Consider the following 144,179-nt stretch of genomic DNA (forward strand, 5'->3'; position numbering starts at 1 on the left):
TAATTAGACCTGAATGATCACATCTATGCCTTGGAACTCTCTTGCTTAGTTATCCTTTATCACAAAAGATTTCTAATCAAATTGTCCAATTTGAAAAACTTGTGTAATCGGCCTATAACTTGATTATAGAAATCGCGAATACACCTTGGCCATCAAAAGATAACACTAAGCGATTATGTATCATTTATCCCACTAGGGCATACAAGAGACGTGCGAGTGTTTTTCAAAAGATTGCATAGATTTGCGGTTGCTAAAAAGGGTATTTATATGTTTTATAATTCTAGTCTAAAAACATATGATATCATTGTTATTACATTCATATAGTAAAGCATGGTATCAATTCTCATAAGAATATTACCTTTTAAAGGTTCTATATAAAAAGCTAGTTTTATATAATTAGACGCAATTCAATTTTAATAATTGGTATTAAGTTTGAATGCATTTGAACCTTTTATATCTTTAATAAAACTTCCTTTTATTACTTATATATTTGGAGTTTATATAAGTTATAAAAATCACCATTTTAAACTTACAATGGAATATTTCAAAATTTTCCGTTACTAACGATTTTATAAAACCGGGTTTTCTTTAAAAAAAAATGATCACTTGTTACATCTTATGTCCAATTTTGAAAACCTAAACCCTATTTGATGCTTATTTTTTCCAAAATTATTTTAGCATGTGAAAAAACTTACTTTATCAATCCGCACAAAATAATGCATAAAATAAACAATACAAACATGCATAAAAAGATATGTGCACAAACATAACCAACTAATGACATTTTTATGAGTCAACACAAAAATTTCAAGTCCATTCCTAAAGGTACATTTAAAAGGATCAAAATAACTTCTTGTAATGTTTTTATAGAAACTCCCACTTAAGCAAACAGTTATTGCTTGCAAAAGATTGGAAAAACTACTTTAAGGAAAAAATTTACTGCATTCATGACGCTTTTTAGAAAGTGTCATCTTTCTGTTCAGCACATGTTCATCACATGTGTAGCATTCATGACACTTTTCAGAAAGTGTCATGTTCTACCCCGCATATATTGAACCCAAAGATTTTCCTTTCTATCTTAAAAAAATGGCTCCAACTTCATTTCTGATTACATCTTTGTGCAAATAAATTGTTTCTAAAAACTAATCTATTTTATAACAAAAATAACCAACATAACAACACAATGGTCATTGGCTACGTACCATATGAATAAGTAAATTATTAGAATGATTTTATAACAATAATAACCAACATAACAATACAATGGTCATTGGCTAGTTTATACACATCATATACATCAATATACACATCAAACAACCTTTGTTTTTCTAAGAGAACATTAAATAACAAAAGATGCATGAAGATTTTGTTACATAACATAACAAAAAGTTGTCAAAGAAAATATGTATGAACTTATTTTTATACAAAAACAAGTTATCCTTATTCTCTCCAAAAACTAAGATTTCAAAAAATAAAAAATCTAACCAAACTTGCAAGATTGCTCTGATACCAATTGTTGGGTTTTAGTTCAAAAATAGTTTCATAAACTTGAAAAATATGGCAACGGAATACTTAAATTTTTGAAATAACATAAAAAAATTATACCCACCAAGGATCTTCTTGCAAGTTATATAAAGATTAAAACACCAACCAAAGAAGAGGTGAAGAAATAACAACCTGTGTAGTTCTTTGGGTCCTCTCAGGAGGCTTGGAAGTGAATGAAGAATGTAGAACCTTTGAGACACCAACAATGACTGAACTTGATATAGATGCTAGTCCAAAACTTTTACACCCTTAAGGTTTAAGTTCATAACAAATATGAACTTCAAGAGGGCTTGAAGATGCAACTAACAAAAGGGAGAGAGTAACCTCCTCTAAGGAGGTTACGATTTTAAGAGGAAGGAAATAAGCAAAGCATTCTCTAATACAAGCCTCTTATTTATATGTATAAAGTGAAGTTATTAATCATTAGTCCTTATCACTTTAAACAAACTTGTCCCTATTGTCATAAGCATGTCTCTCGTGCCTTTAAAGCATGATTAGATAAGTCATACACTTCATCTTTTTATGCATATCTCTAAAATTGCATAAAGAAGAATAAATAAAGTCAAACTTTTATAAACTCTTTTATAAAATCTAAACCTTGTCTTTTAGGAAAAAGACAAAAGGATTCAACTAGTCCAAAAGTTTATACATGACTTATAAATCATACCATATGATATATATTAAGTTACTTGCTAATGAAATTTATTATTTCTATGAAATAATTAATTTCCAATTTAGTTATAAGAGTTTTATTGAATATTTATTAAAATCAGTTTCTAATAAATTATGAATTGTATCTAGTTGTTGCTAGTGTGATCTATTAGTATCATATGTTATTTAACAAATATCACTTTAATATGACTCTTTAGCATACAAGATCTTTCATGGTTATGTGAAAAACAACCCATGAAAACACAAAAATAGAATACAAAATCTTCATTAAAAATGAGAAAAAATTTAATAATAAGAATAAAAAGACTACGTGTGTGAAATAAATAGAAAACCTTGTAACAAAAGAATCCAAAAAATTTAGCGGCAATACGTCTATTGCTATACTATACAAGGAAATGAAATTATGCATACACATTGGTAAATATATATTATGAGGAAACCTTGAGTGTGCAATCACAATGAAAAACTATTAAGCATATATAAGTTAAAAAAATTAACACGAATAACCAATTTGTTTCATAAAATACGATTAAGTATATATATAAATTACAAAACTTTTGAATGTTTGTTATTAATTATGTGGAAAATGAAAAGTATTAGAGGCTTCAAATGCATATGGTGCAAGCAAAAATGTCTCGTTTATAATTACACTAGGCTAATGTCCGTGCGTTGTGTAGAAATACTTATATAGTTGGAATCTTACAAATATATGTTTTTTCTAAATATAATAATAATGTTGTTTTTAAATTTGATATAATAATTAGTATATTAAATTGATATAATATATTGATTATTTTGAATTATATGATAATATATACATCTATTATAATTCCATAATGTCAACCATTTGAATGACGTCTACTCGTGATTTACTCATTAGTAAAATTAAATATAACATATGTTTTAATGCTATATATAGTTGTTGTTATTTTTAATTAATTTTTTAAAAATTATTTGCTTTACATTTTAATTTGTATCATTATAACTATTTAAAACCTCAAATATTGTTTTTCAATTTTAAAGGTAATACTATGATTATTTATATAGAGTTATTTTTAACTATTGATATTGTAAGTTATTTTAAGCTACTTATTTGAAATTTTTTAACGATTATACAAATATCTATAGGAAATATTTTAGTTAAATTTAGATTTTAATTCAGTTTTTGTATTTAGCACTACAATTTGTCACTTTTAACTATTCACAAAATATTCATTAGGTTTTTTAAGTTGATCTGAAATGTATATTTAAGTTGACACTGTAATGTTATACTTAAATTAAAAATTTAATTATTTTTTCCAAACTATTCAAAAGTTGTGGCTATAAATTTGTAATGGTTTACATACAACAACAAACTAAATCTAATAAATTAAGTATAATATGTTAAAAGTTAAAAACATAACTTTATAAGTAGAAGTAAAGATATTATTTTAATATTGAAATTTAGTTTATTTTTTATTACACTTTAGGTTTGATATTTATTTAACCTTATTAACCAACTTATAATCAATATTAAAAATACATTACAATTTATCACTTTTAACTATTTACAAAATATTATTTGGGTTGTTTAAGTTAAACTAAACTCTATATTTAAGTTTATCATGTAATATTATATTTAAATTTATAATTTAAGTATTTATACATATTGTTCAAAAGTTGTAGCTTTCAAATGATAATAATTTTCATCCAACATTATATTAAAACTAATAAATGAAGTACCATATGTTCAAAGTTAAAAACCATAACTTGATAAGTAGAAGTAAGATATTCATTTAGTATCGAAATTTAGTTTATATATGATTACATTTTAGGTTTGATAATTATTTAATCTTATTAACCAACTTATAATCATTATTAGAAAGAAATTGAAAAGTCATGGGAGTTTTAAATCAATGTGGTGAAAGGAAAAGTGCATAGGAGTTTCAGATGAATGTGGTGAAATTTAGTTTATATATGATTACATTTTAGGTTTGATAATTATTTAATCTTATTAACCAACTTATAATCATTATTAGAAAGAAATTGAAAAGTCATGGGAGTTTTAAATGAATGTGGTGAAAGGAAAAGTGCATAGGAGTTTCAGATGAATGTGGTGAAAGGAAAAACGTTTCCTTTATAAGTATACTAGACGAATTCTCACGCGTTGCACGAGAATATATTTATATAGTTTTTTTTAACGACAAACACACACATCCACACAATTATTTAATCCTTCTCCTAACATATATTACTTTAATCAATTATAATATGTGGCTCAAACAAACTTTTATACATGTACAAATGTAAATATAAAAGGAAAGAAAAATCTAAGAAAAAACAAAGTATATTGAAAAATTCATAATAAAAATGAAGAGATAAAAAAAATAGGCTAATGATAATGTTCTCAAATGTAACTTCGAAAATTATATACCACAACTCAAAGTGCACATCACTATTGGAAAAAAAAAATATAACACGATCAAACTATAAGTAAAAAAATGATACATTTATCTACAACCTTGACTTATAGAGTTCTTTTAGGGACTTCATCACTTCTAAACATTCTAAAAGAATTGTGGCCATTGAATTTTTTTTCATTTCTTATGACATCCTTCTTACATGTAAGAGTTTATATAACATGTTTGTTGTTTTATGCTAAATCAATTACTTAGAAGACATTTGAAAAGTCATTTGAGAATATGAACTGACAAAGGATTTTCAAATCAATGTGATGCTTAGAAATATAGTCATTTGAGAATATGAAAAGACAGAGGAGTTTCAAATCAATATGGTACTTAGAAAAATGCTTCGATTATAAAATATGTATATAGATATAGATATAGACTAGGCGGATACCCGCGCGTTGCGCATAATACAAAAATATATTTTAAATTTTTACAAATATATGTTTTTTTTTAATATATCAATGACATTGATGTTAGCTCTTATAAAATAAATCATATAATAAGTTGTAATAAACATTGTTTGTTTTAAATTATATTATAATGTAGACAAGTTTTAAAATTCTATAATCTCAATTGTCTCAATGGTCTCCTACCTGGAGGTTACTCATGAATAAAATTAAATGTAATATATAGTTCAATGACATTTATAGTAGTTGTTTTGATTAATTAATTATAAAATTTTCATTTGCTTAAGATTTTAATTTCTATCACTATAATTATTTAAAACATCAAACATTATTTTTATTTTTAAAGGTAACAATATAATTTTTATATATAATATTACCTTTAACTATTGTTGTTGTAAGTTATTTCAAACAAAGTATTTGGAAACTCTTAATTATTTTAAATTCGTTTCAAAAATTTATTTTTTTTAATATTTATTTGATGAATATTGTTAGTTTCATTTATTGTAGTTATTTAAAATAATAAACATTGTTTTTATTTTAAAGATAATATTATAATTTTTTATACAATATTACTTTTAACTATCCTTATTATAAATTATTTTTAAGCTATTTATTTGAAAATTCTTGATGGCTCCAAAAAAAATAGTTTCATGGTCTTTTTTTTTGGTAAAATTAATATTACAGTTTAGGTTTAACATTATAATTTATTTACCATTAAACCCTAACCTATATGACTTAATGTTATAATCCTTAAACCTTAGCTCATATGACTTAATTACATAACCCTTAAACTGTAACCCATATAACTTAATGCCATAACCCTTAAACCCTAACCCATATGACTTAATGTCATAACCCTTAAACCCCAACACATATTACTTAATGTGAAAACCTTTAAACCCTAATCCATATTACTTAATGTTATAATCATTAAACCGTAGCTCATATAGCTTAATTCCATAACCCTTAAATCGTAACCCATATGACTTAATGACATAACCCTTAAACCCTAACCCATGTGACTTAATGTGATAAAACTTAAACCCTAACCCATATGACTTAATGACATAACCCTTAAACCCTAACCCGTATGATTTAATGTTATAATCATTATACCCTAACTTAGTGACCTAATTCCATAACCTTTAAACCCTAAACCATATGACATAATGCCATTACTGTTAAACCCTAACCCATACCCTTAAAACATAAGCCATATGACTTAATGCTATGAACCTTAAACCCTAACCCCTATGACTTAATGTCATTACCCTTAAACCCTAACCCATATGACTTAATTTCATAACCCTTAAACCCTAAGCCATATGACTTAATGTTATAACCCTTAAACCTTAACTCATATGTCTTAATTCCATAAGCCTTAAAAGCTAACTTATATGGCTAAATGACATAATCATTAAACCCTAACTTATATGATTTATTTCCATAACCATTAAAACCTAACCTATTTGACTTAATGACATAACACTTAAACCTTAACCCGTATGACTTAATGCCATTGCCCTTAAACCCTAAACCATATGACATAATGTCATTACCATTAAACCCTAACTCGTATGAATTAATGCCATTACCCTTAAACCTTAACCCATATGACTTAATTGCATAACCCTTTAACCTTAACCCATATGACTTAATGTTCTAACCCTTAAACCCTAACTCATATGTCTTAAGTCCATAAGCCTTAACTGCTAACCCATATGACTTAATGACATAATCATTAAACCCTAACTTATATGATTTATTTCCATAACCCTTAAAACCTAACCTATATGACTTAATGACATAACACTTAATCCTTAACCCATATGACTTAATGTCATTGCGCTTAAACCCTAAACCATATGACATTATGTCATTACCCTTAAACCCTAACCTGTATGACTTAATGTCATTACCCTTAAACCTTAACCCATATGACTTAATTTCATAACCCTTAATCCCTAACCCATATGACGTAATGACATAATCCTTAAACCCTAACTCATGCGACTTAATGTGTTAACACTTAAACCATAACACATATGACTTAATGACATAACGCTTAAACCCTAACCCATATGCTTAAACCCTAAAACATAATCAATGATAAACCATAAGATATAATCCTCAAGGCATACGCACAACCACCAACTTCATTACACTCCTACCTACACCCCTACGCTCATCCATACCCATACTTAAACCTTACATTATTATTTTTGGTCAAAATTACAAAAATGGTCCCTATGGTTTCCCAAAAGTCACAAAGTCGGTCCCTACTAATTTTTTTATACAAATGGTCCTTGTTGTTTGTAACACTTGCAAAGATGGCCATTTTTACTAACAATATTAGTATTCAGCCTTTAGGTACTAAATCAGAAAACCGATTAGACCAAATCGGATATATATCTTATTTAAAATATGTATTCCATCTTATTTCAGATACGTATTTCATCTTTTTTAAATACATATAACCGAAAAATGTTTTTCAGAAACCCGATTGGACCAACTTCTAAATATAAAAAATCTATTCGGTTATTTATCTTAATTAAAATATGAATTTCATCTTAATCGCAAGTTTTAAATCGTATGGTTAAAATGAAGATGAAAAGAAATAGTAATATATCTTTTTGAAATAACGATAATTAATACTACTCTTGACATCAAAAAAACGTATACGAAAACATATTTTTAATACTAAAACATATTTTTTAAATACATAAAAAAATATTTTACGTAAAATAAATACATAATTATACATACAAATTTTTTGTAAAAAAGATTTTTTTATATAAGACTAAAATACATTTTTGCTTTATTAAAAAAAAACTATGAAAAAAATGTTTTTATAATTTATTTATTGTTTAGGTATTAACGTTTTCGTTATAATATAAATTACTTCTAGGAGGATATAACCAAATAACCATTCAGCTCAAGTGGTTAAGATTTTTGGATTGTAATAGGGGTTGATATCTTGAGTTCGATCCTTCCTTCTTACCTTTAGCCAATTAATTCATTTTTTCAAACAAACTTAAAAAATGGCCTGTATGGTTTTTCAAATGTCATGAATTCAATCTCTTTATACTTGAAAAGACAAAAATACCCTTACAGATTCAGTCTGTAACGGTTAAATACTAACAGTTAGTAAAAATGACGATCTTTGCAAGTTTTACAAACCACAAGGACTATTTGTGTCAAAAAAAATTGTAAGGACTGACTTTGTGACATTTGAAAAACCATAGGAACCAGTTTTGTAATTTTGTCATATTTTTATTGACTTGATGCAGATTGTTGAAAATACATTTCTTAATTTATTGATTATATGTCAATAATAGTATACTTTTTGTTAGTTTTTTTATAATTACATACTTATATCACTATATTTCGAGTATGTCCCCTTCGTCGTGCTATATTTTGTTTAAGATCACAAAAAGTTAAGTCATCCCTCCAACAACAAAATACTTATATTAACAAAGAAATATTAAAATTAAAACTAAATTAAAGTTTTAAATCTGATTTTGGATTTTATACTCTTATCTTATTTATTTTTTACAACATAATATATTTATAACCATAATTTTATTTTATTTTTATTCTTTCCGAAAAATATATATATATATATATATATATATATATATATATATATATATATATATTTACAACATAATATATTTATAACTATAATTTTATTTTATTTGTATTCTTTCGAAAAAAATAATATATTTACAACATAATATATTTATAACTATAATTTTCTTTTATTATTATTCTTTCGAAAAAAACTCTAATTTTTTTTCCACTGAAATTAAACTTCCCACCAAATTTTCACTAAAATAAAACTCCCCCCAAAATTAGCCACCAAAAATCCACACCTAATTTGAGACTTTTGTCCGACTGTCTCCCTCGTTACTTCTTGCATTCGTCTTTTCTAAAACTCGACAATTTTGTTTCAATTACTCTGCCTCCGTCATAGCAAAATTCGTAACGACTTAGTTAGGGTTTTTTTTCATAGCAAAACAAACAACGAGAATAAAATTTTGTAGCTTAATTTCATAGGTAAAAAGCTTTGAATGTTACTTCCATAGCAAAGCAACTATGAAATTTTATTCTGTTGAAAAAAATTGTTGCAGATTAACCATGATGTTTAATTCTATAGCAAAATTACAACGAAAATGATTTTCGTTGAAAATTTTGTTGCAAGATTACTACGAATGGCATTTCCATAGAGATATCGGTAGCCATATACCAACGGATTTCAAGTCGGTAAAAATTTCCGTAGCAATTCCTATCTTTGCTATGGAAAATTAATTTCGTAGAAAATGTGATGGAACGGCATTCCATAGCATGAACCATTGTAGCATAACAACGAAAATACGTTCCATGGAAACCATCCGTTGCTATTTTGATGTTTTGTTGTAGTGATCTTATTTGAAACTAGGTGAACGGAGTATCAAGTCATGTGAGCTTCGCTCATGATAACCTCTCTGTAACCACCGAACTTAGGGGTCCAGATCCGGTTTATGAAATAGTAGACTCCATCTCCCTTGATCTCTAAGTTGTTTTCCATTCCCCTCAAAGCTTCAGCCGACATGTTCTTTGGTTTCAAGGCTTCCAACTGAGACTCTCTGGTTTGAGGGGATAGATGGATTGGATGGTCATAGTCAGTGCCTTCACTCTCAAACTGAATACTCCTTCCAACGGAGGGTGTCTGCTACCACATTAGCCTTGCCTGAATGATAGTGTATTTCACACTCATAATCATTGAGTAGATCTACCCACCGTCGTTACCTCATGCTCAACTCCTTCTGATCGAAAATTTGTTGTAGGCTCTTATGGTCGGTAAAGACAATGCACTTGGTTCTATAGAGATAATGTCTTCATATCTTTAATGCGAAGACCGCTACTCTCAACTTCATTTCGTGAGTTGTATAATTGACTTCGTGTGCTTTCACCTATCTCGAGGCATAAGCAATAACCTTCCCTCATTGCACGAGCACATAGCCCGAGCCCTAAATAGATGCATCGCAGTAGACAACGAAATCCTCCGTCCCTTCTGGAAGAGACAATATAGGTGCGCTGCATAAGGCCTTCTTTAATCTTTGGAACACAGTTTCTTATCTTTCTCCCCAACTAAAGGTTACACCTTTCTGAGTTAGGGTGGTTAGAAGCTTAGCAATCCTGGAGAAGTTATGGATAAATCTACGATAGTAGCCTGGAAGCCTCAAGAATTGATAGATTTCTGTAGGCATCTTTGGTGCTGACCAATTCTAAATCGCCTTAATTTTGGAAGGGTCCATGTGTATGCCTTCCTCGCTAACCACGTAACCGAGGAAAGTTACCTTTCTGAGCCATAATTCCCACTTAGAGAATTTTGCATATAATTTATCCGCCCTTAAAGTTTCTAGCACTAGCCTTAATTGTTTTCTATGATCATCCTCGCTTCGAGAATAGACAAGTATATCATCAATGAATATTATCACGAACATGTCTAGGAAGGGGCGGCACACCCGATTCATAAGATCCATGAATACCGTCGGTGCGTTGGTTAGACCAAAGGGCATTACTACAAACTCGTAGTGACCATATCGAGTACGAAATGTTGTCTTAGGAATATCACCCTCATGAACTCGTAATTGATGGTACCCTGATCTTAGGTCTATCTTTGAGTAGTAATTCGCTCCTTGAAGTTGATCGAAGAGGTCGTCAATTCGGGGAAGAGGGTAGCGATTCTTGATGGTGAGTTTATTTAGTTCGCGATAATAAATGCACATCCGGAAGGATCCATCCATCTTTTTCACAAATAAGACCGAGGCTCCCCAATGTGAGGAGCTTGGTATAATGAATCCTTTGTTGAGCAGTTCACTGAGCTGGCTGGATAACTCTTGCATTTATGTCGGTGCTAGACAGTAAGGGGATTTGGCGATAAGGGTAGCTCTGGGGATTAAGTCGATTCGAAACTCGACTTGGCGTTCGGGAGGGATTTCGAGGAGATCTTCAGGGAAGATATCACGGAAGTTGTAGACTTCGGGGATGCTCTCGAGATCCTTAACTTCCTGCTTTTCGTTAATGACATGGGCTAGGAACGCTTGACACTCTTTTCACAGATATTTTTGGGCTTTGATGCATGATATGATATAATGATTTTTGTGAGTTTATCGCCATAAATGATTAGGGCTTTGCCATTAGGCAGATTTAGGTGAATGGATTTCTCAAAACAAAGGATATCGGAACGATGAAGACTTAACAAGTCCATGTTGATAATGACATATAAGCTCTTAATGGAGACCAGCATGAGACCAATGGGAAAGGAATAATCTTTTAGGGTAAGAGTATAGCCTATGAATATGTCATTATCGCCCTCTTTCTTACCATTAGCTATCTCGATGGTAAAGTTTTCAGTTAGAGGTTGGGATTTATGGCTGAGTAGATGCTTGAATGCATCACTAACAAAAATTCTCTCTGCACCACTATAAAAAAGAATGCATGCATAAGAGTTATCAAGGAGGAACATACCCGAAACTACAGTGGGATCAACGATAGGCTCCTCCTGGCCCATAGCTAGCACTCTCCCTATGTTGCCGGCTGTTGTTTTTGGAAAATTTCTCTTGAAGTGCCCAATCTCATCACATCCATAACAGGCTTGGCTTACTCCAACGCCAGGAGCCTGATTAGTGGGTTGGACTTATGTCTTGCAGAAACGAGTTGTGTGTCCCTTTTTGCCACAATTGTTGCACAACATTTCATGGCACAGTCTGTGATGGTGGAAATTACACTTGTCGCATCTTGGGAGGGTTCCAGCATATCTAGTGGCAGGTGCTTGAGCTATAGGGGCAGCGGTAGGAGTAGTAGTTGCATGCACTGCCATTACATGCAGCTTCTTGGAGGGCTCCTGCAAAGACTTGCCCTTGAGCTTATTCTAGAAATTTTTCTTCCCACTGCTCTCCTTGGGTGGTTCGTGGGTAGTTGGCACAGGATCCTGGCGATCCACACGTTCAATAAAAGTTTGCGCCAACCGTTTGGCACTATCAAACATTAGCGGATTTGCAGCTAGGACATTTCCCTGAGTTGGTGGTGTTAATCCCCATATGTATCTTTCTACTTTCTTGCTCTCTGGGGTGACCATTCCTAGGAAGAGAAGAGCAAGATCATTGAATCTCTCAGTGTAAGTAGTAATGTCAGAGCCTTTCATCTTTAAGTTCTAGAGCTCCTCCTCTAGCTTCTGCATCACGCCTCGTGGGCAGTACTCAGTGAGCATCACTTCTTTCAGATCGTTCTAACTCATGGCATTAGCCACCGGAAGAGTTAGAGATTTGACTTGGCCATTCCACCAAGTTAGTGCTCTGTCAGTGAAGGTGCACTCTGCAAACTTTACCTTGCTGGATTAAGGGCAAGCACATATCTCAAAGATTCACTATGTCTTCTTGAACCATCGAGTCAGGGCAACGACACCTCCAGTGCCATCGAAAGACTGTAGCTTAGCATAAAAAAAAATATTTGTATGTAAACTCCCTTGTGTGACCATGGATGTCACTGATATTGGACATTAGGGCACCACTACCTACTCCACTTGCACCGCTGGCGTTAATTTGCGACATTGCAGCAGCCACGGGGCTTTCATAGCTGCTTAGAGGACAATCAGGTCGTACTGAGGAGGTGGCGGTGACGGATCTGTTGGGAGATTGTTCTTCTTTTTGTTGGGTCTCTTCTTCGGAGGCATCTTACTCTAAAATAATCAAGAAGAACGGGATGGTAATTCCCCTAGAATTTAGAATCAAGTGATATGGAACAATACATATCTCAACCTGATAGATAAAGTGTTTAACTAAGCGATATACAAAGAAAAGCTACCAATACATGTAAACTATCGATAGAAAGAAATAAGAAGCAACACTTGGAATAAAACTCTATATGGATTTTGTCTCTAGATAAAATACGGCTATAGTATTTTAAGTTGTATGTTCTATTCTATCGTTCCCTTGTTGTATATAGTTTGGTAAGTTTTAGGCTTGTTGCAACACTACAGTCACTCCCACACATGTTGGTCGTGTCTCGAATAAATTATGTTGATAAGGCTATATTTATTCTAGACATGATTACATAACTATCCAGGTTTAACTGCAGTGTCCAACATCCAAATACTTTTGTTTTGTTCTACTTGTGATACTGCTTCTGGTATGTATATATACTTCTATACTTCTTATAAAATACTTATATTTTTAAAAGTATACTTTTAATTGAAAGCATTTATAGTTATATACCACGTAAAGTTCAATATACTTAGTTCACTATAAATTGCATCATAGTAATCAAATTAAACACAACCATTACATTGAGATATAAGTATTTACATATGCTTGATACATAGTTTGTATACATCAAAATATAGTAAAATATAAAAGACATGACTCTATACGCCCGTCTTCTCAACAGCCTGCAGGAGTACCTGTCTACTGATTTCCTGAGATTACAAGAGATTATTAAAGTGATAGGGTTTATTTCGTATCCCGAAGGGTACAATTGAAGAGATGTCTCGCAATCATGTATTAACTAGTTTACGTGTAGTTCTTTATTGTTCTCTTGTATTTGAATCTGTTTGTATACCTTGTAGAGTAATAATAATTATACTTAAAAAATTATTTAATGTAGTACTCCTGAAATCCAAAAGTAGTAATGTATATCATAAACTAAGTCTACCATAGTTCATATGTTTGTTAATGTATAAGCTCTGAATTTGTAAAACTTTGTATTGAAATCCCAAACTATGTCTCTTATAGTTTGCATTTATGTTATATACTTGGTTCATGTATTGATCTGAAAATTATTCAATTATCATTGTAAGTTAAAAATATCCCTTATGCTCAACATGTTACAGAATGGATAAAATATCTAAATCTTTTATAAAATGTTGAAATATTTTGGTTGTATCAATTGCATAAGTTTTAAACCTGGTGAAATTATTTTGTATACGTGCACAAAATCATTTGTGTTTGGCTTGTATCCCCCCTGAAAATGTTAAAATTAGTAAAAGCATAGGGGTATGAACTCACTGTTGGTTGTGTGACGGTGTCAGACTGTGAAACTGGAATGAGGACCCTCGAGCTGTTGTACGTGGATTTAAGGGGATCCTAATAATAATTAAACACATATATGCATTTTATTAGCGGACCATTAATTATAGTGTTGGAAAACACTTGCTTTTGGATCAGAAAAAGTGGGTTTTCAGCTAATGGTCACGGTTTAAGATGATTGCAGCCGTGAACTGTTCTCGGCCGTGAACTGATTTCGACCCTTGAATGGTTTACTACATGTTCTTGGTGTTCTTGGTGAAAATATGAAGGTTTGAAGGGTTCACGACCGTAAACCCAAAACGATGGGTGCTTGATTTTGATGAAGTGATGAATACTTGATGCTCCAAAACAAGTTCCAAGGTGATTTTCGGATGGTAGATGAGTGAAATCTTGGGTTTTCGATTGGTGGTTTTAGAGAGAGAAAGTAGTGTTTTCAAATAGCCGTGTAGAAATGAGGGTAAGAACATATATATAGGTTGGGTTCATTGTCGGAGGCGGGTCCCGGGTTGTGAACAGTTTACGGTAGTGATCGAGTTCTTGCTCGTGAACACCGGGACGAATGAGAATTGGCTGTTTTGATTTTCGATGAAAAACTCGGGTTTTTGTGCGATTTTGGTCCCGAATCTTATATAAAATTTAATTATATAAATAATACAAATTTCTTAACCGTAAGAATTTAATGGCATAAATAATACCCAAAATTTTATTTAACAGAATTTGACTAACGTTGAAAGAAAAACGTTTGGGTTCTCACAATGGGCCCTCCCATGGTCTTCCATAGAAGCATAACACATATAGAACTAGCATACTACCTAGTACATAACCAACTATCATGTCTCATAATATAACTTCAGCTAGTGTACCACATATCATAAAATGGGTCGGCCTTGGTGCTTTCAACCCATTTGTATGGTGAGGAGACTCACCTCTCGAGAATGCTGAACTGACAAGATAAGATTAAATGAGTCCGAATGCACAGATCTAAGTCGGCTGCCTATCATCATGATGTGATTAACTTGTCAAACTCCAAAAATACCATAAATACCCACAAAGTCAACCCTAGTCAACCCAGGTAAAAGTCAAGGTCAATATTCAAGGTCCATAGTCCTTGTTGAACCCAACTCGTCGAGTGCATTCATCAACTCGTCAAATTCCTTCAGAATCCATACAACTGAAATCCCGAGTCAGCTGAGTAACTCCTCGAGTTCCTTAATGTCCAAGGACTGAAAACTCTAAACCAATATCTCTTAATCAGTTCACCGAAATCACTATAATCCTGAAAACAGCAAAACCCTCCCAGGCTCGTCGAGTTGGCTAAGAAACTCGCCGAGTCCCTTCAGCCCTTTTGTGTTCAGTCCCCTCCAGTGGGATCCAACTCCGAACTACAGATCAAACCCCTTATAGTGTAGTTGTCACATAAAGTTGCAAAGTTTACATGCATGCAAGGCCTCAAATAGCTAAAATGCTAAAGGGTTCATACAAGGTTATAGTGCAGTGAAAGGGCCTAAACTGGAAAAAGTGGGCAACTTTATGTCGTTGAAGAGCTATATGTAACACATATAAAATTCAAGCCAATTGAAAATTTTTCAAACATCCAAAAACCATTAGCTATTACAAAAAGTTTCAAAATAGTTTAATATCAGAGTATCCCAGAACCCATAAGTCCAAAACATGAGGATGTGTACGGTCACACCTTCGCCTTGCCAAAACATCTGTAGCACCTGAAATAATAAACTGAAACCGTAAGCACAAATCTTAGTGAGTTCCCTCAAAACACCCATACCCACAAAAAATTACACATATGTTCATAAAAAACATACTACGGGTCCAGTCAACCATCGAGTTGGAATACCCCTGCCCTACAACCAACAAATTGGAATGCCAACATACTATGGGTCCAATCATCCTCGGGATGGAATACCCTAGGCCCACAACCAACAGGTTGGAATGCCCACATACTATGAGTCCGATCATCCTCGGGATGGAATACTCACGGCCCACAACCAACAGCTTGGAATGCCTAAGTCTATTGGCTTTTGCACAAAGCAGATGAGCCTAAACCGCCAAGCAAATATGTATATATATATATATATATATATATATATATATATATATATATATATATATAACAGATAATCACATAACAATCTATAGACAACAATTGATCTAATAGATCATACCACATAGCACATAATACCATCCAATTTACCAGGATACCGATCTAACAGATCATACCACATACTACATAATACTATCCTACCCTCTAGGATACCAATCTAATAGATCATACTAGCATTACATAACCAGATAACAATCCAAAGGGTCTATCTTGGTGCCTTAGACACTTGAGTATAGTTAGGATAACTCACCTGGTACTGCTGAAGTCTCGCAGACAAAACTCCTGCTGCTGGTTGATAGAATCCCAAGTTGTCAACATCAAACAATACAGAATTAATAATTGGGTTCCAAGCCCAAGGTCCAACACACACTCCAAAGACACAAAGATCAAGTAATAGGCACAAGTTAAACATATGGCCCAATTTTCCAATTTGGGCCCAAACCTCTATAAGGTCTTGCGATAAGGCCTAACCATTTAGTCCAGTCTAACATTCGACATTCTGATGGCCCAATGTCACATAATCATAAAGGCCTAAACTATAGCCCATCTATAGCCTAATTCTCCAAATTAGGCCCAAGTCTCTCACATGGGCGTTACCCTAAAGCCCATCCATAGTCTAATCACCAAGGCCCAATAGAAAAGCCCAACATAGAGTCCAAGTGAAATTAGGGTTTCATATAAAATGACAATTAGGGTAAAGTGTTTCTCACTTAACCCATTAAGGACTTAATCCATTAAGTCCCTTACTTTACTAAATAAGTCAAATGGTGTGATTGGGCTTAATACACAATTCCCTTCCAATGACCCAAATGTGGGTCCCGATATGTCCAAGCCTATAATCCTAAAATTAGTGTTTTCACATGAAAAGATGATTAGGGTTAAGTTTTTCTTACTTAACCCACTAAGGACTTAATCCATTAAGTCCATTGTTGCCTTAAGTTAGTTTGCCAATGATTATCTCTAAATATTACTAAAACAAAACCTTAAATTCTTCAATTAAGAAACAAGGGCCCTTGATTGCATTTCCCTCCTTTAGTCTCCACCTTAGGATCATTTTTCTGACATCATCCTAACCCAAAAAAATACACGCGCCTCCCAAATAAAACTTCCTTCTTACGATTCATTCCTAATTTCATTATTATGTTTTCTCTCCACACAATCAACACAATCAGCTCCTCATGAAACGCAATAGATATGAACCCTAACCCCTTCCTTCTGGTGATATGTGTAACCCCATTGATTTCATATATACATGGAATCGATCCTATGCATTCTACTTCTACTGATATGGAATCGATCCTATGTGTAACCCTAGGAAGCCCTGAGGTGCACCGCGTCGACCATCAACAATTTTCGATCCTGTGTGTTCTACTTCAGATGCAGGTGAACTATGTTGAAGCTTGATTAGGAGATCGAGTTCTTTATGCAGGTAAGATTTTGAAAACCCTAAACGCGTTTCCATTTTGAACCCTTCTCTAGCAGCTTCAACATTAAACCCTTCTTTAGCAGATGTTTCAAACTAACGAATATTTCCTTTTGAAGCACACCATGCTTTTTGCTTTCTCCTCCGACACCTGAAAACAAGAAAGTAGATTAAACAAATGTGTTTTTGCATTCCATTTGTTATTTGTGTATCGGAAGTTGAATCTTGATGAATTTAAATTTAATATGACAAAATGACCATATTACCACTCTGCTATTACCCCCATCAACATCGATCTTGTTTCCCAAAACAACAAATGGCATGTTTTCTGGATCAGAAGTGCTAGCTTGAATAAGAAACTCTTCCTTCCAATTATTAAGACTCTCAAATGACTTCATCACAGTCACATCATGCACAAGAACACAACAATCTGCACCACGATAAAATGCCACACCAAGGCTTTGGAGTCTTTCCTGTCCAGCTATGTCCCATATCTATAACAAAATCAACCCCCAAACCCTATCAATTTCAACAATGGATGCTTATAAACTTATAATAATGGCCTAATTTGATGGACATTTGTAATTAATCAGACCTGTAATTTGAAAACCTATCTTCAAATTGTATCTCTTTCATTAAGAAATCAGCTTCGATTGTAGCTTTGTACTGATTACTGAACTTTCGGTTCACGTATCTGAATTCATATCATTAACGCTTATTGGGGTTTTTGTGCACTTATGTTTGCTTTGAGATTTGGCTCCTTTTTTATCTAGATTATCCCCTCTAAACATGTTTACCCGAAGTTCTTATGTGACTTTCGATTGAAAATAATACCATGTATACCGGTTCTGATTCCATACTAATTTTGTTTTATGCAGTTACTAAGCCTCTACCTTTAAGCCTGCAGATTGTCTTCCTTTCTCTATTGGCATTTGAAGTAACCATTCTTGTTGACAATTTCAGGTGATTGTCTATTCTCTTTACAGCCTGGTTATGCTAATTTTAAATGTACATAACTGATAATCTATCATTTACAGAATGTGCAAGGCCTTTTTACCTAGAGATGATGAAAGTGTAAGTTTATTTGATAAAGAAAGTATATTTATATCTATATGCCTTCACCTTTCTTCTCATATTTAATCGAAAGATACCTTTGTCTTTAAGAGTCTAAAAGCTCTATTTTTTCCAGCATTTCTGATAGATTTTTTCCATCTTTCCTTTACTATAGGTGTACCATGAGTCATACAAGAGGAGAACCAATCAATAGTAGTCTTGCATTTGAGAATATAAGTGCAGGTATTTCAAGGAGTTGATCAATAATATTCCTACATTTAATTTCTAAATTGTCTCATGTACTAAATAGTAACTTATTGAATGCTAAAGATAAAACCACAAAGAGGGAAATCCATAAAAACTTAGGATTCTTTCAAAAGAAGAAGGCAAAAGGAAACAACTTCTGAAAAATGTAATTAAAAATTCATCTATCGTTCTAGCAACTCTCACAGGTTCATCATCAAGAAAATTAGATGGAATTTCATTTTATTTACTCAATATTGATGAAGTTGCTCAGGCCTAGAGATTGCTTGTTGGATTGCTCTTTTCAAGGTAACTTAACAAAACATTTTTTTTTTTAATTGGCAACATATTGGATGATTGAAGTAAAAGGGATTTTGTTTTTTTAGGGTTCAAGGTGCTTACTTTCAGGGGATCATTTACAACTTCCTCCAACAATTTTAAGTGTTGAAGCTGAAAAAAGGGATTAGGAAACATTCTTTTTGAACTCCTTGCAGATTTATATGGAGATGATATCATGTCTATGCTGAATGTGCAATATAGCATGCATGGACTTATAATGACTAGGTCTTCTAAAGAGCTTTACAACAATAAGGTAATTTAATTCTGCCTTTTTTTTAACCTTATTTATCTATTAATTATATTTGTTATAATAATAATGAGTAATGAAATAATTAATAATGATAGATTAAAGCTCATGCAAGTGCTGCTGGACATATTCTATATGAGCTTGAAGGTGTTGAGAAGTCGTCTTCTTCCACTGAACCTACTCTTCTTCTCATAGACATTGGAAATCTCAACTGTGGATGGGCTAATGGAGGGAAAAATACGCGATTATTATTTCAATGGTTTTGTCAAATTCAAAGAAAATGGTATTTTTTATTACTTTTTTTTTATTCTTGTGGTGTTTTATAATTAATTTAAAATTCAATGAAAATGTTGACATTGGTTTTAAAATTCAATTAACTCTTCTATTTTTGCAAAAAGACCAAATTATCCTTATCATCTCTTTTTAAATAAAAAATTCAAACATTATTTTTTTTTGATAGATTTTGCTTGGTTCAAACCAAATCCTACATAATAGTTTATCAATAAAAATTAGAGAAATTAAAATCCATCATACTTCTTCTTCTTGTGTATCCTTCTACCTCTTTTAGATGGTGACAATGGCAATAAAAGTTTATTAATTTTTTATTAATTTGTATTATATTTTCATATTTATTGAAATCTTATATGTTTATTATATATTTTTTTTCTTATCCGATCGTCACATTTTGTTTTTGTAAACTAACATATACATATAGCAAATTCGCAATCACAGTAGCATATGCCATGAAAATCAAATATGTATATTTATTAAACTTGCATCATGTTTTGTAATTCAAATTAATGTATTTATCAAAATACTCTCATTTGGTTTATCCATGTAGCTGATTTATGTGATTCGGCCAACCTTTTGATATCATGCCTAATTGCCTATAGGTTTATTTATTTGGACCTTGATTACTTTAATCTTGAAACTTAAAAGTGGAAATATTAATAACTTAAATAGTTTCTTATTATACAGTTATATATTTTATGACAAATAATAATAAGATAACGGAAATAAGAATTTCCTAATAAATAAATAAACAATAACATAACATTTAGCTATTTACCTCAAATAATATTAAATTTGTCAAATGTTAATTGAAATAGGTAATCCCTACTAAATATGGTAATTGAAAACTAAAATTTTCAATTCCTAGATCATATCAGCATTAACAAAATTTATATTTCCCTATATTTTGTAAATATATTAGACATGGTATATTGATATTATTTTCGATATCATACCATATTTATGAAAATATTATATATTTATTATATAATTTCCTTATTCTAAAAGCTTTTCAAATTTACAGTTTTTTATATGGTAATTATTATCTTAAATATGGTATGATTTTATCTATTTTTGTACTTATATTTGACATGGTATACTAATATTATTTTGGATATCATACCATATATAAAACATACTTTAAGTATGGAAATGATATTACATTCCAAAATCTTTATGAAATATTAGCATTAACCAAATTTATTTTTCCCTATAAATATACTATATATGATTTTTCAATACAAATCAAAATTCTCTCAAACTAATTATCCCTTTTCGTTGTTATCCCCTTTCATTGCTGATAATAGTATTCCATAGCAGCTAACAATGCAGATCAGGTCATCTTTGATAAGGTTGCTGAAATCAACACATCCAAAGATTGTTGGAACCTACGTGTTAAGGTCGTCATGCTGTGGAAACCGACCTATATAAACAATCTTAATATGGTCGCAAGCCTGGACATGATTTTAATTGATCAGGAGGTACTGTTTTTACACACTTTATTTTTTAGATTATCAAATTCTTATGTTATTTCTATTCAAATAAATTTAAATTCGATTTTTCTTATGCTTTTTTACTTCTATTCATATAATTTTAATAATCAAATTTATTATTTTTAATAATAAACTTTAGTCTATCTAATGAAATCTCTTATTGTTCCTTTTTTTTAATACTTTTTTTACACTTTTTTATGTTTCATTGTCACCTACGGGGAAGTAGAATTTAACCAACAATAAAAAAAATCTTATTCCTGTATTTGAATCCCTATTTGATGAAGGAGCTGTTCGAGAGATCAGTAACTTCGATATGGCTAGCAATGAAAGCGAATACATGCTTGTTCCTCATAAACATAAAATAAATTTCAACAAAACCACAAAAGTTCGTGTATCCACTGATTTTGTTGATACAATAGATCCTTATCATTTTATCTCTTTCCCAGATTTGCTAGCCAGGATCTTTAACACTCGTGTTGCATTTGGTATGTTATGTTATTAGTTTAACTTATTTCTATACTTTAATTTTTAATGTCATACACATTTGGATTATTATTACTAATTTATTACATTTTTTCACATAGATTTTCTAGGTGAAGTTGTGTCAACCGATCCCATGCGAGTCATTGTTGAGTATGGAAGAGAGAAAAGGTTAATGAATCTGATTTCTCCAGATTTAAGGTACATATTAGTACTATTATTACACATTCCCCCGTTTATATTTATATTTCATTAATAACCACCATGCATTTTTAGTGGTACGAGAATTGTAGTGGCTTTGTGGGGCAGTTTTGCAATGAAGCTGAATACTTACATTTCATAACATAATAATGATACTGCTCCTGTTATTATCCTGCTACGTTTGGCCAAATTCACAATTTTGGGTGGTCATTATTTTTTACAACAAATTATCATTTCAACTTCAAAGTAATTACTGACAATATTATTTTACTTTTTTTGCAGGTCAGCCTCAAGTTGGTAATTGTTTGTTTGGGTCTAGATTGCATATAAATGATGATATGCCTAAGATTTTGGATTTCAAATCAAAGTATGTTATTTACCATAGTTAACACATTTTTCTTACTTAATCATTACTTTTGTTGAATAACCTCACTTTTTTGTATATGTAGTCTTAATGCTTTGGATACCCATGTTGACTCTTCTAGCCGTACATCCCAGCTCAACTCATATACTGTTGTGGCTAATCCATAGGATTAGTACCTCGGTTTTCTGATAAAAAACATTGATGAGATTCCTGATTTTAATGAGGTTTACTTAACATTTTTATATAACAGTTTCCGCATTCTATTATTGTTTTGATTTTCTATGTATAGTTGATATGAAATAATATTTTAATATGATTCCTTTCAATCCTATATATGAAACAGGAAGTTTGTTTAACCATTATCGCTACTATCGTTGGTTTTGATATGAATGACGGTTGATATTCATTTTATTGCCGTGATTGTTCTAAAAAAGTTACTAAAAATGATGATGATGTTGATGCTGGCCCTTTTCACTATGATGGTTGTGGATTTGTCTCGGATGTATTTGGAAAGTAAGTAATTATTATCTCTTTGACTATGCATGTATTTCACTTTTTTCATATATTTCATTGTCTATGTCAAGCTAAATATAAGTATTATGTTATAATTTTTAGGATTAGGATAGTAGTTCGTGTGCAAGATGAAAGTGGGTCTTCTTCGTTTGTATTGTTTGAGTGTCACGTAAAAGATCTTATTCATCGTGGAAACTAATGGTTGATGGACAAAATAGCAAAGGTTTGATCCAATATCTCCGTTATTTAAATGATCGACATATATGATTTTCTTCTTTAACTTTTCCAACCATTTTATAATGTAAATTAGGATCAAGGGCGACAACAGATACCTGATGAGTTTAAAATCCTTCTAAATAAGAAGTTTGTCTTCAAAGTTCAGATATCCATGTTCAAATCTGCAGAGCAACTATCGTGCTTACACTGTGCATAAGTTAACTGATGATGAAAGGGTTCTTGCTGAGGTTTTTAAACGGCCACCAAATCATCAACATCATAATATAAATGATAATGGTACTCCTATTAACAAGGCAAAGAAGGTTGGTAACTGTCTCATGTATTTCCAAAGTCAAACCATGTGCCCTCTCCTCAATACATTTTTCTTTATTTTTTCATGACTTTGTGCAAATATGTTATGTTTTGTTTTATATTTTTCTTGATCGATTTTTATTATTTTCTATTTTCTACAGGAAAATATTAATTTTGTGCATGATGACAATCTTGATGTTGTTGACCTTAAAGTTGTAACACCATCATCGAGTACGGGGAAGGGCCCTATTGAGATTGATGCCAACACTGACTCTTTGGAGTGGTCTTCTTCAAAAACTCGTGCTGTACGAGATACCTTGAAGATCCCAAAGTTGGAAAAGTTAGACTAATATGAATCCGCCCATCAAAATTTTACATATCATCTTCGATATGTTTATAGATATTTTCTTTTTAATGTTTTGTGTGTTGCATTTTTAATTGTCTGTTTATTGATATTTTGGTTGTTTTCAAAATTTTATTGACTTTTTATTTGGTGTGTATACAATGATAGAATTAGAGGTTATGACAATTTCAAATTATTGAACTCTTTTGATTTAATGCATATTTTCTTTCTTTTTTCTTTTGTTCATCATTTGATTTTATAAATTTATTATATAAAAATTTACATATGGTAACAGAATAAAATCATAATGAAAGTATTCAAAATGTGTTTTTCTATATTTAATTTATTCCTACCTTAATTATATGCATGCTTTACTTTTTACCTAATTTAAACCCTTATAATATTCAGTTACCTAATTTATATATATATATATATTACACGAAAATTTATATTTTTATTATATATGATATTTCACCTATTTTTATTTGTTAAAGTCAAATTTAAATTTTATTTGCATAAATTTGCATGGTTTTCATATGGTAACTGAATAAAATAATGGAATATGTAATCAAAATCAATTTTTCTATACTGCATTTATTCCCTCCATAATTATATGAAGACTTTATTTTTTACCTAATTTAAATCCAACTAATATTTCATTACTTTAGTTAATTATATGCGATATTTATTTTTTACCAAATTTAAACCCTTCAAATATCCAGTTCCCTTATTTAAAGTGTTACAAATCATCATCATCACTATATATATAAAGAGAGATATGACCAAGAACGTAAAACTTATCAAACATATTGAAATGAGTGACATTTCAAATGCTTCTGGAAAGAAAAAACCTACAAGGTTTGTTACTAATGTTTCACCCAACAACACTTCCCCAACAACACCACTGTCTAAGATCACAAATGGTAAAATTCATATTTAAGCATTCTGTTTATATTTGTATAACTCATTTCTCTTTATATTTCATTTGAGTTCTTGATATACATACCATTGTTCCTTAATGAATGCATCATCTTCATCCAATGCTCTAAAAACATCATCACATTCAACATTACAAACAATATCCCACAAAGGTACATTTTCTTATATTTTATGCATCTTTCTTTTTATACTTTCGTTTTTTATAGTTGCTTATTTATTGTACTATTAATATTTTTTAATATTTCTCCTCCATTTATGATACAAATCTTCATTTCATAAAATAATTTTTTGATACCACCTAATTGTCGAGTTCAATCCACATTTATTTCCTCAAGATCACCACTTTCACAGCTAACCAATCAAGGTTTAGTATTCTTAATTTCTTTTATATTGTATTTACATTCACTTCTTAAATCATATAAAGTCAATTTTAACTTCCCAATATATAAACTTTTAACATTTTATTTTTAATACATATATGTCTATAATATCTAATTTGTAATACTATCTTTTTTAATACATATATATCTATAATATCTAATTTCGGTAACTATCATTTTCCTTTAATATCTTATTTAATTTAATGTTTAATATATACTTTTCCTCTTTAGTTCATTCACCCTCTTCATCGAATGCTTTGAAAACACCGTCATCTCAGACAATACAAAGAAATTCTCGCAAAGGTACATTTTGTTATATGTTATGTCTCTTTTGTATTGCAATTTTTGTTTTTTTTGTATGCTTATGTGTATTAAATTCATATATTTTATTTACATATTTCGCTAAATTATCATACAAATTTTCATTTTTAGAAAATATTTTCTTCATACCCCCTAATTGTCGAGTTGCTCAAAAGTTTACCAAATTACCTCCATACTTTTCCAACAACCAAGATACAATTCAGCACAACACAACTTATTCAATAACAACGAAACATTAACAATTTAATACACAAGATATTCCATTTTTTGAGTTGAATGCAGATTTCGTTGAACCTTCAAGTACCCATATTGTTCAACATGATCGTTTATCTATTAATAATGATCAACTTCATCATTTAGTTGTTTTATTATATATTTTATTCATACATACAGTTATACATTTTTCAGTTCGTACCAGCGTTAACTATAAAGAAAAGAAAAAAAGAGGCACACCAATTTCTACGAAAAAGAAGACACAAATATGTATTCCTTCTACTTCAAATGCTCAGAATGATGTAACCAGTAACAATGATAGTAAATATATCGGAATAAGCAAAGGTATTATATCCATACCACAAATTATTTGTCATGAAAAATAAAATGTCTTTTCCCTATTACATTTAAAGCATACCACAAATATAATTTCGTAAATTTGTTTATTTATTTATAGATTATTTGGATTCTGGAGATGCTGTATATGTTTGCTCAGTATGTAAAGCTATGGTGTGGCAGGGAGAACCAATTCGAGGAAATAACGATTTAAAGAAAACATGTTATTCCATTTGCTGTTACAATGGAAAAGTTGAACTACTCAGTCTGATTCACCCACCTTAGTTGTTGCTTCATTTATATATCCGTCTTTCGGAAAAAAGTCAAAACTTTATACAGAATATACGTCGATACAATATGATGTTCGCATTCACATCTATGGATGGAAAGATTGATCACACAGTTAACTCAAGAGGTGGTCCTTATGTTTATCGAATGCATGGCCAAAATTATCATATTGCAGGCAGCTTACTTCCCGAAGAGGGTGAATCACCAAGATTTTGCCAGTTGTACATATATGATACAGATCATGAGGTTCAAAAACAGATCCAAATCATGCGAGTGTGTGAATGCCCTATTTATATAACTCCATTACTTATATATATATATATATATATATATATATATATATATATATATATATATATATATATATATTACTACAAAAAATTTATATCCATTATTTTTTTATTATGTTATTGTAGGTCTAATAAGAAGAAAAAGACCACATCTATTGAGTCCATGGCAAATCCGTTTTCTCTTGAGTTCTGGACTATTCACGAGTTGATGGGCTTATTGGATTTCATTAATCCACTAGTTAAACAATTTAGAATGGCGCGTGATCGCTTTGGTTCAAATCCAACAGAGCGTATTAGGTTGAAATTGATTGGGTCAAGAGAAAATGATGGTAGGCAATATAATCTTTCTACCGAAAATGAGGTAGCTACCCTCATTATAGGTGACATTGATGGGTATGATTCGAGGGATATCGTCTTGGAAACGCAAAGTGGACAATGTCAACGTATTAATGAGTTGCATCCTCAGTATCTTGCACTTCAATATCCTTTATTATACCTTTATGCCGAAGATGGATTTCGAGTCGATATACTACATCGTGGTGTTGATGATCGATAATCTGATGGACGAATAAGGTTGACCATACGAGAGTTTTTGCTTATCGTATACAACAAAGAACCGATGAAATATCATTGATATTACGTTCAAGAAAACTATTCCAACAGTTTTTGGTTGATTCGTATACAATGATTGAAAATGAACAACTTAATTATATATGTTTAACCAGCCAACATTACAAGTGGCACCTTATCGCAACTTGGCCTAGGCAGTTGAAGAAGGCATTGAAGCTGCTTCTTTGATGGGAAACCGTATTATTATACCATCTTCTTTTACCGACGACAATCATTACATGCAACAAAACTACTTAGATGCGATGACTCTAGTTAAGTGGTTTGGTTATCCAGATCTTTTTTTTAACCTTTACATGTAATCCTAAATGGATAGAAGTCATTAAATTTGTTGAAGCCAAGAATCTTAAACTGGAAGACAGGCCAGATATTCTGACACGAATTTTCAAAATTAAACTTGATTCATTAATCAGTCAATTGAAGGATGAAAAAAGTTTGGGTGAAGTCGTTGGAGGTATCAATCTTATATATTTTTTACTCATTAACATTATAACTTTTTGATAATTTTATCTTTTAACCCTAGTTGCTTTCTTTGCTCACACAGTTGTATATATGATTGAGTTTCAAAAGAGGGGCCTGCCACATTGTCATGTATGTCTGTTTTTGGAAAAAAAAATTCTAAAATTCCAAATCCTGAAGACATAGACCGTGTTATATGTGCTGAATTGCCAGACAAGGATAGTGAACCCAATTCGCATCAGATTGTTTGTGATAACATGATACACGGACCTTGTGGCAACGATCGACGATTTATGCCATGTATGAAAAAAAGCAAATGTTCAAAACGATTTCCATGGGAATATACCGACCACACATATATTGATGAAGATGGTTATCCTATTTACCGGAGATGTAACGATGGAAATAATGTCCTTAAAAATGGTGTTTCTTTGGACAACAGATATACACAAATCCTTTTCAATGATTTACTAAATTTTAATTCCTTAAATTTGCTTTGTTTTTATGAAATATATTATTATATGTTTAAATACATAAATATCAATAAAAAACTTAAATTAAAATGGTACAAATATTATATTTTTAAACGGATAATGTAATCTATAAAAACGTATTACTCATTATATATGTTTTCGTATGTTCTACCTATGTTAACCTCAAATTATCATTCAATGTTGTTTATGACACTTTTCTTGATTTTTCAAAAATGTAGTTCCATATAATAAGATCCTTCTGAAACAATATCAAGCTCACATGAATCTAGAGTGGTGTAACCAGGTTGGAGCGATAAAGTATCTTTTTAAGTATATTAACAAAGGATCGGATAGGATAACAACATCTATTGTTGATCCAACACAAAAGAAAAAACAACAGATAGAAAATAACGACCATGACGAAATTAGTGAGTTCTATAACTATCGTTATATTTCAGCATGTGAGGCATGTTGGAGGCTTTTTGGGTATGATATTCATTATTGAACACTGTCTGTCGAAAGGTTGTCATTTCACCGCGAACACAAACAACATGTTGTTTTTAAACCAAACCAACATCTTAATCACGTTGTTTCTAAACCGATTGTCGCTGCTTCTCAATTTTTAGCTTGGATGGAGTGTAACAAGCATGATGAAGATGCACGGAAGTTGTCATATGTTTAATTCCCAACTAAATATATTTGGAATAAATCAGATAAGATATGGACAAAAAGAAAAATGAAGTCCAAGGCACTCGGCCGATTAAACCATGTTTCACCCAAGGCTAGTAACATTTATTACCTATGGATTTTGCTTAACAAGATCAAGGGTCCTACATGCTATGATGATATTAGGACAATTAATGGAATTGTACATGAGTCTTACAAAGATGCTTACTATGCTCTTGGTCTATTAGATGATGATAAAGAGTACATTTCATCAATAAACGAAACACATCATTGGGCCACAACTTCTCTCTGCCGGTCTCTCTTTGTTATGTTGATTACATCAGATAGTTTGTCAAGTCCTGCTCATGTTTTTGAAGAGACATATCAATGTCTTTCTGATGATTTCATTCACGTTCGTGAACAAAAAATCGGCGTCAAAGGTAAATAAACTAATTTATACTTATTTTTAATTCAAACTAATTAATTTCTTCTTGAAAAGAAAATCAATTAATTTCAACTTTAAATAAAACAGATAAAAACTAATTAACAAAAGGTCATATTTAAATGGTCAGGAAGTGCATTTGTATTAATTGCCCTAAAATTTCGTTTTCCCCTGTATTTAATTTGATTCCAAAACAACCCAATTATTGTTCATATACAAATGGTCCTTGGACGGAATTATATTGCTTAAAATTGAGGTTTATGCACAAAATTGACATAAAACATAATCAACAATTATTTTTGCCATTTTCACAAAAAATTGTTCGTTTTCCATCATTTATACCTTATACATGTAAAACTGACAAAAAAGCAACTCGCGATTACATCATTTATAGTCGTTATAAAGGTCTTAACAAAAGTCATTTACATCGTTATAACTACATTTAATTTCGTTGTTTATTTCATTTCCAGGCTTAAAGTTAAAAGAGGATGCAATTTTCAACCTTACGTTGTCATACATCGACAAATCATTATTGAGCTGTGGATTGAGTTTAAAGCAAATACCAAATATGTCGTTTCCTGATCATAGATATATTCAAGAGTCGTGCAATATGTTAATTCAAGATGAGCTTAGCTATGATCCCGGTATTATTGAGGTTGAGCATCAAGGTTTGTATTCCAAATTAAATGTCGAGCAAAAAAATGTTTACCACACCATTATGAATGTGGTTGACAACAAACAAGGTGGTTTCTTTTTCTGTGACAACTATTAATTTCCGGTAAAGTCAAATTCAATCAAAGTCAACAAGTCCAACCGATCGAATCAATTAACCCTTGTGTACTAGGGCTTACGTTAGGTAATTACTATACAACTCGCTATGCTAATGAGAAATCGTCAATTGAAAAGTTCGTATATCTAGATTTCATTAATCTAAAACTGTGTTAAGTAATGAACCAAACGTATAAAACAATGTTGCATACTCATCAGGAGTGTGTAAGATCCTTAAACATGGCTTAATGGGCTTTACAGACCTTGCGTTGTGAAGCCGGACACTCATAAATGTCACAAACGAAACCTCTCTCAATCGTTTTCACTATATCTCTCTCTATCTAGAATCTCTCCTAAATCTCTCTAAGTATGAAAAATCCCTCCAAGTATGTGAAATCTCTCCCCAAATCTCTCTAAGTATGAGAAATCTCTCCAAGTATGTGAAATCTCTCCCAAATCTCTCAACGTATGTCAAATCTCTCCAAAATCTCTCTAAGTTTAAGAAATCTCTCCAAGTATGTGAAATCTCTCCCAAATCTCTCCTAAATCTCTCTCAAAAGTTTCTTAAACTTTTTATAGTCTTTCGGGTCATCCCGACCCTTAACCGGGTCAAAAACAGCTCGAAAACGGGAGTCTACATGAAAATCAATCTTAAGGAGCCGAACCCTCTTAGGAAGCGAACTTGTTAGAAGCAAAGGTGTCAAAAGCGAACTTATCAGAAGCAAAGGTGTCAGAAGTGAACTTGTAAAAAGCGAAGGTGCAAGAAGCGGACTTGTCAGAAGCGAAGATGTTAGAAGCAAACTTTTCAGAAGCGAAGGTGTCAGAAGCGAACTTGTCAGAAGCGAAGGTGTCTGAAGCGAACTTATCAGAAGCGAACTTGTCAGAAGCAGAGATGCCAGAAGCGAACTACCCTTTCTCGGACCGAATCCTATCAGGAACCGAAGGTCCCTTCGGACCGAGCCTTGCCTAGCACCGAACCCTACCTTCACCTTCTCCTCCTAACCCTTTCGCTCCATTTCGCCTTCGGCCCAGCAGTAGAAGGGACTGAACCTCGGCCCAGTACCGAGAGGTCTCGCAGGAAGCTCTTTTTGCACTCGGTTTTTGACTAGTTTTGCATTTTAGGCTCGTTTTTAATTATTTTAATGCGGGATTTTCACCCAAAACTTTATTTTAGCATATAAGGACCCATATTTATTAATTAATCACGTTTTTAGGGATAAATCTTATCCAAGAAGAGTGGGTGAAGTACAAGAGGTGGAGTGGTGACTTCTCTTTACTTTATGACAGAAGCAACCACCCCCACACCCACTCCATGACCAGCCACACTCCTTCTACCATACCTAGGTCATGTAAAAGTACTTTGTGATGATTTCCATCCATTTCCCACGGTCTTAGAGATGGAACATCCATCCTCTTTCCTCACACTTCATTCATTCTCTCATTTTCCAAAAAAATATCAAACACTTTTCTCTCAAACTTTTTCTCTCTATTTCGAGACTCCAAGGCTGATCATCAAGCTTTATTATACTCTTGATAAGTATAATTCATCCTCCTTGAGATTATTGCACTTCATTCTACTCAAATCATTGATTTCTTACACAAACTCCATCACTATGATTTTAGATTCTCGAAAATCATCAAGGCATCTTCAAGTGTTCTTGAGTTGAACACTACCTTTCTCCATCATCCATCTACTGAAATCATATTAGGTGAGTTCATACCCCTATATTTTCATGTTTTTCTTGAGTTTTAAGGGGGGGGGGGGAATACAAGTTAAAACACCAAAAACACAACTAAAATCATTTAACAGCCTTCATCAGAAAAGTTCAACTCCATTCACGGACTGTTTTGGGAAAATTAAACATTTTAGTTTTCAAAACTGTTTTTGGTGCAAGTAGTTCCAGTTCTTAGCTTTAAAATGACTACTTTCACATCTCCATACGATTTTTCTACTATTTATGGTAATTTTTACAAAACTGCTTATCATTTCAAGAGCAAATCCGGACCAGTCTGTGATTATGGACGTTTTCACACAAAGTTGGAGGTCATTAAATTTCATTTCACCTTGTAACATGTTAAGCAAGGTGTATATCTTTATGTGCATATATGTTTTTGCAAATAGATGACATTTTGTCTTAGTATATAGTCATACATCAGAAAACAAATGGATTTTTGATATAGATATACATATGAAATATAAAGGACAACACGATTGTTGTAATCAAAGTACAACCATTTTACTTAAACAATTGAATGAACCACGTTGAATATAGTTTATGTACATTACATTTACTACCCTTGTTTTGATAAACTATAATAGGTATAGTTTATGATACATTACATAACACACTCATACAAAAAGGGTACATTTATACAATAAGGGATTTTTGTTTCATTACACGTAAATTTTTTAAATACTTTGTGAGACATTCGCTTCACATTTACCAATAAGTCTTGTATTGTAACCAGAGTCTCCTGGAGGGAGAGCTGATAGTTCTGTATAGATCTATATTGGGTTTGACAAACCTACACCTTAACTGCATGCAACAGTTACACCGGTAGGTATGGGGTGACAAATGTCATAAACATTTCCGACGCCTGAAGAACGTCGTTTCAGGCCAACTAGGTCATAGTATGGTTATAATAGCTCACATTAAGTATTGAAAAACATAGAACTTACAGGGAATTTATGTAGATCAAACAAGTTTACGTAGATTCAAATTTGCATTATTTTATCATAAGTATAACAAATTACTTGTACACTCCGGTCTTTGTGTTTTAAGACTACTTTTACATATTAAGGAAAATATTGGATTTTCTGGAACAAACACTACTTTTACAAGAAAAAACTTTTCATAAACTGTCTATAAATGCTTATGAACTCACCAACCTTTGTGTTGACATTTTTTCAAACAACTTATATCCTCAGGAAATCACTAAACAGGTAACCAAGTGCTTTTGAGGATGGGACGTTAACGCGTCAAACATTTCACATTTTGTCAACATATTGTAATTGATTTGGAAACATGTAATTCATACAATGATGTAACTATTTTAATTATATATATATATATATATATATATATATATATATATATATATATATATGTTGGTTGTGTTTGCTTAAATCACTATTGCAATTGTTGTTATGATGCTATACATGAAGTCCTCTACCCCCGAACGTTTCCGCCATTCTTGGTTTGGGGGTGTGATAGATTGGTATCAGAGCATTGTTTAAAGTGAACTAAGTATATTGAACCACATAAGATATACAAACTATAAATGCATTGGGACTAAGGTCTCTGATTTAACATTTTCAAATGACTATACTTTTAGAAATAAATAGTTTCTTGTTAAAAGTATACATGCATGCATACATACTAAACTCAGCAACATTATAGAACAAAACAAAAGTAATGATTGTTGAATGGCACAAGTAGGCTTGGGGATGTATGGTCAGTCCTGGGAATGGCATAACCTGATCAACTATGCTGGTCCGAGGAGTGATTATCATATGCCCAACAATAGTTGTGCTATGGCAACAAGTCTAAAAACTTACCAACACTACCACAATGGAATATCGTAGGGGTATTTGGTGTTACTATAAGTACTTATCTGAGAACTAAATAGACTTTTATCAATAGGTCAATAATTACTTAGTGGATACACTAAATTTATATGTACCCAGGACATCATACACTTAGAATCTGTGGATCTTTGCTTTACTTCCTGTTCCGCGTTGGGTTGTTGACTTAGAGTTAGGGTTGCTTATTCAAAGGTCTATCCTATCCCAAATACATATAACTAGTATGCACTAAACAAGTATTGAAGTACCTGATAAAGATCACCTTATAATTATCTTATTAGTACGCCTGCTTAGTTATTTCTTATATTCCCTTTTCTCGCGTGGATATCTTGGTTGGATTTCCATCCCCAGGATGACCCGTACTACCCTAACCACGACAATATTGGATGGCTCAGAGAGGAGCCAGAAAATGATCACCCAATCCCTGTGGATGGTCACCAAGCTGAAGGCTTTGCTGATGGTTCCGACTCCGAACCTAAAGTAGAGAACCTACCCCCAATGGCTCTTGTTCTGAATCCTAACCCTCGTCCGACTTTTCAAGGCCCGACGCCTCCATGCGTAGAGTGCTTGGAAACCTAGAGCAAAGAGCAAGACCAAACTATGCCGTTTAATTGAGACCAAAGCTTCTACAACATAAGCTAAGGAAGCTCAACAGATAGAATTCTTCCAATTCTGGTCCATAGAGTTGCCCGAAACGAGATTCAGGGCAGAACAGCTCTCCATCGTATCGCAGAGGTTGTTGCAAATGCAAGAATACATACACCCTGCACCAATCGCCTTGAGCACACTTGTGAATGATCTGAGAGAGACCATGAAACCCTGCTGCAAGTACTGGCTGAAACACGAGACGAAGTCATAGAACTCCGAGTACACCAGAGGGTGTATGAAAGGCACATACTTGATATGGAGTGGCAACTGGCTGAACTGAGGGTACACCAGAGGGACGACCGCTGCCAGTAGTAGATGCCTTACTTTCTTTCCCTGCAAAAAAGGAATCGTTTTCCTATCTATGTCCTATGTGGTATTTTCTATGAAACTATCTTGTACTGTAGGTACTTTTAGTTAGGCCTTTAGGTGGCCAAAACTCTCCTGATCCGGATGTGATTTAAGACCCTCTACAAGGTCAATTTTCCCTAGCTTGTTACATCTTAAACATCAATGACATTGTCAGTCGGCTAAATTCCGTGTCACTCCTTGTTCAAATATCCCCATCATACTATCATAGGAGTCCATCCGAAACCCACTCTAGTCAAGTTGTTGGACTAGGGTAATGTAGATCCGAGATCATTCCCAATTCTCTTCAAAGGTTGGATCATGTTATTCACCAACCAATGGAACCCGATTTGAACGAAAAACATCATGAGAGCATTCTACGAACTCACTTCTACTCCGTAATAGGACTGCATCATAGGGATGTAGGTCAAACCTTCGAGAACATACTTCTACTCTATAGGAAAACGGTCGAAATACATCTAGGTTCAATGATGGCCTTTACTAGGAATCCTAGTTCATTAAGAGGGATCAGTAAGAATGTGATTATTATTATTTCATCATTTATACATTTCACAGTTAAATATAACAAAGACCTGGTAAACAATAGAATGTGAGATTTCTAACTTAGTTTCTTTTCCTCGTTGGGATGTGAAAGTAAAGTAGAATCACACATTTTACTATCCGCCTAGCCTTGGTTATATCATAATGTGTATAAGCTAAGTTTTCATGTATAATAACTCATCTCTTAGTCAAAATCAAAATGATATAGAGTCAACCTTCGTCACTCACGAACTCCTTGTCTTTCATGTTGCATAATAATGTCCTCATCTGGAAATAGTCAGCCGATCAATGAAGCCCCTATCCTTTATATTGACGCCGCTACATTCCAAGCCGCAGTAACAATTGTCGTGACAGCTGTCCTTACAAACCTCAATGCTGGCAATGCAATCACGACTAGTGAAGGAATTGAAAATTCCGATCGATGTATCGATCCAAGAAGCCAATAAAGGGCAACAGTCACGGACATACAAAGTTGTAAAACCGAGAGGAGGAAACAAAATCGCCAAGCCCAAAAGGAGCACCAATGATTCCAAAGACTTGCCATGCAATAGCAGCAAGTGGCAAGTCCTGCCCTTTCAGCACCAACACGACCCATTCCTCAAGTCCCTAGCATCGGGACCAACCCTGCACACAAAGGTGGTGGTAAAACCGGACACCATAAAAGGAAATTTTCGAAGTGGATGAACGAGGAGGGCACCCGTGTCCACGTAACTCTGACTAAACACCTCACTTCCACCACCAATGCTAGTACAAGCCATATATGTCACCAATGCGGCGAGATAGGACACCTCAAAAGGACTATGAAATAATAAAGAACTCCGGTGCAGACGGGAAGATACTAAGGATCACTGCCGCAGGAGAAACTACTCCGGACCCCGTTAAAAATATCTAAGACATTCGTTGTAACAGACTCATAAACTATTTAAAACTAGTGCAACTAGATTCTTATCTTTTGCGAGACCTCGTCAGTAAAAGGACCCTCGTGCTGCGTATACTAGTCTTTTGTAGTATACCTAGTTCGCAGCAATAGTCTTGTAGTGAGTCTATAGTACTGTAACTCTGTTAAAAGTTCACAATTGTGTTTGTCTGTAACCCCTTTATGATCAAATCTAGTGCCTTTATTCCAAGTGACTTTGATTTTTATCATACGATTGGAGTCCATCCGATCCTCACAATACCAGTTTCGTACATAAATCTCTTCCTCCGAAATCATCTTTCTAGCGAAGCCGTCATTCCATAACTCCAAAGTACTCATGCGTACAGTACCTCATGTTTCTTATCCTTTTCCAAAGAAACCTCAACAAACCTCCCCGAAGTACCACTCGGGCAGCACGTCAAGTTCAATCCAAAGCCCCGTACGGTTAATCTATCGCTGAAGAATGTATACACAAGGGTGTTATATAACCAAGGTTCTACAGGTTTAGAATTAATGATTTCCCTTTTACTTCTTTTCCTCATTGGGATGTGAGCTTAAAGAAGAACGGAAAATTGCTCATACGTCCATCGAATTCAGAGGCCCTGACCATATCTCCAGTAGAAATCATTACTATCTGCCTCGCATAGACGAATAGGCCGACCAACCACAAGGAACGAGGTACCCTTCCGGAATGAAACTGAGATTTGAATATCACCAATCGCGAGTATTGGAGAAGGATGTCCGAGGACAATCCTCCAAACTCGATGTGGACGCCGTGAGTCCGTAGTGATACCCCTCAGATAGGACCAACCCGCTCGCAGTATTCATGAACTTAATGAATAGGGTACGCCATTCTTACTGGGATCAGTTCGTCATTGCCCTTGTCAATTACTTGCTAATCTACCCTCGTAGTAAGAAGGAAACCAAAGAGAGCAGCTACAACAAACCATGGAAAAATTATGATCAGATAAGCGTTACCTGAAGTTCTCTAGATATGAGTTTTGGAATTAAAGAGTCAAATTCTTAAGACACACTATTAGTGATGTGGGAATTCTTGAGGACCCTTTCAATTAATCAAAATTGTTGAGAAATTATCAGCACCGAAGGCGTCGACAGGAATTCGCTGAAATTCTAGGTCTCGCTGACCTACCGTCTTAGTTCCTTTAGAACTTCTCGCAAATTACGGAATCCCCTTACGACTTTAACCCTGAAGGGATAAACCCTTGACTGGGAAGAGAAGCAAGAGGGAGAAACCTTTAGAACTCCAGAGTAAGAGATCAAATTCCTCTGGAAGTCTCACTTTCGGAAGGCTTGCTATGCTTCGGAAAGCGTAGAAAGCTAAATCTAAGATAGTTAGGAGATACTAGTTACCATTCCAAGTACAAGGAATCACACAAGATTCAATTCATTCATGAGTCTATACTAATAAATTACATGCTTACATGAATACACTTTCATGAATACGCTTACATAAATACGATACAATACACAATAACAGAATACACATAACAAGTTGCTATAGCATGGAACAATTTCAGGATCTAACTATACCAATGAATCACTAATGTATTGTGATAGTTATATTGGGTATACATGGTCATAATAATGTGGATGGTTGCAACTTTCAATCATTTAGGGGTCTCGTTTGGTTCCTAAAAATCCCTTGATAGGGGAGCGTTTGGTATGGGATCTGGTCATCACATTATGCCTTAACCCTCAATTAAGGCAAATTAGTACAAAAAGTAGTCACTTATTACAAATACTACAATACTTACACTGTATATACGGCAATTACAAAAGGATATAAAACACGGGTTAATGTATTATTAATACCTTTACTATGTGTCACATTCACATAATCGACGAGGTAGATTGGATTTGAATAATAATAGTCGTACATTCAGGTCTTGGTAGAAGACTACTTTTTTTTATTCTAATAGAAAATATGGGATTTTCTAGGGTTTTCAAACGTTTACAATTACTTACAAACATTTTCATACTTATACAAACTTGTCTTTAAATATTTACAAGTCCAACCTACCCCGCGAACCAAGTAACGTACATTTTGCCCTCCACGTCGCGATCATGAAAATGTAGCTTTCTGTCAGGGCTCTTGTAATCCCATTCGACGATATCGAGATCAACAAGAACCTATCCTTTGTGAAAGAACCATTATGACCATAGACCGAGATGTCAGGCGAACGAAGCCAAGCCGTTTCCCATTAGTGAAGGTTCGCTAGACTGTCAACCGAGGAACTGCGTTCACTTGGGAGCGTGAGAATCAATCGATTAAGAAGTATCCCCACCTCTTGGCTCGATTAATCATACCTACTTCCTTACCTAAATTCTAATTTTGGGATGAATTTCCGTCTAACGGGGGGATGATGTGACAACTATCAATTTCTGGTCAAGTCAAAGTCAAACAAAGTCAACAAGTCAAACCGATCGACTCAATTAACCCTTGTGTACTAGAGCTTACGTTAGGTAATTACTATACAACTCGCTATGCTAATGAGAAATCATCAATTGAAAAGTTTGTATATCTAGATTTCATTAATCTAAAACTACGTTAAGTAATGAACAAAACCTATAAAACAATGTTACATACTTATCGGGAGTGTGTAAGATCCTTAAACATGGCTTAATGGGGTTTACAGACCTTGCGTTGCGAAGCCGGACACTCACAAATGTCACACACAAAACCTCTCTGAATCGTTTTCACTCTATCTCTCTCTCTATCTAGAATCTCTCCCAAATCTCTCTAAGTATGAGAAATCTCTCCAAGTATGTGAAATCTCTCCCAAATCTCTCTAAGTATGAGAAATCTCTCCAAGTATGTGAAATCTCTCCCAAATGTCTCAATGTATGTCAAATCTATCTAAGTATGAGAAATCTCCTTCACGAGAAACTCGTTATGGTAATCAATTCCCAGGGGGTATAATGAACAACGGGATGTAAACTAGGAGATAAACCCTTATAGGATTGTCAAGACAATGCTTCCTTTATCTGTAGGGTCAACATACACATAATGACCAAAACATAAGCACAAACACTCATACCTTGACCAATCAGTCTCGGAATGGAATGCCAGGCATTCCCACGACAGGTCTAGTCATCCCTAGGATGGAATACCCTCATATCATGCACATGTTTGGTCAAATCAACCCTCGGGTTGGAATACCAAACACATCTGATCCACTCAATCGTAACGTCCGGTCATCCTCATGAGGGAATACCCTAGATTGGAATACTACCATATACATAACTCGAGTCTAACCTATAACTTGAAATCCAAGGACCTATCCTTTCATCTCATCCAAAAATCCTCTGATTCGCCACAACCGAGTAGTACTCATCTGAACAGCGAGTTCCGACCCGGTCAGGGAGCTAAAGGACTCCCACATAGTTGCCTCACACAACTTTTGAACGAAAACCTTCCTTGGAACTAGTTGCCACTAGTTATCATGCCACTGCAACTCTAACAACCTCTTGATCCAACCGATTAGACCCATGCGTTAAATCCTAAAGTTACCAACTCCACAGCTAAAAGCGATTGCTACATGACCATTGGTGGCCTTACATCACAAGAAACCTTAAGCAATCCATTTCTTCCTTGATCCCATAACTGTAGTGACATTCCTAAAGTCTTATCACTGGCTTAACTAGGTCTAATCCCTCTGGGGAAACCCATAAACCAATCCGTGGATTTCCATATCCTCACTGTTACACCCAAACTGGTGGTTACTACTGTCCCTTCTTTGTCCTAACAACATGCTCATGCTATCTACCGACCTAGTGAATATTGCGACTACACCCACAGACTTACATCACTCTAGCACTAACTGCTACTAGTGAATGCTACAGCTACCCCCACAGTCTTACAATACTTTCCCTATTAATTGATCGCTAGTGAATGCTACGGCTACCACCCTAGTCTTACAACACTTTCCATACCGTTCAAACACATGCTCGACCTAACACACCACATAACATAATTCATGGCTAGTTGACATTTCCCAAGTTTTGCTATCAAGCACTGAGAAGACGCGGTTTACATGATGGGGAGTTTTACCGAACTCCCAACTCACACAACCCTCAAACCTAACAACCACTTAGGTTGTCTTCCTTCCTGACAACGATGCAAAACTTATCCCATTTTCAAACCTCTCCTATTTCTGAATCCGGGAATAATTCTCCCCCACTTAGATTCAACTAAGTCTTCACAATACATTAAACTTGAAGAGTTCCCAATCCTTCTTACTTTTCATCGATCGATCTGATGACAACTAGACCTTTCCAACTGGTACTCATTTACTAGCCAATCCCGAATGATCAAACGCTTCTAATAACTGGATGAACACTTCCTGTATCCTAGGGAAACCAACCATCCCTAAAGCTCAAATCATCCCGCACCGAAATCTTGAAGTCCAATGATGGATACTCCAACTAGTGTCTCAACACGAGCTACTTCGCTTAGTGCTTTCCTTCGCCAATCAATAACGGTTAGTAGAACCGCTGAATCCTGACAATGCTGAATAACCATCTTGTGGGACCCTGTTCGCAGATGTCCCACATAATACCATTCTTCCAAAAGCATTCCAACAATTCTCCCGCTCTCGGCTCTATAAATCATATCATTTAGGGCCTCGCACCGTGTCTCACTCACCAGCTCAATCATCCACAGCTAAACTACGAACAACCTTTGCCCTAAATTGGGCTACAACTACTCTAAATACATTTTCTACAGTCCCAAAACTACAATAGATCGCACAATCAATCCGTATCGCCCGATACAAGAGATCTAGGGCGAACCAGACCTCACAATACACTTATGCCACATCGACCCACCTGCACTCACCGGCGCTGAAATAATGTTGTCTATCCCTACAACCAACTAACTGACCCGAGCTGGAACACAACTTGATCCTAGGGTCACAAGCCTGCCTAATCCTTCGAGCTCGTAAACTGAAAGGCTATAATCCTTGCCCAAGAAAATGACATCCCAATCTTATCAATTAACCATTTAATTCTAGCTACATAACTCCAACTGAACATCATCATTACTCCTTTATAGAGTCCCGATGATTCACATTCCAACCTCGAGCAAAACCCCCGAAGCCTCAATATAGAAACTCATGTGCTAGAATCTCCCACTTAACCCGCAGAATGTAACAAGTACAGAACACCTCCTTGATCCAGTATAGTTGTATCCCTCTTCTCATCAGGTTCAGAGCATGCCTGACCTTCTGGTCATTAGGACATGAACATGTGAAGCAACATCCCTCCACATCATATGACCACCTCATGGCTATAACTGGGTCCTAAACCCTGCTTATGGTTGGTGCTTCGTGTTATCGAAGTCTCGATACTAGAAAGCCCGACTGGATCCTCCTCATGTAAACGTTACAGCTGTTGAAGCTGTTGCGGCAGCTGTCTCAGCAATGGCTACTTAGCGCTTGACGAAATACTCAATGATGGTGATCTAAATAGACCCAACATCTCCAGTAACCGTTCCTGGACAAACTCGATCACCTCCTCTTGGATGATCTTACTAACATGGTCCTCTGACAATGCTAGCCTATCCTAGCCTCCAGCTCCCAATCCTAGCTTGGATCCGTTCTCAATACGTCTCGTAACAACCATTCTGTTAAGCCACCAGAAAGATCTCTGATAATTCATATAATGATAGGGGACCAAATCCCAAGCCAACCTTAGGGGTTGTGACTTCCTTGCTATGCGTATGGATCCAATGTTTTCAGTAATACGGGCCCATACTACCTTCGACACCTACCCATATTTGTCTCAAGTATCCCTACAACACCCTAACGATATACCAAAAAAAATAGCAAGCCCTCGATTGTAACAACGCAAAATTTCAAAAAAAAATTTCATTTAAAATAACGTGATTTATTTCAACCAAATATAATTATTCCAAATTTCATATCAAAATACAATCATAAAATCCCCAAGATCTCAAAACATCAACAGTGTGTACGCGTCACGCCGGCGCCTTCCCACGGTCCTCGCTAGTACCTGAAACACATACATAACAACTGGAAGCATAAATGCTTAGTGAGTTCCCCAGTATACTACTTACGCATGTACGCCTTTCCAGGCCCTGACCTTCCGGTCTACAACGCAACGCCTTCCGGCCCATAACGTATTCGCCTTCCGGCCCATAACATATTCGCTTTCCGGCCCATAACATATTGCCTTCCGGCCCATAATATATTACCTTCCGGCCCATGAACATACACAGCACATAATACATTTAACTTACCACATATAGCACACATATCATATAACAAATCTGACCCTTCGGTCATATAACATATTGCCTTCCGGCCCATATAAACATACAGAGCACGCATAGCAAATACCTTACCATTTATAGCACGTATGACATATATCATATCCGACCTTCCGGTCACACAGTCAAACCCTTCCGGGTACAGTATAGTGAGAAGACTCACCTCGTGGATAATGAAAGCTAGCGACTCCTGAAATCACTCGCACTCGATCCGCCGAGCTGCAGACTCCCTATAATATCATATACCCCTTATTAATACTTTTATCTTTCAATACAACTGACCCTAAGAAATTACATGTAGGTCAACTCTGGTCAACGGTCAACGGTCAACTTGACCGGACTCGGCGAGTGCTATGGCGACTCGGCGAGTCTAGACGTCCTCACTAATTCCCTGATGTTCCCTTTCTACTCGTCGAGTATCTCTCTTGGCTCGACGAGATCCTCGTGGAAGAATCACGGGGCCACCCCGACTCCACTCGCCAAATCTGAAGAACAGCTCGACGAGTCCCCGTTATTCTTCAAGCTACTCGCCGAGTCTGTTCATTGAACTCAGTGAGTCCATGCCATGCAGTCGATCAAACTGCTTCCTGAGATCGGTATTGTCCCGACCATTCATAGGTTTGGTCCTCCTAAGCTGGTACAACACGTAAGGCCTTCATTTAGGTGCTCATGCTACACCCCAAGGCCTATAATCTACATTTTGACCTAAGGCATAAGGATTCCACTCCAAAGCGTCCATTGATTCCCGAAATATACAGGCATGGGACATTCTGGACCTCTAAAGGTCCTAATACAAGGCTATAATCGTTTGGAGAACAATGGTAGCAATCAATCTAGTCATAAAAGGGTTCCATAAACCCTAAATCCATGCACACATTCACATAATAGACTATAATCCGAAATGTTACTTGAATAACGCACTCCCTGTGTCCCCAAGCCTCAAAACGTGATTCCCTTGCTGTTCCTTTAGCCAAAACCTTCTCCTTCTTGCACAACAACTTCTTCAAGATCACCAATGGCCTTCAATCTTGCTCTAGATGCACACAACCGATTAGGGTTCTTCTCAGTCGACTAAAGACGGACAATGACGGCCTATAAGTGCATTATATACGTTCCAAAACCAAACGGCTAGGGTTTCCGCTGAACAACGCAGACTCGCCGAGTCCATATCTGGACTCGTCGAGTCCAGTCGCGAACCCGCGACCAAGTCTGTGGTCCTACTTGGTGAGTCTGGCTCCAACTCGCCGAGTCTCCTCCTAAAACACCCCAAAAACAATATTATAACAATACCTGAAATTCCGGGCTGTTACAACTCTCCCCCACTAGGACTAGACTTCGCCCTCGAAGTCTCACTCTGCAAATAACTCCGGATGTTGCTCCCGCATCTCACGCTCCGGCTCCCAAGTCATCTCCGATCCTTTCCGGTGTTGCCACTGAACCAACACCAGAGGTACCTCCTTGTTCCTCAGAACCTTGATCTTCCGATCCCTGATAGCTACTAGTCTCTCGGCGTAATTCAGGCTCGCATCCACCTGAATATCCTCTAATGGAACCACTGCCGATTCATCGGCTATACACTTCCTCAACTTCGATACGTGAAAGGTATTGTGGATCTGTCCCAACTCTGCTGGCAACTCCACACGAAATGGACCTATGAACCGGGGCCCCAACTTGCCCCTCTTCCTGAACCGGATCACTCCTTTCCAAGGAGAAACCTTCAGGAGAACGAAGTCGCCAACCTGAAATTCAAGCTCAGACCGGCGTCTGTCCGCATAACTCTTCTGTCGGCTCTGGGCGGTCAATAACCTCTGTCTAACCTGTTGAATCTGCTCTGTCATCTGAAGTACGATCTCTGTACTGCCCCTCACTCTCTGTCCCACCTCTCCCCAGCAAATGGGGGTCCGACACCTCCTACCATACAACAACTGAAAAGGTGGCATACTAATGCTCGAATGATGGCTGTTGTTGTAGGAAAACTCTGCCAAGGGTAAATGCGCATCCCAGCTACCCCCGAAGTCTAACACGCACGCTCGAAGCATGTCCTCCAATGTCTGAATCGTCCACTCGCTCTGACCGTCTGTCTGGGGATGGTATGCGGTACTAAAATGCAGTTTAGTACCCAACTCCTCATGGAATTTCTTCCAGAACCTGGAAGTGAAGCGTACATCACGGTCCGAAACAATCGAGATCGGCACTCCATGCCGAGATACCACCTCTCTCACATACAACTCCGCCAACTTCTCCACTGATGAACTCTCGCTGATGGCAAGGAAGTGTGCACTCTTCGTCAATCTATCCACAATCACCCAAATTGCATCGACTCCTCTGGCAGTTTTCGGCAATTTAGTGATGAAGTCCATGGTAATTTGTTCCCACTTCCACTCAGGAATCTCCAAAGGCTGCAACTTGCCTTGCGGTCTCTGGTGCTCGGCCTTAACCCTACGACAGGTCAAACACCTCTCAACGAACCAGGCGACGTCTCTCTTCATACAAGGCCACCAGTATTCCTTCCTCAAGTCCAAATACATCTTCGTAGCACCGGGATGGATCGAGAATTTCGATCTGTGAGCCTCTTCCATCAAAGTAGCACGCGTACCACCCACGAACGGTACCCAAATCCGACCCTGAAACATCAGAAGTCCTAGTCCATCCTTAACGAACTCTGAGGTTAACCCAACGACCCGCTCTTTCTTCTGCATCTCGGATCTCACAGCCTCGGCCTGTGCCCCACGAATTGCATCCAATACCGGAGTCATCACCGTCAATCTCAAACATACATCTCGCAATGGAGTGCTCTGCGCCCTGCGGCTCAATGCGTCGGCTACCACATTAGCCTTGCCCGGGTGGTATAGGATTTCACAGTCATAATCCTTGACCACATCCAACCATCTCCTCTGACGCATATTTAGGTTGGGTTGATCCATCAAATACTTCAAACTCTTATGGTCCGTATATATCGTACAACGAACCCCATACAGGTAGTGACGCCAAATCTTGAGAGCGAACACTACTGCCCCCAACTCTAAGTCATGCGTGGGATATCTCGCCTCGTGAGGCTTTAGCTGCCTCGATGCATAAGCTATCACATGACCTCTCTGCATCAATACTGCACCCAGTCCCGAAATCGATGCGTCGCAATATACGACAAAATCTTCCATCCCTTCCGGGAGAGCTAATATCGGGGCTTCGCATAGTCTCTGGCGAAGTGTCTCGAAGGAAGTCTGTTGCTCGGGTCCCCATGAGAATGTAACACCCTTCCAGGTCAATCTGGTGAGCGGTACTGCGATCTTGGAGAAGTCCCTAATAAACCTCCGATAGTACCCCGCCAACCCAAGGAAACTCCTGATCTCGGAAGGTGACTTCGGTACCTCCCAACTCATCACTGCCTCAACCTTGGCTGGATCGACCAATATCCCTGCCTGATTAACAACATGTCCAAGAAATTGTACCTCCCGCAACCAGAAGTCGCATTTGGAGAATTTTGCATATAGCTTCTCCGACCTCAGTACCTCAAGGACCTCCCTCAAATTTCCCTCATGCTACTCTCTAGATCGCGAATACACTAGGATGTCGTCGATAAATACAATCACAGGCCGATCCAGCATCGGCCTGCATACCCTGTTCATGAGGTCCATGAATACTGCCGGGGCATTGGTGAGCCCGAAACGCATCACCACGAACTCGTAATGCCCATATCGCGTCCTAAATGCTGTCTTCTGGACGTCCTCATCCCGCACTCTTACCTGATGGTACCCTGATCTCAGATCGATCTTGGAAAACCAAGATGCCCCTTGCAACTGATCGAATAAATCATCGATCCTCGGTAACAGATAACGGTTCTTGACCATCACTTTGTTCAACTCCCGGTAATCAATGCACATCCGGTGTGAACCATCCTTCTTCTTGACGAACAGAATCGGTGCTCCCCACGGCGAGCAGCTCGGCCGAATAAATCCCTTCCCCAGCAACTCCTGGAGTTGCGAGGACAACTCTTGCATCTCTGGAGGTGTGAGACGATAAGGCACCTTCGCAATAGGCGCAGCCCCCGGAATTAGATCGATACCAAACTCTACTTGCCTCGCAGGAGGTACTCCCGGCAGTTCCTCGGGAAAAACATCTGGAAACTCACGCACCACTGGGACCTCCTCCACTGACCTTGGTTTCTCGGAAGCCTCCCGCGTATCCATCACATACGCCACAAAACCCTTACATCCCTGCTGTAAACATTGTCTCGCCCTAGCGGCCGAACAAAAAGCTGAAACCGAACGGGTACCCTCGCCGTACACCGTAAGAACTCCCCCACTAGGGTCTCGTATAGTCACCAGCTAGCGCTCACAGTCGATGACAGCGCTGAATCGGCTCAACCAGTCCATGCCCACGATGACACAGACATCACCCATCGCAATAGGAATTAGGACAATCGGAAACTCAACCCCGAAAATCTCTAGTACGCATCTCCGAAGAACCTCCGTGGCACAAACCACCCTCTCGGCCGCTATAGAAACGCTCAGGGGCCGACTTAACGGCTCACGACTAATGCTGATATGCTGACTAAAAGCTAAAGATACAAAGGACCTACTCGCACCCGAATCAAATAACACTAGAGCAGGCATAGAGTTCACAAGAAAAGTACCTACACATATATTAACATAAGCATAATATTTCGACTTTAAATAAATACGTGAATTACAGCATACCTGCCACAACATCGGGCGCAGCGCGGACCTCCTCCGCAGTCAGCTGAAAGGCTCTCCCGCGAGCCCTCGGGGCCTCGACCTTTGCCGGTCGGGTCTCAGTAGTCCTGGCAGTAGGTGTAGATCCCTGACGAAGCTGCGGGCACTCGGCCTTCCGATGGCCCGTCTGGTTGCAATGAAAGCAAACCATAAACCCCTTAGGACAATCCCTGGCAATGTGTCCTTCCTTGCCACACTTGTAGCAACCACCAGCTCGACACGCCCCCTCATGACCCTTGCCGCACTTTCCGCAAGTGCGGCCCTTCTGACCTCCCGTCCTCAAATCAGCGGACTTGATCCGCTTGGCTGCCGGCTGAGACTGAGCCGGCCGCCGGTCCACCTGTCGAGACTCGGCCTCCTCCCTGGCCTGGGTCTCCAACTCGATCTCGCGCTTCCTGGCATTCGCCTGAAGCTCAGTGAAAGTACGATAGATGGAGTTTGACACAAACTCCCAGATATCCCTCCTCAAAACGCCTAAGTACCGGCTCATACGTGACTGCTCAGTAGACACCAGCTCAGGGCAGAACATAGCCCTGTCATGAAACTTCCGTGTAACCACCGCAACTGAATCAGTACCCTGCTTAAGGGTCAAGAACTCTTGAATCAATCGTTCCCTCTCCACTGGGGGAACATACTCGTCCCGGAACATGTCGGTAAACCTCTCCCATGTCACCGCTGTAATCTCCGCCAAAGTGAAGTTCGCCGTCACGAACTTCCACCAATCCTTCGCTCCCAGACGGAGTTGGTTCAAGGCGAACTGTACCCTCAGGTGCTCCGGGCATGAGCAAGTGTAGAAGCACCCTTCGATGTCGGCGATCCACCGCATCGCAGCAATCGGATCCTGCGTCCCATCGAACTCAGGGGGTTTCATGTTGCTGAATTCCCGGAATAGCAACGAATCGCCCCCTTGCGGCCTGGCAGCGGCCACGGCTGCGGTAGCGGCAGCGGCTGCAGCCTCAGTCAGTGCGGCGTACCGCTCTTCGAACGTCTCCATCAGAGTGGTCTTAATAGACCCAAACATCTCCGGGATCTCAGCCCAGATCGCTGCAGCTACCTCCTCCTGAATCATCTGACGAATATCCTCGTCGCTCACACCGCTCAAACTCGCCCCGTGGCGTGTGGTAACCATGATGTCTCTGAAATACAACATAAAATTATCAGAGACTCCATCAAGTACAATTGTACTCGATAACGCAACCCTACTCAGTCTCCGATATCCAGGTATTCTTACTTGGGTCTTCCACCGACCCGGTCTTCAGTAGTACGGGCCCAATACTACCGACCACACCGTATCAGTATTCGTCCCAAATCTTCCTCCCCAAACCCCGAATAGTGAGTACTCTACTTTGATATGCACTATCTACCTGCACACTACCAAATATCTCATATCGGCAAACTCCCTAGACTAAGGCATCACAAATCAGGCCATTCTAGTCCTATCATGAATACCTAGTCTTCTAGCATGCATAACAATTCATAATTCATTGCATAACATAACATTGTAAGGTATTCTGGGGATCTTTACCGTTCGGGCGCTGGCTGATCGTACACACTGCTTCTTTCTTGTTTGCCACTTTACCATTTATAAAAGTTTATGCCTTTATTATTTTAAAAGATTTTCCTCAAATCCTCGGTTTGAGTTCAGTTACACCCGAAGGTACACCCGAATCCATCAAACCAAGGCTTTGATACCAATTGTAACAACGCAAAATTTCAAACAAATTTTTCATTTAAAATAACGTGATTTATTTCAACCAAATATAATTATTCCAAATTTCATATCAAAATACAATCATAAAATCCCCAAGATCTCAAAACATCAACAGTGTGTACGCGTCACGCCGGCGCCTTCCCACGGTCCTCGCTAGTACCTGAAACACATACATAACAACTGTAAGCATAAATGCTTAGTGAGTTCCCCAGTATACTACTTACGCATGTACGCCTTTCCAGGCCCTGACCTTCCGGTCTACAACGCAACGCCTTCCGGCCCATAACGTATTCGCCTTCCGGCCCATAACATATTCGCCTTCCAACCCATAACATATTGCCTTCCGGCCCATAATATATTGCCTTCCGGCCCATGAACATACACAACACATAATACATTTAACTTACCACATATAGCACACATATCATATAGCAAATCTGACCCTTCGGTCATATAACATATTGCATTCCGGCCCATATAAACATACAGAGCACGCATAGCAAATACCTTACCGTTTATAGCACGTATAACATATATCATATCCGACCTTCCGGTCACACAGTCAAACCCTTCCGGGTACAGTATAGTGAGAAGACTCACCTCGTGGATAATGAAAGCTAGCGACTCCTGCAATCACTCGCACTCGATCTGCCGAGCTGCAGACTCCCTATAATATCATATACCCCTTATTAATACTTTTATCTTTCAATACAACTGACCCTAAGAAATTACATGTAGGTCAACTCTGGTCAACGGTCAACGGTCAACGGTCAACGGTCAACTTGACCGGACTCGGCGAGTGCTATGGCGACTTGGAGAGTCTAGACATCCTCACTAATTCCCTGATGTTCGGAAGAATCGCGGGGCCACCCCGACTCCACTCGCCGAGTCTGAAGAACAGTTCGACGAGTCCCCGTTATTCTTCAAGCTACTCGCCGAGTCTGTTCATTGAACTCAGTGAGTCCATGCCATGCAGTCGATCAAACTGCTTCCTGAGATCGGTATTGTCCCGACCATTCATAGGTTTGGTCCTCCTAAGCTGGTACAACACGTAAGGCCTTCATTTAGGTGCTCATGCTACACCCCAAGGCCTATAATCTACATTTTGACCTAAGGCATAAGGATTCCACTCCAAAGCCTCCATTGATTCCCGAAATATACAGGCATGGGACATTCTGGACCTCTAAAGGTCCTAATACAAGGCTATAATCGCTTGGAGAACAATGGTAGCAATCAATCTAGTCATAAAAGGGTTCCATAAACCCTAAATCCATGCACACATTCACATAACAGACTATAATCCGAAATGTTACCTGAATAACGCACTCCCTGTGTCCCCAAGCCTCAAAACGTGATTCCCTTGCTGTTCCTTTAGCCAAAACCTTCTCCTTCTTGCACAACAACTTCTTCAAGATCACCAATGGCCTTCAATCTTGCTCTAGATGCACACAACCGATTAGGGTTCTTCTCAGTCGACTAAAGACGGACAATGACGGCCTATAAGTGCATTATATACGTTCTAAAACCAAACGGCTAGGGTTTCTGCTGAACAGCGCAGACTCGCCGAGTCCATATCTGGACTCGTCGAGTCCAGTCGCGAACCCGCGACCAAGTCTGTGGTCCTACTCGGCGAGTCTGGCTCCAACTCGCCAAGTCTCCTCCTAAAACACCCCAAAAACAATATTATAACAATACCTAAAATTCCGGGCTGTTACATCGATACTCACTCCTAGAGGAGTGCTAAATATCTCGTAACGGGCCTCACGACCTCACACAACCTACCCATCCATGAAATTTCCACCAACCTTGTAGCACTAATGTATGTTATCCATACATAACGCCGGATCCTTTAGAGTTTTGAATATCCAACCCTACCCTAAGCCCTAATCACTAAGAACAAAACATAAGGCTAAATTAAACATTCTCAGGCTATAAGATATTAATTGTATAGTGTTGTGATACATACACAAGCAACAATGGTAATGATGTCAATCTCATATAAAGAAAACCCTAGGCTAGCAGGCATCATGTAATCATGAAATTCTATCATGCAATTCTTGAGATCCCTAGCCTAGTACTAGCATGGTGTTCTAACAAATCACAAGATCAATTAAATGTATGGTATTTTGGGGTCTACTTAATGGCTCAGGGTGATCGTACACTTCACATCCTCTTGTACTTATTTTGAAAACCATTTAAAATCATTTTGAAAATCTTTCCTTGATTTCAGACTAGATTTTGAGACTGGATTTACACGAATGTTCCTCCAATTTGCACAAACCAAGGTTCTGATACCAACTTGTATCACCCGTAAAATTCAAGCAAATTTAAAACTTTTCAAACACCCAAAAACCATTAGTTATTACAAAATGTTTTCAAAATAGTTTTATGTCAGAGTATCCTAGCCAAGACATCTGGAGCACCTAAAACCATAAGCACAAAGTTTAATGAGCTCCCTCATAACACCGATACCCAAAACAATACAAAGATAATCATAAACAGCATACTAAGAGTCCAGTTAACCATCGGGTTGAAATACCCTCGGCCCACAACCAACCGATTGGAATGCCAACATACTATGGGTCCAATCATCCTCGGGATGGAATACCCCAGGTCCACAACCGACAGGTTGGAATTCCCACATATTATGAGTCCGATCATCCTCAGGATGGAATACTCACGACCCACAACCAACAGGTTGGAATGCCCAAGTCTATTGGCTTTCGCATAAAGCAGATGAGCCTCAACCGCCAAACAAATATGTGCATATATATATATATATATATATATATATATATATATATATATATATATATATATATATATATATATATATATATATATATATATAAACAGATAATCACATAACAGTCTATAGACTACAATTGATCTAACGGATCATACCGCATAACACATAATACCATCCTAATTACGAGGATACCGTTCTAACATATCATACCACATACTACATAATATTATTCTAACCTCTAGGATACCAATCTAACAGATCATACTACCATAAAATAACTAGATAACAATCAAAAGGGTCGCCCTTGGTGCCTTAGACCCTCGAGTATAGTGAGGATAACTCACCTGGTACAACTGAAGTCCCATAGACAATACTCCAGCTGCTGGTTGACAAAATCCCAAGTTGTCAATATCAAAAAATACCCAATTAATAATTGGGTTCCAAACTCAATGTCCAACTCACACTCCAAAGACCCAAAAGTCAAGTAATATGCACAAGTCCAACATATTGCCCAATTTTCCAATTAGGGCCCAAACCTTTTTATGGTCTTACTATAAGGCCCAACCATTTAGTCCAGTCTAACATTCGACATTCTGATGGCCCAATGTCACATAATTATAAAGGCCCAAACTATGGCTCATCTATGACCTAATTTTTGAAATTGGGCCCAAGTCTCTCTCATGGGCCTTATCATAAAGCCCATCTAATTATATTGGTCCATTAACTTGTTCTTGGATAGGCCATCCATAGTCTAATCACCAAGGCCCAATAGAAAGGACCAACACAAAGTCCAAGTGAAGTTAGGGTTTCACATAAAATGACAATTAAGGTTAGGTGTTTCTCACTTAACCCATCAACTACTTAATCCACTAAGTCTATTGCATTACTAAATAATTCATATGGTGTGATTGGGCTTAATACACAATTCCATTCCGATTACCCAAATGGGGGTCCCGATAAGTCCAAGCCTATAATCCTAAAATTAGGGTTTTCACATGAAATGATTATTAGGGTTAAGTATTTCTTACTTAACTCATTAAGGACTTAATCCATTAAGGACTTAATCTGTTAAGTCAATCATTTACTTAACTTAGTTTGCAAATGATTATTACTTATTATTTCAAGCTTACTAAATAATTCCCGTACGTGCGTCCCGATCGATTTCCCACAAATTAGGGTTTTATGCCATTAGGGTTTTCCAAACACTAATTAGGTTTTTCCAACCCAATACTAGCCCATTAATACATTAGTTGGGCTTTTAGGTATCTTTGGGCCTTATTGGGTGCATTAGGGTCTCTTTGGGTTAATTAGGGTTTCCTTGGGCCCAAAAGGGCTTCATTAGGCCCACTTTGACCAAGCATCCCCCAAATGAGTCAAACATAACAAGGTAAGCACACCGCCACCCAGCACAGCGGCTGGTAGTGGTAGGAGGTGGAAGCTACCACCCTACCGTGGTTGTTAGGGTTTTCTTTTCCATTATCCTTAATCGATTACACCATACAACACAAAACCCAATTAACACACACACGAAGCTATGTACACACACATCCACTAAGAGACACACACATACGGTGGTGTATGGTGGTGGTGGTGGCTGTCCTTGATCTTCCAACCACACAAAACCAAGCCTACATCAACAATCAACACTTACACATACTCTATGCTCAGAACAGTAACATAGCCACCCACCTGGTGGTGTTTTGGCGGCGGTAGCACCATAGGAAGGTCGCAACAACGGTGTCCTCCATGGCCGGCAGCCATGGTGGTTGTCTTCCATGACTTCCAACAACAAAACTTTTTTACAACAACCCGTGATCAATAAGCAACCTATATCCATACTCGACGCAAGGCCACTGCTCCAATCCATCAACTAGGCAGCAGGTTGCGCTGGAATGAGTTGAGGTGGCGACCAAAAGCCGTTGCCGACAACACTAGAGATCCTAACGTGAAACCTGTAGGGGAGAACAAAGAAATGATGTGCAGTTGGCACACCAAGAGCTTCCTGATCATTCCTGGCCCGCATGATAATGTCCTCCACTTCAAACATATTTATATGTCGGCTCCTCTGGTTGCGTACAACGTTATTGGCACCAGGGGTGGTTGTTAGTGGCTCTGACGGCTGGCTTCGGTGGCCTTCCGGCTTCATAGGTGAGCATACGGTGACATAAGAAAAGGGAGGCATAAGGAGGGTGGTGGCTGCTTCAACGTTTAGGGTTAGGGTAATGTAACAGGAAGAAGAAGCCATCAGGTTTTAATCCCACCTCAATCAAACCTTTGCCCATTTTTACAAGTTCGCCCCCACCCCATTGGGATCTTTTCAAATCAGCTCCAACAATTATCATTCCGAACCTCCTCTATAAATTGTAGCACTAATGTATGCTAGACATACATAACGCTGGACCCTATAGACTTTTGAATATCCAACCCTAACCTAAGCCCTAATCACTAAGAACAAAACAGAAGGCTAAATTAAACATTCTCAGGCTATAAGATATTAATTGTATAAGATATTAAAATCATTTTGAAAATCTTTCCTAGATTTCAAACTAGATTTTGAGACTGGATTCACACGAATGTTCCTCCAATTCGCACAAACCAAGGTTCTGATACCAACTTGTAACACCCGTAAAGTTCAAGCCAATTTAAAACTTTTCAAACATCCAAAAACCATTAGTTATTACAAAATGTTTTCAAAATAGTTTTATGTCAGAGTATGCCAGAACCCATATGTCCAAAACACAAGGATGTGTACGTTCACACCTTTACCTTGCCAAGACATCTGGAGCACCTGAAACAATAGTCTGAAACCATAAGCACAAAGCTTAGTGAGCTCCCTCAAAACACCCATACCCAAAACAATACAAAGATAATCATAAACAACATACTAAGAGTCCAGTCGACCATCGGGTTGAAATACCCCCGACCCACAACCAACAGATTGGAATGCCAACATATTATGGGTCCAATCATCCTCGGGATGGAATACCCCAGGCCCATAACCGAAAGGTTCCAATTCCCACATACTATGAGTCCGATCATCCTCAGGATGGAATACTCACGACCCACAACCAACATGTTGGAATGCCAAAGTCTTTTGGCTTTTGCATAAAGTAGTTGAGCCTCAACCGCCAAACAAATATATACATATATATATATATATATATATATATATATATATATATATATATATATATATATAGATATATATATATATATATATATATATATATATATATATATATATATATTTATATAAAAACAGATAATCACATAACTGTCCATAGACAAGAATTGATCTAACGGATCATACCACATAGCACATAATACCATCCTATTTACCAGAATACCGTTCTAACAGATCATACCACATACAACATAATATTATTCTACCCTCTAGGATAGCAATTTAACAGATCATACTAGCATAACATAACTAGATAACAATCTAAAGGGCTGGCCTTGCTGCCTTAGACCCTCGAGTATAGTATGGATAACTCACCTGGTACTACTAATGTCCCACAAACAAAACTCCAGCTACTGGTTAACTGAATCCAAAGCTTTCAACATCAAACAATACCCAATTAATAAATGGGTTCCAAACCCAAGGTCCAACTCACAATCCGAAGACCCAAAAGTCAAGTAATAGGCACAAGTCCAACATATGGCCCAATTTTCCAATTTGGGCCGAAACCTTTTTATGTTCTTACTATAAGGCCCAACCATTTAGTCCTATCTAACATTCGAGATTCTGATGGCCCAATGTCACATAATCATAAAGGCCCAAACTATGGCTCATCTATGGCCTAATTTCACAAATTGGGCCCAAGTCTCTCACATGAGCCTTATCCTAAAGCCCATCTAATTATTTTGGTCCATTAACTTGTTCTTGGATAGCCCATCCATAGTCTAATCACCAAGGCCCAATAGAAAGGCCCAACAAAAACTCCAAGTGAAGTTAGGGTTTCACATAAAATGACAATTAGGGTTAAGTGTTTCTCACTTAACCCTTTAAGTACTTAATCCATTAAGTCCCTTACTTTACTAAATAAGTCATATGGTGTGATTGGGCTTAATGCACAATTCCATTCCGATGACCCAAATGGTGTCCCGATAAGCCCAAGCCTATAATCCTAGAATTAGGGTTTTCACATGAAATGATTATTAGGGTTAAGTGTTTCTTACTTAACTCATTAAGGACTTAATCTATTAAGTCCATCATTGACTTAAGTTAGTTTGCGAATGATTATTATTTAATATTTCAAGTTTATTAAATAATTCCCATATGAGTGTCCCGATCGATTTCCCACAAATTAGGGTTTTATGCCATTAGGGTTTTCCAAACACTAATTAGGTTTTTCCAACCCAATACTAGCCCATTAATACATTGGTCAGGCTTTTAGGTAACTTTGGGACTTATTGGGCCCATTAGGGTCTCTTTGGGTTAACTAGGGTTTCCTTGGACCCAAAAGGGCTTCATTGGGCCCACTTTGACCAAGCATCCCCCGAACGAGTCCAACATAACAAGCTAAGCACACCGCCACCCAGCAGAGCGGCTGGTAGGGGTAGGAGGCGGTAGCCACCACCCTACCGAGGTGGTTACGGTTTTCTTTTCCTTATCCTTAATCGATTACACCATACAACACAAAACTCAATTAACACACACACTAAGCTAAGTACACGCACAACAACTAAGACACACACACATACGGTGGTGTATGGTGGCAGCCACCACCTCACGGTGCTGGTGGTGTTTGTCCTTGATCTTCCAGCCACACAAACCCAAGCCTACATCAACAATCAACACATACGCATACTCTATGCTCAGAAACAGAACACAGCCGCCCACCTGTTGGCGTTTTAGCGGCTGTAGCACCATAGGAAGGCGGCAGCAGCGATGGCCTCCATGGCTGGCAGCCATGGTGGTTGTCTTCCTTGACTTCCGACAACAAAACTTGTTTACAACAACCCGTGATCAATCAGCAACCTATATCCATACTCAACGCAAGGCCACTGCTCCAATCCATCAACTAGGCAGCAGGTTGCGCTGGAATGAGTTGAGGTGGCAACCAAAAGCCGTTGCCGACAACACAAGAGATCTTGATGTGAAACATGTAGGGGAGAACGAATAAATAATGTGCTGTTGGCATACCAAGACCTTCTTGATCGTTACTGGCCCACATGACAATGTCCTCCACTTCAAACATAGATTTATGTCGGCTCCTCTGGTTGCACACAACGTCATTGGTAGCAGGGGTGTTGTTAGTGACTTCGACGACTGGCTTCGGTGGCCTTCCGGCTTCATAGGTGAGGATACGGTGACATAAGCAAAAGGAGGCATAAGGAGGGTGGCGTCTGCTTCAACGTTTAGGGTTAGGGTAATGTAACAGGAAGAAGAAGCCATCGGGTTTAAATCCCGCCTCAATCAAACCTTTGCCCACTTTTACAAGTTCCCCCCTCCCCATTGTGATCTTTTTAAATCATCTCCAACAATTACCATTTTGACCCTCCTCTACAAACTGTAGCACTAATGGATGCTATCCATACATAACGCTCGACCCTATAGACTTTTGAATATCCAACTCTACCCTATGCCCTAATCACTAAGAACAGAACATAAGGCTAAATTAAAAATTCTTAGGCTATAACATATTAATTGTATACAGTTGTGATACATACGCAAGCAACAACAGTAATGATGTCAATCTCATATAAAGAAAACCCTAGGCTAGCAGGCATCATGTAATTAGGAAATTCTATCATGGAATTCTTCAAGATCCCTAGCCTAGTATTAGCATGTTGTTCTAACATATCACAATATCAATTAACTGTATGGTATTTTGGGGTCTAATTAATGGCTCAGGGTGATCGTACACTTCACATTCTCTTATACCTATTTTGAAAACCATTTAAAATCATTTTGACAATCTTTCCTTGATTTCAAACTAGATTTTGAGACTAGATTAACACGAATGTTTCTCCAATTCGCACAAACTAAGGTTCTGATAGCAACTTGTAACACACGTAAAATTCAAGCCAATTTAAAACTTTTCAAACATCCAAAAACCATTAGTTATTACAAAATGTTTTCACAATAGTTTTATGTCAAAGTATCCCAGAACCCATAAGTCCAAAACACAAGGATGTGTACGGTCACACCTTCACCTTGCCATGACATCTGGAGCACTTGAAACAATAACCAAAAACCGTAAACACAAAGCTTAGTGAGCTCTCTCAAAACACCCATACCCACAACAATACAAAGATAAACATAAACAGCATACTAAGGGTCCATTTAACCATCGGTTTGAAATACTCCCGACCCACAACCAACAGATTGGAATGCTAACATACAATGGGTCCAATCATCCTCGAGATGGAATCCCCCAGGCCCACAACTGATAGGTTAGAATTCCCACATACTATGATTCCGATCATCCTCGGGATGGAATACTCATGGCCCACAACCAACAGGATGGAATGCCCAAGTCTATTGGCTTTCGCATAAAGCAGATGAGCCTCAACCGCCAAACAAATATATGCATATATATATATATATATATATATATATATATATATAGATATATATATATATATATATATAACAGATAATCACATAACAGTCTATAGACTAGAATAGATCTAACGGATCATACCACATACTACATAATATTATTCTACCCTCTAGGATAACATAACTACATAACAATCCAAAGGGCCGCCCTTGGTGCCTTAGAACCCTCGAGTATAGTGAGGATAACTCACCTGGTACAACTGAAGTCCCATTGACATTACTCCAGTTGCTGGTTGACAGAATCCCAAGCTGTCAATATCAAAAAATACCCAATTAATAATTGGGTTCCAAACTCAATGTCCAACTCACACTCCAAAGACCCAAAAGTCAAGTAATATGCACAAGTCCAACATATTGCCCAATTTTCCAATTAGGGCCCAAACCTTTTTATGGTCTTACTATAAGGCCCAACCATTTAGTCCAGTCTAACTTTCGACATTCTGATGGCCCAATGTCACGTAATTATAAAGGCCCAAACAATGGCTCATCTATGACCTAATTTTTGAAATTGGGCCCAAGTCTCTCTCATGGGCCTTATCATAAAGCCCATCTAATTATATTGGTCCATTAACTTGTTCTTGGATAGGCCATCCATAGTCTAAACAAGTCATACGGTGTGATTGGGCTTAATACACAATTCCATTCCGATGACCCAAATGGGGGTCCCGATAAGTCCAAGTTTATAATCCTAAAATTAGGGTTTTCACATGAAATGATTATTAGGGTTAAGTGTTTCTTACTTAACTCATTAAGGACTTAATCCATTAAGGACTTAATCTATTCAGTCCATAATTGACTTAAGTTAGTTTGCAAATGATTATTATTTAATATTTCAAGTTTATTTAATAATTCCCGTACGTGTGTCCCGATCGATTTCCCACAAAATAGAGTTTTATGTCATTAGGGTTTTCAAAACACTAATTAGGTTTTCCAACCCAATACTAGCCCATTAATACATTGGTTGGGCTTTTAGGTATCTTTGGGACTGATTGGGCGTATTAGGGTCTCTTTGGGTTAATTAGGGTTTTCTTGGGCCCAAAAAGGTTTCATTGGGCCCACTTTGACCAAGCATCCCCTGAACGAGTCAAACATAACAAAGTAAGCACACCACCACCTAGCACAGCGGCCGGTAGCGTTAGTAGGCGGTAGCCACCACCCTACCGAGGTCGTTAGGGTTTTCTTTTCCATTATCCTGAATCAATTACACCATACAACACAAAACCCAATTTACACACTAAGCTAAGCTAAGTACACACATAGCCACTAAGACACACACACACGATGGTGTATGGTGGCAGCCACCACCTCATGATGGTGGTAGTAGTTGTACTTGATCTTCCAGCCACACAAATCCAATCCTACATCAACAATCAACACATACGCATACTCTATGCTCAGAACAGTAACACGGCCACCCACCTGGTGGCTTTTTGGCGGCAGTAGCACCATAGGAAGGCGGCAACAGCGGTGGGCTCCATGGCTGGCAGCCATGGTGGTTGTGTTCCTTGACATACGACAACAAAACATGTTTATAACAACCCGTGATCAATCAGCAACCTATATCCATACTTGACGGAAGGCCACTGCTCCATTCCATCAGCTAGGCAGCAGGTTGCGCTGGAATGATTTGAGGTGGCGACCAAAAGCCGTTGCCGACAACACCAGAGATCCTAACGTGATACCCGTAGGGGAGAACGAAGAAATGAGGTGCAGTTGGCACACTAAGAGCTTCCTGATCGTTCTTGGCCCGCGTAACAATGTCCTCCACTTCAAACATAGATTTATGTCGGCTCCTCTGGTTGCGAACAACGTCATTGGCAGCAGGGGTGGTTGTTAGTGGCTCGGACGGCTGACATAAGCAAAGGGAGGCAGAAGGAGGGTGGCATAAGGAGGGTGGCGGTTGCCTCAATGTTTAGGGTTAGGGTAATGTAACAGGAAGAAGAAGCCATCGGGTTTAAATCTCGCCTCAATCAAACCTTTGCCGATTTTTACAAGTTCAGCCCTCCCGATTCGGATCTTTTCAAATCAGCTCCAATAATTACCATTCTGACCCTCCTCAACAAATTGTAGCACTAATGTATGCTAGCCATACATAACACCGGACCTTATAGACTTTTTAACATCCAACCCTACCCTAAGCCCTAATCACTAAGAACAGAACATAAGGCTAAATTAAACATTCTCAGACTATTAGATATTAATTGTATATAGTTGTGATACATACACAAGAAACAACAGTAATGATGTCAATCTCATATAAAGAAAACCCTAGGCTAGCAGGCGTCATGTAATCATGAAATTCTATCATGCAATTCATGAAGATCCCTAGCCTAGTACTAGCATGTTGTTCTAACATATCACAATATCAATTAACTGTATGGTATATTGGGGTCTACTTAATGGCTCAGGGTGATCGTACACTTCATATTCTCTTATACCTGTTTTTAAAACCATTTAAAATCATTCTGAAAATCTTTCCTTGATTTCAGACTAGATTTTAAGACTAGATTCACACGAATGTTCCTCCAATTCGCAAAAACCAAGGTTTTGATACCAACTTGTAACACCCGTAATATTCAAGCCAATTTAAAACTTTTCAAACATCCAAAAACCATTAGTTATTACAAAATGTTTTCAAAATAGTTTTATGTCAGAGTATCCCAGAACACATAAGTCCAAAATACAAGGATGTGTACGGTCACGCCTTCGCCTTGCCAAGACATCTGGAGCACCTGAAACAATAACCTGAAACCATAAGCACAAAGCTTAGTGAGCTCCCTCAAAACACCCATACCCACAAAAATACAAAGATAATCATAAACAACATACTAAGGGTCCAGTCAACCATAGGGTTGAAATACCCCCAGCCCACAATCAACATATTGGAATGCCAACATACTATGGGTCCAATCATCCTCGGGATGGAATACCCTAGGCCCACAACCGACAGGATGGAATTCCCACATACTATAAGTCCGATTATCCTCGGGATGGCATACTCACGGCCCACAAGCAACAGGTTGGAATGCCCAAGTCTATTGGCTTTCGCATAAAGCAGATGAGCCTCAACCGCCAAACAAATATGTGCATATATATATATATATATACATTTATATATATATATATATATATATATATATATATATATATATATATATATATAAACAAATACTTACATAACAGTCTATAGACAACAATTGATCTAACAGATCATACCACATAGCACATAATACCATCCTATTTACCAAGATACCGTTCTAACAGATCAGACCACATACTACATAATATTATTCTACCCTCTAGGATACCAATCTAACAGATCATACTAGCATAAAATGACTAATTAACAATCCAAAGGGTCGTCTTTGTTGCGTTAGACCCTCGAGTATAGTGAGGATAACTCACCTGGTACTACTGAAGTCCCATAGTCAAAACTCCAGCTGCCGGTTGATAGAATCGCAAGCTATCAACATCAAACAATACCCAATTAATAATTGGGTTCCAAACCCATGGTCCAACTCACACTCCAAAGAACCAAAAGTCAAGTAATAGGCACAAGTCCAACATATGACCCAACTTTCCAATTTGGGCCCAAATCTTTTTATGGCCTTACTATAAGGCCCAACCATTTAGTCCAGTATAACATTCAACATTCTGATCTCCTAATGTCACATAATCATAAAGGCCTAAACTATGGCTCATCTATGGCCTAATTATCCAAATTGGGCCCAAGTCTCTCACATAGGCCTTTTCCTAAAGCCCATCTAATTATTTTGGTCCATTAACTTGTTCTTGGATAGCCCATCCATAGTACTTAATCCTCTTAGTCCCTTACTTTACTAAATAAGTCATATGGTGTGATTGGGCTTAATACACAATTCCATTCCATTGACCCAAATGGGGGTCCCAATAAGTCCAAGCCTATAATCCTAAAATTAGGGTTTTCACATGAAATGATTATTAGGGTTAAGTGTTTCTTACTTAACTCATTAAGGACTTAATCCATTAAGGACTTAATCTATTAAGTCCATCATTGACTCAAGTTAGTTTGCGAATGATTATTATTTAATATTTCAAGTTTATTTAAGAATTATCGTATATGTGTCCTGATCGATTTCCCACAAATTAGGGTTTTATGCCATTAGGGTTTTCTAAACACTAATTAGGTTTTTCCAACCCAATACTAGCCCATTAATATATTGGTTGGGCTTTTAGGTATCTTTGGGCCTTATTCGGTTCATTAGGGTCTCTTTGGGTTAATTTGAGTTTCCTTGGGCCCAAAAGGGCTTCATTGAGCCCACCTTGACCAAGCATCCCACGAACGAATCAAACATACCAAGGTAAGCACACTGACACCTAGCATAGTGGCCGGTAACGGTAGGAGGCGGCAACAACCACCCTACAATGGTGGCTAGGGTTTTTTTTTCATTATCCTTAATCGATTACACCATACAACACAAAACCCAATTAACACACACATTAAGCTAAGTACACACACAGCCACTAAGACACACACACACAGTGGTGTATGGTGGCAGCCACCACCTCACGGTGGTGGTGGTGGCTGTCCTTGATCTTCCAGCCACACAAACCCAAGCCTACATCAACAATCAACACATACACATACTCTATGCTCAGAACCGTAACACAGCCGCCTACCAGGTGGCGTTTTGGCAGTAGTAGCACCATAGGAAGGAGACAGTAGCGGTGGCCTCCATGGCTGGCAGTCATGGTGGTTGTCTTCCTTGACTTCCAACAACAAAACTTGTTTACAACAACCCGTGATCAATCAACAACCTATATCCATACTCGATGCAAGGCCACTGCTCCAATCTATCAACTAGGAAGCAGGTTGCACTGGAATGAGTTGAGGTTGGCACACCAAGACCTTCGTGATCGTTCATGGCCCACATGACAATGTCCTCCACTTCAAACATAGATTTATGTCGGCTCCTCTGGTTGTACACAACGTTAATGGCCATAGGGGCGGTTGTTAGTGGCTCCGACGGCTAGCTTCGGTGGCCTTCAAGCTTCACAGGTGAGGATACGGTGACATAAGCAAAAGGAGGCATGAGGAGGGTGGCGGCTGCTTCAATGTTTAGGGTTAGGGTAATGTAATAGGAAAAAGAATCCATTGGGTTTAAATCCTGCCTCAATCAAACCTTTGCCTATTTTTACAAGTTCGCCCCTTCCCCATTGGGATCTTTTCAAATCAACTCCAATAATTACCATTCTGACCCTCCTCTACAAATTATTCTCAAGGAATCCCCAAAATTTCCATATATCCCCTGACTTTATAAGTATATACAAAAGCTAATCCTGAACTTACATTTTTTACCCCGATTTTTAAAATTGTAACAATTAGCTCTCCGAGACCAACCTTTCATATATAATTATATATTTTAGGGCTTCTATTCACTCATAAATTTTATCTATTTAATTATTTAATAAATGGAGTGTTACACTATAGTTGTCAAATCTAGAACCATATCCTTATGACAAGTCCAAATCCGAGTATAACACCCTTTTTGAACCAAAAGTGACCATATTCTTCCATAAGATAAGATGTAGGCAAATAGAGATCAAGGTAGCAAGTTTTTACCTCTAGATGGATGCTAACAACAGGTAGATGTCAGATCCAAACCCTTCTCCTCACTTCATTCTCTTCAACCTTCAAGTTTCCTTCCAAAAAGAACAAGATTTAGTATCCAAAGCTCACACAACTGAAGAAAACACCAAAACGAGGCTAGGGTTTCTTGCTAGATTGTAAGAATGATGAAAGAGGCTACAAATGAGCCATAATTTCCTTAAATAGGGTATAAACCCTTAAAAATTAGGTTTCTCCTTTACAGTGCCTACTCTTTGAGTCGGGGCCTTCCGACTCATCAAGTAGGTTCTAAATCTCGTGTCCTCATAAATCATCTCTACTCAATGAGTTAGAGCTCCCCAACTCGTCGAGTCGTAACACAAAACCCTAAAAACTTAGAGAATTAAATGATACCTGGAACCGGAGTTACAAATCTCTCCCACTTGAAATAGACTTCTTCCTCGAAGTCTTTTGGCATAAATAGCTCCAGGTAGTGGTCTCGCATCTCCTCTTCCGACTACCATGTCCATTCGGAGCCCCTTCTTTGCTGCCATTGCACCTTTACTAACTTCACCTCCTTATTCCGAAGAGCCATGGTCTTCCTATCCAAAGTTGCTATGGGCCTCTCAATGTAGTTCAGGATCTCGTCCACCTAAATGTCGCCAGAGAAACAACTGCGGCCTCGTCTATAACACACTTCCAAAGCCGAGACACATGGAAGGTGTTGTGTATCTTGCTAAGTTCGTCCAACAGATCCAAGCGATAGGCCACCTTGCCCACCCGGGCAGTAATTCTAAACAGTCCAATATATCATGGCCCTAGCTTACTCCTCATCTGGAACCTAATGACATCCTTTCACGGTGACATATTCAACAAGACGAAATCCCGCACCTGCAACTCAAGGTCTGTTTGGTGTCGGTGATCATAGCTTTTCTGATCGCTCTAGGCGACTCGTAGTCGGTCACATACCTGTTGAAACAACCCGGTAGTCTTGAGTACTACCTCGGTGCTCCCCATGAATCGGTGTCCAACCTCACCCCAACAAACCAGGGTCCTACACCTCTAACCTTACAACATCTCGAAGGTTGGTCAGTTGATACTAGCATCATAACTATTGTTATATGAAAACTCTACTAGTAGGAGGTATGTATCCCAGCTCCCTTTAAAACCCAACATGCATGCCCAAAGCATATCCTCAAGTATCTAGATTTTCCGCTCACTCTGGCCATCTGTCTGGGGGTGGTACGCTGTGCTAAAAGGTAATTGGGTGCCCAGTTCCTCATGGAAATTCTTCCAGAATCTAAATGTGAATCGAACATCCCTATCAGAGACTACCGACACTGGCACCCTGTGTCTAGCCACCACCTCTCCCACACAAATATCTACCAATTTCTTAGAGGAGATGCTCTTAGTGATTGGAATAAAGTGGGAACTCTTGGTTAAGCTGTCCATAATCACCCATATGTTATCCACACCCCTCGCTGTCCTTGGTAACTTCGTGATGAAGTACATAGTTATTGGATAAGGTGTCTAACTCCATAACTATTTCTGGTATGTACTTGACCCGGTTTGGCATGGTCCATTTGGGTTGCATGGCATCATGCACTTGGGTAGACTAAAATGAGAGAAAGGACACTTATGGTTTATTAATATATTATAAGTTCTAATATATTAATGATATAATTTAATTAGTATTGATCAAGAATTAATTTAGAATTAATTTTGTGATCAAAAGGATACTAATTAAATATATAGGTTGAATGTATAAATCATCTATTATTGTATAGTGGGCTAATGTTACATGGTTTATAAAGTTGGGCTAAAACCCATAAGATGCTCAATGGATGCTCCATGGTGTTTTTGAACCCATGGATCCAAGAAATGACAAGCCATGTCAATTAGGGTTTACATGGTGTAACCCTAATTGTGACACACTATATAAGCACCATTTTGTAAACCAACATTGGAAACTAAGTGAGATAAGTGAGGGCTAGCCAATTTTCAAGTTTGTGCATTTCTATCTAAGTTATTTCATGTGTATTTGGTGTTGTGTGAAGCATTTGAGGCATCACTTTTGGGGTGCTAGGCTCACAAGATTCTCAAAGGAATACAACCAACAAAAGGTATGTTTTTCTTACTAGCTTTTATGGTTAAAACTTCCCCATGCATGCTAGATAGGATATGAACCATGGAAAATCAAATTTGCATGTATCATAGTAAAACATAGATCCAAGGTTTCTAGTGTTGCATGTACACCATAGGAGTGTTAGAATGCTCAAAACCCATAAGTGGTATCAAAGCCTAGGCTTGTTTTCTTGATACTTGATGTAAACTTGCTGAAAAACTCAAAAAATTGGTTGTCTGGATAGTGGACTCGCTGATTCCACGGAGGGACTCGACGAGTCCAAGGCAAAATTCATCCTACTTGACGAGTATGTTATTGCACTCGACAAGTAGGAGACTCTGACTGTAGTTTTTCGACTTTTGTTGCTGGAAATGGACTAGAAACATTACCCTAAACTATTTTGATCTTTTAAAACTTGTTTTAGATGACTTAAATGTTATGCTCATCCATTTACAATGCCCACTATCAAAATTTGAGGTTTATATGTGTTCATATGATTCATGAAGTTTTGATATGAATATTCATTTTCTTATGAGTTATTGTTAGATCATAGTAATTACTTGCTATATTTTTTAATGATTAATTCTTGATCAATTATGTGTTTTAATGGGATCCATAATTTTTTCTCAAGTTATGGATAACCAATAGTCACCTTCTTTTAATGTCCATTTAAAACACATAAGTTACATAAAAATGAAGAGTCTTGACTTTTATGAACTATTAACTCATAAGTTATGAAATGAAAATATTTGAATAGTTCAAAACTTGCCCTCAAGTTTTGGAATTTGTAAAGTTGCACATATTTAAGAATACTTTAATGTCAAACCCTTAGATTTTTAAAAGTTAAAATTCAACCCTTATACTATTATAACATTAATGGTTAATAATTATATATATATATATATATATATATATATATATATATATATATATATATATATATATATATATATATATATTAGATCAAGTCGTTTCATCGTTAGTAGGCCTCATTCACGTAGCCGGTCTATAAAGGCGGGGGGGGGGGGGATATAACATTGTTGCCTATAAAATGGAAGCTTAATGGGTGTTCATTCTCACCCAGCGCTTCCTTGATCGATTGAGTGTCATTAGCCGAACGGGTAGGACAATGACTTTAATTCTCATTAAAAGTATGAAGATTATTATAAAGTAACTAAATGTTTTATAATACCCAATCTTAGTTACTTTAGGAAAATGTGAATATGGTGCTAACCCATGAAATTCACACTTTGTACCTTACCAAGTCGTTGTGGTGCTAACCCATGAAATTTACACTTTGTACCTTACCAAGTCGTTGGTGGAGTGTGTGTGGGTAACCAACACACAAACTTGGACTAGTAAGGATAAAAAGGGTGAATTAATGTTTATCATAGATCGGTGGAGTGCATGTGGGTAACTGGCACATTGATTAAGTGATAATATTAAGGGTACCAAATGAATTTGCATGGTTATTAACAGCTTGTTTTGTGATCCTCGGCATCCCAGTCACAAAACTTGAAGGGCACATTTGAGATTGAAACATGCCATTGAAAAGTAAAATGAATCTCAAAAGAACCTAGGAATTTCAAAACCAATTAAAACCTAATAACTTATTTCATTTTTGTGGTGGAAATTGGTGAATCGTCATCCACCTACCTTCAAATATGTTATGGCTTAGATTACAGCATCCTTCTTCTAAGTTATAATATATTGTGTTGGGTCGTAGCCTTTATATTACATTTGGGAGTTTTATTAAGGACTCTTTATATCTAATCTAGCTTGTTTTCTTCTTTTCAGATGTCTTCCAACAACAATGATTCGGCCTCTAACCCTGCAGGCTCCTTCTCTCTCATGAATCTTTGTGGGAGAGTCATCTTTGATGGTACAAATTTATGGATTGGATCTGTAACATCAGGATGGTCACTCATTACGAGGACAAGGAATATGTCCTTGACAAGGAGCTTAAGGAAATCGATGAGTCTACAACTACTCCTGAGGAGATCACTGAATTCACGACACATAAGACAGATGCCACTAAAGTGGCATGCATCATGATAGCCACGATGTCAACCGAGCTCCAAAAGTCCTATGAGGATTATTAGCCTTTTCATATGCACAAAGATTTGATGGAAAGGAACCATCAAAGTGCTCGTCAAGAGCGGTATGAAATAATCTCTTTCATGATCGCAACCCGAATGAAGGATGGTGAACCCATCATGGTCACATGCAAAAGATGCAAAGGTATGTGGACCGTTTGTTGAAACTGAATGTTAACTTTCCTGAGGAGTTTACAATTGAAATCATTTTGCACTCCTTACCTTCTTGTTATGACCAATTTCGTATTACATACCACATAAACAAGGAGGAAGTTACCCTTAGCAAACATCAGGGACTTTTGAAGACCATAGAAAGTGGTCTTAAAGGTAATTCAGTTGTTACTTCTACTCCTACTCCTGCAGCTACCTCTGTTTTGACAATCAGGCAAGGCAAAGGGAAAAAGAGGAAGACCCTTCGAAGGGTACCAAGGGAAAGTCTCTTGAAGGCTCCTCATCTAGAACCAAAAGTGGTTCTATCACTCTTTCTGCCAACCCCAAAGAGGCTGAATGCTTCTATTGCCAGAATAAGGGGAACTGGAAGCGAAACTGCGCAAAATACTTGCAGGATGTCAAGGATGGGAAAGTGAAACCATCCCATGCAGGTATTTACACTATATTGTCTAATAACTCACCATATTCTAACTCTTGGGTCCTTGATACAGGTTGTGGTATTCACATATGCTCTTATTTGCAGGGCCTAAAATAGTGAGGATGTGGAGCAGAGGAAGATAAACCTAATCATGGGGAGTAGGAAGGCTTCACATGTTACCAAGATTGGTGTTTATACTTTGTTGCTAAGTTGTAGGTTAAAGTTAGATTTGAATAAAAGTGTTTACTTGTCTAAAATGGCGACAAATATTATTTATTTTCATGGTTTGTACAAATAAGGGTTTAACTTTTCTTTTGATAATGAATGTGGTGGTATTAATGCTTTCTTTAGTAATGTCCTTTATTTTAAAGCATTACCTTGTGATGGTGTGTATGAAACTGTGTCGGTTGTAGATAACCTAGGAAATAATGTGTTGTGTATTGATTCTTCTACTAGCTTGGATAAAGCATCATTATGGCATTTTTGTCTTGGTCATGTAAGCAAGAAATGCATAGGCCAACTCCAAAAGGATGGAGTCTTGGAGTCATTTGAAATAAAGTCAGTTGATAGTTGTGACTCTTGTTTGCTTGGGAAAATGAAAAAAAATCACCCTTTACTAGTACTTGTGCAAGGGGTGAGGGTTTGTTGCACCTTATACATACTAATGTATGTAGACCCTTCAAAACCGCCACAAGGGATGCTAATCGCCATTATGTGACTTTTACTGATGATTTTAAAAGATATTGTTATGTCTACTTAATCAAGCATAAGTTAGAGACTTTTGCAAAGTTTAAAGAATTCAAACAGGAAGTAGAGAATCAATTGGGCAGGAACATTAAGGTGCTTCGATCCGATCGAGGGGGTGAGTATCTTAGTACAAAGTTCCTCGACTATCTTAAGGTGTGTGGGATTGTCTCATAGTTGACACCTCCGAGGACACCACAGTTGAATGGTGAGGCTGAGAGGTGTAATCAAACCTTGTTGGACATGGTTCACTACATGATGAGTCGAGCTTCGCTACCAATCTCTTTTTAGGGGTATGCCTTAGAGACTGTTGCGCATATCCTTAATCTAGTCCCTACGATGAAGGTTGCCAAAATACCTCATGAGATGTGGACTGGGAAATTTACAATTTGGACCACATCAGGATTTAGGGGTGCAAGGCTTTCGTGAGACATGAGACTCAATATAAACTCGAACCTCAAAGTGAGAGGTGTATTTTCATCGGCTACCCGCAGAAATCATTTGGTTACCTCTTCTACTCAACCAATGAGAATATGGTCTTGGTGGCAAGAAGAGGGGTCTTTCGCGAGAGAGAGTTCATAAGCCACAAAAATAGTGGGAGTCAAATTGATCTTAAAGATATTCAAGAGTCAAGTGATGAAGGAACCTCAAACTCTAGCAATCAAACTGAGGAGGAAACTCATGTTGATCCGGTTGACGAGCTTGTACCTCTGAGGCGTTCCACGAGGGTTAGGAATGTAACTAAGCATTACTATAGTTTCCATATTACTGCGGAAGGTGATACATTTATCAGTGAAAGTACACTGGTAAATTTGGAAAAACATAACAGTTTTAAGGAAGCCATGGTAGGCCCAGAGTCTGCTAAATGGAAGGAGGCTATGGACAGTGAGATACAATCAATTTATGACAATCATTTTTGGAACTTGGTTTAAAATGTACTTGGCCATAAGACAGTCGGGTGCAAGTGGATCTTCAAGAAGAAGACCAGCATGGATGGTAAAGTGCCTACTTATAAGGTGCGACTAGTTGCGAAGGGTTTTACTTAGACTCAACGTATTGACTATGATGAAACCTTCTCACCAGTAGCAAAGATAAAGTCTATTAGGATAATACTAGCCATTTCTGCATTTCACGATTATGAAATATGACAAATGGATGTCAAAACCACTTTTCTTAATGGAAAGTTGGCTGAGGATGTTTACATGAGTCAGCCAGAGGGTTTTGTCAGTACGGAGTACCCAAATAGAGTGTGCAAGCTAGAGAAATCCATTTATGGATTGAAACAAGCATCTCGTAGCTTGAATCTTTGTTTTGATGAAAGGGTCAAAGTGTTTGGTTTCTCGAGAAACGAAGATGAGTCTTGCGTATATGTCAGAGCTAGTTGGAGTATAGTTAGCTTTTTGGTATTATATGTGGATGACATGCTACTCATAGGAAATGACATCCTAACTCTGAAGGAGGTGAAGTCCTGGATTCGGAAGAGCTTTTCTATGAAGGACCTTGGAGAAGCTGCCAATATCCTAGGCATAAGGATATTAAGAGAAAGGAGTAAAAGACTAATTGGACTTAGTTAGAGTACTTACTTGGATAAGGTGTTGAATAGGTTCAGCATGCAGGACTCCAAGAAAGGAGATTTACCGATCCATAGTAACGCCAAGTTGAGTAAGACTCAGAGCCTAAGTACAAAGGCTGAGATAGTTCAAATGAGTCAAGCACCATATGCTTCCACTGTAGGCTCGATCATGTATGCTATGACTTGTACTCGTCCAGATATGGCTTTTTCTTTGAGCATGTTCATTAAGTATCATGGGAACCCTGGCAAGGCTCACTGGATTACGGTAAAGAACATTCTCAAGTATCTTTGAAGGACTAAGGATTGGGTCCTTGCCTTCGGTGGGAGTGATGACTTGAGAGTGGTTGGGTATAGTGATGCTAGCTTCCAGACTGATTGGGATAATTTCTGCTCTCAGTCAGGCTGGATCTTTACCTTAAACGGAGGAGCAATTACTTGGAATAGTTCCAAGTGGGAGATGGTAGCTGATTCGACCTGTGAATCAGAGTACATAGCAGCGAGTGAAGCGGAAAAGGAGGCAATATGGCTGAAAAACTTTATTGGAGAACTTGCAGTTGTACCAGTTTTAAAGGAGTCTATGGAAATTTTCTATGATAGTGAAAGTGCAGTTACCTTAGCGAAGGAACCAAGGGATCATGGGAGATCCAGACACATCGATAGAAAATACCATATTATCAGACATCGAATAGAAGAAGGACTCCTCGTGGCAAAGAGGGTATCATCAGATGAGAACCCAACAGATCCCATCATGAAGGCACTGAGTAGGGTTAAGCATTTACAACATGCGAGGCACATTGGGCTAAAGGATGATATTAGTTTTACAGATTAGATAGATATTTCTGAAGCTTGTAAAATGTAATCGACATTTGATGATGAATAAACGTTGTTGTTTATTTATGAGTAAAGTGTTTCTATCTTTGTCAATTATTTACTATTGTTTCAGCTTTGCATGTTTTGACTTCTAGAATAATTACTTTATTCAAAATCTCCATAGTCGTTCATATGTTGGAAGTAGATATGAATTAAGACTGTCATGAAGTTGGCTTGTAGATGAGTGCTCATAAGTTCTAAGTATTGAATTCAACCCACGCTCACTTGTATCACTTCATGGAATTTATCTCTAGTGTTCGTGAGATGGTAATATGATATAACTATTCAAACCTAGAGATATGAGTTGTTGAACATGAGTTCGTTATACATTGATTCTATGAAAACACATTGGTAACTCGATGTTATAAAACGTGCCTTTGTGTATAATTCAACGAGTAGTACAACAAGCATATGATTCGAAGTTTATCTGTTCCTTCTTGGACTAGAAGCGATATTTGGGCCCCTCGATGATTTTGTTTTGGCCTATGTACTGCGACCAGTCAGAACTAAATTGATGTGTTCGATTAACTTTTATGTCAAACAAATCTGAAATCAAGAAACAAACTACTAGACAATAAGTATGATATTGTTCCATGTATTTGTTCAGCTGATATCTTGAGAGCAGAGGATTTTATGATCACTTATCTTAAATGGCATAATAGCATCATCTCAATTCCGAGAGACCTTGAAAGAGCTACGATTGCTAATCAGTTCCTGAAGTCCTACTTGTAGTAATAGTCATTAGACTTATCCAAGTGGGAGAATGTTGGATAAGGTGTCTAAGTCCATAATTATTTCTGGTATGTACTTGACCTAGTTTAGCATCCTCTATTTGGGTTTCATGGCATCATGCACTTGGGTAGACTAAAATGAGAGAAAGGACACTTATGGTTTATTAATATATTATAATTTCTAATATATTAATGATATTATTTAATTAGTATTGATCAAGAATAAATTTAGAATTAATTTTGTGACCAAATGAGACTAATTAAATATATGGGTGGATTGTGTAAATTATTTATTTTTGTATAGTGGGCTAATGTTCAATGGTTATAAAGTTGTGCTAAAACCCATAAGATGCTCCACCGATGCTCCATGGTGTTTTTGAACCCATGGATCCAAGAAATGGAAATCCATGTCAATTAGGGTTTACATAGTGTAACCCTAATTGTGACACACTATATATGCATCATATTGTAGACCAAAATCGGTGACTAGGTGAGATAAGTGAGGGCTAGCCGATTTCCAAGTGTGTGCATTTCTCTCTAAGTTATTCCAAGTGTATTTGTTGTTGTGTGAAGCATTTGAGGCATCACATTTTGGGTGCTAGGCTCACAAGGTTCTCAAAGGAATTCAAGAAACAAAAGGTATGTTTTTCTTACTAACTTTTATGGTTAAAACTTCCCCATGCATGCTAGATAGGTTATGAACCTTGGAAAATCAAATGTGCATGTATCATAGTAAAACATAATTCCAACGTTTCTAGGGTTGCATGTACACCATATGAGTGTTAGAATGCTTAGAACCCATCAATAGTGATCGTTTCCCACTTCCACATGGGAATGGGTAGCAGCTGAACCTTGTCATGAGGCCGTTGATGCTCGACCTTGACCTTCTAGCAGGTCAAGCACCGCTCCACAAACCAGGCGATCTCTCGCTTCATGCAGGGCCACCTAAAACTCAGTCTCAAGTCTCTATACATTTTTGTAGCCCCTAGATGTATAGAAAACTTGGAACCCACACTTGGTTAAGAGACCCCGAACATACTAAACAAACAAAGGGATCTGACCGCGTATCCATTCTAACTCCCAATTTTCTCTCTCCAAACCCTCCACTTGAGCCTCCTTGATCATTTCCAACAATGGAGAGATCACTGTCATCCTCAAACAAATGTTCCTAATCGGGGAACCCACCGTCTCGCGGCTCAAAGCATCGACCACCATGTTGGCCTTCCCTGGATGGTATAAGATCTCACAGTCATAATCTTTTATCACGTCCGTCCACCTCCTTTGTCGCATGTTGAGGTTCTGCTGATCCATCAAGTATTTTAAAATCTTATGATCAGTATAAATATTGCACCATACTCCATACAAGTAGTGCCTCCAAATCATGAGGGAAAACACCACTGCCCCCAATTCCTGGTCGTGAGTGGTGTAGTTCGCCTCATGAGGCTTCAACTGCCTCGAGGCGTAAGCAATCACATGACCCCTCTAAATCAGTACTGCACCTAACCCTGAGATCGATGCATCATAGTACACTACCAAATCATCCAACCCCTAAGGTAGTACTCAAAATTAGAGCCTCACATAAACTTTTTCTCAAGGTCTCGAAAGCCAATTGCTGATACGGGCCCCATTCAAATGTCACATTCTTCTTGGTCAAGCGGGTCAAAGGCACCGCAATCTTGGAGAAATCCTGGATGAATCTCCGATAGTACCCCGCTATACCAAAGAAGCTATGAATCTCATATATATGTTCTTTGGTACTTCCCACCGTATCGCTACCTCAACCTTGGCTGGATCAACCGAAATACCTTCCTGGTTGATGATGTGCCCCAAAAACTGTATCTCTCATAGCCAGAAATCACACTTTGAGAACTTGGCATAAAATCTTTTCGTTCTCAATGTGTCCAATACTTTCCTCGGATGCTGCTCATGTTGCTCATTGGTCTTAGAATAAACCAGGATATCATGAATAAAAATGATCACTGAACGATCCATCATCGAACTGCACACTCTATTCATGAGATCCAAAAATGTTGTTAGGGCATTGGTGAGCCGAAATGGCATCACCACAAACTCATAGTGCCTATACTGGGTCCTGAAAGTTTTCTTCAGTATATATCCTCATCCTAAATCCTCATCTAATGGTACCCCAACCGAAGATCAACCTTGGAAAACCAAGACGCACCTTGTAGGTGATCGAACAAATCATCGATCCTCGGTAGCAGATAACGGTTTTTCACCATTAGCTTGTTCTTCTCTCGATAATCGATACACATCCTATGTGACCCATCCTTCTTTTTCACGAATAGGATCGGAGCTCCCCATGGGGAACTGCTCAGATGGATAAACCCTCGGTCTAGCAACTCCTGAAGCTATGTAGATAGCTCCTGCATCGTGGGTAAAGCTAGCTGGTATGGTGCCTTGGCTATCGGAGCGGAACCCGGCACCAAAATTCGAAACTCCACCTGCCTCTACAGAGACAATTTAGGTAACCCCTCAGGAAAGTCATCCCGGAACTCCTGTATTACCGGTACACTGCCCAAATCCATCGGGGTCTCAATCCTCGTATCCGAGATATATGCCAAAAAGCCTGAACATCCCTGTTCCTAGCCCTTGCATCTGAACAAAGGTTTGGCCACTACGAGTCACTCTTTCCATGGATAACCAGTTCTCCCCCACTTGGAGTTCGAACCCTCACTAACCGGTGCTTCTAATCTATCAAGGCCCCATTGGCCCCTAACCCGCTAATCTAGACAATCACCTTCAGCCCTCGCAATGGTATCAGGACTAGATCAACACCAAACCTCTCCCTAAGCACATCCAGGACACAATCCATTACACCCTTGCAGCACTCACAGTGGGGTCATCTGCAATCTCAACCTCAAGCGGGGAATCCAAAGTCCCAGTCGAATCCTGAAACTTCTTTCTAAGTGCAAGAGATACAAACAATCGGGTAATTCCCTAATCAAACAAAACATGGGCAGACATACCATTGACCAAAAAGGTCCCTATACATGAACACGAATATACACATAAGCATTGCAAATAAATATATAGTGGAGGTAAATACGTACCAACCACAACGTCTGGCACTACCCGAGCCTCCTCGGTACTCAACTTAAATGTGTGGCTCTTCACCACTAGAGCATCCGCCTTAGCAGGGCGGCCATCATTAATCCCCAGTGTGGTGGGTGCAGGGCCCATCACTGCTCCTCCACCTCCCTGCAACTACGAACAATCAGCATGTTTGTGGCCACTATTGTTACAGTGGAAAGAAAGCAAGCCCTTCTTATGGCAATTTCTGATCACGTGGATCGACTGGCCACATGAATAGCATCCCGAGCCTATCGCTCGACAAGCGCCTCTGTGCGGTTTACTGCAGTTGGGACACTTGCCACGGCCCTGCTGGACGCTACTGGAAGAATCCGAGGTCTTAGGCTTTTTAGCCTGACCTACTATTGTATGTGCCTGCTCCAGCTTCCGCTTGGTGCGGAAATCCAACTCCATCTCCCACTCACGGGCCTTCTCCACCATCTCGTTCATGGTTTTGCACCATATAAAGCTCACAAACTCTCGAATATCATCCCTCGGTATGGAATGATATCTTATCCTCCTTATATCCTCATATGTACCATACTGTGGGATCAAGAGTGCTCGTTCCAAAAACTTGGTGGTAATCTCCACCACAGTCTCGGTGGTTTGCTGGAGCTCATGAAACTCCCTCACTAGCCATTTCACCTCAATGGGTTGTGCAAACTCCAAGTCAAAATTCCTGACGAACTCAGCCCATGTCATCTCAGCGACACTGGCTACTCCCACCTAGCTAGCCACCTTTCCCTAACAGTCATGGGCTCAATCCCTTAGCATACATGAAGCAAACCCATCTTTGCCGCATTAGGCCAAAAACTCGTGCGTTGGGCATTCTCTATGTCAACCACCCAGCATCGGCTAACTATGGGGTCCCTGACCCCAAAAAACTTCGACGCCCTAAAAACGGGAAAACCCTCCCCGACTCGTCGATTTGGCTAAGAAACTTGTCAAGTCCCTTCAGCCCAATTTGTGTTCAGTCCTTTCTAGTGGGATCCAAGGCTGAAAACTGCATATCCAACCCCTTATGGTGTAGTTACCACATAAAGTTGCAAGCTTTACATGCATGCAAGGCCTTAAATGGCTAAAATGCTAAAGCTAGAGTTCATACAAGGTTTTAATGCATAGAAAGGGCCTAAACTAGATAAAGTGGGCAACTATATGTCATTGAAGGCCTAGAGGTGTCCAAATTTGGAACCATATCCTTATAACAAGTCCAAATTCAAGTATGACACCGTTTTTGCACCAAAAGTAACCATATTCTTCCATAAGATAATATCTAAGCAAATACAGATCAAGGTAGCAACTTTTTACCTCTAAATCGATGCTAATAACAAGTAGATGTCGCATCCAAAGCCTTCTACTCACTTCAATCTCTTCAACCTTCAAGTTTCCTTCCAAAAAGCACAAAATTCACTCTCTAAAACTCACACACAGTTAAGAAAGCACCAAAACGCGACTAGGGTTTCTCTCTGAACTGTAAGAACGATGAAAGAGGCTACAAATTAGCCATAAGTTCTTTAAATAGGTTAAAAACCCCTTAAAATTAGGGTTTTCCTTTACATTGCCTACTCGTCGAGTCAGGGCCTTCCGACTCTTCGTGTAACTTCTAAATCTCGCATCCTCATAAATGATCTCTACTCGACGAGTTGGAGCTCCCTAACTCGTCAAGTCCTACAACAAAACCCTAAAAACTTAAAGAATTAAATGATACCTAGAACATACATTACAACAACATTTTAAACCAAATAAATTAAGTATAATATCCTAAAAGTTAATAAAATGACTTTATAAGTAGAAGTAAACATATTTTTTTAAAATTGAAATTTAGTTTATTTATGATTACACTTTATGTTGATATTTATTTAACCTTATTAACCAACTTATAATCATTATTAGAAAAACACTATAATTTATCACTTTTAACTATTTACAAAATATTTTTTGGGTTGTTTAAGTTAAACTAAAATTTATATTTAAGTTGATCTTGTAATGTTATATTTAAATTAATAATTTAAGTATTTTATACAAATTATTCCAAAATTGTATCTTTAAAATTATAGTGGTTTACATCCAACAATATATTAGAACTAATAAATTAATTGTAATATGTTACAAGTTAAGTAGAAGTAAAGATATTATTTTAATATTGAAATTAAGTTTATATATGATTACATTTTATGTTTGATATTTATTTAACCTCGTTAATCAAATAAATGTGGTGAATGGAAAAATGTTTCCTTAATAAGTATACTAGGCGTAACCTCGTGCGTTGCGCAAGAATGCATTTAAGTGGTTAAATAATTATGGGAAAAATAGAAATATGTTGAAATTTATGCTTTTAGTCATCTTTTGGGCATTAACCGAATTATCAAATAAGATAAAAATTCATCAATTTATATTTTGGTACTATCTCTTTCTTCTTCTAAGAGGAAAATATGGGATGATAAGATCCAGATTATTTTGAACTCTTACAATGCCTATACTCGTCTTGTAAGCGGAGAGTATGAAAATACTAACGATGGTTGTCGTACGCATATAAATAAATATGAGGATTTCCTTTCTATGATGAAGAGAAAGTCCGAGCTTTCCTTATATAGCACTAATATAGTCCATACCTTATAAATTTTACTTTTAATTTTATAATATCCAATATATATTATAAGTTTTTGTATAATATTAATATAATCTACTTTTCTTATGCACGATAATATTTTTTGGATAAAATAAGAAATAACTTGTTTTGAATGAGCTATTAATCAGCAATATTGAACTAATAAACTTTGCATTACACTATTTATATTACACCAAAACATCCAAGGTTTCATATATGAACTTCAAATATTAAACATTAAAATTAAGAATGAAGTCATACAAATATATCATTATACATAAATGTTATCAAGAGTTTTAAAATAAGTAGATTAGTAAATACGACATTTAATTTTAATTACATATTTTGCAAGTCGTACGTTTGACTTTATTTTGGTGCGCCAAGAATCATCTTCCTTAATTTGTACCTAAAAAATTAAGGTGAATAAGAAAATAAAATAGATATTACTAAGCATTAGTATAAATAATTAAAAAGGGTATGTGAATCTCCTACCACTAGTTAAAGACAATATATCTCTCTAGTGGTATCGATTCAAATCAGAAATTGAAGTAGTCATTCTATGTAAACCTTGTTTTCTAATTACGTAAACAAATATGATTAACCAAACATAAAAAATTTATATTTGTGTAGGAAAAATATTTTAGTTAACTAACAAATTAAATAATATAAGTTTAAGAGTTAGGGGTTTCAAAACATTAATATTTTTATTAATCAATCAACTAAGTAACACTTGTTGAAATGTTTACAATCATTTTTAAAAAGCATTTGAAATATTAGATTTTAAATGAATTTGGTTGAAGTGTTTTGACCTCTATTATAATATATACATATATATATATATATATATATATATATATATATATATATATATATATATATATATATATACAATATATATATATATATACATATATATATATATACATATATATATATATACATATATATATATATATATATATACATATATATATATACCTTCCATCTCTTTCTCTCTTTCTCTCTTTCTCTCTCTCTCTCTCTCTCTCTATATATATATATATATATATATATATATATATATATATATATATATATATATATATATATATATATATATATATATATATAGAGAGAGAGAGAGAGAGAGAAAGAAAGATATGGAAAGGATAGCATATGTATGAATTTAATCAGTTATCTTTTTGAAACGGTACAATTACAAAAAAAACATATTTAAAATATTTAATTAAATATTTTATACATCACCCTATATAACTTATGATCAATATATTAACGATTAAACCACAATATATAACAACTGTATTACAATAATCCAAAAACAAAGAAAATATAAAAACAAATTAGTATAACAAACTTACAAATTAAAAGTTCAAATATAATAGTTTATCTCCCAAAGTGGTCATAAGACCTCAACTCAACACAAAAACCTTTATATTTGATTTCTTTCTGCAATTTGTATATGATTTGTATACATGTCTTTCCAAAAGATTGCCCTTTTTATCTTAAAGTTTTCAATAAATGCTAATTAAACATAATATAAGTTATAAAACTTTTGAGTGTTAAAGCATAATTAAAAAAACTTTTGAGTTGCATTAGTTAACAAAATAGGGTTTCAAATGAATGTGGTTTGAGGAAGTTAAAAAATGGGGTTTCATATGCATAAGATTCAAGAAAAAAATACTAGCTTTATAAGTATGTATGATATATATATATATATATATATATATATATATATATATATATATATATATATATATATATATATATATATATATATATATATATAGATTATGACTTTATAAGTATCATATGTAATTGAAATTTATTTGTTTTTGTAAGTGGTGGTAGAATAGTAATTAAACTAATTTTAATGATCATTTAATTGATAGAATTGAGTTTTTATTTATTTAAATATTTATATTGAATATACAAAACGGTATTAATTAGATTTTTTTTCTTGGAGTCTTATACTTTAAATTATTTAGAGTTTTATATTGAATTAATTTACATTATGTTAAGCACACTAGAGGAAACAAAAAACATAAGTAGTATTAATTTGAAAGTTAAAACTCAAACATAACAACATCTAAACAAAAAGTCTATATGATTCCTAAAAGCTCATCTCGACTTAAGGTCTGGTCGTCAATGGTTTCCATGGCCTTTTCAATCCACTCAACCAATTCCTTTTTCTTATCCATTTCTTCATGAGGATAAAACAAAGAAGCATTACGTGCTCCAACAAGTGGAATGTGCTCCAATGCCTCTCTCTTCTTGTCCATGTCTTCTTGTTCTTCATTGAAAAGTAGTTGCTCGAATTTTAATCCTTATTTCCCATATTTCCATGTTCATTGTGGTGTTTTATCATTTCACATACTTTTGCTTCATAGTTTTCCACTGTGACTTGTTTTTGCTGCTTCATCTTTAATGAGCTTGAAGAAGACACTACAAATAAAAGGACATTTAGTGGAATAGAAAAAGTATCACTAAAAACCCAAAAAGTGACTAAAAGGCCCCCTAGGCAATCAACGGCACAAAAACATTTGCCACTAAAAGCCTTTAGTGGCAACTTTTGGTTGTGCTGCTGCAACCTTTTTAGGTTTTGGTGGCAATTTTCTATTATGACACTATAGCACGTTTAGGTTTTAGTGGTACAATTTTTATACCGCTATTTAACTGCTAAGATAAATATTATTTTTCTTTGTTTTAGTGGTATTTTTTACACAAAAAGACTATAGAGATAAAATTGGTACTAATTTTTAATATTTTTAAATAGGATATCAAATAATAATAAAACAATTGAAATAATAAATTGAAAACACAATGTCGCTACTTCAATTCAAACTTGTCTAACAACAATATTCTCAATATTTACAACACATATGTCTTCAATAAAAAATTAATAAGTCTAAATGTTGTGCTAGTACTCAAAACATAATGCTATCAAACTAAGCTAGCTAATTCTATTGTATCCTTCCTCCTATTTAGCTTGGTTAAATGAGAAAACTCTATAAACATCTCTGAAATGACAAAAAAACAAATCAAGATAAAAAAACAAAAGAAACACGATAACTTCACATCATCCATTTATGAGGCGAAATCAAAACATTTGATTATATATGGTACTAATAACATATTCTTCGTGGTACACTATCATCCCTCCAAATGTTATAGTGGCTAACATTCACATTAAAAGCAATACAAAAGATATCAATACAAAAGATATAGCGAATCAAGATTCTAACTTTTAACTAAAAATTTTAATCAAATCTTATATACTTACTTAGACCAACTAGGTACTGGTATATAGATATGGCAAAAAAGGGGGAAATGATTTTAAAAGTTTGAAAAAAGTCAGCATGTACTAGTTTCAGACGGAGCTTGTAATATTGCTATTCATTTATCGTTGATCAACTTAGAATCTTCCCTATAGGCTAACGTTAGAGTTCCCTCAACCATCTTATTTCTTCCATTATAAGAAGATATTCACAAAAGGAAAATACGATATAAATATGAGAACGCAACATAAAATGAAAATAATTATAAATTTTGAAAAGATGGAGGCTATGAACTGTTTACTTGATTAAACAAATCATAAAACTCATTTGTTTTTCCTGGTAAGATTAGTACATGTTAGCTTAAGACATTAATAGTATTTTCTATGCTAAATAGAATGTAATGGAAAAACTATTTTACACGTAAATCATGTTGCAAATTTCACTGTAATTCACAGTTGAAAATAAGATAATTGAAGCATACATTATTTGTCTCTCATGCAAAAGATACTCCACATCCTACAACCAAACATACCCAATGATATTTTAACAGATTCAGATCTCTAAAATTGCCAATATTGCTTCCAATAATCTTATAGGTGTACTCAATGAATATAAAAAGGTAAAGGTGTCATGATATAGATCATTAACAATAAATATGATTTCAACAAGTATCAAGAATTAAAGCATGACGTGCATGAATTCAAGAATCACAAATGGTTTCAGATGCTATTGAAAATGACAAATCTTAACATAATATTTACTTTCTATAGAATTTATATATAAGATAAATAATTTGATTTCACCTCAATATGGGGTGGAAGAAAACTTGTCCAATATCTCCACCTACATGCTGAAAAAAAAATCTTCATCATATAGGTTCATATTTAAAGACCATAAATTACAAATTAGGTGTCATATTCTATTGCTCGTTTAACCAATTAACATCAATTTACGTATAAACCAGATACAAATTAGGTGTCATATTCTATCGCTCGTTCAATCACCTCATATTGAAACTAAACTACCTAATAAGTGAACTCAAATTATTTCTAATAGATACATGATAATTGACAATGAAACTCCGAAAAAATTGAGTTTATGTATTTAACTAGAATGACCAAAAGAATCATAAACAACATAATTCAAAAAAAGTCTTTCATAAACATTGATGTTGAGGATGTCCAATTAATAAAACAAATTTTAAGGAATCAAATTGCCACACCCCAAACCAGACGGCGGAAACGTCCAGGGGCGGGTGACTTCACTTTGTAATATCATCACAGTGTATATAAATGAAACAAAGACAACATTGTCACCATACATAAAATATACCAACCATCATAGTTTTACATCATTGTATTTGTTTGATACAATACTTCTAAAACATCATGTATGGTGAGAAACAAACGTACAACAAAAATCTTCATTCCTTATCGACCAACCTATCTTAATGGGTTCTTGAGAATACAAGTCATTTTGAAAAGCGTCAACATATAAAAATATTGTTGAGTTCATAAGCATGTTTGTATGAAAATTGTTGTAGCAGTTTGTAAACACCAGAAAATCTGATTTTTTTTATAGAAGTAATTTGAGAGTTTTGTTTCAAATCTTGCATTAGAGCATGTGAGATATGTTTGATAGTGTATAAAGAGAGTTTCCCAGAAAAATCCTATATCTTATGTACAATGAAAAAGTGTGGTCTTCACCCTAAGGTGTGAGTGGTGAAAGTTTAAACATGAATAGTAACTGTATAGTTCGTACTTTGTATCATGAGTATAATACGTGCATTCCTTAAATTTATATGTTTGTTATTCTCTGTGTGAGTCGCTATAACCATACTTGATATGAGTGATATGCTTGTCATGACGTTCTTCAGGCATCGGTTATGGTAAGACATTTGTCACCCTAGACTGGTCTATCTAGTTGTAACGAGCAACTCAGGTGTGGGGTGTCATCCATGTATAGATCTATATACAAATTCTCACTCTCCCTCCAGGAGACTGTGGTTATACCTACAGGACTTACTATGTACACTAGGAAGGTACGAGTGAAGAGTGTCTCACAAGAGCCTTAACTAAATTTACGCGAATACATTATCCAATTATTTAACGCTGGAAATAATATTTCAAGTGTGTATCTTGACAACAACAATTAGCGATAAAAATATAATTGTTTTTATTGAAATTGTAAAAATATTTGTTGTTATTCTGGAAAACTTGTCGTTATCCCAAAGTATCGTGAAATTTTCGAGTGTATTCAAATTTTCACTAACGGCCCAATTAACGTAGAATGTGTCATAAAAGGCCTAATTTGAATAGAATTATCATATATGGCCCAATAAGAATGTAAATGGGCATATAAGGCCCAATTAGAGTAGGATTACTATACATGGCCCAATTAAAATGCATTCGGCACATAAGGCCCAATTGATATAAAGTTGTGTTATATGGGGCCCAATTTGATAAAAATGTAGTAAAGAATCCGTTTGTTATCAAAATAATCGTTATAGCTCAAATAGTACCAAAAATGATATAAGAGGCCCACTTTTATAAAAAATGACCATTTTGGCCAAACAAAAAACCGAAATTTTACAATAGAGGCCCACTTTTGTAAAAGATGACACTTTAGGCCCAAAATAACCATGAGTTGTCAACTAAGGCCCACTTTTATCAAAATTTACACTTTAAGCCCACTAAACCATGGGTTGTGAAATAAGGCCCATTTTTATGGAAAATTAACACGTTAGGCCTAAAAAGCCATGAGTTGTCAATTTAGGCCCATTAAAAACCGAAAATGACACCAAAAGCTCATTTTGTTTATCTTTATTGTCCAGTATGGTCCTTTTATATACTTTCTTTAGTTTTCTAGTAACTTCTAACATGTTTAATATTTCTAAACATCATAAAAAGTTACTTCAAGTAGATTCCTTACTAATATCACCAAATCTTGGAAGATATTTCAAATTTATGAGTGATTATCATATTTTCATGGCATATTCACACAACATATCATGAAAAATATACACATGCATGCATAATACTAAGATTAACCACAAAAATAGCTTGTATTCTCCCCGAAAAAGGTAGTAAAACGTGAAAACAAGGGGGAATGAAGCTCACCTTGAGTTTGATCAGTTTTTAAGTGAAAAGAGAAGGAGATTTTTCGGCCTTGAATGCTCCTTAGGGAAGATCTTCGAAACATAAATGGTTCTAGGAAGCTAGAACATGAAATGAAGTTATGTAAGGAAGAGTCCTTAGTCTAACATGAAATAAAATGCTTGAATACTATATGACTTACGAAAAATGTGAAGCTTGAAGAAATCTTCTTGAGCATACACTCAAAACTCATGAAAATTTTCAAGAGGGGGTGAGGGAATTTTTCCTTGAGTTAGAGAGGGAATGAAGATGTTATTGATGTTTAAAATGAGAATGAGGGAGGTCTCGGCCTAGTTTTAAGGAGGAGAAAAGAGATTAATGTGGTCATTGCTTAATGGTTAATTACTTAATTGCCTAGATGTTTGATGGGCAAATTGCATGTTTACATGCAATACAATTATGAGGTGTCACAATTTCCTTACACTATCTTTTCTCTTTTTTTATATAGGGCCGACAATAGGAGAGGGGAGGAAATAACAAGTGTTAGGCTTGGATTTTTAAGTGTAAATGAGACTACATTAGCCCATAGAAAATTTTTGTTTTTAAAGGCCCAACATAATGGTTTTCGACCCAATGAATGATCCAGAAGAGTATTGGCCTATTTAAAGATTTTTCAATCCATGTGGGCCCACATACGTGTTTGCGGCCCAATAAGGTTAAATAAATGAGTTTTCAGTCCATAGAATCAAATTGAGAAGTTATCGGCCTAATAAGACCCACAAAGGGTCTTATGGCCCAAAATAATATTGCTTAATGAATGTAGGTCCAACTAGGGCCCACATGTGGAGTCTTGGCCCAAAAGAACCAGGTTGAGGGGTCACCAGCCCGTTAGGCCCAATAAGAGAGTCCTAGTCCATGAATAGGTTTGAACCGGGAAGTTAGGGTTAAAACCCCAAAGTTGAGTGAATGCAGCGTATTGAATTAGGTTTAGAGCTTTCACGAGGAAGTTTCGACTTGAATAGTCATTTTCAGTTCATAAACGCAAATATAGTTAACTGAAAGGAAAGGTACCTTGTTGAAATTGGGTAGCAGGTTTATCCTAACCCACTAGTTCATCTTATTAATGAAAAGAAATACATCACAATGATGCAATCAGTAAAAACTAAAAAATACATGAACATAAACAACTTACGTTTCTTAATTGTAAAAGGGAGGTTTCCAACTACAAGCCCTAATTGGAAGTCAGGTTGTTTGTATCTTAACAACAAGCCCAAATGGAACTCAAAAATTAAAGAGAGGATCACAGATGGTTAAGAGAAGTTGTATCTATGAAAGATTTTATAGCAACATACATCGTCTGGGCATGCTTCATAGTAGAGTCCGGTTCCATAAAGATAAACTTTCCAGCGGAAACTTGCTCCTGAATTACCTATTTGCCATTCTCCACGTCGGCAGCAACACATACCATCTTCTTTCACTTAACCCCCAACGCGAACTCAGCACTCTCAACAACCTTATCCATCACCTGTACAATTCCTTTCTAAACCAAGCACCCTCAATCCTCCCCTGCAACCTTCCTCCTTGCAATATTCTCTTCGAACCTCTTGTTAGCGCAATCCGCCTGGCTCTTTAGCACTCCCTTCTCCTCCACTAAAACCTCGATTCATTGAGAAAAACTTTCCACTGACCCATCTAAAGCAATCACCTTGTCCTCTAAATATGCTTTTTTCCCTGCTAAAATATCATAGTGCTCCTTGAACGACCGCTTCTCCCTCTCTAAATCCAGTAGCCTCACTTTCAGATCATCCCGCTCGGCCTTAATCAAAGCAAGCTTGTCAAATCTATAGTCACTATGACAAAGGCAAGAGGCAGTCACCACCATGTATGAACCAACCTACACAGCTACATATAAAAGGTTGTTTGAAAGATGTGAGTTAGAAAAAAAGCAGGGGGAAACACATGAGAACCCCAATAATATGCCTTTGGGTGTTGGGAACAATGAGATTGTCGGGATATCTGTAACAACCCGTCATTTCAGGTCATTGAAGATCAAGTCTTGTAACCTCTTTGAAAAAGGGATTAGAATATCATCGAAAAATGAAGTATTCAAAAGCTCTGTTTGGAGTACGCTATGACGAAGAAGTTATGACTATTCTAAGTTTTCCGACAAAAACCGGCAATACGAAGTTACGTAAAAACGCAAAGTTTCAATAAAATACTTTTTGACCTTAGGTGTCTAAATGAAAGTCATAGATAATGTTAAATTACAAATGTACATAAAAATAACGCCCAAAACGGACATCGTATGAAAAAGTTATGAATTTTTAATGAATTTTCTTACCCCGACCTTTTAAAAAAACTAAATAATAAAAATAATTTCGGAATTTGCCGACGGAATCTAAACGAAAGTTGTAGATCTTAGTCCCACCTATGCGTGGTTATAATGAACGTCGAAAATGGGGTTCGTATGAAGGAGATATGAATTTTTGAAGTCTGATAAATAATTAATATATATATATATATATATATATTTTTATTGAAAACTTCGGTATTATCCGAAGTTTGAGTCACACGAGTATGCCCTGCGTACATGAGTACGCCCACGTACTCAAGGCCTTGGCCCCGGTTCGTCCACGTCGCCCCCTATGCGAGCTACGCCCTGTCCCATCCGACCTCCGGGGCAGTCGAGGACTCGGTCATGCATGACGCACGGGTACGCCCCGCGTACGCCCGTACTCCCCGCGTACCGAGGCCTCTCAGCCCCTATAAAAGGGATGCGAGGGTTCCGGGAGAACTTGCTCATTTCCTTTCGTTCTTCTTGTGTTTTCCTCGTTTTCCGTGCCCGTGCAAACCCTAAGCCCTGGTGGCTTAGCTCAAGTTCCGAAGGTCGTTTATACTCCCGAGATTCCCGAGAATCCCGAGAAAATCCGTTTTTTCAAGCCAAAGTTCTGCTCGGTTTTCGTCACACCTTCTTCAAACTATCAAGTGAGTTCATACCCCCTTCAAACACACTTTAAATACAATTTAAATTCTTTTATACTCTTTTAGGGGGGGGGGGGAATACAAGTAAATATGCGGTTATTATCTTGTATTTTATAAAGTTTCACTTCACTTGTTTTTATCAAATAAATCACTTGGAATTCATTACTACTATGGAAAACTCTTGTCATACTTTGCGTGCATTAGACCTATACAAAGTATTTAGTGATTTCAAAGTACCTGTCGTTGCTAAGTCGTTTTATACATTCTAAAAACTTATGATTTATGCTTTGTCAAACATTGTGGAAAAGGATAAACTTTGCATACAAAACTATTACTTTAATACAGACTTAGTTGGGAATCCATGAGACATGTATATCTTCAAATACTACTTTCTTGTTAGAAAGTAATACTACAAGTCCTATCTATAACCAGTGTCTCCCGTTAGGAGAACGTGTCAAATGTGTATAGATCTATACGGGAAGTCATGATCCCGTGTCCTGACTGTTAGCTACAGTCCGTCCTTTGGGGTGATAGTTGTCATAACGCTACGACGCCTGAAGAACGTCGCTACAGGCATATTATGTTTAGTATGGTTATAAAATTCATCAGATACACAATTATTATAGTACTTCTGATTGATGAACGAGTAGCTATTAAAACTATTCTTTATCTAACAAACGGAAATCCTCTGATATGTTTATTATATAGATCTATGTTTAAAAGCATGTGGCTTGCTTCCACTTTTTAGTCTTGGACATTAAACAAACTATTACTTTAGGAAAATATGGGAATTTCCTGTATAAAAACCAAACAACTATTAGGCAAATAAAGAATTTTCTTGGTTCAACTATCTACATTTTTCAACACAAATACTCTCATGCATTTCATACTTTTATAAGAAAATAAGGGATTTTCTTGGAAAACATACACCCATTTTGGAATGGCATTCAATTTTTCTAAACCACTTACGAACTCACTAACTTAATTGTTGACACTTTCTCTTTGAAATAACTTGTATTCTCAGGGAACCGTTAAGCAGGTTTGGAAATCAACTTATGGGATTAACACGCTGGCGTTAATTACTTCTCTTGGAAAGATGTTTACGTATTTATCTTTTGAACATGTAATGAATACAATTATGTAAACATTTTTAAAACCTTTATATATGTATGGTGGCGTGTACTTTCCTTTCTATGAACTGTTATGATACTGAATATGACGTCCTCCGCCCCCGAATGTTTCCGCCGTTCTGGTTTGGGGGTGTGACAATATCCCCCATCCTAGCACATATATGTCCGGTGCTACCATAGGAGCAGAAGCAGGGTCCTAGGCGGTACCCTACCTAGTCAGGACCAGGACCAGTGAGTTTGGAACACCTTTGTAAGTAGCATCTAAGGCAGTAGTTTCCATTGGCTCCTCTTCAGGTTTACGGGGCAGTTTAGTCACCCCTTCTCTCATCCCCTCTGACTGTTTTAGAGAGCCATCATAGGGGATGCCAACTACTACCGTGGCCTCCCCCAAAAGGAATTCCAAATTCCGCCTCCTTAGTAGGAACCGACCTGAGGAGATGGCCTCTACAGAATCTGCAAGCGGTAAATCTAGCTAGGAGAGCCATCATTTGGAGGCCACACTAGTATTACATTGAGTCAGTCTGGTCGGCGTCTCCTCCTCTTTCGTATTAGAGGGTAAATGGTCCTCACTGGAAACGCCACCAACAAGCGCATCAATCCATACATGACCAATAGGAGAATCATACTCGGGTGGAGAGGCAATAAGATGATCAGCAAGGTCCAAGGAATGGTCAGGATTAACAGGTGGAGGGAGCGTCTCAACCAAGGGCACTTCTCCATATTGACAGGTGCCCTGAAAGTGTCCCCTCCGCATGATCCTGAGCTGCTAACATCCTTTCCCTAATCACTTTCAACTTTTTAAAAGTACGATGAACTATCTCGGGTCCCATAAACTGCTTTTCTCCAGCTTCAAGCCAACATGATGGCGTTCGACAGTAGTTGCACTAGAACTGCACCAAGAATTCTACCCAAGTCAGTTGCAGTGGCTCATTAGGGCTTAGGGTCTTCCCCAAAGTGTTCCACAAACGAACAGCGCCACCTCTAAACTGACACACTGCAAATATGGTTTGTAACTTGCCATTGCAACCACATGTCATAAAGGCTAATTCCATCTCCGAGATCCAATCCATTACTCCGACAGGATCTTATTTTCTAGTGAAAGTTGATGGCTTGCAAGTCATAAAATCTTTGTACTTGCATCCATTTCTCTCTTCTCCTTCCTGTTGGTTATTCCTCCTATCCACAAGCAGTTCAGTCTGACCAAACATATCTACTGTAATTTCCTTCCTCTGACTGACCGTCATTTAATTCTGGTTGTTCAACAGGTATTGAAGGTTCACTCCTGTTGTTCAGCAACAATTGTCTCATTTCCTCCATTTGTTCAGCCATTATGGCGTGAATCGTGGCTTGCACCCCAGCCATTGTAATTGGTTCTGGTGGAGCTTCTGTTATAAGCCTAAAAAGACCGATTTAGTTTACGCTTTAAAAATAAAATCAGAGTAATCTCTCCGATAAAATTATGTAGAATTCGTCCCAAAAAATAGGATAAAAATTTAACAAAACATTTCTTAAAGAAATGAATTTTTCATTTCATTAAAAAACTTGGGATGTCCACATCGATATAGACCAAAAGCATTAACAGTATATTATAAACCTTACAACATATATTTACATCTAATGGCCTATAATCCAAAAATATCTCTTAATCATCCAATTATGCTCTAGGTCCACTACTTGTAATATAAAAAGCTAAGTGGGTCAGGCTTGGGAGCCTGGTGACAAATAGTGTTTTCAACAAACAATAAATAAATTTATTAATTTCATCAACCAACAATATCCCTAATTACTCATTCTCGTTATCCTCACTTTACGTCCCTACTCACCTATCACAAGGGACCTAGCCTAAGGATCATCATTGGGATGGACTTTATTGCTAAGGGGATTCCTTAGCCATATATGTCCGTAAGGCAACCATGAGGGGGATATAGTACACCAGCAAACAAATAGTTCACCAACACCTACAGGTTACGAGCCTGCTAGCTTTCCACTAGACTGTCTAGTAAGGTCTGTGGTCATCATCTATACTCTGCTAGATGACTACATCAACAACAACAACATCGAGGCCTCTCGTTATTTTATCACACATCATCTATTTCATCTATCCATGTTTTACCCAACATATTTGTAGATAAAAATACATATACATTTTAAAACCTATATAAAACTTTAATTCAACACCCATCTCAAATAAACAAACAATATATATATATATATATATATATATATATATATATATATATATATATACACATAGTACGTATTATATAGAAAATATTTCATATAAATGTGTAAGATGAAAGTGATAACACACTTACTTGATTTGACGATAATTGGGCAGCACTTCGTCTCTTAAAACAATCGTTTCTGATAAAACCCAGATGTTTTCTCAAAAACCGCGCTTCATGAGGGCAGAGTTTCGACTCGAAAACTCTTTTTATCGGGATCTTCGGGGCCTTCTTATGATGCTAGGATGATATTATAGGCTTGGGGTATTTAGTGCAGCTTGGAAGAGAGAAAAGGGGTGAAAAAAGAAAATTTTGTAACCAAAAGTCGATTGGCTTCGGATCCTATTTATAAGAGGCTGGAGCTCCTTATTATGTTGAGAGTAATTCTTCGGTACTCGGGGCTTGCTGCCTCGGAAGACTCTTCGATGGGCATAACTTCATACGATGGGCGTACGAAGTGGATCAGCTCAGACGTGTCAAAGCTACGACACGTGTCTCTCATACGAACGATTAGGGGTTGACGAACTCCAAATCACTTACACGAGTACACTAAGCGTACTCCTTCGGTATGCTGGGCGTACACCTTCTGACCAACCTCAAAGTTTGTACCCAAAACATCAAACATTCATAACTTTTGCGTACGAACTATGTTTTTGAGGTTCTTTATATCCATGTGTAGGTGAAATTATGCTCTACAACTTTCGTTCGGAATCCGTCAGATAATTTTGAATTTATTTTTAAAGTTATATTTTTAACACGCCTGGACATGAAAAGTCTGTTAAAAATTCATAACTTCTTCATCCAACGTCCGTTTTCATCTGTCTTTTTACTGTTGAACTAATATCAACAAGATATTCCATTCTTGTTTAGGTTGTTTCGGCTAAAAATCACTCGATCTAAAATTCGAGTTTTGGGCTACATACTGCTAAGTCGAAACTTAGAAAAATCATAACTTCCTCATACGAAGTTAGATTTGGGCGTTCTTTTTATGCACGCTCTCAGTTTAACGAACACTACGACTTTCATTTAGATTACTAATGCTAAAAAGGAATTTATAGTAAATTCACTTTTTATGTCTTACAACGTCGTGTCACTTCTATCGCGAAACTTTGACAGGTGATAACTTCTTCGTTATAACTCGAATTTCGGTATTCTTTATATCTCCAGAATCCTTGTATCAACCACTACAACTTCCTTTATAGATATCGGGTTTATCTAACATTTATTTTTGATGTTTATTTTTATCATTAATTTATCAAAATCATAATAATTAAGTATAAGCATATAATACTCAAATAATACACCTTTATTATTTCAAAACAAGTTACATAATATACTATTAAATCATTAAATAACCTCGATTTCCAAAAGTCATCCTGCCAAGTTGCTATGGTGAAGGGAGCCCAAAAGGACCATGCTACTCTCAAATCAAGCAGATACCAATTATACTTACGGGCTTAGACACCTAATCCAATAGTATCCCACTTGGATGTGTCTAATAACTATAACTGCAAGTACGAATTCAAAATCTGATTAGCAATCGTATCTATCAAAATTCATTGTCAAACTCTTACCTAGTCAATGACGTGTCCTTTAGATATGGGATCATATAATCCTCTGTTCTTGAAGATATCGTGTGGACAAAGACATGGGACATAATCATTCTCAATGACCAACAGTTTGTTTCCCGATTTCTAATTTGTTTGACATAGAACTTAAGTGACACATCAATTTAGTCCTGACCGGGCCCGATGCATAAGTGAACACAAAATCAGCGAGGCTCCCAAAATATTACTTTTACCCCTATGTATAAAAGGAATACATAAACTTTGACTTATATGCTTGTACTATTTATTCATCAAATTATACAGAACAATATGTTTTATAACACCAATTTACTGATGTGTTTATGCATTATTAATGCACAACCAACTCATAAATAACAACTCATATATCTCAGTTTAAAGATTATATGATATTATCGTCTCACAATCACTCATGATAAATTCCATGAAGTGATTCAAATGAGCGTGGTTTTAATCCAATACTCAAATCCTATTTCAAGATTACTCATGAACGTTGCAACAAACCTTTGCTATGTCTAAACACTTAGACAATCTACAAGCCAATTCATGACAGCCTTACTTCATAACTTACTTCCAAAGTATGAATGATTGCGGACAACTTGAACAATCCAATTATTCGGGAAGAAAAATATGCAAAGTGAAACAAAAAATAAACAATCGACAAAAGATAGTAAACTTTACTCATAAATAAATCTTCCATTACTTAATCATCAAATGTCAATTACATTTATATTCTTACAAGTTTCTAACTATCTATCTAATTACTAAAACTAATCCTTCAGACGAATGCTCCTTGCATGTTGAACGTGCTTAATCCTACTTAGACCCTTTGTGATGGGATCTGTTGGATTCTCTTCTGACGATACCCTCTTTACCATGAGGAATCCTTCTTCTACACGATGTCTAATGAAATGTCGATATGCCTGGATCTACCATGATCCTTTGGTTCCTTGGTTAAGGCAAGCGCTCTTTCATCATCACAAAAAATTTCCATAGGCTCAATTATGACTGGCATAACTCCAAGGTCTCCAATGAAGTTCTTCAACCATATAGTATCCTTTGACGCTTCGCTCACAACTATATACTCTAATTCACACGTTGAATCAGCCACAGTCTCCTACTTGGAACTTTTCCAAGTAACTACTCCTCCATTAAAGGTAAACACCCAGCCTGACTGAGAACGAAAGTTTTCTCGGTTGGTCTGAAAGCTGGTGTCACTATACCCTGTCACTCTTAACTCTTCACTTACACCAAGTACAAGGACCTAGTCCTTTGTCCTTCGTAGATACTTAAGAAAGTTCTTAACTATTGTCCAGTGAACTTTACCCAGGTTCCCTTGATATCGACGTACCATGCTCAACGCAAAAGCCACATTAGGGTGAGTACTTGTCATAGCGTACATGATTGAGCCAATGGCGGAAGCATAAGGCACTCGACTCATTTCCACTATCTCGTTATCGGTACTCGGACTCTGAGTCTTACTCAGCTTGGTATTGCTCTGGATTGGTAACTCCCATTTCATGGAATTCTCCATGCTAAAACGTTTTAACACTTTCTCCAAGTAAGTACTTTGACTAAGTCCTATTAGTCTCTTACTCTTATTAATCAAAATCCTAATCCCTAGAAATTAAGCAGCTTCCCCTAGCTTTAACATGCACACAAGACTTATCCTTGCTATACTCCCACTAGCTTTGACATACACACAAGACTCGTCCTCTTTCCTAGAGAAACCAAACTCTTTGACTTTCTCATCGAAGAAAAGATTCCATTTGCAAGACACTTGCTTTAATCCATAGATGGGTTTCTCAATCTTGTACATTCTATAGGGATATTTAGCATCTACAAATTCTTCTGGCTGACACATGTAAAGATCTTCATCCAGCTTCCCATTAAGGAAAGCGGTTTTGACATCTATCTGCCAAATTTTATAATCATGAAACACATTGATTGCTAACATGAAACCCTAATAGACTTGATCTTGGCCACTAGTGAGAATGTCTCATCATATTCAACCCCTGGGGTTTGAGTAAAGCCCTTCACAACCAGTCGCGCCTTGAAAGTGTGAACATTTCCATCCATGTCGGTCTTCTTCTTGAAGATCCATTTGCACCCAATTGTCATTCAACCTGGTACATTGTCAACCAAGTTCAAAACTTCATTTTCATACATGGACTGGATCTCACTGTCCCTTGCCTCTTTCTATTTGGCAGACTCTGGACCCGCCATGGCTTCCTTGTAGTTAATAGGCTCATCCAAATTTATTAGGCTCATCCAAATTTATTAGTGTACTATCACTAATAAACGTATCACCAACTGTAGTAATATGAAAACCATTAAACTCTGGTTCCATTCTAACTCTAGGGGAACGTCTAAGAGGTAATGACTTGTCAATCAGTTCAACAGGAATTTCTTCATCGGGTTGAGTGTTAATGCTACAGGTTCCTTCAACTGTAGTAATATGAAAACCATTAAACTCTGGTTCCATTCTAACTCTAGGGGAACGTCTAAGAGGTAATGACTTGTCAATCAGTTCAACAGGAATTTCTTCATCGGGTTGAGTGTTAATGCTACAGGTTCCTTCAACGGTTGACTCTTGAATCTCTTCAAGATCAATCTAGCTCTCACTACCCTCTTGGAATATGAGTTCCCCTCATGGAAAACCCCACTTCTTGCTATGAAGACCACGTTATCACTAGGTCTGTAGAAAACATATCCAAAGGATTTCTGTGGGTAGCCGATGAAAATATACCACTCACTTCAAGGTTCAAGATTTTTGTGAGTCTCTCATCTTATGAAAGCTTCACAACCCCAAAACTTGATATGTGCCAATGAGGGAACCTCCCTTGTCCACATCTTGTGAGGTGTTTTGGCAACCTTCTTTGTGGGACCAGATTAAGGATATGGGTGGCAGTCTCTAAGGCATACACGTATAACGATATCGGAAGCCAATCTTTACTCATCATGGAACGAACCATGTCCAACAAGGTTCGATAATGCCTCTTAGCTACACCATTTATTTGTGGTGTCCTAGCAGGGGTCAATTGTGAAACAATTCCACATCCCTTAAGACAGTCGTGGAACTTGATACTAAGATACTCACCACCTCTATTCGATATGAACATGTTGATCTTCCTGCCCAATTGATTCTCCACCTTTTGCCTAAACTCTTTGAAATTTTTAAAAGTTTCTGACTTATGCTTGATCAAGTACATATATCCATGTCTGCTAGAATCATCGGTAAAAGTCAGATAGAAGCGGTTTGTATCCTTTGTGGTGGATCTGAAGGGCCCACACACATATGTGTGTATGAGATCAAACAACCCTTGACCTCTTTCACAAGAACTAGTGAAAGGTGATTTAGACATCTTTCCAAGCAAACAAGACTTGCACGTGTCATCTGATCTAAGATCAAATGACTCTAACACTTCATCCTTTTGATGTTGGGCTATACACTTGTAACACCCACAAATTCGGGCCAGTCAATAATAAGCGTTAAAAAAATGATTTTTTTTAATTATATAGGATAAATAATATTAACCAAAGTAATGGTTATGGTCAACAATTGTAACATATTTCATGTAATAACGAAGAATTATATGAATATTATGTGTTTCATGATTATTATAATATAAATAAGAAAAATCAGCAGAATCGTCCATAAATCGTAAAAATAAGTGCACCAAAATACATACATACATACATACATATATATATATATATATATATATATATATATATATATATATATATATATATATATATATATAAGAAAATACATGTCTCCCCGATCCCGAAAACATAAATTTCGTAGAATTCCGACTCCGTCTGAATTTGATATGATTTTTATAAGATATAAAAGTCAACCACGCACAACGAATGTATGATGTAAAAAGCTACCAAGAGAACTTTTGACTTTTAGCTAATTCCACAAAAACGAAAATCGTAGTACTCCTTAAAATATGAATTTTGAGAAAAAGAATGCCAAAAACGAAGTTCGTATGAGACATTTATGATTTTAGCAAAATCATTTATTTTTATAAAATATGGATGAAAAATAAAGTCAAATTAAGCCGATGGAGTCTAAACGAAAGTTATAGATCTCGTCGATAGCTACGCGTGGATATAAAGAACGTCAAAAATGGAGTTCGTATGAACGACTTATAAATTATATTAGCATATTTACGTATTAAAATAAATTATAAATCATATATATGTATACATATATATATCTATGTGTGTATGTATGTATGTATGTATGTATGTATATATATATATATATGTACATATATATATATCATTAGAAAGGTATCGACGATACGATCATTATAAGACTATTGTTGAGCGCTTTCGACATTAGGTTAGTACAAATATCATTAAATCTATCTAAAAGGGTATTATAAAAGGGTGTTTAGTCGTTTATATAACTATAAGGTCATTAAGTAACTATAGATGGTAGTTTTTGAAATTTTAGTTACTATAAATAAGAGCCTCTAGGTTTTCGTATTTCATGCACCATTCTCTTGATTCAAAAGTCTTTATCTTCTTATCCCCCGAGCATTTCGGTCCCTCGTGATTTAACTTCTCATTCTGTAATTTTAGTATAGTAAGGTGACTGCTGAAGCGCTGCAAGAATCTTTCTATGAAAGATTCAGTAATGAAGTTCTGCCCCTACAGTGCCCGACTCCTAGCCAAACCCCCTTGTAAGTAAGATATGCTTACCCTACTTTAAGTATAGCTTATATTTAAAATTAGTATTGTTATTATGAACTTATAATAAATATTAGGGCTAGTATTATGACTTATATAACTGTCGTTATAATATCTTTTTAACTACTCACGGTATAAAGAATCTGGTTTGAACGGCCGCATAGGCTTAAATGCTAAAATGGTCTTTCCCTCCGGTGTTTATCTGGACGTGTTTGTACATAGTGGTTGGAAAGTATTGTTGAAAGCTTATATAATAAAAATAATAATACTAAGACTAATAAATAGTCACGATAAATATTAGACTAAAATCTAGTGGTAATGATACTAGGTATCGTCAGACGAAAGTAAATTAATAGAAGCGAAGCATTGTCTGAGTTTGGAATCATCACCTTAACTAGTGAGTGCATAGTTACTTTCATCTTACACATAGATATGTATTATCTAATTTAAATTACATGCTATGTGCGCATATTATCTGTGTTCTTGATATCTATGCTGGATGAACGACATATACATGTTTTAAATGATTTAAACTATATATGTATTTTATATCTACGAAAATGTTGGGTAAAACATGGATAGATTAAATAAATGATGTGTAATAAATTGATGAGAGGCCTTAATGCTTAAGATGATCTAGCCATCTAGCGAAGTATAGATGATGACCATAGACTATTGTAGAAAGTCCAGCGGAACGCTAGCAGACTCGTAACTTGTAGGTGTTTTTGAACAACATATTCACTAGGTATCTTTGAACTAAGTGTTAACCAGATGTTTCGAACTACATGTTCACCAGATGTTTTGATCTACGTGTTCACCAGATGTTTTGAACTATGTGTTCACCAGATGTACCCTGAACGTCCGTGGAAGCTATGGACTTAGGGACTAGTTGATAGCATTAGTAGTTGTGCCATAGGTAACGATGGATTGCGTGCCTCTTCCTTAGGACAATCCTTAGGAATGAATATTGAGTTTAGATGATTCTTAGGGAAGATAATTAAGAATAAAGAAGATAATTAGGATGAGTAATTGGGTTAATTGTCTGATTATTAAGCATAATAACTTACTATTATGGGTTGAAAACCATATGTACTCCCCAGTTTCCCAACCTGACCCACTCAGTTTATTCGTATCATAGGTGTCGATATGATGCTACACTACACTGAGAGATTAAAAGAGATGTAGATCACTAGTGTAAATAAATGTAATGTCTGTTTATACTTATGTTTCTTTATTGACGATGACATTCCAAAGTTTTAATAAAAAAACAAAATAAATTTACTCAGAAATGCATTAATAATATATTTATCATGTTTTTATGGGAAAAAATTCCGCTATATTATTCTTTAAATGGATACTCTGATTTTCAAATAAGCATAAATAAAGAAATTTAAATGACCGTGAAACTGAGGATGTCACAGTTGGTAAAAAAGTATTAGTTTAAGAGATCTAGGAATAAATATTTATTTCTAGAATTAAACTTAGAATGCTAAGCGGTGATTGTGAGAGTGTGTGTACTATATTTTAGGGAGTACACCTGAATTGACATAAGCACTAGCTTAATTATGGAAGATACCTCAAATGATTTTATTTGCTAAATGATTTATGATATGCATTATATGATCGGATCTATGGTCTGTTGTCGACCGAATGTGGAAATATTATGTGTGTTTATATTTCTAAACGTTTAATTACAGTATTAGAACTGGCATATAACTTTTCGAAGTTATAAGAAGATTTATACATTTATCGTAAATAAATCTTTCCTCTATAAATTATCGTCATTGCACAATGAATGTTTAATTTGGTGTATGGATCGAGATGGAAAGAACTTGAAGCAGACTCAGAAATGCTAATGGAAATGTTAATCAGCGGCCTGTGATTGAGTGTGTACCAGAGGTAGCTGCTGCACCCGAGCCAATCACGATGGCAGGAGTCCAAGCGATGATTCAGGCTATGATGGTTCAATAAAGGGTGGAGATGAAGAAAATGTTGCTTAATAGGGATGAACCAACTGTGCCTACTGTACAGCCCGAACTGAACGAAGGACTATCGGAGGAAGGAAACTACAGTCGTATGGTGAGTCAAGTAGAACCCCGAGTGGTCAAGAGGGATTGACATGGATGGGCGCATGTATAAGAACTTCTTGGGTGCCAAACCACCAAGTCTTTCTGGATGCCCAAAGCCAATGGAGATTATGGACTGCATCTCAGAAATAGGAACGGTATTTGAAAGCTACAACTACAGTGATAAGCAAAAGATCGTATTTGTAGTCAGACAACTAAAGACCAAACTTTTAAGTTGGTGGAAGTCGTTGGCAGATACAATGTCATGGGGAGAAGCCATGTGGATGTCTTGGGAAGCATTCATGGAACAATTAAGATTGCAATACTACTCAGAGATAGATCTGATAGACCTAAACAATGATTTTTAGAATCTGAAGAAAAGAAAGATGAGTGTTGATGATTATGTCACCGCATTCAGTAATGAAGTTCTGCCCCTACAGAGCCCGACTCCTAGCCAAACCCCCTTGTAAGTAAGATATGCTTATCTTACTTTAAGTATAGTTTATATTTAAAATTAGTATTGTTATTATGAACTTATAATAAATATTTGGGCTAGTATTATGACTTATATAATTGTTGTTATAATATCTTTTTAACTACTCACGGTTTAGAGAATTTGGTTTGAAGGGCCGCATAGGCTAAAATGCTAAAATGGTCTTTCCCTCCGGTGTTTATCTGGACGTGTTCGTACATAGTGGTTGGAAAATTTAAAGCTTATATAATAAAAATAATAATACTAAGACTAATAATTAGTCACGATAAATATTAGACTAAAATCTAGTGGTAATGATACTAGGTATCGTCAAACGAAAGTAAATTAATAGAAGCGAAGCATTGTCTGAGTTTGGAATCACCACCTTAACAAGTGAGTGCATAGTTACTTTCATCTTCCACATAGATATGTATTATCTAATATAAATTACATGCTATGTGTGCATATTATCTGTCTTCTTGATATCTATGCTGGATGAATGACATATACATGTTTTAAATGATTTAAACTATATATGTATTTTACATCTACGAAAATGTTGGGTAAAACATGGATAGATTAAATAAATGATGTGTAATAAATTGATGAGAGGCCTTAATGCTTAAGATGATCTAGCCATCTAGCGAAGTATAGATGATGACCATAGACTATTCTAGAAAGTCCAGCGGAACGCTAGCAGACTCGTAACTTGTAGGTGTTTTTGAACAACATATTCACTAGGTATCTTTGAACTAAGTGTTAACCAGATGTTTCGAACTACATGTTCACCAGATGTTTTGAACTACGTGTTTACCAGATGTTTTGAACAATGTGTTTACCAGATGTTTTGATAGCATTAGCAGTTGTGCCATAGGCAACGATGGATGTCGTGCCTCTTCCTTAGGAAAATCCTTAGGAATGAATATTGAGTTTAGATGATTCTTAGGGAAGATACTTAAGAATAAAGAAGATAATTAGGATGAGTAATTGGGTTAATTGTTTGATGATTAAGCATAATAACTTTACTATTGTGGGTTGAAACCCCTATGTACTCCCCAGTTTCCCAACCTGACCCACTCAGTTTATTCGTATCACAGGTGTCGATACGATGCTACACTACACTGAGAGATTAAAAGAGATGTAGATCACTAGTGTAAATAAATGTAATGTTTGTTTATACTTATGTTTCTGTATTGACGATGACATTCCAAAGTTTTAATAAAAAACAAAATAAATTTACTCAGAAATGCATTAATAATATATTTATCATGTTTTTATGGGAAAAAATTCCGCTATATTATTCTTTAAAAGGATACTCTGATTTTCAAATAAGCATAAATAAAGAAATTTAAATGACCATGAAACTAAGGATGTCACAGTTGGTAAAAAAGTATTAGTTTAAGAGATCTTGGAATAAATATTTATTTCTAGAATTAAACTTAGAATGCTAAGCGGTGATTGTGAGAGTGTGTGTACTATATTTTAGGGAGTACACCTGAATTGACATAAGCACTAGCTTAATTAGGGAAGATACCTCAAATGATTTTATTTTCTAAATGATTTATGATATGCATTATATGATCGGATCTATGGTCTGTTGCCGACCGAATGTGGAAATATTATGTGTGTTTAGATTTCTAAACGTTTAATTACAGTATTAGAACTGGCATATAACTTTTCGAAGTTATAAGGAGATTTATACGTCTATCTTAAATAAATCTTTCCTATATAAATTATCGTCATTGCACAACGAATGTTTAATTTGGTGTATGGATCGAGATGGAAAGAACTTGAAGCAGACTCAGAAATGCTAATGGAAATGTTAATCAGCGGCCTGTGATTGAGTGTGTACCAGAGGTAGCCGCTGCACCCGAGCCAATCACGATGGCAGGAGTCCAAGCGATGATTCGGGCTATGATGGTTCAATAAAGGTTGGAGATGAAGAAAATGTTGCTTAATAGATATGAACCAAGTGTGCCTATTGTACAGCCCGAACTGAACGAAGGACTATCGGAGGAAGGAAACTACAGTCGTATGGTGAGTCAAGTAGAACCCCGAGTGGTCAAGAGGGATTGACATGGATGGGCGCATGTATAAGATCTTCTTGCGTGCCAAACCACCAAGTCTTTCTGGATGCCCAAAGCCAGTGGAGATTATGGACTGGATCTCAGAAACGGGAATGGTATTTAAAAGCTACAACTGCAATGATAAGCAAAACATCGTATTTATAGTCAGACAACTAAAGACCAAACTTTTAAGTTGGTGGAAGTTGTTGGCAGATACAATGTCATGGGGAGAAGCCATGTGGATGTCTTCAGAAGCATTCGTGGAACAATTAAAAATGCAATACTACTCAGAGATATATCTGATAGACCTAAACAACAAGTTTCAGAATCTGAAGAAAGGAAAGATGAGTGTTGATGATTATGTCACCGCATTCACCGAGATAATGAAGTTGTACCCATATTTGGTGCCTACTGAACTCTCCAAGATAGATAGGTTTGCTAACAGATTGCCAACAGACTTTGCCCCAATGGTCAAAATGGCAAGTACTTTAAAGAAAGTCGTTATAGCAGCTATGAATGTCGAGACCCAGTTAAGGGAAAAGGGTTTGCAGAGATCTGAGGAAGGAGAGAAAAGGAAGTTTGAGGGATCTTCAAGTTCCAACAAGAAGAGAAAATTCTGAAAGTCTGGAGGATGAGGAGTTGGAGGAAGAAGAGGTGAAGCAAGATGGTGTGATAAGTATAAGAAGAAACACTTTGAAAAATGTGGCGTGGAGGTGACATGTTTCTACTTGACTCACCATACGACTGTAGTTTCCTTCCTCCGATAGTATAAGAAGAAACACTTTGAAAAATGGTGTGATAAGTATAAGAAGAAACACTTTGAAAAATGGTGCGGAAATTTTGGGCATTACGCCAATTAGTGTACATCCAGCAAGAAGGTCTGTTATAAATGTAACGAATGATGTCATATTTTGAAGAACTGCCCAAAGAAGAATGAAGCTACAAGGCAAAATGCACCGCCAAAGCCAAAGGCGAGGGTATTCTAGATGATCCTTGATGAAGCATGTAACAACACAATAGATTAGGAGTAAGGATCAATAAAGTAGTTGTATAGTATCGTGTGCCGTAGTCTAATATAAGAAGCATAGTGTATGGTGAACTTCATACCTATGTAACTATTTCATTAAATAATATAAACCTTAGTTACATTATCTGATGTGTTAAATGACTACGTGAAATTCTTGTATGGTGACTTGGAGAACTAAGAGACAATACTTGGGACGAGTATGAGTAGGTGTGAATAGTAGTAGATGCCTATACTACCGGAAGCACAAGACTCGCACTTGGATCATGGAAAGTCATAGGATTACCAAGGTGCTAGTAATTGATTCTGTTTGATTCATGTATGTCGTTACCATTGTCTCGGTAGTGACTAAGAAGATGATTGTTATTCTGACCCTAATAGTCGTATCAAATTGAGTCCTACTAATATAAGTATGTTACGTCGTTTAGAGAACCAAGTTCGATGTAACATCAAACTTAAGCCAGAAGATCGAAGAGAAAGATAATCGAAGCAATCGATAAAAGTATCGCAATCACTGAGAAAGTAAGAAACTTGTAGCTAGAAGTGCTACATACTAGAATGGGATTACATCACATTAGAACATGAAGGAAGGAAACTACCATTCTGGAATTTGACTCTAAAAGACCTGAGTCTAAGCATTGCATCATACGATGAGAAGTCATTAGAACATGACCCATCTATCTATTATGGTAATCGAATGAAAGAACTTATCTTAAGTATGTTAAAAAGAAGAACAAGTCTCCAATAAGGATTGATTTTGTAACTCGAAGGTTAAGATTAAAAGTCCAACATAGGATAAAGAGCGGGTGCAAGATTGAGCACCACCTATAATCAAGAAGTCCAAGAGTTAGATACTTATTCGAATGAATACAAGAAGTTAAGGTTATTACCTAGGATGAATAGATAACATATGGAGTCATTATACAACCCATGTTTTGTTGATGATTTTGGGATGTAATCATCCTAAGGGGGGCACAATTGTAACACCCGTAGATTCAGGCTATTCAATAATAAGCATTGAAAATGAATGTTTTATTATTTAGGATAAATAATTTTAGCCAAAGTAATAGTTATCGTCAACAATTGTAACATATTTCACGTAATAAAGAAGAATTATGTGAATATTATGTGTTTCATGATTATTACAATAGAAATAGAAAAAATCAACCGAATCGTCCGTAAATCGTAAAAATAAGTGCGCTAAAACATATATATATATACACACACACACACACACACACACACACACACACATACACACATAGAAAGTATATATCTCCCCGATGCCGAAAATATAAATTTCGTAGAAATCCGACTCCGTACGGATTATATATGATTTTTATAAGATATATATAAAAGTCAGTAACGCACAACGAATGTATGACGTGAAAAGGTACGAAGAGAATTGTTGACTTTTAGCTAATGCCACCAAAACGAAAATCGTAGTACTCTTTAAAATATGAATTTTGGGAAAAAGAATGTCAAAAATGGAGTTCGTATGAGAGACTTATCATTTTAGCAAAATCATTTAATTTTATAAAAATATGGATGAAAAATAAAGTCAAAATTACCTGACGATGTCTAAACGAATGTTGTAGATCTCATCGATAGCTACAAGTGAATATAAAGAACATCACAAACGGAGTTCGTATGAACGAGTTATAAATTATAATAGCATATTTACGTATTAAAATAAATTATAAATCATATACACGTGTATGTGTGTGTCTATATATATATATATATATATATATATATATATATATATATATATATATATATATATATATATATATATATATATATATATGAACGGCTTAAATGTTAAAATTGTCCTACCCTTCGGTGTTTATCTGGATCTGTCTGTACATAGTGGTTTGAAAGTATTGTTTAACGCTTATATAATAATAATAATAATAATAATAATAATAATAATAATAATAATACTATAACTAATAATTAGTCACAGTAAATATTAGACTAAAATCTAGTGATAATAATAATACTAGGTATCGTTAGAGGAAAGTAAATTAATAGAAGCAAAGCATTGTCTGAGTTCGAAATCACCACCTTAACAAGTGAGTGCATAGTTACTTTCATCTTACACATAGATATGAAGTATTTAATATAAATTACGTGTTATGTGTGCATATTTTATGTGTTCTTGATATTTATGTTGGATAAACAATATATACATGTTTTAAATGATTTAAACTATATATATATATATATATATATATATATATATATATATATATATATATATGTATGTATATATATATATATATATATTATATCTATGAAAATGTTGGGTAAAACATGGATAGATGAAATAGTTGATGTGTGATAAATTGATGAGAGGGCTCAATGTTTAAGATGATCTAGCCATCTAGCGGAGTATAGATGATGACCAAGGACTATTCTAGACAATCCAGTAGAATGCTAGAAGGCTCGTAACTTGTAGGTGTTTTTGAACTATTTATTCACTAGCTATTTTGAACTAAGTGTTCACCAAATGTTTTGAACTATGTATTCACCAGATGTTTTGAACTACGTGTTCACCAGATGTACCCTAAAAGTCCCTGACAGCTATGGACATAGTGCCTAATAGATAGCATTGGCAGATGTGCCATACGCAACGATGGACTTCGTGCCTATTCCTTAGGATAATCCTTAGGAATTAATATTGAGGTTTAGATGATTCTTAGGAAAGATACTTGATAATAAAGAAGATAATAGGGATGGGTAATTGAGTTAATTTTTTGATGATTAAGAATAATAACTTTATAATTGTAGGTTGAAAACCCTGTATACTCACCAGGTGTCCCAGCCTGACCCACTCAGTTTATTTGTATCACAGGTGTCGATACGATGCTACATTACACTGAATGATTAAAGAAGATGTAGATCACTAGTGTAAATAAATGTAAGGTGTGTTTATGCTTTTGTTTCTGTATCGACGATGGCATCACAAAATTTTAATAAAAAACTACATTTATTCGGAAATGCTTTGATAATATATTTATCATGTTTTTCTGTGAACAAATTCTGCAATATTATTCTTTAAAAATTATACTCTGGTTTTCAAATAAGCACAAATAATTTGTTGTAAGTGATTGTGAAAATGGGGATGTCACAGCGCTTCTTGTGGACATGTCCAAGACGAGAATACCACAAACATGCATTGTCTAAACCATTAGACAAATCAATATGCAACACAATATTTCCTAAGTTATATACAACCATCACAGTTTCATATACATCATTACAAGGCAATGCTTCAAAATAAAATAAACCATTATAATAAGCATTAATAGAACCAATTTCATTCTTAAACGAAAATCTAAAACCTTGTCTGTATAAACCATGAAAGGAAATGATACTCCTCATCATTTCTGACAAGTAGCAACAATCATTCTAATCTAAACCTAACCCACTACTAAGCACTAAAGAATAGACTCCGATCTTGGTAACACACGATGATCTCCTATTTCCCATTATCAAGTACATCCTCCCATGCTCTACATCCCTACTTCTACTTAGTTCCTACAAATTAGAACAAATGTGAAAACCACATCCTGTATCTATAACCCAAGAACTAGCATGTGATGAGTTTTTAGATAGAATAGTATAAATACCTACGAATGTGGGCTTTATCTTCCTATTCTTGATATCTTGCAAATACTTCAGGCAAATTCTATCCTAATGCTTATTGTTTTGGCAATAGAAGCACGTTGCCTCCTTCGGATCAGAAGAGGGAGGAGCAAAACCAGATTTTGCTTTGGATCCACTAGTGGACCCTTCATTGGACTTTTCCTTCCAATTAGATTTACAGGGAGCTTTCCTCTTATTCCCTTTTTCTTGTCCAATGGCCACGACAGGTGTAGCACTAGTAGGAGTAGGAACGACACTTTTCCCTTTTAGACCACTTTTAGCAGCTCTCAGTAGTCCTTGAAGTTTGCTCAATGTGACTTTGTCCTTGATCAAATGATAAGTCATCTTGAACTAATCATAGCAGGGAGGTAAAGAGTGTAGGACTATGTCAATAGCCAACTCTTCATCAAAGTTCACGTTCATGTTGAGCAGATGATCCACACGTCTCTACATACGTTACAAGATGACTTTGTCCTTGATCAAATGATAAGTCATCTTGAACTAATCATAGCAGGGAGGTAAAGAGTGTAGGACTATGTCAATAGCCAACTCTTCATCAAAGTTCACGTTCATGTTGAGCAGATGATCCACACATCTCTACATACGTTACAGGTGGGTCGTGATGCACTCTCCATCCTTCATCTCGGTCATGATGAACTGCATGACTATCTCATACCTCTCTTGACGTGCTCTTTAATAGTACTTTTTCATGAAGTCCTGGCACATCACGTAAGGCCAATAGTCTTCGTAGAACCGCTGCAGCTCGGGAGTCATAGTGGCAACCATGATGCACAACACTTTGGTCGTATCTTTGACATGTGCCTTATGCTCAACGATTTCTTCAGGAGTTGAATTGGACTCATCAATCTCGTTCAGCTCTTTAACGAGGACATACTCTTTGTCTTCTAATCGCAAGTCCATTTGGATGTTATGGATCCAATCATTGAAATTAGACCCATTGAATGTGACCTTTACGCAGATGCTCAAGAGCGAGAAAGTGTTGGAGGAGTTGTTGTTTGAGGAATTGGAAATGTTGTTTGAAGAAGACATCCGCAAAAGAAAAAGGACACGTTTTCATTAGATAAGAAAACCTCAATATAACACCCAAATGAAATATTAAGGCTAGGACCCAACACAATAATTCACAATTCGGAAGAGGGATGTTATAATCCAATTATAAATTATCTGAAGGTAGGTAAATGGCGATTTACTAATTCCACCACAAAAAACGAAACTTAAATAAATTAGGTTTTTATTAAATGAAATTCCTAGATCTTTTGAGATTCATTGAACTTTTCAATGGCATGTTTAATCTCGATTATGCCCTTCAAGTTTGTGACTGGGATACCGAGGATCACAAATAAGGTGTGAATAACCATGCAAATTAGCTTGATACTGTAACATCCAGAGTTTCGGGTATGATTTACTTGTATTTATTTATTCAAGGAAAAGGAGGGACTCGACGAGTTGGTGCCACGACTCGTCGAGTAGGTGAGGAAGTTTATGTGAAGCTTCGCGACCATACTCAACGAGTCGGGCATATGACTCGCCGAGTCTGCGCTGGCAATTGAAACCCTAAATCCCGGGTTTTGGAGCCTATTTAAGGGCACTCATAGCCTCCTATTGTGGCTATCAGTCCCTTGATAGAAACCCTAATTGAGCTAAATCGTTGTGAGGAAGAGAGGCCATATTTGATCTTTCTATCATTGGTTTACCAAGAAGAAGGTGATCAAGATCAAGAGGAGGCTGAAGGAGGTGCTATTTGGGGGAATTCTGAGCTCAGGAGTGCTTATTTGAGGTATAATCTCGATCCATCTTCTGTTTTGGTGATTGTTTATAGAGTTAGGGTTTTCTAGACCCTTTGGTAGATGGTTTTGATTGAGTATATGGTTCCTTTTCGTATTATGGTCTTGGATCTGGATCCATAGATGTCCAGAGACCTTACTCCTTTGAGCTTTATGTGGATTAATGGTGAAAATGAACTTAGGATGCCATATTAGAGGTCATTTCTTCAAATAGAACCTTGGAGCCTTTGCATGGGCATCAAGCTTCGAACTTTATGTGATTATTAGGACTAGAAAGGATAGATCTATTGAGTAGAGCATCAGATCTGACCTTAGAAAGCCATTGGAAGTGAGCATGGTTTGGACTCGCCGAGTCCATGAACAGACTCGACGAGTCGAGTCGAGTTGTCTTGAGACTGTGAATCTAGAGAGTGACCCGCCGAGTTAAGTGAGTAAATCGGTGAGTCAAAAGAGAATCAGAGGAGTAGAGTTCACGTGTAGACTCGCCGTGTCGCCCAAGTGCACTCGACGAGTCAGGTCAAAGTTTGACCGTTGACTTTGTTGACTTTTAGGGATTGGTCAACAATAGGGTTGTAACAACGCAAATTTTCAAATAAAATTTTCATTTAAAATAAAGTGATTTCATTCAACTAAATATAATTATTCCAAGTTTCATATCAAAATACAATTATAAAACCCACAAGATCTCAAATAACAGCAGTGTGTATGCATCACGCCGGCGCCTTCCCACGGTCCTCGCTAGTACCTGAAACACATTCATAACAACTTGTAAGCATAAATGCTTAGTGAGTTCCCCAGTATACGAATTCCACATAAACGCCTTTCCAGGCCCTGACCTTCCGGTCTACAACACAACGCCTTCCAGCCCGTAACATAATCGCCTTCCGGCCCATAACATATTGCCTTCCGGCCCATAACATATTGCCTTCCGGCCCATAACATATTGCCTTCCGGCCCATAAACATACACGACACATAATACATTTATCCTAACACATATAGCACATATATCATATATCATACCTGACCTTACTGTCACACAACATATTGCCTTCCGGCCCACATAAACATACATTACACGCATAGCAATTACCTTTCCATTTATAGCACGTATAACACATATCATATCCGACCTTCCGGTCACACAGTCAAACCCTTCCGGGTATAGTATAGTGAGAAGACTCACCTCGTGGGTAATGAAAACTAGCGACTCTTGAAATCACTCGCACTCGATCCGCCGAGCTGCAGACTCCCTATAATATCGTATACCCCTTATTAATACTTTTATCTCTCAAGACAACTGACCCTAAGAAATTACATGTAGGTCAACTCTGGTCAACGGTCAACGGTCAACGGTCAACTTGACCAGACTCGGCGAGTGCAAAGGCGACTCGGCGAGTCTAGACGTCCTCCCCAACTTTCCCTGATGTTCCCTTTCTACTCGTCGAGTATCCCTCTTGGCTCGACGAGATCCTCGTGGAAGAATCGTGGGGCCACCCTGACTCCACTCGCCGAGTCTGAAGAACAGCTCGACGAGTCCCAGTCAATCTCCAAGCTACTCGCCGAGTCTGTTCATTGGACTCGGCGAGTCCATGCCATGCAGTCGATCAAACTGCTTCCTGAGATAAGTATTGTCCCGAAATACACAAGCATGGGACCTTCTGGACCTCTAAAGGTCCTAATACAGGGTTATAGTCGTTTGGGTAGCAAGGTAATAATCCATCTAATCATCAAATGGGTTCCATAAACCCTAAATCCATGCACACATCAACATAACAGAAAAGATCTGAAATATTACCTGAATAACGCACTCTCTATGTCCCCAAACCTCAGAACTCGAATCCCTTGCTGTTCCTTTAGCCAAAACTCATCTCCTCCTTGCACAACAATTTCTTCAAGGTCCTAATATCCTTTAATCTTGCTATAGATGCCCACAGCCGTTTAGGGTTCTTCTCAGTCGACTAAAAACGGACAATGACGGCATATAGTGCGTTATATACGTTCCAAAACCAAACGGCTAGGGTTTCCGCTGAACAGCGTAGACTCGCCGAGTCCATATCTGGACTCGTCGAGTCCAGTCGCGAACCCGCGACCAAGTCTGTGGTCCTACTCGGCGAGTCTGGCTCCAACTCGCCGAGTCCCCTCCTAAAACACCCCAAAACAATATTATAACAATACCTGATATTTCGGGCTGTTACAACTCTCCCCCACTAGAACTAGACTTCGCCCTCGAAGTCTCACTCTGCAAATAACTCCGGATGTTGCTCTCGCATCTCACGCTCCGGCTCCCAAGTCATCTCCGATCCTTTCCGGTGTTGCCACTGAACCAACACCAGAGGTACCTCCTTGTTCCTCAGAACCTTGATCTTCCGATCCCTGATAGCTACTGGTCTCTCGGCGTAATTCAGGCTCGCATCCATCTGAATATCCTCTAGTGGAACCACTGCCGATTCATCGGCTATACACTTCCTCAACTGCGATACATGAAAGGTATTGTGGATCTGTCCCAACTCTGCTGGCAACTCTAATCGATAAGCTACCCGGCCTACCCTTGCAATCACACGAAATGGACCTATGAACCGGGGCCCCAACTTGCCCCTCTTCCTGAACCGGATCACTCCTTTCCAAGGAGAAACCTTCAGGAGAACGAAGTCGCCAACCTGGAATTCAAGCTCGGACCGGCGTCTGTCCGCATAACTCTTCTGTCGGCTCTGGGCAGTCAATAACCTCTGTCTAACTTGTTGAATCTGCTCTGTCGTCCGAAGTACGATCTCTGTACTGCCCATCACTCTCTGTCCCACCTCTCCCCAGCAAATGGGGGTCCGACACCTCCTACCATACAACAACTCAAAAGGTGGCATACCAATGCTCGAATGATGGCTGTTGTTGTAGGAAAACTCTGCCAAAGGTAAATGCGCATCCCAGCTACCCCCGAAGTCTAACACACACGCTCGAAGCATGTCCTCCAGTGTCTGAATCGTCCGCTCGCTCTGACCGTCTGTCTGGGGATGGTATGCGGTACTAAAATGCAGTTTAGTACCCAGCTCCTCATGGAATTTCTTCCAGAACCTGGAAGTGAAGCGTACATCACGGTCCGAAACAATCGAGATCGGCACTCCATGCCGAGATACCACCTCTCTCACATATAACTCCGCCAACTTCTCTGCTGATGAACTCTCGCTAATGGCAAGGAAGTGTGCACTCTTCGTCAATCTATCCACAATCACCCAAATTGCATCGACTCCTCTGGCAGTTCTCGGCAATTTGGTGATGAAATCCATAGTAATCTGTTCCCACTTCCACTCAGGAATCTCCAAAGGCTACAACTTACCATGCGGTCTCTGGTGCTCGGCCTTAACCCTACGGCAGGTCAAACACCTCTCAACGAACCAGGCGACGTCTCTCTTCATACAAGGCCACCAGTATTCCTTCCTCAAGTCCAAATACATCTTTGTAGCACCGGGATGGATCGAGAATTTCAATCTGTGAGCCTCCTCCATCAAAGTAGCACGCGTACCGCCCACGAATGGTACCCAAATCCGACCCTAAAACGTCAGAAGTCCTCGTCCATCCTTAACGAACTCTGAAATTAACCCAACGACCCGCTCTTTCTTCTGCATCTCGGATCTCACAGCCTCGGCTTGTGCCCTACAAATAGCATCCAATACCGGAGTCATCACCGTCAGTCTCAGACATACATCTCGCAATGGAGTGCTCTCCGCCCTGCGGCTCAATGCATCGGCTACCACATTAGCCTTGCCCGGGTGGTATAGGATTTCACAGTCATAATCCTTGACCACATCCAACCATCTCCTCTGACGCATATTTAGGTTAGGTTGATCCATCAAATACTTCAAACTCTTATGGTCCGTATATATCGAACATCGAACCCCATACAGGTAGTGACGCCAAATCTTTAGAGCGAACACTACTGCCCCCAACTCTAAGTCATGCGTGGGATATCTCGCCTCGTGAGGCTTTAGCTGCCTCGATGCATAAGCTATCACATGGTCTCTCTGCATCAACACTGCACTCAGTCCTGAAATCGATGCGTCGCAATATACGACGAAATCTTCCATCCCCTCCAAGAGAGCTAATACCGGGGCTTCGCACAATCTCTGGCGAAGTGTCTCGAAGGAAGTCTGTTGCTCGGGTCCCCATGAGAATGCAACACCCTTCCGGGTCAATCTGGTGAGCGGTACTGCGATCTTGGAGAAGTCCCTAATAAACCTCCGATAGTACCCCGCCAACCCAAGGAAACTCCTGATCACGGAAGGTGACTTCGGTGCCTCCCAACTCATCACTGCCTCAACCTTGGCCGGATCGACCAATATCCCTGCCTGATTAACAACATGTCCAAGAAATTGGACCTCCCGCAACCAGAAGTCACATTTGGAGAATTTTGCATATAGCTTCTCCAACCTCAGTACCTCAAGGACCTCCCTCAAATGTCCCTCATACTGCTCTCTAGATCGCAAATACACTAGGATGTCGTCGATAAATACAATCACAAACCGATCCAGCATCGGCCTGCATACCCTATTCATGAGGTCCATGAACACTGCCGGGGCATTGGTGAGCCCGAAAGGCATCACCACGAACTCGTAATGCCCATACCGCGTCCTAAATGCTGTCTTCTGGACGTCCTCATCCCGCACTCTTACCTGATGGTACCCTGATCTCAGATCGATCTTGGAAAACCAAGATGCCCCTTGCAACTGATCGAATAAATCATCGATCCTCAGTAACGGATAGCGGTTCTTGACCGTCACCTTGTTCAACTCCATGTAATCAATGCACATCCGGTGTGAACCATCCTTCTTCTTGATGAACAGAATCGGTGCTCCCCACGGCGAGCTGCTCGGCCGAATAAATCCCTTCCCCAGCAACTCCTGGAGTTGCGAGGACAACTCTTGCATTTCTGGAGGTGCGAGACAATAAGGCACCTTCGCAATAGGCGCAGCCCCCGGAATCAGATCGATACCAAACTCTACTTGCCTCGCAGGAGGTACTCCCGGCAAGTCCTCGGGAAAAACATCTGGAAACTCGCGCACCACTGGAACCTCCTCCACTGACCTCGATCTCTCGGAAGCCTCCCGCGTATCCATCACATACGCCACAAAACCCTTACATCCCTGCTGTAGACATTGCCTCGCCCTAGCGGCCGAACAAAAAGCTGATCCTGAACGGGTACCCTCGCCGTACACCGTAAGAACTCCCCCACTAGGGTCTCGTATAGTCACCAGCTGGCGCTCACAGTCGATGACAGCACTGAATCGGCTCAACCAGTCCATGCCCACGATGACACAGACATCACCCATCGCAATAGGAATTAGGTCAATCAGAAACGCAACCCCGAAAATCTCTAGTACGCATCCCCGAAGAATCTCCATGGCACAAACCACCCTCTCGGCTGCTATAGAAACGCTCAGAGGCCGACTTAACGGCTCACGACTAATGCTGATATGCTCACTAAAAGCTAAAGATACAAAGGATCTACTCGCACCCGAATCAAATAACACTAGAGCAGGCATAGAGTTCACAAGAAAAGTACCTACACATATATTAACATAAGCATAACATTTCGACTTTAAATAAATACGTGAATTACAGCATACCTGCCACAACATCAGGCGCAGCGCGGACCTCCTTCGCAGTCAGCTGAAAGGCTCTCCCGCGAGCCCTCGGGGCCTCGACCTTCGCCGGTCGGGTCTCAGTAGTCCTGGTAGTAGGTGTAGATCCTTGACGAAGTTGCGGGCACTCGGCCTTCCGATGGCCTGTCTGGTTGCAATGAAAGCAAACCATAAACCCCTTAGGACAATCCCTGGCAATGTGTCCTTCCTTGCCACACTTGTAGCAACCACCCGCTCGACACGCCCCCTCATGACCCTTGCCGCACTTTCCGCAAGTGCGGCCCTTCGGACCTCCCATCCTCGAATCAGCGGACTTGATCCGCTTGGCTGCCGGCTGAGACTGAGCCGGCCGCCGGTCCACCTGCCGAGACTCGGCCTCCTCCCTGGCATGGGTCTCCCACTCGATCTCGCGCTTCCTAGCGTTCGCCTGAAGCTCAGTGAAAGTAGGATAGGTGGAGTTTGACACAAACTCCCGGATATCCCTCCTCAAAACGCCTAAATACCAGCTCATCCGTGACTGCTCTGTAGACACCAGCTCGGGGCAGAACATCGCCCTCTCGTGAAACTTCCGTGTGACCACTACAACGGAATCAGTACCCTGCTTAAGGGTCAAGAACTCCTGAATCAATCGTTCCCTCTCCACTGGGGGAACGTACTCGTCCCTGAACATGTCAGTAAACCTCTCCCATGTTACCGCTGTAATCTCCGCCAAAGTGAAGTTCGTCGTCACGAACTTCCACCAATCCTTCGCTCCCAGACGGAGCTGGTTCAAGGCGAACTGTACCCTCAGGTGCTCCGGGCATGATCAAGTGTAGAAGCACCCCTCAATGTCGGCGATCCACCTCATCGCAGCAATCGGATCCTGCGTCCCATCGAACTCAGGGGGTTTCGTGTTGCTGAATTCCCGGAATAGCAACGAATCGCCCCCTTGCGGCCTGGCAGCGGCCACGGCTGCGGTAGCGGCAGCGGCTGCAGCCTCAGTCAGTGCGGCGTACCGCTCTTCAAACGTCTCCATCAGAGTGGTCTTAATAGACCCAAACATCTCCGGGATCTCAGCCCGGATCGCTGCAGCTACCTCCTCCAGAATCATATGACGAATATCCTCATCGCTCACACTGCTCGAACTCGCCCCGTGGCGTGTGGTAACCATGATGTCTCTGAAATACAACATAAAATTATCAGAGACTCCATCAAGTACAATTGTACTCGATAACGCAACCCTACCCAGTCTCCGATATCCAGGGATTCTTACTTGGGCCTTCCACTGACCCGGTGTCTTCGGTAGTACGGGCCCAATACTACCGACCACACCGTATCAGCATTCGTCCCAAATCTTCCTCCCCAAACCCCGAATAGTGAGTACTCTACTTTTGATATGCACTATCTACCTGCACGCTATCAAATATCTCATATAGGCAAACTCCCTAGACTAAGGCATCACAAATCAGGCCACTCTAGTCCTATCATGAATACCTAGTCTTCTAGCATGCATAACAATTCATAATTCAGTGCATAACATAACATTGTAAGGTATTCTGGGGATCTTTACCGTTCGGGTGCTGGCTGATCGTACACACTGCTTCTTTCTTGTTTACCACTTTACCATTTATAAAAGTTTACGCCTTTATTATTATTATTTTTTTTTTAAAAGATTTTCCTCAAATCCTCGGTTTGAGTTCAGTTACACCCGAAGGTACACCCGAATCCCTCAAACCAAGGCTCTGATACCAATTGTAACAACGCAAATTTTCAAATAAATTTTTCATTTAAAATAAAGTGATTTCATTCAACTAAATATAATTATTCCAAGTTTCATATCAAAATACAATTATAAAACCCCCAAGATCTCAAATAACAGCAGTGTGTATGCATCACGCCGGCGCCTTCCCACGGTCCTCGCTAGTACCTGAAACACATTCATAACAACTTGTAAGCATAAATGCTTAGTGAGTTCCCCAGTATACGACTTACACATAAACGCCTTTCCAGGCCCTGACCTTCCGGTCTACAACACAATGCCTTCCAGCCCGTAACATAATCGCCTTCCGGCCCATAACATATTGCCTTCCGGCCCATAACATATTGCCTTCTGGCCCATAAACATACACGGCACATAATACATTTATCCTAACACATATAGCACATATATCATATATCATACCTGACCTTACTGTCACACAACATATTGCCTTCCGGTCCACATAAACATACATTACACGCATAGCAATTACCTTTCCATTTATAGCACGTATAACACATATCATATCCGACCTTCCGGTCACACAGTCAAACCCTTCCGGGTATAGTATAGTGAGAAGACTCACCTCGTGCGTAATGAAAACTAGCGACTCTTGAAATCACTCGCACTCGATCCGCCGAGCTGCAGACTCCCTATAATATCGTATACCCCTTATTAATACTTTTATCTTTCAATACAACTGACCCTAAGAAATTACATGTAGGTCAACTCTGGTCAACGGTTAACGGTCAACGGTCAACTTGACCGGACTCGGCGAGTGCAAAGGCGACTCGGCGAGTCTAGACGTCCTCCCCAACTTTCCCTGATTTTCCCTTTCTACTCGTCGAGTATCCCTCTTGGCTCGACGAGATCCTCATGGAAGAATCGCGGGGCCACCCCGACTCCACTCGCCGAGTCTAAAGAACAGCTCGATGAGTCCCAGTCAATCTCCAAGCTACTCGCCGAGTTTGTTCATTGGACTCGGCGAGTCCATGCCATGCAGTCGATCAAACTACTTCATGAGATAAGTATTGTCCCGAAATACACAAGCATGGGACCTTCTGGACCTCTAAAGGTCCTAATACAGGGTTATAATCGTTTGGGTAACAAGGTAATAATCCATCTAATCACCAAATGGGTTCCATAAACCCTAAATCCATGCACACATCAACATAACATAAAAGATCCGAAATATTACCTGAATAACACACTCTCTGTGTCCCCAAACCTCAGAACTCGAATCCCTTGCTGTTCCTTTAGCCAAAACTCTTCTCCTCCTTGCACAACAATTTCTTCAAGGTCCTAATATCCTTCAATCTTGCTCTAGATGCCCACAGCCATTTAGGGTTCTTCTCAGTCGACTAAAAGCAGACAATGACGGCATATAGTGCGTTATATACATTCCAAAACCAAACGGCTAGGGTTTCCGCTGAACAGCGTAGACTCGCCGAGTCCATATTTGGACTCGTCGATTCCAATCACGAACCCGCGACCAAGTCTGTGGTCCTACTCGGCGAGTCTGGCTCCAACTCGCCGAGTCCCCTCCTAAAACACCCCAAAACAATATTATAACAATACCTGAAATTCCGGGCTGTTACAAGGGTCTTTGAGTTAAGAGAGGGGTAAAATGGTCTTTTACCCATCTGAGGATGCTAAGAGAGGGTTGGTTCTAGTCTCAAGAGTTATATTTATGAGTGTATCTTACTTTATGTGATTAGGTGGAGGCTAGACTATACTGCTACCGAGTCAGGGATTTACCGAGACATCTGAGGTGAGTCTCCTCACTATACTTTACCTTGAGTGGTAATTAGAGTTATATGATAAAGTTATTGCATGCTATTTATGTGATGTGTTGCATTGCATTATTTTTATATGATTTAATGCCATGTGTAGATCAGAGTATATCAGAGTTAGAACCGGAAGGTTCACAGAGCTAGGACCAGAGGGTCCAGTTAGGGCCCAAGGGCCCACAGAGTTATAGCCTCGAGTGGCTAGTATGTGTTATGTGTGGTATTTTGTGGAACTCACTAAGCTTTATGCTTACATTATTATGTGTTATGTGTTTCAGGTACCAGTGATGATTACGGGAAGGCGTCGACATGATCTGTACACACATCCGCGGAGTTTATTATGATTTGATCTTGGGAATGTTTTGTGAACAATGATATGATTCAATGAGATTTTATTAATGAATGTGTTTGGAAATGTGTTTTAAAATGTGAAAATTGTCTTAAATTTTACGGTGTTAAAGATACTCTCGTTGTCATTTACCACCTAATCAATATGCCGGTTAACCAAACACACTCCATTGATCAATGATAATTTACGAACTACCCATTGCCACACTTTGCTAGTACAAATTAGTGTGTCGGTTAACCACATACGCTCCATTAACGACTTGGCAAAGTGCTATGTGCAATTTCATGGATTAGCATCAAATTCACATTTTCCTAAAGTAACTAAGATTGGGAATTTATAAAAGCATTTAATTACTTTATATTAATCATTATAATTATTAATGAGAGAAATAATGTCATATCCTACCCGTTTGGATAACGACCCTCCACTAGTCAAGAGTGTGGTGTGTAAGAGTGGATACCTAATGGCATCCATTTTATAGGCCGCTTCCTTAAACACCCCTTATAGACCATCTTTATGAATGAGGCCTACTAACAATAAGACTGACTCATCTTTACATATATATAATCTAAACTTTTAATATTATTATAGTCTAAGGGTGTATTTTAGACTTTTAAAATACTAGGGTTTTAGAATTTAATATTTTAAAATTAACCTTTTAATTAAATTTTAAATTCCAAAAGATAGAGGTGAAATTTGAAAGTTTTCAAAATTACTAGTTCAAAATTTAAATAATTAATCATATAATTAGAAATTATCTTAAAATTTAACCAAATCTATCTATTTTGATAAGGAAATCAGATTACCATTCAGAAAAACCAATTTGTGGAGATAAAAACAAGTTATGGTAATTATCCTAATCCAAAATAGATCAAAAATTCTGAAAATCAGCTAACAGACCAGTCAACTCATCGAGTCAGGACATGGACTTGTTGAGTTCATCCAACTCATCGAGTTCCTCATTGAACTCATCGAGTTCATCAAATAGATTGTGAATATGCATTGATTTCTGGTTTGGACAAATCACTATTGCAACAAATATAACAGAAAAACATCTTAGGTTCTGATACCACTGATAGGTTTTGAGCATAACAATATTCCTCTGTGTTCATGCAACCTTAATTTCTTTGGGTATAACTTTTTCTCTAGTTATACATACACATAGATCTTCTAAAGCAACAACCCTAATACTAGCATATAATTTCGAAATTCAGCATATAACGAGGGTTAGAATGTTACCTTGCTTATTATCTCGTAATACTAAAGGTTCCATGGATCATCTTAACTCTTGAAAGCTTGAGTGCCCTAATTTTTTCACCTCTAATGGAGTCACAAACACCAAAAGCAAAGGATGAGTGATAGAGAGGGAAAATTTTGGCTGGAGTTTCTCATGGGAGCAGGTGTCAAAAATTGGAGGTCAGGAGGTCCTTAAATAGTTGTGGCTACTACGGTTTTTAGGTGGAAACCTGAATTCCTTACTTAGGCTCCAATCAGCCCATGAACCCTCCTTCTAGAAGACCTTGGACAATTTCTATAGGGCCTCCTATAGATTTCGTCCAACCCTTTCTAAGGGAGTCGATCAGCCCAATACTACAACTATTATTGATTTGCAATATCAGTCCCCACACTTTTAGGCAGTTCCTTTAATCTCAAAATTAATACCAAATTAACTTATGATTAAATAATAATTAAATAATATGATTTCTAATTAATATATTATTCTTATAATATATTAATAAATCATTAAATAACCTCTCTTTCCAAAAGTCATCATGTCAAGTTGCTACGGTGAAGGCAACCTAAAAGGACCATGCTACTATCAAATCAAGTACATACCAATTATAGTTATAGGCTTAGACACACCTAATCCAACAAAATGATGTTGTATATCTAACGCCGCGTCCTCGCCCTTGCGATCTCGTACTCTTTCCTTGGCGCCCAAGCACTAAAGGCAGCATCAGGACCAAAAAGTACCAATTGCCTCCCATAGCGATAGGTGTAGCACTTAGGGCACCGCTCCTGGAAAACCTATACCAATACCAAACAACCACTCACGGAGCACGATTTACCAATCAAAGGCCACCTATCCCTGCCAAATCTGAAAATCTAGAATATACTTTCAGGGATCTGTCCCCTGACCATAGGTATAAAAAGGGTCCCTTCTCCTCCAAGAGGATGGATCAGAAAAATACGACCCTTTCAATTTATCCCTATTTCCCATCACCTTCTAATAAACCAACTGACTTGATCGTCAAGGCCTCGATATGAGACTTCCTCCCAGATGACGACTGACGATCTTCTTTCCTTTGTTGTGATTCTAAGGCTCTTCGTTCCATTTGTCAAGGAGATGGAGTCAAGCCGGAGACATTTCACAACAAGATTGTATTCTGATGAGAAAATATGTAACACTAGTTAAAATTAGGTCAATAACAATCACATGTGATTATACCAATCATGTAATGTGATTTTGTTAAACTAGTAATCTAGTAAACTCACCATGTATTTCATGATAATTCTGATATAAATATGAACTTTCATACATACTTTATGGTATAAATCAAAGTATATGTCCATACGATTCGAAAAATATAGAGAACATCTAAATCTGACTTTGCATGACGAAGTTATGATAAACCGAACACTATAAAATCTCTATAACATAAGGAATTTAAAATAGGCTTAGAATTAGCTATTGGAGTCTAAAATAGAGTTGTAGTTCTTGTAAATACCTACGCGTGGATATAAAGAACGTCAAAAACGGAGTTCCTATGCAAAAGTTACGACCTTCCAAAGTTACAGTTGTCTGAGTGCACGACACATGTCAGAAACCCCAATCTGACTAGACTCACTACGTGAGCCCAAAAACTCACGATGTGAGGAGTCAAACCGCCTCATTTTGTAGCTAGAAGTCTACGGAATGATAACCCAAAAGCTCACAACGTGAGCTAGGTTTTCTCACGACGTGAGGACGTTGTAGAACACTATTCGAGGCTAGAAAACACGCGTTAAAGCTACGGGATGACTCTTGCCATAACTCACGATGTGAAACTATCATTTCTCACGTCGTGAGGGCCAGAAATCATCCTATAAATAGACATTTCAACCCCAAGGCTCATTACACCATTTTTACTTTCTTTCTCTCTCGTTTGCTGAAGCCGTTTCGCTTCTCGCGCTCGGTGATCGCGAACTGCTGATTGTTTTCAGTTAGATTCTATCGAAACATGATATTAAGGTGAGTTTTGCGGCCCCACTTTCTAACATTTTCTGGGGAAAACACATGCTAAATATTGTATATACGTTATTATTATGTCTAAATGATAGTATATTAGTATCAACGTAGATAGTTATAATAACCGGGATATAGTTATTTTAAATATAATATTTTGAAAGCATACAACTATCGTAAGTTTGTTAGCATGTTATTGTTATAGTAGTATACTAATATATATCTTGAGTTATACTTAGGATTCTATATATATGTTGTGTGCGATATAGTTCCAGAGTTATACTTGGAATTTCTATATGTAAATTGATAAGTATGTTGTTATTATTGGTTTTATGTCAAGATAAAACCTGGTTTTAATTCTAATTATAGTTGTTGTACTACTGCAAGGTGTAATCCTTGTACTACCGCAAGGTGTAATCATTGTACTACCGCAAGGTGTGATTCTTGTACTATCGTAAGGTGTAATCCTTGTACTACCGCAAGGTGTAATCCTTGTACTACCACAATGTGTGATCCTTGTAATAATAATAAGAGGTATAAGACTAAGTCATACAGTCGCAGCTACAGACTTATGGTAGCACAACTTTAGAAGCATTATACTTTATCGATATACAAGTATGAATGTTAAGTATAAGTTTCCCAAAGACTTATACTCTAAGTATAAGAATCTAGTAGGTATATTATTTGTATATTAAGTAAACCACTATACCTATCCTATTTACTTGTATAGAAATGAAATAGATTTATACGTAGCGGTTTTACTCGTATAGAATTGAAATAAGATCTTTATGTAGCACCTTAGTTTGTATGGAATTACAAACATTTATATTTATAATATATGAGACTTATACGTATATACTTATTTGGTAAGTAAACCTTTATACCTAGGTTATATATACTAAACGTTTGAAAATCAAAATAATTCTTTCAAAACTATACTTTTGAACTTGAGAAAAAGTGTTATTTTTATATGGAGTCAGAACCTGTGGACTCACCAACTTTATGTTGATGTATTTTAAATTGCATGTGTTTTCAGGAAGTTGATAACTATGATACGAGAAATGACGTTACACTGACCGGTGTTTCCGCCGATGGCCAGGGTGTGACAAAATAGTTTCTATATCTTTGGAGAAGTTCTCGGAGATGTTATGTACTAGATATGTGCCACGAGTGGAGCACGAGAGGTTGGCCTAAGAATTTTTGGACCTAAGGCAGGGGACAGACTCGGTGACGGAGATCACCATGATGTTTACCGAGAGGGCCATGTTCTGCCCTGAGTAGGCTTTAGAGCATGCTCAAATGACCCGTTACTTGAGCATGCTCAAGACGGATATCAGGTAGTTTGTTTCCACCCAATGATATGATTCTTTGTTGGAGATGTAGGAGGTCACCAGGCGGTGTGAGTGTTGGGTATTTAGCGTTTCAACTTTATGGGATTTTGTAATAGCTTACTTTGTATCTGGGTTGGACCTGTACACCCATAGTTTATTTATTAGGCTATTTAAGGTGCATGCATACACCGTATCTTGAAATCGTCTAATTTTATTGTAAACCCTACACAGCCTCTACAATAGAAGTTCTTTGTCGAGCTCTGCTAAAGTTGTGGCTTTTAATCATTCAACATATATTTGATCTGCATTATGTGTCTTTGATTACATTACCTGTTACACCTAATCGATCATACTAGATTTATTTCTAACAATTGGTATCAGAGTAGGAGATTGTGTAATCTATATGAATCTCTTTTGTGAAAGAGTTTTTAGGGTTTCCACTTTAATCGGATCTGTAGTTTTCCGTGTTCTTCAGTTTCATCGATTTACTAAATTCTAGGTTTACACATCCGGTTTTTATAGGTTTTTATCAAATCAACAACATGCAGCTTGACGATTCTTCCGTTAACTCAATCAATATCCCAAGATGTATTGGATCTACAACAAGGATCCCGATTCTCTTTCCAGAAGATTATGAAGTGTGGGCTTTGCACTTTGAAGATTACATGCTAGGGTTGGAAGATAATGGTTCATTGATATAGGATGCAATAACCAAGGAGATGTTTGCTCACACTGGTACTAAAAAGGTTATCAAAACTCAAGAAGAGTACAACAAACTCCTTCTCGATGTTGATAATGTTCCACAAGATGAAAAAGACAAGCTGGTTAGTAATGTCAAAGGTATGAGAATCATCCAGTGTGTGTTTCCAGCAAACAAGTTTCATTTGGTAAGCTCATGTGAATATGCAAAAGAAATATGGGATAGGCTCAGGGAGCTTTACTTAAGTGACGTTTATCTTCAACACTCCATTCAGACCTTGTTGCTTTCAGAGTTTGGTGCTTTCGTACAAAACCCGAAAGAGAAATTGGACCAAACATTCAATCATTATAACCATCCTTTTAGCAGGATGGTGAAGCACAAGATCAAATGTGAAGTGATAGAGTAGAAAGTCATGTTTATGAATGGATTAAGATCTGAGTAGAAAGCGGTGGTTTCTATGGTTAAAGCACACGAGAAGTTCAAGAACTACTCCGTAGTATAGCTCTTTGGTATTCTGAGGTCACATGAGGACGCGGTGACAAGTGAGGGACAGATTGTTTCTGGAATGGGTTCCTTGGCTCTTGTTACAAAAGGAATGCAAGTTGCTGATGATAGATCGGAATCTGACTTATCCGATTATGAAGTCTCTAAAGATGGCTATTATTTGATGGTTTCCAATCCGAAAAGTTTCGCAAAGAAGAAATTTAGTCGTAACAAGAACATAAACTGGCAAGGAAGTTATCGTTCGGAGAAGGTGAAAGATGAGAGTGTTAACAACTCTCAGAAGGAAGAGGTGAAGAAGGATAAGAATCTCGTATGTGACTCTAGCTATGACTGTAACTATTTTCATGGCAAAAATCATCTAGCCAAGGAGTTCATGCAAAGAAGGATGAATAATAAGAAAGAGGGAGAGGATGACAAAGCTTATTTCCTCAGAAAGTTGGAGGAGATCAAGAAGAAGAAAGACAATGATGATGCTAAACCTGCTTTAATTGTGCAGGAATAGGAAGATGAGTTTGGCAAGGTCGAAGTTTGGTCAACTCATGGGAGAAGCTTCATGGCGAAAGAGGAAGTAGCGCAGTTCAGTGGAAGATGCTTGATGGTTAGCCATAATGTTTCAGAAAAAAGGGGCTACACTACTTATGGAGGGCGAGACACAGACAACTGCTTCACAGCAAAACCTGTTTCGGAGCAAATCGATGGGTGTGATAAACTAATCAGCAAAGTAAATTCCATTCTCAAATCTCTAAACATCCTTATCTCTCATTACGAAATTGTACTAAATGACTTAAAATATACTTTTTCAAGTTTCAGTGAAAATCTTAAACGAACACGATTAACTAATTCTAACTTAAGCGATCAAATCAACAAGGTTTCATCAAAAAGTGAAAAAAGACGCATGTGGATTGAAAAGTTGGAGTCAGATATGTCTAGGTCTAGGGATGAGTTGATTTAGTTTCAAAGAGATAATTTGATGCTTTTGACACAGCGTAACAATTTTTGTTTAATTTCTAAAAGGCATTATTTCAATATCACTCAGTTACATCTAGATTGTGAGATTGGTAAGAAAATCCATAAGATGTCTTGCCATTCCTTGAATTAAAGGAGGATGAAATAGATGTTGATTGTTACAAGTGTGAATCTATTGTCTCATAAGACGAAGTGTCAGATGCCTACAGGGTAGGACTAGACAAAATAGAATCTTACATACAGTCCAAAGATAAAAAAAAACATGATAAAATAGCTTTTGGATGAAAATGACAAAGAAAAAAATTAAATCTGATACTATGCAGAAGTTCGACTCATTAAACACTAAGTTGAGTTCAGAAAATAAACTTGATGTTGAAAATACATCTAAATTCGACGATGATAGTGATATGAGTGAAATTTAAGTGGAGGATGAGGTCGATTGCTCTGATTTTGTTAAAAGTGAACTTGAACCTGTGAAAGTCTTAATATCCGAAAATTCAGTTGAATTTGCACGTTTTTCTAAAAATAAATCAAAAGTTTTACATGAAAAAAGAAACTGTTTTTCCAAAGGTTTAAACTGTTCCTAACCAAGTTTTCACAACTATGGGGCTAAACAAAAACCAAACAATAGAATTAATGTCCATGGTTGAAAACGATAATAAAGATGGATCCGATGAATTCTTTTGGTCAACCCCAATCGACAATGCAGATCAAACTAAAGGTCTATCTGAAATGACCTCTTGGAAAACAAAGAGCAGATACGTAGCAAAACCGTTAAATAAAGTCAATTCAAGCTATGAAAATGGATGTCCTAGTGGAACCAAGAATATTCCAAGCACAACATCATTTGTTCAGGCCGAAACTCCTGTTAGAAAGTCGAAAGCTAAGGCTAACATTCATAAATCTTCTGAGCAGTTCGCAGCTCAAAAACGCCAAAGGAATGCGAGATATAACAAAAATCTCAAGGAAAGAAAGCAGTTTTGGAAAACTAAGAATCCCAAAATTGTGAATAAAGGAAAATCTTTCAATCCAAATGCGAAAGTATCGTCACATGCGAAACCTAGGAGTTTTACGAAAAGTTAGTCTCAGTCTCTATAGGCTTCCAAACAAAAGGTTTGTAAAAAGCCATTTTTCCAAATCAAATGAAGCCAATGGAAAGTTAAAGGTCTCACAACTTTCCTAACACCAATGTTTCACATTTAGCTAAGACATCGCAAGATGTTAAAGGAAAAGGAAAGATGGTTTCGGAGCCTAAAATTACAATCAAGAATTTCGAAACAAACTCAAAGAAAGGTGAGAAGAAATTTAACAAGCAACAAATCCAAAATAAACAAAAGAAAATATCCTTAAAGGATACGAACTCAAAAGATAAAAGGATTATTGTTTTTCAAATTACAAAGAAAGATAAAACCACCTTAATAAAACGAACTTATTTGGTTGATGCTTCCATTACTTATCATGTTTCTATGAAACCTCATGAGGACCTAAACAACTTTGGGTTCCTAAATATGCTTGATTTTTGCAGGTAATTCGTGACGAGCAGTTTGACCTTGAATGGTACATACACAGTGGTTGTTGGCATCATATGACATGAAGAAAGGAAGAACTACGAGAGTTCATGGGAATAAAGGATGGAGGAAGAGTGCAGTATGGCAACCATTCACTTGGAGAAATCAACGGCTATGGGATGATCACAAATGGAGAGTTTTTAATTTACAAAGTCGCATATATGGAAGGACTGCAAAACAACATTATTAGTGATCATGTGTGAGGGTTTCCACTTTTGAAGTATGATAAATAACATCTTTGTGCAGCCTGCAAATTAGGGAAGCAGAGTAGGAAGAGTTATCCAACAATTGTGAACACGAAAGTCATAGAACCACTTGAGCTTTTGCATATAAACCTTTGCGGTCCTTCTGCAATTGAAAGTGTTGGTGGTAATAAGTACACCATTATAATTGTAGATGATTTTTTTAAGTCATAAATTGTGGTTTATACTTTGCTTTTAATAAGGTATTAGAGTTCCTGGGCTAGGATTGAAAACATCATGTTTTGGTGTTGTTTGGACCGAAATCGCAAGTGATTTTGGTTAGGCTTCATATTGTTTTGTTGGGTTTTAGGCTTGGGCTTTGTTATTAGGTCTAGGTATAAATAGTGTCATTTGAGCCTTGTAAAGAGTGATGAACATTTTTGGGGCTGCCATATGCTAAGGACGTGATTTTGGAGAGTAAACAAGAGAGAATCAAGTGTAATCAAGAATCCTATGTACCCGACAATTCAATAATAGTTTGCATTGAAGATTAATATTTGTGTTCTTTTTCCATATTTGATCTTGCATCATTCACTTGATTAGGATTCCGCACCATCAAGTAAATCTGATTGATACATCAAAATGTTTTTAGGACTTACAATTGGTATAAGAGCTTGGATCGGTATCAATCGAATTGGCAAGATATTAAGAGTTTCTTGGATTTCAGAGTGTTTTTTATTTATGTTTTATGAATTTTTGGCCATTGTTCTTGGTGTTCTTCATAGTTTTGGAGTTTTGATCAAGTTTGGCATTAAAGATTTGAAAGTCCCATGTTTTTGGCAAGTTTTGGGCATTTTAGTTCAAGATTTGTGAGATCTAGGTGGCAATCCTCGGTCTTGTTCAAACCCTAGGAGGTTCTCGACAGCCAGCAGTAGATTTTGGAGCTCAACAGCATTTGCGGTTAGATTTGCACGTTCTTGGTCAACTGCGAAGTCCTCGGCATTGTTTTCGGTCCGAAGCCTCAGAGTTCTCGGTCCATTATTTACTGCTCATAAGTTTTCGGTTCGAATCCCGGTTCAGAGATTTCGGTGCAAGATTTTTCGGTCAGAATTAGAAGCCTCACATTCTTTTTGGACAAAATTTTGATTTTCACCTTTGACTTTCAAGTTTGACCTTTGACTCTCAATTTTGACTTTTAGGTTTGACTTTTCAAGTTTGTCTTTCGAATTTGACTTTTGAGGTTTCAAATCAAAGGGCAATTTTCTTGGTTTCACAATTAGTTTTATTTTTGGTAAATTACTCTTTTTGGTGAATTAAGAGTTCTTCAATCATCAAGGTTAATGAAACTTCATGTTCTCAAAACTGTATGGATACTATTAAACATCTTCATGATCAAATTGATACATTACGTAAAGACAATGACGACCTTAGGTATGAAGGCTATACTCTCAGAAAGAATCAAAAACCCTTAAAAATCAACTAGAGGCCAAAACCAAGGACTTTAGAAAACTTCAAGAAGAATATAGTAACAAATGTGTGAACTATGACTATGTTAAGGGACAACTTGCCATCTTGACTGACGAGCTTAACACAATGAAGACTAGATTTGAAACTGTAGATTTTAATTTCAAGAAGTTTGATGTGTCAAGTAAGAAGTTGAGACTATGATTGAGAAATAATTAAAATTTAAAGATAATCAAAATAAGTGTCTATGGTATCACAGTGTTCCACCTCCCTTCAATGATAACAATACCCCACCCCTTGAAACCAATGAGGTGGAGATACCTGCTCAGTATGGCCAACCCTCTGTACCAGCTTCAGTTAAGATTGAAAAATCTAGCCTAATTGAGAATATTGAGGTGAATGATACTAATGTTTCTACCTCATGTGCAGAGCAAGTCAAAGTGCAAAATGGGCATGAGCAGAACAAAAATAACTCTTGTTCTGCTAAAAATGATTCAAAAACTTGTAATGAGGTGAGCAACATTAATGCTTGTATTTCAGAGATAGAGAATGTAGCAATTCAAGATGGGAGTAAGCATAAATCAATTAATTTTGAGTCTATTGAGATTGTTTTAAAAGCTTGTGATGATGACACTCCCACTGTTGAAAAATCCAAGCCGCAAAGATCTGTCAAGTAGTCTAATAAATGTTCTTGTGCTTGTTCTTGTGGAAGTTCTTCTAAACGAACATCCTTTGGGCAAGGACCAAGTCACAATGTGATTTATATGAAAAGAAAAACTTGCTTTAACTGTAGGACTCCCGGTCACATTGCCAGAAATTGTCCACATCGTTTTTATGTCCCTTACTAAAGACAGGGTTGGCAGAACGCGCCAAGAAGAAGCTCCTCCAAAAGAAATCCTTCGAGGTATCAATTGCGCAATGGTGACTGGAATGCTAAGAAGGGTAAGAATTAAACTCCCAAGGACAAGAAGGGAATGTCTGACAAGATGCCAAATTCAAGAGATGGTTATATTAGATCAAAGATCATTTAAATCAAAGTCATCTCGGTGGTCGGTTTCAAGTTCTAAAGCAACTGCTGAGGTATCCATACGATCAAACAAGAAATGGGTTAAACCCGACTATAGATGGGTACCAAAGGCTTACCCTCCCAAAACATCTAATGATTCTAACATTTATTCATCTTCTATGTCTGATAAACAGGATAAGTCATGGGGGAGAGTACCTTGTGTAGATGATAATGGTCAACCCAGCTTCAAAATGGACTGGGTTCCAAAGATCAACTAATCCCACACTCTATGTCGGAATAGCTATGGAGGAATATCATCAGACTTCGGTTTGTTGATAGTGTCTGTTCCACGCACATGATAGGAGACATCTCTCATCTGTACGATATTCAGAATCTTCATTGAGAGTGTGTGTCTTTTTCGAGAAATGAAGAAAGAAGAGGATCACAAATGGGGTTTGTACTTAAAGATGTGAAGAATTTTTTAATCTTTTTAGGAATTGAAACTCAGCTAACGTTGATTGTGTTGCTACATATGCGTACTATTCTCAGATCATCTGGATGCAACTTCAGTTGCTGAATTACGATTTGAGTTTTCTTCTCGATACTTCTAAGTTTTTCTTAAAATGATTCATTTTGAAGACTATTTTTTAAAAATTAGCGCATTTGTTTTATGTTCTTTCTTCCTATGCACAAATCAAGGAGGGGAAATCAAAATACAAAAAATTTTAAAAATTAAAATTACAAAAATATCTTTTCTTGATAAATATTCTGGGAAAGTGATATGAAGTTTAGTGTTAAAGGGCAATATGAAATATATGTAATGCACTGAAAGTAAATTGTTTAGACTCTGTGTTTAATGTGCTGGTAGGCACGAAGGATTCAAAAGGACTAGACATAGATGAAAATGAAAGGACTTGACAATGTTAACTCATCTAGACTTAGATAGTCACATTTGTACTGACCACACGATGCTTGTATAGATTGAGCAGTGAGATAAACAAGGGAGCCTACAAGATACATTAAAGTTACTTATCATATAGAACTGTGTCTAAACACTTCTTCGATGTATCGAGTTATGTCCTTAATTCTGGTGTTGATAGGGTGACTGGGGGGTTCTGGTAAAGTAGGTCTATATGAAATTGTTTTTCTTTCTTATCCTCTCTCTCAGTCATATGTTGCCCCCTTTGCGTGATCGGAAGATCCGACCTGGGATGCAGCACATGCACCTCTATTTCTATGCATTTCTATCTATGCTTCTCTCTATCGATCTATGTTAGTCATATGTTGTTCTCTCTGCGTGATCAGAATATCCAACCTGGGACACATCGTATGCAACTTTCTATCTCTCTAACTCTCTCTCTATGTCAGTCATATGTTATTCCCTCTGTGTGATTGGAGGACATCTGACCTAGGATATAAAATAATGCATTTCTATGTCTAACTTCTCTCTGAAATAATTGAGCACTCACCTAAAGTAAAGAGCTATTTGGAATTCCTTGATTAATAGGGTAAGTCGTGAATTGGGGAACATGTTCTAGTGAACTTAAAAATTGAATTAACTAAAGGTTGTCTATCAATCTTGGATTATTCACTTGATTGGGATTCCGCACCATCAAGTGAATTCGGTTAATACATTAAAGCATTTTGGGACTTATAGATTTTTCCAGATTCACTTGGGTGCATTTTATAAAGCAGAAATCTGAAGCCACTCCTAAACTCAAGAATTTCATTAAGCAGATAGAGCTATAATTGCGAAAGTTGGTTCACAACATTCGTAGTGACAACGGGTTGGAATTCAAAAACCAAGCGTTTGAAGAATTTCTGACTATGAAAGGATTTACTCACAACTTTTCAGCTCCTTACACTTCTCAATAGAACAAGGTCATTGAAAAGTGAAACAGCTCATTTTGCGAAGCTGCGTGAACCATGTTATCATTCGCGAATCTGCCACTTTACTTCTGGGCAGATGTGATAGGAACTACCTTCTTTACCCAAAAAATTTCCATGCTCAATAAGCAATTATCTGTTACTCCATATGAAATAATAAATAATCATAAACCTAATGTCAAGTTTTTCCATGTTTTTGGTTCCAGGTGCTTTATCTTCAATTTAAAGGAGCAAATGAACAAATTTGATGTGAAAGCTGATGAAGGTATCTTCTTGGGGTATTTTTTGACTTCTAAAGTGTATAGGGTTCTCAACAAAAGTTCCAAAAGGATAGAAAAACCTACTATGTTACTTCTGATGAGAATTACTTGAAGAAGTTTCAGAAGAATGACAGTCCATCACAAGAGATCTTTCTCAAACCGAATCCTACCACCATTTCACTCTCCAATCTCTACGAAGGAGTTCATCAACTTATTCAAAGAAGCTGAAAAGTCCATATCCTATTAATCCAAAGCAGCAGACAACAAGGAAAACGAACTAAAGAAAATCATTGACGATGATGTGAAAGATATGGCACATGATCATCCCACTCCGAAAGAACCTGAAGTTCCACATCAATCAACAGGTGCAAACGCTACACCATATGGGGAGGGTTATACTCTGATCTCCTCATCTAAAACACTTGTTTAGGGTGAGAACAAAACCCTTAATGTCATCTCAGAACCACCTTTCCATGGGGAGAATCCGAATCCAGAAGATAACCTACATGCATCATTCGAGGGGGAGAATGAAAATGCGAATGATAATTTGGATGTACAATCTGAGTTTGAAGATGTAAATGCAGAACTGGATCCAACATGTGATCCTAATTACCCTCCGTTGGCTAAATGGACCAGAGATCATCCAAAAACTCAAGTTATAGGAGATTCATCTTTAGGAGTTCTTATGAGAACACAACAAAAAGCAAAGCAAACTGCTTTCTTTTCTAAAGTGGAGTACTGAATGTTCAACTTGTTTATCTCTAAGATTGAACCTAAAAATGTTCAAATTGTGCTTGATCATTCTAATTGGGTACAAGCAATGTAGGAGGATCTCAATGAATTCGAACGAAACAAAGTCGGGAGACTTATTCCCACTCAAAAGGATGCATCGGTAGTTGGTCTAAAATGGGTATTTTGTAACAAGCTAGATAAAGAAGGAAATTTTATAAGAAACAAGGTACGACTCGTTGTTAAGGGATACTGTCGGGAAGAATACATTGACTACGAAGAAACCTTCGCACCCGTTGCAAGGTTGGAATATGTTTGCTTCTTTCTGACATACGCAGTACACAAGAACTTTAAAGTATATCAGATGGATGTCAAGTGTGCATTTCTAAATGTGGAATTGGAAGAAACATTTTATGTGGAACAACCACCAGGGTTTATAAAGGAAAAGTATCTAAACCACTGTTACATTTTGGACAAGGCAGTTTATGGTCTAAAGCAAGCTTCAAGAGCCTGGTACGAAACTCTAACTTGTTTTTTAAAACAAGCTAAATTTAAACAAGGATCGGTCGGCCTAACCTTCTTTCGCAATAAAGATGGTGACCACTTGATGGTCTTCCAAATTTACATTGATGACATCATATTTGGATCAACTAACCCCATCTTAACAGCTGAGTTCCTAAAGTTGATGGAAACTAAGTTTAAGATGAGCTCCATGGGTCCGATTAACTTTTTTCTTGGCTTGAATATAAGACAGAATCAGGAAGGTCTCTTTATCAATCAGGAGGCTTATACAAAGACGTTACTCTCCAAGTTTGGAATGGTGGGAGATTCAAAGGTGAAGGGTCCAATGGCATTCGGAATGAAACTAACACCATCTCTGGACAATCCATCTATTGATATGACTCTCTATCGTTAAATGATAGGTTCATTGATGTATCTGACTGCTAGTTGTCCAAATATCATGTTTTCTGTCTGTTATTGTGCCAGGTTCCAAGTGACTCCTCACGAACCTCATTTGACCGATGTTAAGAATATCTTCAGGTATCTCAAGCAAACATCCTCACTAGGAATATAGTACCCTTCAAGTTCAGGTTTCTTTGTGCAAGCTTTTTCGGATGCTGATCTTGAAGCTTGCGGTTTAGATAAAAAGAGTGCAATGGGAGGATACCAATTTCTTCATGGCAAACTCGTAAGTTGGCAATCGAAGAAGCAAACTTGTGTCTCCCTATCAACTACTAAAGAAGAGTACATAGTTGTTGCCTCTTGTACTTCACATGTAATATGGATTCAAAGTCAACTTCGCGACTATGGTATCAATATGAAGCGAATCCCCTTATATTGTGATTCTGAGAGAACCATTCGTATTTGTCACAACCCAGTGCAACATTCAAAGATGAAAAACATAGCACTAAGGTATCACTTCATCAAAGATCATGTGGAAGATGGTAATATTGAGATACACTTCGTTAGATCCATTGATCAATTGGCTGACATCTTCACGAAAACCTTGCCTAAGCAAACCTTCAATCGCATTCTTCAAGGCCTACGAATGATAGAGGTTGAATCTGTTTTGAAAAAACTTTCGCATTCGTAATCTTTTAACTGCAAATTGGTGTGAACGTTCGCAGTGACTTGCAATCTACTTTTCATACTGCGAATTGGTGTAAACGCTCACAGTCCACTGTTCATTCCGAGTTTTGGAACTTCATGTGTCATTTGTACACTTTGTTAATTACCTCTTATTTGTTTATGTTTTTATATATCTTTTTCAGAAAAATAAAATCCAAAAACATTTTATTTGTTTCTGTTTTTATTTCTTTTTCGGAAAAACAAAAATACAAAAATATTTTCTTTATTTTCTATTCGTAAAATAATCAAAAATACCAAAAATATTAGATAATTAAGCAGGTTTCAAGATTCATATCTTGGTGATCTCAATTACGAAACGATGGGGTAGGTATACAATTCTTATTCTATGCACTAGTTAAGTGTCCGTAGAAGCATGTTGTTGCATGTAGTCCAAAGCCTTAAAGACTCTATGTTGAAGCCTTAATGAATCGATAACACCAATTGTTTCTTCCCAATAATGTTGTTTATTCACATAAGTAATGAGCTACCTTACTCTCCTTGCGTTGAGTTAAGAGTTCACTGCTCGGTCACTTTCACATAGTAGAGGTACATTATTTTTTGGACCCACCTCCTGCTACTTCTCCATCACTTTCGCATTCATGAACGTAACCCTTGAGACGCTCAGATATTACCACTAAGGTTTATGGTTACACAACTTCTGTGTTTATGATCTTGAATTCGTTATCACCATGAATTTAGTGAAACCAAAAATTCAACACATTTTTACAAATTGACGGTGAACAATTACATGTTCAATATTTTTTCACCAAGGAATTAACGAATATCAATTTTCGTGGTCTATACCAAGAAATCTCTTTTTCTTTTGCGAGATCTTAATGCAATGTTCTATTCCTAAGACGTTTCTTCCCAATAGATCCAATTTTATTTTTCTTGAGATTTCTATATTAATCCTAGTCACTGAAATTTATTCCCAAGCATACTTGTTTTTATGGCTACGCTGGTCAAACAAGTACTTCATACGAATCTTCGGACTTATGTTGAGTTTTAGGTTTAGTTGAAGAAGAAGCCACCTCATTTGCCTTATTAAAAGAAGCATTTCACTGTTTCTCCACAAACAGATGATCGTAATTCAACGGGACACCACACAAGCACTTCAAAGTCTCTCTTGACTGCGAATGAAGAGATTGTTTCCTGAGAACCATCTGTTTGTTGTCTTATATGACATCACTAGAACCCTTGAGAAAACTCACTTTATTTATTTATCTTTGGCACACTCTTGCACGAAGATCTTTATGATTTTTAAAATTTTGGTTCATTGTCCTATTGGTTACTTTCAGGTTCAAAGTATGGTAAATGGTGATCAATTGTGAATGTATGCGGCTGCGAAAGTTAGAATCCGAAAGGACGATTCTAAAGGATAAGATTTGAAATTGGGCGCATCGAATTTCAAACGGCTCTTGACTTGATGCCTATGTTACCACTGCCTGACACACACGCCTGACGTAACAGTTATCACTTACGCTTTTTCAGGCTTTTGAAGCGCCAAACATCATATTTTCTATCTCTCCTACTACACGGTATAAAAAGATTTCAACGATTCAGTTGTCATTACCGCTTTCAAACAAATCAAATTCTCTAGCAAATTCTCTCTATACTATTCGTCTTACTTTCCAAGCTTCCATAGCTACTTCATTAGAAACCCCTTCTGCAACTGAACAGATGACACAATCCTCGATCCTCAACCACAAGACAAATCAAAACATGATTCTGGATCTTGACCCAGCAAAATACGACGTGTTTCTTCAACCGATCGTCGAATGTTTAAGGTATTCACCACTGGTTATCACTCTCACCAAATATGAAAGTGTTCCATTGGTGCATCTGTAAAAAGATTATTCCATAACAAGTTATCAAATGAGAGATGAATTCATCACGTTCGAAATATTCAATCAGGAAAACCCAATATACCAAGTCGAGGTTTTGCAACCTCCTAAGGCTTTCACAGGGCCGTGACTTAATTGATCCTGAGATTATCTCTAATTCAGAAATTCTAGAGATGTTCTACCAAACGGGATACAAGGAAACATTAATTGCTATTTCAAAATTCAAGAAGCCCAAATTATCGCCGATGTGCAACGGTCTTTTCACTCTTCTATTCAGGAGCTTCTCGGAGAGGGTTACTAACTCCGACTGTGCAAGAAAGTTCTTCATGACTTTGATGTACAATATCTACTCCGAAATCAATCTGGATTATGGTTCTGTTATCTGGGCCCAAATGGTCCAAAGCACTCTCTCTACCACATGACACAATGAAATTTCCTATGTTTGTTTCTGGACTATCATCGTTCAAAGGGTAATCAATAAGCTAAACATCCCATTTTTACAATGTTCGTGTGTGGCTTCAATCCAGATCTTTCATACCACGAACATCATACTTGCTAATAACTCCAAGTTCAGCTTCATTGGCTCCATTCATGAAGTTATGCTATGAGAGGTTCTGGTTGCGAGTGAAATACTGCGACCCTATCGCAGTCTACAGGTCTCATGCTTTTGCCCATTGACTGATAAGTTCCACCAGATACTCGTAGAGCTTAGAAAACCCAAGAAAGGGGGTAAGAAGATGATTGCAAAACTTGGTCCTTACGAACCTCCTCAAGCATCGACAAAGAAGAAGATCAAGAAAGTGGCTCACAAGCGAAGATCTCCCACTCCGAGCGATCACGAAAATTCGCATTCAAAAATGGTTTTGGGGGCTCCTGTTCAGGGAGAGGTTCACATAGAGGATGATAATGGAACAACATCTAATCCAAAGGTTTCAGAGCCTACAACTACGAACCGTGAGGTAACATTTAAAATCCCAACCTTCATTCCAATTACTGAAGATCTATTCCAAGATTTTTCCATCCATTCACCCACATCTATCATCTCCACTCCTATCACCATCGCCCCTTGCCCACTGGTATCTTTGGGTGTTTCGTAAACCCAAACCCTGCTCTTCACTGATTCAACCGCCACTACAACCACAACCACTGTTGAACCTCCAATCACTGTTAACGCATCTAATGCGGGGGCAAGGGCTTTAGGTTTCTCAATCAGCCATTCTACACCACCCGTTTCTCCACTTACGCAAGATGATCTGGATACCATTTTTGGATGTGATGTGAATTTTGGAGATTTAACCTTCATTCCTTTCCATCTTTTCTCAATAAAGGGCTAAAATGGACAAGTACTAAAAAGATTAAGGGTTTCAAGGTATACCTGGACTTGGGATGTTACAATTCTCCCCCACTAGAATCAAACTTCACCCTCGAAGTCATGCTCCATAAATAACTCTGGATGTTGCTCTCTCATCTCAGACTCCGGCTCCCAAGTCAACTCGGACCCTCTCTGAAGTTGCCATTGGACCTGAACCAGGAGCACCTCTTTGTTCCTCAAAACCTTCACCTTTCGATCTAAAATCGTGAGCACCTCTTTGTTCCTCACCTGAACCAGGAGCACCTCTTTGTTCCTCAGAACCTCTCAACATAGTTCAGGCTCGCATCCATCTGAATATCCTCTAGGGGTACCATTGCCATCTCATCAGTTACACACTTCCACAACTGGGACACGTGGAAGGTGTTATGAATCTGACTCAACTCTGCAGGTAGCTCCAACTGGTACGCTACCCTATCCACTCTGGCGGTCACTCTGAAAGGACCGATGTATCGGGGCCCTAGCTTTCCCCGTTTCCTGAATTGGATCACCCCTTTCCATGGGGATACCTTTAGGAGGACAAAATCTTTGACCTGGAACTATAGCTCGAATCGTTGCATGTCTGCATAACTCTTCTGGACACTCTGGGCCGTCAGTAACCTCTGTCTGACCTACTGAATATGCTTAGTTGTCTTCAACACTATCTCAGTGCCACCCATCACTCTTTGCCCCACTTCTCCCCAATAAATGAGTCCAACACCTCCTCTTGTATAGAAGCTAAAAGGGAGGCATACCAATACTCGCATGATGGTTGTTGTTGTAAGAAAACTCAGTCAGGGGTAAATAAGTGTACCAATTTCCTCTGAAGTCCATAACACATGCATGCAGCATGTCCTCAAGTGTCTGAATCGTCCGCTCGCTTTGCGCATCCGTCTGCGGGTGGTATGCAATACTAAAATACAAACGTGTGCCCAACTCCTCATGAAATTTCTTCTAAAACATGGAAGTAAAACGCATGTCTCGATCTAACACTATCAAGGTCAACACCCTATGTCGTGCTACCACCTCTCTCACATAGATCTCAACTAATCTCTCTATAGAAGTGCTCTCACTAATAGCAAGGAAGTGAGGACTCTTCGTCATTCGGTCCACAATCACTCAAATCCCGTCAACTCCACGTGCAGTCCTCGGTATCTTTGTGATAAAGTCCATAGAGATTTGTTCCCACTTCCACTGGGGAATCTCTAGAGGCTATAATGGACCATGTGGATGCTGGTGCTCTGCCTTAACCCGACGGCAGGTCAAGCACCTCTCAACTACCCATGCCACATCCCTCTTCATATATCGCCACCAATAATCTCTCTTCAGGTCCAAATACATCTTAGTGGCCCCGGGATGGATCGAGAATCTCGATCTATGCGCCTCTTCCATCAGTATACGCCGAGCTCTGCCTGTATAGGGCACCCAAATCCACCCTTGGAAAGTCATAAGCCCTCGACTATCTGTCACAAACTCAGACACCTGCCCAATTACCCGCTATCTTGTGATTCTCCGATCTCACAGCTTCCGCCTGGTCCTCTTAAATGGTATCTAAGACTGGAGTCATCACCATCATCCTCATACACACATCTCAGATGGGAGCACTCTCTTCTCTACGGATTAGGGCGTCGACTACCACATTAGCCTTGACCGGATGATACAGGATCTCACAGTCATAATCTTTCACTACATCCAACCATCTCCTATGTCTCATATGTAGGTTGGGCTAATCCAACAGATACTCCAGGATGATCCATGAGATACTTTAGGCTCTTGTGGTCCGTGTATATGGTACACCGAACCCCGTAAAAATAGTGGCACCAGATCTTAAGGGCGAACACCACCGCCCCCAGCTCTAGATCGTGGGTGGGATATCTCATCTCATGAGGCTTCAACTACCTCGATGTGTATGCTATCACGTGCCCCCTCTGCATCAGCACCTCACACATCCATGAAATGGATGCATCGCAAAAAACTACAAAGTCTTCCACCCCCTCAGGGAGGGCTAACACCGGGGCTTCATACAATCTATGGTGAAAAGTCTCAAATGAGGTCTGCTGCTCAAGACACCAAATAAAAGTAACACCCTTTCGGGTCAACCTGGTGAGGGGGCGACAATCTTGTAGAAATCTTTGATAGTAACCAGCCAAATCCAGAAAACTCCTGATCTTGGTGGGGGATCTAGGCACCTCCCATCTCATCACCACCTCGATCTTGGCCGAGTCAACCAATATCACATTCTGGTTAACAATGTATCCCAAGAACTAGACCTCTCATAACCAGAAATCACACTTGGAGAATTTGCCATAAAGCCTTTCCAACCTCAAAACTCCAAGAGTATCTCTCAGATGCTCCTCGTGCTGCTCTCTGGATCTCGAATACACTAAGATATCATCGATGAACACGATCACTGATCGATCGAGCATAGTGTTGGGTTTTAGCCATAAGAACTTTCCTATGTGCGCATGCAAAACCCTATTGCTCGGATCTAGGCTTTCTAATAAACATGCTTTTGAATCCAAGACTTCTAATGGCTAATTAGGTTAAACAACAACATTAAAACAGATCTAGAATCATACCTTTGAGTTCCTTGTTGATCTTGTTGTCTTGGAGCTTCTAGAGTCACAATTGTCACTCCTCTAATGGCTTACAAACACCAATAGCAAGCAAGATGATTTGGGAGAGAGGAGAGGGGATGGAATTCGACCAGAAGTTCCTTGCTTTAGGTTCTGAAAGGTTGTACACGAATTCCACATCCCAAGGGCCTATTTATACCTTTAGACTCCTTAAGAGTTTCACCCTAAACCCTAATTGGATAATCTTCTCTTAAGGCTATCCAAATCCATTCCATAGATATCCCTATGGACGATTTTAAGCTATCCTAAAGCTCTTAGAATCCGTCCAAAGTGTATCTTAATGGATTTATAGTCCAAAGTCTAACTATCAAACAATTGACAGATTATACCCTCTTATTTAATTAATCTCTTTAAGTCACCAAATTAATACCAATTAATTTATGACTTATATTAATCAAATAGCTAAATATTATTCCTTATAATATTTACTCTCTCTATTAATAAATCATCCTTCAAGTTGCTATGGTGAAGGCAACCCAAAAGGACCATGCACCACCGAATATAGTTACAGCCTTAGACACTATTCCAACAGTCTCCCACTTGGATAAGTCTAGTAACTATACAAGTATAATACGGTTTGCAATCGTAGCTCTCAAAGACGCTGTCAACTCTGATCTAATCAATCTTGTCCTTTAGATAAGGGATCGTACAGTCCTCTGTTAGATATCATGCTGACAATCCTATGGAATGGTTAGTCTAGCATTTAGATTTCTTGATCTTCGATTTATTTGACATAGAACTTAATCGAACACATCAATTCAGTTCTGACCGGGCCCGGAACATAAGTCAAATCAAATCATCGAGTGGCCAAGATATCTCTTCTACCCTCTTAGGATAAAATTTACAGATAAACTTCGACTTATATGCATTTACTTATTCATTAACCAACTATACACAACAATGCGTTTTATAACATCAAGTTACTGATGCGTTTTCGCATTATCAATGCACAATCAATTAACAAATAATAAACCATATATCTAGGTTTTAAGACCATATGATATTATCGTCTTGCGATCACCTTTTATATCGTATTCCATAAGGTGATTCCAGCAAGCGCGGGTTTATTCCAATGCTCAAAACCAGTTCATAAGCACTCATGAACGTTGCAGCAACCCTTGCTATGTCTAACACCATTTAGACATTCTACACACCAATTCATGACAATCTTCATTCATATCTACTCCCAACATATGAACGATTGTGGACCATTTGAATAATTCGATTATTCCTAATAAACTCAATTATTCTGGAAGTCAAAACATGCAAAGTGAAACAATAGTTAAACAACTAACATGTGATAGTAACTTTACTCATAAATAAAACTCCTTTATTTAATCATCAAATGTCAATTACATTTATCTATTATATGTTTCTAATACTATCTAATCTATGCTAATATCATCCTTCAGCCCAATACTCCTAGCATGCTGTAAGTGCTTAACCCTACTCAGTCCCTTCGTAAGCGGATCTGCTGGGTTATCTTCTGATGATATCCTCTTCACTACGAGTTGTCCTTCTTCTACACGATGTCTAATGAAGTGATATTTTCTGTCGATATGTCGAGATCTACCATGATCCCTCGGTTCCTTGGTCAAGGCAACCGCACCTTCGTTATCACAGAAAATCTCCATGGGCTCCTTTATGGCCGGCACAACTCCAAGATCACCGATGAAGTTCTTCAGCCATATTGCCTCCTTCGACGCTTCGCTCGCTGCGATGTACTCTGATTCGCACGTTGAATCAGCTACGGTTTCCTGCTTGGAACTTTTCCATGTCACTGCTCCTCCATTTAGGGTAAAGACCCAGCCCGACTGCGAACGGTAGTTGTCCCTGTCGGTTTGAAAGCTGGCGTCACTATACCCTCGCACCTTCAAGTCATCACTCCCTCCAAGGACTAAGAACCATTCTTTCGTCCTCCGAAGGTACTTAAGGATGTTCTTCACCGCAATCCAATGTGCTTTGCCAGGGTTCCCTTGATATCTGCTAACCATGCTCAAAGCGAAGGCTACATCAGGGCGAGTACAAGTCATAGCGTACATGATTGAGCCAACTGCGGAAGCGTATGGTACTCGGCTCATTTCTGCTATCTCAGCTTCGGTACTCGGACTTTGAGTCTTACTCAACTTGGCATTTCCTTGTATCGGTAGTTCTCCCTTCTTTGAGTTTTCCATACTAAAACGTTTTAGTACCTTCTCCAAGTAAGTATTCTGACTAAGTCCAATTAATCTCTTACTTCTTTCTCTTACTATCCTTATTCCCAAAATGTAAGAAGCCTCTCCGAGGTCCTTCATAGCGAAGCACTTCCCGAGCCAGGACTTAACCTCCTGCAGAGTTGGGATGTCGTTTCCTATGAGTAATATGTCATCGACATATAGAACGAGGAAGCTTACTATACTCCCACTGGCTTTGACATATACACAAGATTCGTCTTCTCTTCGTACAAATCCAAACTCTTTTACTTTCTCATCGAAGCAAAGATTCCATCTGCGAGACGCTTGCTTAAGTCCATAAATGGACTTCTCGAGCTTACACACTCTATTCGGATGCTTCGGATCCACAAACCCCTCTGGCTGAGCCATGTAAACATCCTCAGCCAACTTTCCATTAAGGAAAGCGGTCTTGACATCCATTTGCCAAATCTCATAATCATGAAATGTGGCAATCGCTAGCATCACTCTAATAGATTTAATCTTCGCAACTTGTGAGAAGGTTTCATCATAGTCAACTCCGGGAGTTTGAGTAAAGCCCTTCGCAACCAATCGTGCTTTATACGTTTGTACGTTCCCATCCACGTCGGTCTTCTTCTTGAAGATCCACTTGCACCCTACGGTCTTACGTTCGGGCACGTAATCAACCAAATTCCAAACTTGGTTATCGTACATGGATTGGATCTCGCTATTCATCGCCTCTTTCCATTTCGCAGACTCCGGGCCTGCCATGGCTTCCTTATAGCTATTAGGTTCATCAAGATTTACTAGTGTACAATCACTAATATACGTGTCCCCTTCGGTAGTAATATGAAAACCATAAAACTGGGGTTGAACTCTAACTCTATCGGAACGTCTAAGAGGTAAGGATTCGTCAATCGGTTCAACCGGAGTTTCCTCCTCGGGTTGAAAGCCAGCGGTAGAGGTTCCTTCATCTATCGACTCTTGAATCTCTTCAAGTTCGATTTGCCTCCCACTATCTCCTTGGCTTATGAGTTCTCGCTCTCGGAAAACTCCTCTCCTCGCAACAAAGATAACATTATCTTTCGGTCTATAGAAGAGATATCCAAAGGAAGTTTGCGGGTAGCCGATGAAAATACATCGCTCACTTCGAGGTTCAAGCTTGTCGTGAGTATCTCGTCTTACGAAAGCCTCGCAACCCCAAACCTTGATATGTGCCAACGAGGGAGCTTTCCCCGTCCACATCTCGTGAGGTGTTTTGGCAACCTTCTTGGTAGGGACTCGGTTAAGGATATGGGCGGCGTCTCTAAGGCATACCCCCAAAAGAAGATAGGTAGTGAAGCACGACTCATCATAGAGCGAACCATATCCAATAAGGTTCGATTACGCCTTTCTGCCACACCATTCAATTGTGGTGTCCTAGGAGGCGTCAATTGCGAAACTATTCCACACTCCTTGAGATAATCGTGGAATTCAAGACTTAGGTACTCTCCTCCTCGATCGGATCGAAGCATCTTGATTTTCCTGCCCAATTGATTCTCCACTTCATTCTTGAACTCTTTGAACTTTTCAAAGGTTTCTGACTTTTGCTTGATTAAATAGATATACCCATATCTACTATAATCATCGGTAAAGGTCACATAGAAGCGGTTCCCATCCTTCGTGGTTGATCTAAAAGGTCCACATACATCGGTATGTATTAGGTCTAATAGTCCCTCACCCCTTTCACAAGTGCTCGTGAAGGGTGACTTAGTCATCTTTCCAAGCAAACAAGACTCGCATGTGTCATCTTCCCTAAGGTCGAATGACTCCAACACTCCATCCTTTTGGAGTTGGGCTATGCGTTTCTTGTTGACATGTCCAAGACGACAATGCCACAAGGATGCTTTATCCATACTAGTGGAAGAATCAATATTCAAAACATCATTTCCTAAGTTATCAACAATCATAACAGTTTCATATACTCCATTACATGGTATAGCTTCAAAGTAAAAGACACCATTTAGATAAGCCAAAATAGAACCATTCTCATTATTAAAAGAAAATCTAAAACCTTGTCTATATAAACCATGAAATGAAATGATGTTTCTAGCCATTTCTGGCGAATAGCAACAATTGTTCAAATCTAAAACTAAACTATTCTTAAGCACCAAAGAATACACTCCAATCTTGGTCACAGGCGACGATCTTCTGTTCCCCATGATTAGATTGATCCTTCCTTGCTCCACATCCCTACTTCTTCTTAGTCCCTGCACATTAGAACAAATGTGATAACCACAACCGGTGTCAAGAACCCAAGAAATAGCATGATTAGAATCGTTAGATTTTATTGCATATATACCTGCGAAAGATGGCTTGATCTTTCCTTCCTTGATGGCTTGCAGGTAATCCGGGCAGCTTCTCTTCCAATGTCCTATCTTATGGCAGTGGTGGCACTCTGCCTCCTTCGGGTTAGAGCAGGGCTTAGAGGGATCAACTTTGGTCCCACTAGAAGACGAACCATCTCGGGCTTTCACCTTTCGATAGTTATTTGAAGAAGCTTTCCTCTTCTTTCCCTTCCCTTGACCAATAGCCAAGACAGGAGCAGCGGATGGATTGGGAGTTGGTGCAACAGACTTGTCCTTGAAATTGCTCTCAGCAACCCTCAAGAGACCTTGGAGTTTACTTAGAGTGACCTCCTCTTTGTTCATGTGGTAGGTCATCCTAAATTGATTATACATTGGAGGCAAAGAGTGAAGCACCATGTCGATCGCCAAGTCTTCGCCGAAGTCAACATTTAACTTGCGAAGGCGGTCGACATACCTTTGCATCTTTTGCAAGTGCACGGTAAGAGATTCTCCATGACCCATCTTAGCGGAAATCATGTTAGTGAAGATCTCGTAACGCTCTTGTCTCGCGTTTTGGTGGTACCTCTCCAACAAGTCTTGATGCATCTCGTATGGATACATGTCCTCGTAGGACTTTTGGAATTCGGAGTTCATGGTGGCGATCATGATGCAATGTACTTT

The 144,179-nt window shown here is 37.6% G+C and overlaps 1 protein-coding gene across 1 annotated transcript; it reads left to right on the top strand.

The window, feature by feature from the left end:
* Positions 1–26,346: 26,346 nt before the first annotated feature.
* LOC145040167 (uncharacterized) lies at positions 26,347–27,102 on the top strand. Its single transcript, XM_078988138.1, has 2 exons — positions 26,347–26,477; positions 26,673–27,102. Exons 1-2 carry the CDS (start codon positions 26,347–26,349, stop codon positions 27,100–27,102), a joined length of 561 nt encoding a protein of 186 aa, XP_078844264.1.
* The last annotated feature ends 117,077 nt before the right edge of the window (positions 27,103–144,179 follow it).

The sequence above is a fragment of the Lactuca saligna genome, chromosome 4 (genome assembly GCF_052625555.1).
Source record: "Lactuca saligna cultivar CGN05327 chromosome 4, ASM5262555v1, whole genome shotgun sequence".
Lineage (NCBI taxonomy): Eukaryota > Viridiplantae > Streptophyta > Magnoliopsida > Asterales > Asteraceae > Lactuca > Lactuca saligna.

Bases quoted from the DNA above. Each gene is read 5' to 3' on its own strand.
- LOC145040167 (XM_078988138.1), top strand. From the start codon at position 26,347: ATGGATGGAAAGATTGATCACACAGTTAACTCAAGAGGTGGTCCTTAT. The intron at 26,478-26,672 runs GTACATATATGA...ATGTTATTGTAG, and splicing joins TCACCAAGATTTTGCCAGTT to GTCTAATAAGAAGAAAAAGA.